The sequence below is a fragment of the Tamandua tetradactyla genome, chromosome 8 (assembly GCF_023851605.1).
Source record: "Tamandua tetradactyla isolate mTamTet1 chromosome 8, mTamTet1.pri, whole genome shotgun sequence".
Classification (NCBI taxonomy): Eukaryota; Metazoa; Chordata; class Mammalia; order Pilosa; family Myrmecophagidae; genus Tamandua; species Tamandua tetradactyla.
The window spans coordinates 6,578,948-6,690,925 of NC_135334.1; the positions used below are offsets into that span (position 1 = coordinate 6,578,948).

At 38.5% G+C, this 111,978-nt stretch overlaps 1 long non-coding RNA gene across 1 annotated transcript; it reads right to left on the reverse strand.

Annotated features, from left to right (window-relative positions):
* Positions 1 to 6,773: 6,773 nt before the first annotated feature.
* LOC143643158 (uncharacterized) lies at positions 6,774 to 109,150 on the reverse strand. Its single transcript, XR_013156160.1, has 7 exons — positions 109,043 to 109,150; positions 103,207 to 103,263; positions 86,908 to 86,964; positions 82,132 to 82,294; positions 37,731 to 37,786; positions 37,581 to 37,635; positions 6,774 to 7,151 (listed from the first exon to the last, which is right to left on the reverse strand). It is a non-coding gene; the product is annotated as an uncharacterized LOC143643158 (long non-coding RNA).
* Positions 109,151 to 111,978: the final 2,828 nt, after the last annotated feature.

The following is a 111,978-nucleotide window of genomic DNA, read 5'->3' on the forward strand; positions in this document are numbered from 1 at the left end:
ATTCAATACTGTAGGTTGAAATCTTTTGATTAGATTTTCTCCAGTGAGATATGACACACCCAACTGTGGGTATTAAGTTTTGATTACATGGAGATGTGACTCCACCCATTCCAGGTGGGTTTTGATAACTTTACTGGAATCCTTTAAAAGAGGAAACATTTTGGAGAGAGTCAGAAATGGCATAGCCTACATAAATGACAGAAGCCTCAGCACCAACAGAAACTTCACAACAGAGCTGACACATATATGGACACATGGAGAACACAGATGTCTGGAGATGCTTAGAGCACAGCAGAGGTCTCCATGAGATGTTAAGCATCTGAAGAAGCAGATTCCAGCCACATGACTACCCAGCTGACAAAGATGTTCCTAACCCACGGGCATTCCCTGAATTAAGGTAACCTCTTGCTGGTGCCTTAATTTGGGTGTTTTCATTGTCTTAGAACTGTAAATTTATAACCTAAATTCCCCTTTATAAAAGCCATTCTAGTTCTGGTATATCACCAGATATACCTCACAGTGGACAGCTGCAGGACTACAACCTCATTCTGGATGACCTTAAAGGACAATGGTGAGGGAAATCCTCCCTGTGGGTGGAACTTTGAGCAGTGCATCTGTTTCACTTTGTTTAGAAGAACTGGTCACAGGTGCAACTGTATACTGACTCATGGGCTATTGCTAATGGCTTGGCTGGAGGGTCAGGGACTTGGAAGAAGCATGACTGGAAAATTGGTGACAAAGAGGCCTGGGGAAGATGTATATGGATAGACCTTTCTGAGTGGGCAAAAAATTTGAAGGTATCTGTGTCCCATCTGAATGTTCACTAGGGGGTGACTTTGGCAGAGGAAGGTTTTAATAATCAAGTGGATAAGATGACCCATCCTGTGGATACAAGTCATCTTCTTTCCTCAGCCACTCCTGCCATTGCCCAATTGGCTCATGAACCAAATGAACATGGTGGTAGGGATGGAGATTATATGTAGGCTCAGCAACATGGACATCCACTAACCAAAGCTGACCTGGCTATGGCCACTGCTAAAGGCCAAATTGCCAACAGCAGAAACCCACACTTAGTCCTTGATGTGGCACCATACCTTGAGGTGATCAGCCTGCTACCTGGTGGCAGGTTGATTGCATTGGACCACTTCCATCATGGAAGGCATAGTGATTTGTTCTAACTGGAATAGACACATATTCCAGATATGAGTTTGCATTCCCTGTATGCAATGCTTCTGCAAAAACTACCATATATGGACTTACAGAATGTCTTATCCACCATCATGGTATTCTACGCAGCAGTGCTTCTGATCCTGATCAGGGAACACACTTCACAGAAAATAAAGCATGGGAATGGGCACATGCTCGTGGAATTCTCTGGTCTTACCACGTTTCCCATCATCCAGAGGCAGCTGGGTTGATGGGATAGTAGAATGGCCTTTTGAAGATCCAATTATGCTTCTAACTAGGTGGCAATACCTTGCAGGGCTGAGGCAATGTTCTCCAGGAGGCTGTGTATGCTCGGAATCAGCATCCACTGCATGGTGCTGTTTCTCCCATAGCCAGAATTCATGAGTCCAGGAATCAAGGGGTGCAATTGGGAGTAGCACCACTCACGATCGCCCCTAGTCATCCACTAGAAGCATTTTTCTTCCTTAAGCTTGGCTGGCCTACAGGTCTTAGTTCCAAAAGGAGGAGTGCTCCTTCCAGGAGATACAACAATGATTCCATTGAACTGGAAATAAGACGGCCACCTTGCCATTTTGGGCTTCTCATGCCACTGAATCAACAAGCATGAAAGACATTGCTGTTCCATTTGGGTGATTAATTCTGACAATCAAGGGGAAATAGGACTGCAACTACACAATGAAGGTAAAGAAGAGTTTGCCTGGAATACAAGACATCTCAGTGCTACCATGCTCTCTGATTAAAGTCAATGGAAACTGCAACAACCCAATCCAGGCAGGACTATCAATGGCTCAGAAACTTCAGGAATGAAGGTTTGGGTCACCTCACCTGGCAAGGAACAACGACCAGCCAAAGTGCTTACTGAAAGTAAAGGGAATATGGAATGGGTAGTAGAAAAAGGTGACGATAAATATGAACTATGACCATATGACCAGTTACAGAAATGAAGACTAATTGCATGAATATGTTTGCATTTGTATATAAGCAAATATCTTGTTTTCTTCTTATGATATGACATAAGTTGTATTGCTCTTATGTATGTAATAGTATTTAAAATAAAAATACTATGTAATAGTATTTAAGTCATAGGATATGAAGTTTAAAAGTGAATGTTACCTAAGGACTTGTACCCTACTCTTGAGAGTTATAGTACATCTCTGGTTGTACATAGGCCAGTTGAGTACTGTCAGGTAAAACATGTCTGTTATTGTGTTTTATTTTGGAAATGAACCATGCATCAAGGTGATGTGTATAGCTGCCACTATGACAAGGGGTGGACCTTGATGGTTAGTTTCTGGTGTCAACTTGGCCAAATGATTATGCCCAGTTGTCTGGTCAGGCAAGCACTGGGTGACCATTGCTGCAAGGATATTTCATGGCTGATTGATTAGATCATTAGTCAGTTGATTGCAACTGTGGCTGATTACATCTGTCATCAACTAAGGCCTGTCTCCTACAGCTAGACCATCCAATCAATTGGTGGCTTTTAAGGAAGAAATGAGACTCTTTCACTACTTCTTCAGCCAGCAAGACTCTCCTGTGAATTTTCTCCAGACCCTTCATTGGAGCCATCAGCTTCACAGCTTGCCCTATGGATTTTGGACTCTTCCATTCCCACAGTCACATGAGACACCTTTATAAATATCATATTTGCAAATATCTCCAGTTGGTTCTATTTCTCTAGAGAATTCTGAATAACACAAAACCCTACTTGGTCATTATGTATAATTCTTGTTTTTGGAATTTTTGATAAAATTTCCCTGAAGCCATCTGGCTATGGGCTTTTCTTTGTAGGAGATTTTTGAATACTAATGAATTTCTTTACATGTGATTTGTTTGTGGAGATTTTCTGTCATTTTTTCCCCCAGGTCAGTACAGCTTATTCATGTGTTTCCAGGAATTTGTTCATTTCATTTAAGTTGTTTAGTTTGTTGGTGTAGAGCTGTTCATTGTGTCCTGTTATGAGTTTTTATTTTTTCAGGGTCCATGGTAGCAACCCCCCTCTCATTTCTGATTTTATTTATTTGCACCCTCTCCCTTTTATTCTTTGTCAGCCTAGCTAGGGATCTGTGCTGGTTTGAAAAAGTTTATGTACTCTAGAAAGCCATGTTTTAATCCTAATCAACCTTGTGGAGCAATGGTTTCTTCTAATTCCTATTCTTTACTGTATGTTGGAAGCTTTAATTAGATCATCAACCTGGAGATGTGGCTCAATCAAAAGTGGTTGTTAAACAGGATTAGGCGGATTCATGTCTCCACCCATTCTAGGTGGGTCTTGATTACTTTTATGGAATCCTGTAAAAGAGGAAATATTTTGGAGAAAACTTGAGAATCTGAGAGAGCAGAGAATGCCATAGCACCATGAAGCAGAAAGTCCACAAGCCAGCAACTTTTGGAGATGAAGAAGAAAAATGCCTCCTGGGGAGCTGGAGAGGAAGTTAGCAGATGATGCCATGTTCACCATATGCCCTTCCAGCCAAGAGAGAAACCCTGACTATGTTCGCCATGTCCCTTTCCAGATGAGAGAGAAACTCTGACTGTGCTTGCCATGTGTCTTTCCACTTGCAAGAGAAACCTCGAACTTCATTGGCCTTCTTAAACCAAGGTATTCTTCCCTGGATGCCTTAACTGGACACTTCTATGGACTTGTTTTAATTGGGACATTTTCTTGGCCTTAGAACTGCAAACTACAACTTATTAAATTTCCCTTTTTAAAAGCCACTCCATTTCTGTTATATTGAGTTTCAGCAGCTAGCAAACTAAAACAGGGTCCATCAATTTTATTGATTTTCTCAAAGGACAAACTTTCATTTTGTTGATTCTTTCTATTGTTCTCCAATTCATTTATTTCTGCTTTAATCTTTGTTACTTGTCTTCTTCTATTTGTTTTGCTTTGGAGTTAGTTGACTTTTCTTTCTCCAGTTCCTCCAGGTGAGCAGTTAGGTCCTCAAGCTTTGCTCATTCTAATTTTTTTTTTAACGTAGGCATTTAGGGCAATAAGTTTCCCTCTCAGCACTGCCTTAGTCACACTCACAAGTTCTGAAATGTTTTATTCTCATTTTCATTTGTCTCCGTATATTTATAGGTTTCTCTAGCAATTTCTTCTTTAATCCATTGATTGTTTAAGAGTGCATTATTTAATCTCCCTATATTTTTGAAAGTTCCGGTTCTTTGGTGGTTATTGATTTCCAGTTTCATTCCACTGTGATCAGAGAAAATGCTTTGAATAATTTCAATCTTTTTAAATTTATAAGGACCTATTTTGTGCCCGAGCATATGATCTATCCTGAAGAATGTTCCATGTGCACTAGAGATGAATGTGTGCCCTAGTGTTTGGGGGTGTAATAGTCTACATATGTTTGTTTAGTCTAATTATTTGATCAAATTGTTTAAGTTCTCCATTTCCTTGTTGACCTTCATTCTGTTACTTTACCTATAAAGGAGAGCAGTGCATAGAAGCCTCCCAGTACTATGGTTGAAATGTCTATTGCTCCCTTCAGTTTTGCCAAGGTTTGCCTCATGTACTTTGGAGCTCCTTGATTTGGAACATAAAAATTTATGATTGATATTTCTTCTTGGTGGATTATCACTATAATTACTATGTAGTGTCCTTCCTTATCTCTTATGATGTTTTTACATGTAAAGTCTATCTTATCTGAGATTAGTATAGCTACTTCTGCTTTCTTTTTATTATGGCCTGCATGGCTTTTTCCATCCTTTCATTTTCAATCTACTTGTATCCTTGGTCTAAGATTAGTCCCTTGTAAGCAGCATATAGATGGATCATATTTTAAAATTCATTCTGCCAATCTGTATCTTTTAATTGGTGAGTTTATTCCATTAACATTCAAAGTTATTACTGAAAAGGCATTTCTTAAACCTACCATCTTATCTTTTGCTTTTTATTCATTGGATCTGTATATTCTTTCCCCCTTTTCTATTTTTATCTTTTAAGTTACCTTTACTGACACTCTTCAATTCTGTGCTCTCCTCCAGACCTCTGTCTTCTGTCCTTTTTTTTCTTTCTTTTTTCAACCATCAGAACACCCTTTAGTATTTCTTGTAGGGCCAGTCTCTTGTTAAAAAATTTTCCCAGCCTTTATCTTTCTGTGAAAATTTTAATCACTCCCTCAATTTTGAAGGAGACTTGGCTGGATAAAGAACCCTTGGCTGGAAGTCTTTCTCTTTTAGGTTTTTAAATATATAATACCACTGTCTTCTCACCTCCACAGTGCCTGTTGAATAGTCCAAATACATACAAGGTTTCCCTTGTATGTTGTGAGTTGCTTTTCTCTTGCCAATTGCAGGACTTTCTGCTTCTCTTCACCTTTTGACAAACTGATTAGTATGTAGCTTGGAGTTGGCCTATTTAGATTTATTCTATCTGGGAAATAAAGAAGATATAAAGAAAATAAAGAAGCTCATTGGGCTTCTTTGATTTGCATATTTATGTTTTTGGTAAGTGTTGGGAAGTTTTCCCCCATTGTATCCTCAAGTTCTCTTCCTAGCCCTTTACTCTTCTCTTCACCTTCTGGAACACCAGTGATTCTCATATTTGTATACTTTGTGTTGTCCATCATTTCCCTGAAATCTGATTCAAATTTTTTCCATCTTTTTGTGCGATTTATTCTTTTGTGCATTCCAATTCTATTGTCCTATACTTTAGTTTGCTTACTCATTTTTCTTTCTATTCATATCTGGTGTTATGTATTTCTAACATATTTTTAATTTGGTCTATAGTATCTTTCATCTCTGTGATATATGCTATTTTTTCTACTTATCTTTTAAATTCTTTATGCTCTTCCAGTATGTCCTTGATATCCTTTATACCTTTAGCCAACCCATTGGATTCATTTAGGAGATTTGTATGAATATCTTTGATTAGTTGTTCCAAACTCTGTGTCTCCTCTGATGTTCAATTTGGTCATCTCACTGGGCCATATCTGCCTGCAGTGGTGGGGCAGGCTGGGGATGGGTGGTTGGAAGGGCACTTGCTTCCTTGCTCCTGCCTTGCTATCTATGCACTCCTGAGGGTTCCAGACCTCTATATGGGAAGGGAAATGGTAGGCTCTGTGCCCTAGCTGATGGCCTCTATGAACAGAGAAAGCAAGTTTACTGGCTTCCAGGTTCCCTAAAGAAGCTCTGGGCTGTGGAGCTAAGGGGGCTAATATCCCTTTATCTGCAGGAGCTGGCACTTTCCTGGGCATGGCCTCTTGACCCGGTGAAGTCCCAATGGAGCAGTCTCACCTTGTTCTCTGCATCCCATTTCCTCAGGTTTTTCATCAGGAGCTCCCTATATATTATAGAAGACCCTCTCAGATCGCTCACACCCTGGAACTGCTGTCTTGTTGTTTTCCTGTCACTTCACTAGTTGTTCCTTAGTACAGGGGTGAACTCAGCTTATGCTATTCTGCCATCTTCCCATAAATCTTTCTAAATCCACATTTATAATGAAAAAACTTAACACACCTCTCACAGTAACTTAAAAACAAGCAATCCAGATATCAATAGGTTTATAAAACATTTATAGAACATTTAAACAGCATGATTAGCAGGTTGATCTTATTTTGATAGTTGTGAGAGGAGGCGTGGATTGGAGGGAATTGACTGTCCCTCTGCTCCAACCAGCTCCAGCCGCTGGTTGGGGAAACCTCCCCGAGCAGCAGCATAGTCAACAGAGCCCTTGGAGACACCAGGATCTCTGGGCATGGGGAGTGGTTGCCTGGCTGGGTGCTGGGAATAGCCAACCCCACTGGCGCAGTGTCTCATGGAGCTGGGGGTTGTGAGTTGGCTGATGCCCTGGGTGCTGGTCGGCTCCCCAGTCTTGCTGGCAGATACCATCCATCCAACAGCCAGGGGCTGAGAGCAGCCCCACCACCAAGAGCCTCTGAGCATGCCTGTCTTTCAGCCACTGCAGTACAGGGTGGGTGGACCTGGGGGAGGATATGCTTCGGGAGCACGACCTGCTGGTGAAGAGCAATAAGTGAAGGTCAGCTACTGCAAAGTGGGAGAGGGGTGCCTGAGGAGAAGAAGTGCCTTGGGATCACCACCTGTTAGTGAGAAAGATAAGGTGCAGGCAGGCTAACTCTCTAACCATTCAGGTTTTAATTTTTTCCCTAATATCCTTTTATCCTTTTCTCTTCTTTCTTTAAATATATTTTTATATGTATTTTTATTAGCAGTATTATTGTTATGATTTTTATTTTATTTTTTTAAATTTTTTATTAATTAAAAAATTAACAAACAAAACATTAAGATATCATTCCATTCTACATATACAATCAGTAATTCTTAATATCATCACATAGTTGCATATTCATTTCTAGAATATTTGCATCAATTTAGAAAAAAATAAAAAAGACATCCCATGGGAAGATGGCGGCTTAGTAAGACGCGCGGATCTTAGTTTCTTCTCCAGGACACCTACTAGGGGAGTAGAAACGATACAGAAAGCGCCCAAAGCCACAACAGAGATAAAAAAGACAGCGTACCCCATCCTGGAACGGCTGGCTGGCTGAGAGAAGCAGCTCGGGTGAGATCGCCGAGGCGCGCGGGCCTTACCGGGCGGGGTGGCAAGCGGCCGGAGTTACTCCCTTCCCCCTTCCCGGGCCGGCTGGGAGAATTGGAGAGGCGGTCCCCTGAAACAAAGACGGCTGGTGCCCACACCACGCGCAGCCCCCGGACCAACTGAGAGAATTGGATCGGAAACCCCCAGGCCGCAGAGAACGGTGACGGGTGGGGGAGGCCCCTTCCAAACCCGTGACTCCCGGGGAACGTGCACTCTCTCGGGCGGGCCGCTGCCGCTGGCGCCCTCCCGCCACGCTTGTTGCCCAGGGCCGACTAGGAAATTCGGACGGGCTCTTTCCCTGGCTGCGGCGACCAGCAACCCTCCCTGCGTTCGGACCCCGGGCCGGCTCAAGCCGTTTCGGCTAGCGAACCCCCAGGACAGCGAGAGTTTTCCAAAGTTTAAGGTCCCACAGCACCTTTTACTGGTGGGACCCGCAGACAAACGGGTGCCACGAGTGCCACCTACTGGGCAGGATAAGAAAAACAGAACCCAGAGATTTCACAGAAAAATATTACAACCTTGCTGGGTCCAACACCAAGAGAAATCTGAATAAATGCCCAGACGCCAGCAGCAGAAGATAACTGTCCACGCTCAAAAGATTGAGAATATGGCTCAGTCAAAGGAACAAACCAATAGCTCAAATGAGACACAAGAGCTGAGACAACTAATGCTGAATATACGAACAGAAATGGAAAACCTCTTCAAAAATGAAATCGATAAATTGAGGGAGGACATGAAGAGGACATGGGCTGAACATAAAGAAGAAATAGAAAAACTGAAAAAACAAATCGCAGAACTTATGGAAGTGAAGGATAAAGTAGCAAACATAGAAAAAATAATGGATAGCTACAATGATAGATTTAAAGAGACAGAAGATAGAATTAGTGATTTGGAGGATGGAACATCTGAATTCCAAAAAGAAACAGAAACTATAGGGAAAAGAATGGAAAAATTTGAACAGGGTATCAGGGAACTCAAGGACAATATGAACCGCACAAATATACGTGTTGTGGGTGTCCCAGAAGGAGAAGAGAAGGGAAAAGGAGGAGAAAAACTAATGGAAGAAATTATCACTGAAAATTTCCCAACTCTTATGAAAGACCTAAAATTACAGATCCAAGAAGTGCAGCGCACCCCAAAGAGATTAGACCCAAATAGGCGTTCTCCAAGACACTTACTAGTTAGAATGTCAGAGGTCAAAGAGAAAGAGAAGATCTTGAAAGCAGCAAGAGAAAAACAATCCATTACATACAAGGGAAACCCAATAAGATTTTGTGTAGATTTCTCAGCAGAAACCATGGAGGCGAGAAGACAGTGGGATGATATATTTAAAATACTAAAAGAGAAAAACTGCCAACCAAGACTCCTATATCCAGCAAAATTATCCTTCAAAAATGAGGGAGAAATTAAAACATTCTCAGACAAAAAGTCACTGAAAGAATTTGTGACCAAAAGACCAGCTCTGCAAGAAATACTAAAGGGAGCATTAGAGTCAGATATGAAAAGACAGAAGAGAGAGATATGGAAAAGAGTGTAGAAAGAAGGAAAATCAGATATGATATATATAATACAAAAGGCAAAATGTTAGAGGAAAATATTATCCAAACAGTAATAACACTAAATGTCAATGGACTGAATTCCCCAATCAAAAGACATAGATTGGCAGAATGGATTAAAAAACAGGATCCTTCTATATGCTGTCTGCAGGAAACACATCTTAGACCCAAAGATAAACATAGGTTGAAAGTGAAAGGTTGGGAAAAGATATTTCATGCAAATAACAACCAGAAAAGAGCAGGAGTGGCTATACTAATATCCAACAAATTAGACTTCAAATGTAAAACAGTTAAAAGAGACAAAGAAGGACACTATATACTAATAAAAGGAACAATTAAACAAGAAGACATAACAATTATAAATATTTACGCACCGAATCAGAATGCCCCAAAGTACGTGAGGAATATACTGCAAACACTGAAAAGGGAAATCGACTCATATACCATAATAGTTGGAGACTTCAACTCACCACTCTCATCAAGGGACAGAACATCTAGACAGAGGATCAACAAAGAAATAGAGAATCTGAATATTACTATAAATGAACTAGACTTAATAGACATTTATAGGACATTACATCCCACAACAGCAGGATACACCTTTTTCTCAAGTGCTCATGGATCATTCTCAAAGATAGACCATATGCTGGGTCACAAATCAAGTCTTAACAAATTTAAAAAGATTGAAATCTTACACAACACTTTCTCGGACCATAAAGGAATGATGTTGGAAATCAATAATAGGCAGAGTGCCAGAAAATTCACAAATACGTGGAGGCTCAACAACACACTCCTAAACAACGACTGGGTCAAAGAAGAAATTGCAAGGGAAATTAGCAAATACCTCGAGGCGAATGAAAATGAAAACACAACATATCAAAACTTATGGGACGCAGCAAAGGCAGTGCTAAGAGGGAAATTTATTGCTCTAAATGCCTATATCAGAAAAGAAGAAAAGGCAAAAATTCAGGAATTAACTATCCATTTGGAAGAACTGGAGAAAGAACAGCAAGCTAACCCCAAAGCAAGCAAAAGGAAAGAAATAACAAAGATTAGAGCACAAATAAATGAAATTGAAAACATGAAAACAATAGAGAATATCAATAAGGCCAGAAGTTGGTTCTATGAGAAAATCAATAAGATTGATGGGCCCTTAGCAAGATTGACAAAAAGAAGAAGAGAGAGAATGCAAATAAATAAGATCAGAAATGGAAGAGGAGACATAACTACTGACCTCACAGAAATAAAGGAGGTAATAACAGGATACTATGAACAACTTTATGCTAATAAATACAACAATTTAGAGGAAATGGACGGGTTCCTGGAAAGACATGAACAACCAACTTTGACTCAAGAAGACATAGATGACCTCAACAAACCAATCACAAGTAAAGAAATTGAATTAGTCATTCAAAAGCTTCCTAAAAAGAAAAGTTCAGGACCAGATGGCTTCACATGTGAATTCTACCAAACGTTCCAGAAAGAATTAGTACCAATTCTCTTCAAACTCTTCAAAAAAATCGAAGTGGAGGAAAAACTACCTAATTCATTCTATGAAGCCAACATCACCCTCATACCAAAACCAGGCAAAGATATTACAAAAAAAGAAAACTACAGACCAATCTCTCTAATGAATACAGATGCAAAAATCCTCAATAAAATTCTAGCAAATCGTATCCAACAGCACATTAAAAGAATTATACATCATGACCAAGTAGGATTCATCCCAGGTATGCAAGGATGGTTCAACATAAGAAAATCAATTAATGTAATACACCATATCAACAAATCAAAGCAGAAAAATCACATGATCATCTCAATTGATGCAGAGAAGGCATTCGACAAGATTCAACATCCTTTCCTGTTGAAAACACTTCAAAAGATAGGAATACAAGGGAACTTCCTTAAAATGATAGAGGGAATATATGAAAAACCCACAGCTAATATCATCCTCAATGGGGAAAAATTGAAAACTTTCCCCCTAAGATCAGGAACAAGACAAGGATGTCCACTATCACCACTATTATTCAACATTGTGTTGGAGGTTCTAGCCAGAGCAATTAGACAAGAAAAAGAAATACAAGGCATCAAAATTGGAAAGGAAGAAGTAAAACTATCACTGTTTGCAGACGATATGATACTATACGTCGAAAACCCGGAAAAATCCACAACAAAACTACTAGAGCTAATAAATGAGTACAGCAAAGTAGCAGGTTACAAGATCAACATTCAAAAATCTGTAGCATTTCTATACACTAGTAATGAACAAGCTGAGGGGGAAATCAAGAAACGAATCCCATTTACAATTGCAACTAAAAGAATAAAATACCTAGGAATAAATTTAACTAAAGAGACAAAAAACCTATATAAAGAAAACTACAAAAAACTGCTAAAAGAAATCACAGAAGACCTAAATAGATGGAAGGGCATACCGTGTTCATGGATTGGAAGACTAAATATAGTTAAGATGTCAATCCTACCTAAATTGATTTACAGATTCAATGCAATACCAATCAAAATCCCAACAACTTATTTTTCAGAAATAGAAAAACCAATAAGCAAATTTATCTGGAAGGGCAGGGTGCCCCGAATTGCTAAAAACATCTTGAGGAAAAAAAACGAAGCTGGAGGTCTCGCGCTACCTGACTTTAAGGCATATTATGAAGCCACAGTGGTCAAAACAGCATGGTATTGGCATAAAGATAGATATATCGACCAATGGAATCGAATAGAGTGCTCAGATATAGACCCTCTCATCTATGGACATTTGATCTTTGATAAGGCAGTCAAGCCAACTCACCTGGGACAGAGCAGTCTCTTCAATAAATGGTGCCTAGAGAACTGGATATCCATATGCAAAAGAATGAAAGAAGACCCATCTCTCACACCCTATACAAAAGTTAACTCAAAATGGATCAAAGATCTAAACATTAGGTCTAAGACCATAAAACAGTTAGAGGAAAATGTTGGGAGATATCTTATGGATCTTACAACTGGAGGCGGTTTTATGGACCTTAAACCTAAAGCAAGAGCACTGAAGAAGGAAATAAATAAATGGGAACTCCTCAAAATTAAACACTTTTGTGCATCAAAGAACTTCATCAAGAAAGTAGAAAGACAGCCTTCACAATGGGAGACAATATTTGGAAATGATATATCAGATAAAGGTCTAGTATCCAGAATTTATAAAGAGATTGTTCATCTCAACAACAAAAAGACAGCCAACCCAATTACAAAATGGGAAAAAGACTTGAACAGACACCTCTCAGAAGAGGAAATACGGATGGCCAAGAGGCACATGAAGAGATGCTCAATGTCCCTGGCCATTAGAGAAATGCAAATCAAAACCACAATGAGATATCATCTCACACCCACCAGAATGGCCATTATCAACAAAACAGAAAGTGACAAATGCTGGAGAGGATGCGGAGAAAGAGGCACACTTATCCACTGTTGGTGGGAATGTCAAAGGGTGCAACCACTGTGGAAGGCAGTTTGGCGGTTCCTCAAAAAGCTGAATATAGAACTGCCATACGACCCAGCAATACCATTGCTAGGTATCTACTCAAAGGACTTAAGGGCAAAGACACAAACGGACATTTGCACACCAATGTTTATAGCAGCATTATTTACAATTGCAAAGAGATGGAAACAGCCAAAATCTCCATCAACAGAAGAGTGGCTAAACAAACTGTGGTATATACATACGATGGAATACTATGCAGCTTTAAGACAAGATAAACTTATAAACCATGTAATAACATGGATGGACCTAGAGAATATTATGCTGAGTGAATCCAGCCAAAAACTAAAGGACAAATACTGTATGGTCCCACTGATGTGAACGACATTCGAGAATAAACTTGAATATGTCATTGGTAACAGAGTCAGCAGGAGTTAGAAACAGGGTAAGACAATGGGTAATTGAAGCTGAAGGGATACAGACTGTGCAACAGGACTAGATACAAAAACTCAAAAATGGACAGCACAATAATACCTAATTGTAAAGTAATCATGTTAAAACACCGAATGAAGCTGCATCTGAGCTATAGGTTTTTGTTTTGTTTTGTGTTGTTTTGTTTTGATTTTACTATTATTACTTTTATTTTTTTCTCTATATTAACATTCTATATCTTTTTCGGTTATGTTGCTAGTTCTTCTAAACCAATGCAAATGTACTAAGAAATGATGATCATGCATCTATGTGATGATGTTAAGAATTAATGATTGCATGTGTAGAATGGTATGATCTCTAAATGTTGGGTTAATTTCTTTTTTTCCGTTAATTAAAAAAAAAGAGAGAAGGGATAATTGGAGATGAAGGGATACAGACTGTACAACGGGACTGGATATAAAAACTCAGAAATGGACAGCACAATACTACCCAATTGTAATGCAATTATGTTAAAACACTGAATGAAGCTGCATGTGAGGTATAGGTTTTTTGTTTTTGTTTTTTTTGTTTTTTTTCTTTCTATTATTGTTTTAATTCTTATTCTGTTGTCTTTTTATTTCTTTTTCTAAATCGATGCAAATGTACTAAGAAATGATGAATATGCAACTATGTGATGTTATTAAGAATTACTGATTGTACATGTAGATTGGAATGATTTCTAATTGTTTTGTTAATTCTTTTTTTAATTAATAAAAAAAAAATAAAAAATAAAAAAGACAACAGAGAAAGAAATAAAGCGATAACAGAAAAAAAAGATTATACATGCCATACCCCTTACCCTTCGCTTTCATTTACCACTAGTCTTTCAAACTAAATTTATTTTTAATATTTGTTCCCCCTATTATTTATTTATTTATTTATTTATTTTAATTAAAAAAAAGAAAATTAACACAACATTTAGAAATCATTCCATTCTACATAAACAATCAGTAATTCTTAATATCATCACATAGATGTATGATCATCACTTCTTAGTACATTTGCATCGATTTAGGAAAAGAACTAGCAAAACAACAGAAAAAGATACAATGATAATATAGAGAAAAAAATAAAAATAATAAAAAAAATAAAAAAATATATAAAAAAGAAAACAGAAAACAAAAAACACAAACAAACAAACAAATAAACAAACAAAGGAAACTATAGCTCAGATGCAGCTTCATTCAGTGTTTTAACATGATTACATTACAATTAGGTAGTATTGTGCTGTCCATTTCTGAGTTTTTGTATCTAGTCCTGTTGCACAGTCTGTATTCCTTCAGCTCCAATTACCCATTATCTTACCCTGTTTCTAACTCCTGCTGGACTCTGTTACCAATGACATATTCCAAGTTTATTCTCGAATGTCGATTCATATCAGTGGGACCATACAGTATTTGTCTTTTAGTTTTTGGCTAGACTCACTCAGCATAATGTTCTTTAGGTCCATCCATGTTATTACATGCTTCATAAGTTTATCTTGTCTTAAAGCTGCATAATATTCCATTGTATGTGTATACCACAGATTCTTTAGCCACTCATCTGTTGATGGGCATTTTGGCTGTTTCCATCTCTTTGCAATTGTAAATAATGCTGCTATAAACATTGGTGTGCAAATGTCTGTTTGTGTCTTTGCCCTTAAGTCATTTGAGTATATACCTAGCAGTGGTATTGCTGGGTCGTATGGCAATTCTATATTCAGTTTTTTGAGGAACCGCCAAACTGCCTTCCACAGTGGTAGCACCATTTGACATTCCCACCAACAGTGGATAAGTGTGCCTCTTTCTCCGCATCCTCTCCAGCACTTGTCATTTTCTGTTTTGTTGATAATGGCCATTCTGGTGGGTGTGAGATGATATCTCATTGTGGTTTTGATTTGCATTTCTTTAATGGCCAGGGACATTGAGCATCTCTTCATGTGCCTTTTGGCCATTTGTATTTCCTCTTCTGAGAGGTGTCTGTTCAAGTCTTTTTCCCATTTTGTAATTGGGTTGGCTGTCTTTTTGTTGTTGAGTTGAACAATCTCTTTATAAATTCTGGATACTAGACCTTTATCTGATATGTGGTTTCCAAATATTGTCTCCCATTGTGTAGGCTGTCTTTCTACTTTCTTGATGAAGTTCTTTGATGCACAAAAGTGTTTAATTTTGAAGAGCTCCCATTTATTTATTTCCTTCTTCAGTGCTCTTGCTTTAGGTTTATGGTCCATAAAACTGCCTCCAATTGTAAGTTTCATAAGATATCTCCCTACATTTTCCTCTAACTGTTTTATGGTCTTAGACCTAATGTTTAGATCTTTGATCCATTTTGAGTTAACTTTTGTATAGGGTGTGAGATACGGGTCCTATTTCATTCTTTTGCATATAGATATCCAGTTCTCTAGGCACCATTTATTGAAGAGACTGTTCTGTCCCAGGTGAGTTGGCTTGACTGCCTTATCAAAGATCAAATGTCCATAGATGAGAGGGTCTATATCTGAGCACTCTATTCGATTCCACTGGTCGATGTATCTATCTTTATGCCAATACCATGCTGTTTTGACCACTGTGGTTTCATAATATGCCTTAAAGTCAGGCAGCGTGAGACCTCCAGCTTCGTTTTTTTTCCCTCCAGATGTTTTTAGCAATTTGGGGCACTCTGCCCTTCCAGATAAATTTGCTTATTGGTTTTTCTATTTCTGAAAAATAAGTTGTTGGGATTTTGATTGGTATTGCATTGAATCTGTAAATCAATTTAGGTAGGATTGACATCTTAACTATATTTAGTCTTCCAATCCATGAACACGGTATGCCCTTCCATCTATTTAGGTCTTCTGTGATTTCTTTTAGCAGTTTTTTGTAGTTTTCTTTATATAGGTTTTTTGTCTCTTTGGTTAAATTTATTCCTAGGTATTTCATTCTTTTAGTTGCAATTGTAAATGGGATTCCTTTCTTGATTTGACCCTCAGCTTGTTCATTACTAGTGTATAGAAATGCTACAGATTTTTGAATGTTGATCTTGTAACCTGCTACTTTGCTGTACTCATTTATTAGCTCTAGTAGTTTTGTTGTGGATTTTTCTGGGTTTTCGATGTATAGTATCATATCGTCTGCAAACAGTGATAGTTTTACTTCTTCCTTTCCAATTTTGATGCCTTGTATTTCTTTTTCTTGTCTAATTGCTCTGGCTAGAACCTCCAACACGATGTTGAATAATAGTGGTGATAATGGACATCCTTGTCTTGTTCCTGATCTTACGGGGAAAGTTTTCAATTTTTCCCCATTGAGGATGATATTAGCTGTGGGCTTTTCATATATTCCTTCTATCATTTTAAGGAAGTTCCCTTGTATTCCTATCTTTTGAAGTGTTTTCAACAGGAAAGGATGTTGAATCTTGTCAAATGCCTTCTCTGCATCAATTGAGATGATCATGTGATTTTTCTGCTTTGATTTGTTGATATGGTGTATTACATTAATTGATTTTCTTATGTTGAACCATCCTTGCATACGTGGGATGAATCCTACTTGGTCATGTTGTATAATTCTTTTAATGTGTTGTTGGATACGATTTGCTAGAATTTTGTTGAGGATTTTTGCATCTATATTCATTAGAGAGATTGGTCTGTAGTTTTCTTTTTTTGTATTATCTTTGCCTGGTTTTGGTATGAGGGTGATGTTGGCTTCATAGAATGAATTAGGTAGTTTTCCCTCTGCTTCAAGTTTTTTGAAGAGTTTGAGGAGAATTGGTACTAATTCTTTCTGGAATGTTTGATAGAATTCACATGTGAAGCCGTCTGGTCCTGGACTTTTCTTTTTAGGAAACTTTTGAATGACTGATTCAATTTCTTTACTTGTGATTGGTTTGTTGAGGTCATCTATTTCTTCTTGAGTCAAAGTTGGTTGTTCATGTCTTTCCAGGAACCCGTCCATTTCATCTAAATTATTGTATTTATTAGCATAAAGTTGTTCATAGTATCCTGTTATTACCTCCTTTATTTCTGTGAGGTCAGTAGTTATGTCTCCTCTTCCATTTCTGATCTTATTTATTTGCATCCTCTCTCTTCTTCTTTTTATCAATCTTGCTAAGGGCCCATCAATCTTATTGATTTTCTCATAGAACCAACTTCTGGTCTTACCGATTTTCTCTATTGTTTTCATTTTCATTTATTTCTTCTCTAATCTTTGTTATTTCTTTCCTTTTGCTTGCTTTGGGATTAGTTTGCTGTTCTTTCTCCAGTTCTTCCAAGTGGACAGTTAATTCTTGAATTTTTGCCTTTTTTCGTTTTCTGGTATAGGCATTTAGGGCAATAAATTTCCCTCTTAGCACTGCCTTTGCTGCATCCCATAAGTTTTGATATGTTGTGCTTTCGTTTTCATTCACCTCGAGGTATTTACTAATTTCTCTTGCAATTTCTTCTTTGACCCACTCGTTGTTTAAGAGTGTGTTGTTGAGCCTCCATGTATTTGTGAATTTTCTGGCACTCCGCCTATTATTGATTTCCAACTTCATTCCTTTATGATCCGAGAAAGTGTTGTGTATGATTTCAATCGTTTTAAATTTGTTAAGACTTGCTTTGTGACCCAGCATATGGTCTATCTTTGAGAATGATGCATAAGCACTTGAGAAAAGGGTATATCCTGCTGTTGTGGGATGTAATGTCCTATAAATGTCTATTAAGTCTAGTTCATTTATAGTAATATTCAGATTCTCTATTTCTTTGTTGATCCTCTGTCTAGATGTTCTGTCCATTGATGAGAGTGGTGAATTGAAGTCTCCAACTATTATGGTATATGTGTCTATTTCCCTTTTCAGTGTTTGCAGTGTATTCCTCACGTATTTAGGGGCATTCCGGTTTGGTGCATAAATATTTATGATTGTTATGTCTTCTTGTTTAATTGTTCCTTTTATTAGTAGATAGTGTCCTTCTTTGTCTCTTTTAACTGTTTTACATTTGAAGTCTAATTTGTTGGATATTAGTGTAGCCACTCCTGCTCTTTTCTGGTTGTTATTTGCATGAAATATCTTTTCCCAACCTTTCACTTTCAACCTATGTTTATCTTTGGGTCTAAGATGTGTTTCCTGTAGACAGCATATAGAAGGATCCTGTTTTTTAATCCATTCTGCCAATCTATATCTTTTGATCAGGAAATTCAGTCCATTAACATTTAGTTTTATTACTGTTTGGATAATATTTTCCTCTACCATTTTGTCTTTTGTATTATGTACATCATATCTGATTTTCCTTCTTTCTACACTCTTCTCCATACCTCTGTCTGCTGTCTTTTCATATCTGACTCTAATGCTCCCTTTAGTATTTCTTGCAGAGCTGGTCTCTTGGTCAAAAATTCTCTCAGTGACTTTTTGTCCGAGAATGTTTTAATTTCTCCCTCATTTTTGAAGGACAATTTTGCTGGATATAGAAGTCTTGGTTGGCAGTTTTTCTCTTTTAGTAATTTAAATATATCATCCCACTGTCTTCTAGCTTCCATGTTTCTGCTGAGGAATCTACACACAGTCTTATTGGGTTTCCCTTGTATGTGATGGATTGTTTTTCTCTTGCTGCTTTCAAGATCCTCTCTTTCTCTTTGACCTCTGACATTCTAACTAGTAAGTGTCTTGGAGAATGCCTATTTGCGTCTATTTTCTTTGGGGTGTGCTGCACTTCTTGGATCTGTAATTTTAGGTCTTTCATAAGATTTGGGAAATTTTCAGTGATAATTTCTTCCATTAGTTTTTCTCCTCCTTTTCCCTTCTCTTCTCCTTCTGGGACACCCACAGCATGTATATTTGTGCACTTCATGTTATCTATCATTCAGTTCCCTGATCCCCTCCTCAAATTTTTCCATTCTTTTCCTTATAGTTTCTGTTTCTTTTTGGAATTCAGATGTTCCATCCTCCAGTTCACTAATTCTATCTTCTGTCTCTTTAAATCTACCATTGTAGGTATCCATTGTTTTTCCATCTTTTCTACTTTGTCCTTCAATCCCATAAGTTCTGTGATTTGTTTTTTCAGACTTTCTATTTCCTCTTTTTGTTCAGCCAATGTCTTCTTCATGTCCTCCCTCAATTTATTGATTTGGTTTTTGAAGAGGTTTTCCATTTCTGTTCGTATATTCAGAATTAGTTGTCTCAGCTCCTGTATCTTATTTGAACTATTGGTTTGTTCCTTTGACTGGGCCATATCTTCAATTTTCCTAGCGTGATCTGTTATTTTCTGCTGGTGTCTGGGCATTTAATCAGATTTCCCTGGGTGTGGGACCCAACAGGTTGAAAGATTTTCCTGTGAAATCTCTGGGCTCTGTTTTTCTTATCCTGCCCAGTATGTGGCGCTCGTGGCACTCGTCTGTCTGTGGGTCCCACCAGTAAAAGATGCTGTAGCTTCTTTAACTTTGGAAAACTCTTGCTGTGGGGAAGGGTCACCAGCCGAAGTAGCTTGGGGGAGTTCCGATTCAAATCTCCCAGCCGGCCCGGGAATCCACACATAGGGGGGCACCGGCCTCCACGGCTTGGGGGAGTGCTGATCCAATGTTCCCAGCCGGACTTGGAAGCCACGTGTGTGGAATGGACCCCAGTCGCCGGCCCCCGCGACTTGGGGGACCTCCTATCCAATTCTCCCAGCCAGCCCAGGAAGGCGGAAGGAGGGACTCTGGCCGCAAGCCACCCTGGCCTGGGGAAGCACGTGCCCCTCGGGTATCTCACTGCAGCAGATTCTCCATGCCGGTTCAGCCTTTCCAGAATGGGGTACGCTGTGTTTTTGGTCTCTGTCTTGGCTCTGGGAGCTGTTCTGTACCATTTCTATTTCTTTAGTAGCTGTTCTGGAGGAGGAACTAAGACCCGCACATCTTACTAAGCTGCCATCTTCTCCGGAAACCCCTGATTTTTTATTTTTATTTGTATATTTTATATATTTGCATTTTAGATTATTTATTTGTATTGCTTATTATATATTTTCTATTATTTTATTCATTTAAAATTTTTTAGTGTTATTATTCCTTTTTTTCTTAAATTTCTCTTCTTTTGGTGGGTGCCAATCTGAGTTCACTCCTAAAATATCTTGAAATGTCTCCTTCTGACTTTGTGACTGTTCTAGTTTGCTAGCTGGCAGAATGTGATATGCCAGAAACAAAACTGCTTTTAAAAGGGAAATTTATTAAGTTACAAGTTTACAGTCTAAGCCCTTGATAAAGTCCAAATTAAGGCACTAACAAGAGGTTACCTTCACTCAAGAGAGGCTAATGACATTCAGGGTTTCTCTCTCAACTGGAAAAGCACATGGTGAACATGACAATGTCTGTTGGCTTCCTCTCCAGGCTTCTTATTTTATGAAGCTCTCCTGGAGGCATTTTCCTTCTTCATCTCCAAAGATCTCTGGCTGCATGGGCTCCCGTGGTTCTCATGGTTCTCTCACAGCTCTGTCTGTCTCTCCAAAATGCTTCCTCTTATAAAGGACTCCAGTAAACTAATCAAGACCTGCCTGGAATCATGGAGTCACATCTCCATCTAATCAAAGATTAATATCCACAACTGGGTGTGTCACATCTCCTTGGAGATAACCTAATCAAAGTGTCCAACCTACAGTGCTGAATAGGGATTAAAAGAAACAGCTGCCTCCACAAGTGGATCAGGATTAAAACATGGCTTTTCTGGGTCACATAATCCTTCAAACTGGTACAGTGACCTGCTACTGTTGAGGTGTACTTTATTGTTGTTTCATATTTTTATTATATTCTTATTCTATTTTATTATTTTTCTTTGTTTTCAGTGCATGGGTTAGGAATTGAGACCAGGTTTTCCATGTGGTGGTGGCTGTTCTGAAGTACCCATGCACCCCAGCCTAGCTTTTTTTTTTTTTTTTAACATGGGCAGGCACCAGGAATTGAACCCGGGTCCTCTGGCATGGCAGGAAAGCATTCTTGCCTGCTGAGCCACCGTGGCCCACCCCCAGCCTAGCTTTTAATAGACCCTCAAGTTAAATTTTATCTCCCACATGAGATCCAGGCTTTGGTTTTGTGGGGAATAACTGACAAATCAAATGCAAGAGGAAACCTTCAATGCAAAACTAAGTAAATACAAAACTTTAGATGAGTGCGGGAAACAATTTGCAAAAACCTTAAGATAATCCAATGATTTGAACATGGCAGAAAATCACAAAGCACATGAAGATCCAAGGAAAAACGGCCCAGCCAAATGGCCAAATCAAAACTTCAGAGGGGACACAGACTTTGGAACAACTACTCAAGGATGTATATAAAGAAATAAAGGATATTAGGAGGACGCTAAAGAGCATAAAGAAGAATTCAAAGTTTAAATAGAAAAGTGGCAGATCTCACAGAAATGAAAGATACAGTAGACCAAATTAGAAATATAATAGATATGCATGATAGCAGATTCAAAAAAGCAGAAAGAAGAATAAGTAAGCTAGAAGACAGAACAATTGAACTATAGTGCACAAAAGAGAAAATGGCAAGAAAGATGGAAAAATGGGACTTGATCTTTGGCAAATTATAGACAACAAGAGGTGCAGAGATATAAGAATCACTGGGGTCCCAGAAGTAAAAGAGAAGAAGAAAGGGCTGGGAAAGATAGTTGAAAATGTAATTGGGGAAAACTTTCCAGCCCTTATAGAAGACATAAATATGCAAGTCAGAGGCCCAGCAAACTCCAAATAGAATGAATTTGAATAGTCTTTCTCCAAAATATGTACTAAACAAATGGTCGGATGTTGAAGAGGAATAGAAGGACCCGAAAGCAGCATGATAAAAGTGATCTACTACATGCAAGGGAAAGCATACTCAACAGGCACCATGGAAACAAGAAGGCAGTGGTATGATATATTTAAGATCCTGAATGAGAAGAGCTTTCAGCTGAGAATTCTTTATTCATCCAAGTTATCCTTCAAAATTGAGGGAGAGATAAAAATCTTCAAAGACAAACAAAGAATTAAGAGAATCAGTCAAAAAGAGACCTGCCATACAAGAAACACTAAAGGGAGTCCTATCAGCTGAAAAAAGATAGAAGTGGGAGGTCTGGAGGAGGGCACAGAATTGAAGAATATCAGTAATGATAATTTAAAGGATAAAAAGAGAGAAAAGGGAAAGAACATATAGATCTGACAAATAAAAACTAAAGGATGTAATGGTTAATTCAAGAACTGCTTTTGCAGTAATTCCTTTGAATGTTAATGGATTTAATTTACCAATTAAAAAATAAAGACTGGCAGAGTGGATTAAAACGTATAATCCAACTATATGCTGTTTACAAGAGACACATCTTAGACCCCAAACACAATTAGATTGAAAGTGAAAGGATGGAAAAAGATGCTCTATGCAAGCTATAACCAAAAGAAAGGAGGAGTGTTTTGTTTGTTAATTTTTTTTAATTAATAAAAAAAGTTAAAAAAAAAAGAAAGCAGGAGTAGCTATACTAATATCAGATAAAATAGACTTTAAATGTAAAGATGTGATAAGAGAAAAGGAAAGACACTACATATTAATGAAAGGGACAATTCACCAAGAGGAAATAATGATCATAAATGTTTATACTCTGTACTGGTCTGAAAGGATTATGTACCTCCAGAAATCCATATATTACTCCTGATCCATCTCCTGGCGGCAGCCATTTCTTTTAATCCCTATCCAGCTCATAGGTTGGAACTTGATTAGATTATCTCCACAGAGATGTAACACACCCAATTGTAGGTACTAACTTTTGATTAGATGGAGATGTGACTCCACCCATTCCAGGTCGGTCTTGAATGGTTTACTGGAATCCTTTAAAAGAGGAAGCATTTTGGAGAGAATGATGGAAGAGCCATGGCAGAGCCATGAGAACCATGAGAACCCAAGCAACTAGAGACCTTTGGAGATGAAGAAGGAAAACACCCCCAGGGAGCTTCATAAAACAAGAAACTTGGAGAGAAAGCTAGAATATGTTGCCATATTCTCCATGTGCCTTTCCAGTTGAGAGAGAAACCCTGAACTTCATTGGCCTTTCTTGAGTGAAGGTACCCTCTTGTGGTGCCTTAATTTGAACATTTTTATAGACTTGCTGTAATTGGAACATTTTCATGGCTTCAGAACTGGTAAACCCACAACTTATTAAATTTCCCTTTTTAAAAGCCATCCCATTTCTGGTATATTGCATTCTGGCAGCTTGCAAACCAGAATAGATTTTGGTACCAGAGAAGTGGAGTGCTGCTCCAGTTTGCAAATATCAAACATGTCAGAACAGCTTTTTAAATGGATAAGGGGAAGATTTTGGAAGAATTGTGAGGAGCTTGATAGAGAAGGTCTAGAAGGCCTTGAAGAGATGGTTGGTAGAAATGTGGATTCTAAAGATACCTCCAGTGAGGCTTTAGACAGAAATGAGGCATGTGTTATTGCAAACTGGAAGGAAAGTGATCCTTGTTTTAAAATGACAGATAACCTGGCAAAATTGACTAGTGGCTTTGGATGGAAGGCAGATTTTAAAAGCCATGAACTTGGATATTTAGCAGAAGAGCTTTCCAAATTAAGTGTGGAAAGTGTAGCATGGTTTCTCTTTTCAGTTTATAGCAAAATATGACAGGTAAGAGATAAGCTGAGAACTGAACTCTTGGGTACAAAGAAACCAGAAATTGATGTTCAGGAAAATTCTGGGCCTCCAGGAAGGGAGACCCAAGAGAATAGTGTCCCACATGAGGATTTGGCCAAATCTGTAAACAGTCAGTCATTTCAGAGAAAACCAGGATAAAAGATGGGGTTATCCAAGAAGGATTTGTGGAAATTCCTTCTGTCTGAAGGACAAGATTCTTGCTGACTACATAGAAAGCCAACAAGAGTATCATGGGACCCGTAAAAAGGAAATCACTGTCAGTCTCAACTGGCGTGTTTGAAAAGGGAAAAAGTGAAGGTAAAATGTTTTCAGAGGCGGAACCATGGAGGTTGGCATCTGTAGTCAAGAAGCCTCAGGCCATGAGAGTGGACCCACCCAAGCACATGGAGAGGATGAGTTTGACCTGAAGGCAGAGGATGGGCCCCTCACTTAGTTGCACAACTCTTAGTTGGAAGAGTTGTACCACTTCAGGCCTTGGAGAGGGTGGAGCACATTTCTTCAGGATTGGGGAGAGCCTGGCTGCCACCACATGGAGGGATTGAGCATGTGCCCTGGAGATGGCAGAGAGCCCAGGTGCAGCCCAATGCTTGGAGAGGGTGGAGCTGATAAAAAGGTGGTCTCCCTAATGTCCCCCAAGATTGCATTTAGAAAGAGGTGGGATGCTGGATAGGCCCTTAGAAAGGGTGGGACTGCTGCTTTCTAAAGCCTTAAAGATAAATGACTCTCAGGCTTTGAAATCTAATGGACTTTGCCCTGCAGGTTTTCAAAACTGCTTGGGTCTGATGACCTCTGTGTTCCTTCCAATTTCTCCCTATAGAAATGTTATTTATCCTATGACTGTTCCTCCTTTGTATGTTGACACAAATACTTGTTCTGAGTTTTACAGGTTCAGAGCCAGAGGAGAATTTTTCCTTAGGACAAACCATGCCTGTAGCTGACTTTGAGATTTTGTACTGTTTCTGACTTTGTATTGCATTTGTATTGTTACTGAAATGCTTTGCAGCTTTCTGATGTTGTGATGGAATGAATGTATTTTTTTTATGGGCCATATCAACAGATTTATTTTTTTTTTGTTTTTTTTTTAAACTGAGAAATATCTACACGCATATATTCTATACATGGTGTACAGTCAATGACTTATAATATCATCACATAGTTGTGCATTCATCACCACAATAATTTTTTAGAACATTTGCATCACTCTAGAAAAAGAATTAAAAAGAAAAAAGAAAAACTCATATGTACCATACACATTACTCCCCCCTCTCATTGACCACTAGTGTTTCCATCTATCCAATTTATTTTACCCTTTGTCCCCCCTGTTACTTACTTATTTTTACTACTCTGTCCATAACCTGGATAAAAGAAGCATCAGACACAAAGTTTTCACAATCACACAGTCACATTATAGATGTTATATCTTTATACAATCGCCTTTAAGAATCTAGGCTACTGGAACACATCTCAAACGTTTCAGGTACTTCCCTCTAGCCACTCCAATATACCATAAATTAAAAGGGATATATACATAAGAATGGCCTCCAGGATAACCTCTCACAACTCTGTTTGAAATCTCTCAGCTACTGAAATATTTTTTACATATGTAATTTATTTCTTCTCCCTTTTGGTCAGGAATGTTTTCTCAATTTCCTTCTCTTTTTTTGCCTTTATAAAGCAGATTTATTAGGTTACAAGTTTATAATTATGAGGCTATGAAAATGTCCAAATTAAGGCATCCAGAGAAGATACCTTGACTTTGAAGAAAAGCTGCCAGCATCTGGAACACCTCTGTCATCTGAGTAGGCACATGGCTGATGTCTGCTGGTCCTTGCTCCCAGTTCATTGCTTTCAACTGATTCTAGTGGCTTTCTTTCTAAGCATCTGTAGGTTTTTACTTGACTTCTCTGGGGAAAACTCTGGATTTCATCTCTTAGGTTAGCATCACCAGATGTCTGTCTCCCTGCTCTCTGTATCAGCTCTCCAAGGATCTGTGTTTTCTCCAAAATGTTCCCCTCTTAAATGACTCCAGTAAGTGGGTTAAGACCCACCCTGAGTGGGTGGGGTCACATCTACATGGAAACAACCTAATCAAACCCAACAACAGAACTGTCCCCACAAGATTGGATTAAAATAACATGGCTTTTTTTTCTGGGGGAACATGACAGTCTCAAACCAGCACAGTTGTCTTCTAGAAATGTTTTTGTTACTTCTCATTTTTACCTTTTCAATTTAGATCTATAATTCCTTTGAAATTTACTTTTATGTACAGTGATGATAATAAGGATACTAAAAATGGTATCTAGTTGAACCAGTACCATTTATTGCAAAGACTACTTTCCCACTACTTTTCAGTGTTGCCTTTGTAATAAATAAACCATCCATATCTGCGTGGGTCTCTTTGGATCCCGTTCTCTTCTATTTGTCTTTATTTCTGTGAATACTACATTGCTTTAAAGTTTCTCTAAGTTATTTTGGTCCTTTGCATTTTCATAAAGTTTATAATCGGCTTGTCACTTAAAAAATTTTTTTAATACAGTTTTATTGAGATACACTCATATAACATACAAACCATCTGAAATATACAATCAATGACTCCCAGTATTGTCACATAGTTGTGCATACATTCCCATGATCAATTTTGGAACATTTTCATTACTCCAAAAAGTAATATTTATTATTTTTTAATTAAGTTTTTAAAATTTTTTATTAATTAAAAAAAATTACAATAAACACAAACATTCTCAACACATACACTCAGCAATTCACAATATCATCACATAGTTGCATATTCATCATCATGATCATTTTCCAGAACATTAGCATCAATTCAGAAAAAGAAATAAAAAGACAACAGAAAAATATAACAAACAGAAAAAAAAATTTTACAGGCCATACCCCTTACTAATCCCTTTCACTTATCACTAACATTTCAAACTAAATCTATTTTCACATTTGTTCCCCCTATTATTTAATAGTTATTTTTTATTTAAAAAATAAAACCCAAATCTTCCCATACCCTTTATCCAACCCCCCCCATTGATCCATAGTATTGGTGTGGTACATTTGCTAACTGTTAATGAAAGAATATTAAAATATTACTCTTAACCAGAGTCCATAGTCTGCAATAGGTACATTTCTGCGGTTTGGCCCAACCGCTAAACTATCGGGGACCCTCTACTCCTCAGCTTCTCACTGCTTGCTAGACGACACTGCCGCACGCAGAAAAGGGGCTCGAGCCGGGGGTCTGGGTCCAAGGGGCGCGCGCAGGAGACCTCGCTGCGGGTCTAAAGGACTGGAGGCCGAGCCAATTAAGGCATGAAGCGAGGTAGCTTTATTGTTGGTAGACGCTTATGCCAGGGCCGCCAGAAGCTAAAGACCACGAGGCTTGGTGAGCCCTGGATTATATACAGTTTGAGGAGAGGCAGAGTTAGGGCGTGGCCTCCAGGGGAGGGTAGCCAATCACACAGGGAGGACGGATGAGTGACTGTGACCATAGAGATGCTGTTCCTGAGTGTACCCATAGCAGAGGATGTTGGGTAGGTGGAGGACTAAGGAGAAGGCCAATAGGGTTAGAGAGACAAGGCTGCATCATCACTAGTCGCTGGTGAGGCTTGTAATTCAGAGGCTTAGAAGAACCGGACGTGCCAAAATGGCGAGGGAGGGAGAGAAAGAGACTAAGCCACCAGGCTAAGAATAAAATTATGCCACACATTTCCACCCATGTGTCCACCTATTATTTTTTTTAACACTTGTTCCCCCTTATTATTTGTTTATTTTTAATATATATATTTTACTCATCTGTCCATACCATAGTTAAAAGGGGCAAGAATGAATGTACTTTGTATATGAGAAAAAATATCTTTTTGAGGGTCCAGAGGGTGGAATGTGCCAGTTTGAAAGGATTATGTACCCTAGAAAAGCCATATTTTAATCCTGAGCCATCTCATGGAGGAAACCATTTCTTTTAATCCCTACTCAGTTCATAGGTCAGAAATTTGATTAGATTATCTCCACAGAGATGTAGCGCACCCAATTGTAGGTATTAACCTTTGGTTGGAGAGAGATGTGACTCCACCTATTCCAGGTGGGCCTTGATTAGTTTACTGAAATCCTTTAACAGAGGAAGCATTTTAGAGAGAACAACTGGAGATCCATGACAGAGCCATGAGAACCATGAAAGCCTATGCAGCCAGAAACCTTTGTAGATGAGGAAGGAAAACACCCCCAGGGGAGTTTCATGAAACAAGATGCCTGGAGAGAAAGCTAGCAGACATTATCATATTTGTCATGTACCTTTCCAGTTGAGAGAGAAGCCCTGACTTCATCAGCCTTTCTTGAGTGAAGTCAAGCTCTTGTTGGTGCCTTAATTTGGACACTTTTATAGACTTGCTTTAATTGGGACATTTTCTTGGCCTTAGAACTGTAAGCTTGCAACTTATTATAGTACCCTTTTTAAAAGTCATCCCATTTCTAGTATATTGTATTCCAGCAGCTAGCAAACTAGAACACACTCCCAATCAAGTAGTCCCAAAGTACATGAGGCACACACTGGAAAAACTAAAGGAAGCTAAAGACATTTCAACACTAATAGTGGGAGACTTCAATGCATCACTCTCCATGATAGATAGAACAACCAGGCAAAGGATCAATAAGGAAATAAAAAACTTAAACAATCTGATAAATTAATTAGACCTAATAGACATATATAGACCCTTACACCCCCCCCCCCCCAAAAAAACAAAAACAGGATATACATTCTTCTCTAGTGCACATGGAAATTCTCCAGGATAGATCATATGCTGGGAAGCAAACTGAGTCTTTATACATTTAATAAAATTGAAATTATCCAAAGCAGTTTCTCTGACAACAGAATAAAGCTGGAAATTAATAATCACCAAATAACTAGAGCTTTTGCAAATATATGGAAGGTAAACAAAGAGCTCTCAAATAATCAGTGGGTCAAGGGGAAACTGCTAAAGAAATTGGTAAATATCTGGAGATGAATGATAGTGAGAATACATTATATCAAAACTTATGGGATGTGGCAAAGGCAGTGCTGAGAAAGAAATTTATTGCACTAAATGTGTATATTAAAGACAAGAATGAGAAAAATTTAAGGACTTAACTGCTCATCTGGAGAATTTAGAATGATAACAGCAAACTAACCCCAAAGCAAATAAAAGAAGAGAGATAAAAGAAACTAAAGCAGAAATAAATAAACTGGAGAAAAACAAAACAATAGAAAGAATCAACAAACTAAAAGTTGTTTCTTTGAGAAAATCAATAAAACTGATGGATCCCAACAATTACATCCTGACCAAATGGGGTGAAAGAAGTGTAATTAATAAAGTGTCAGTGACAGACAGAGCCCAAGTAGAGTGGAGAGGCTACTCTGGATGTTGCTGTTATGCAACTTTCAGGTAGACCTTGCTACCTATCATAACCTGCCAACCCCCAACCAGGACCATTCCAGCCAATCCTAAAGAACACCTAGGGCAATTTATAAGATCCCACAAGGGCTCCAGGCACTAGAGCAACTTTCCAAAAACCTACAACCTCCAGATGGGTCCCTGGCCCAACTATAGTATCATATCATCTGCAAACAGTGAGAATTTTATTTGTTACTCTCCAATTTGGATGCATTTTATTCCTTTTTCTTGTCTAATTGCTATGGCAAGAATTTCCAGTGCAATGTTGAATAACAATGGTGATAGTCAGCATCATTGTCTTGTTCCTGATCTTAGAGTGAAAGCTTTCAGTCTTTCCCCACTGAGGATGATGTTAACTGCGGGTTTTTCATATATTCCCTTTATCATGTTGAGGAAGTTCCCTCCTATTCCTATCCTTTGAAGGATATCAAGAAAGATATTGAATTTTGTGAAATGCCTTTTCTGCATCAATTGAGATGATCACATGTATTTCTGCTTTGATTTGTTGATATAGTGTATTACATAAATTGATTTTCTTATGTTGAACCATCCCTGCATACCTGGAATAAATCCTGTCTGGTCATGGTGTAATGTGCTGCTTGATTCAATTTGCAAATATTTGTTGAGGATTTTTGCACTGTATTCATTAGAGATTGCTCTGTAATTTTTTTTCTTGTAGTATGTTTGGCTTTGGTATTAGGGTGATTTTAGCTTCATACAATGAGTTAGGTAGCGTTCCCTCTTCAGTTTTTTTCTTTTTTGAAGAGTTTGAGCAGGACTGGTGCTAATTCTTTTTTGAATGCTTAGTAGAATTACATTTGAAGCCATCTGGTCCTGGACTTGCTTTGGGGGAGAGCTTTTTGATGACTGGTCCAATCTCCGTGACTGTTTTTGTTTTTGTTTTTGTTTGTTTGCCTTTTTTTTTGAGGTCTCCAATTTCTTCTCTTGTCAGTGTTGGTTGTTCATGCCTTTCTAGGAAGTTGTCCATATCATCCACAACATCTAGTTTACTAGCATATGGTTGCTCATAGTATCCTCTCATTACCTCCTTTGTTTCTGCAGGGTAAGTGGATATGTCTCCTCTTCCATTTCTGATTTCATTTATTTGCATCCTCTCTCTCTCTTTTTTGTCAGCCTAGCTAAGGGTCTGTTTATTTCATTGATTTTCTCAAAGAACAAACTTCTGGTTTTGTTGATTTTCTCAATTGTCTTCAGGTTCTCAATTTCATTCATTTTTGCTTTAATCTTTATTTCTTTCCTTTCATTTGCTTTGGGGTTAGTTTGCTGTTCTTTCTCTAGTTCTTCCAAGTTAACAGTTAATTCCTCAATTTTTGCTCTTTCTTCTTTTTTAATATGGGCAATAAATTTCCCTCTTAGTACTGCCTTTGCTGAATCCCATAAATTTTGATATGTTGTGTTTTGTTTTCATTTGCCTCAATATATTTACTTATTTCTCTTGTAATTTCCTCCTTGGCCCACTGGTTGTTTAGGAGTATGTTATTTAGCCTCCATATATTTGTGAATTTTCTGGTCCTCTGCTTGTTATTGACTTCAAACTTCATTCCACTGTGATCCAAGAAAGTGTTTTGTATGATTTCAATCCTTTTAAACTTATTGAGAATTGCTTTGGACCTAGCATATAGTCTATCCTTGAGACTAATCCATTAGCACTTGAGAAAAATGTATACCCTGCTGGAGTGGGGTGTAATGCTCTGTAAATGTCCATTAAATCTAGTTTATTTATTGTATTATTCAAATTATGTTTTTTTTAAAATTAATCCTGTCTTTAGATATTCTCCCCACTGATGCAAGTAGGAAATTGAAGTCTTCAACTATTATGGTAGAGGGGTCTCTTTCTCCCTTAAGTGTTGTCAGTATTTACCTCGTGTAATTTGGAGCACACTGGCTTGATGTATAAATATTTATGATTGCTATTTCTTTTTATTGAATTGTTCCTTTTATTAATATATGGTGTCCTTCTTTGTCTCTTTTAATTGTTTTACATTTCAAGTCTAATTTTTCAGATATTAGTATAGCTACTCCTGTTTTTATCTGATTGTTGTTTGCATGAAATATCTTTTCCCAACCTTTTACTTTCAACCAGTTTTTCTCCTTGGGTCTAAAATGAGTCCCTTGTAGACAGCATATAGATGGGTCCTGTTTTTTAATCCATTCTGCCAGTCTATGTCTTTTGATTGTGGCATTTAATCCATTAACATTTAATGTTATTACTGAAAGGCAGTACTTTCTTCTACCTTTTTGTATTTTGGATTTTATATGTCATATCTACTGTTTTTCTCTTTTTATCTTTACTGATAGTCTTCATTTCTAAACTCTTCTCCAGACCTCTCTCTCCTGCTTTTCCCATCTGCCCATAATGCTCCTTTTATTATTTTTTGAAGAGCCAGTCTCTTAGTCACAAATTCTCTCAGTGACTGTTTTTTTGAGAATATTTTAATTCCCCCCTCATTTTTGAAAGATGATTTTTTTTTTTTCTGGAAGTAGAATTATTGGTTGGCAGCTTTTCTCCTTTAGAATCTTAAATATTTCATATTAGTGGCTTATTGCCTTCATGGTTTCTGCTGAGAAATCCAAACTACACATAGTCTTATTGGGCTTCTCATTTATGTGATGGATTGCTTTTCTCTTTATGTTTTCAAAATTCTCTCATTCTCTTTGACATCTGACAATCTGATTAGTAAGCATCTTGGAGTATGTCTGTTTTGATATATTTGGGGGGAAGTATGCTGCACTTCTTGGATCTGTAATTTTATGTCTTCCATAAGAAGTGGGAAGTCTTCAGCAATTATTTCCTCCATTAGTCTTCTTCTACCTTGTCCCTTCTCTTCTTTTTTCTGGGACACCCCCAAACATGTATATTCGTATGTTTCATGTTGTCATTCAATTCCCTGAGACCCGGCTGATATTTTTTCCATTTTTTCCCTATATTTTCTTTTGCGTGTCAGATTTCAGATGTCTAGTCCTCTACTTCACTAATTCTTTCTTCTGCCTATTCAAATCTATTATTGTAGATCTTTTTATCATCTCTTCTATTGTGCCTTTCATTCCCATAAGTTCTCTAATTTGCTTTTTTAAACTTTTGAATCCTTCTTTTTGTTTGCCCAATATCTTTTTTATATCCTTTCTCAACTTGTTCATTTGATTTTTGATGAGATTTTCCATGTCTGCTCAAATATGTATCTCATTTGAATTGTTGATTTGTTCATTTGTCTGGCCATATCTTCAATTTTTCTGGTATGACTTGTTATTTTTTCCTGGTGTCTATACAGTTGATTTCCTTAATTAGTTCATTCTGGAGATTGTCTTCACTCTTTTACCTAGGATTTTCTTGCTGGATAACTTTGTTCTGTATCTGTTCTTTGACATTCAGTTCAACTTATTCTAGACCTCTTGCACACGTTCTGTTGAACTGAATAGATTTTTTTCAGATTTTGTTTTATATTTTTGTTGCCCTACCTATGTGGAGCTTTTTTTTTTTTTGAGAAGGGTGTCCTCAGAAATTATAGACCCCAGTCAGGTTTTCCCATATCAGACTGGCCCACATCTCAGGGGAAAAGAGTTGCCAGCATCAGTTTTCCCTCAGGGTGAGACCAAGCAGATTATCAGACTTTTCTATGAAACTTCTAGACTCCATGCTTTTCCTATCTTGCCCAGCGTGTGGTACTTGTCTGCCATTGTAAAGTGATGTCATACCTTTAATTTCAGCAGACTCTCCCAGCAGAGGACATGGTTGAGACCTAGGATATGCTATTGGTTGGCACTAATTGCTTCAATTTTCCAATACCTGGTGTCCAAATTCCTTGAAGGAGGGATCCCAGTTCAGGTGGGCTCCACCTTTCTTTTGGGTAGATACTACCTTTAGAGAATTAACTCTTTTCACATGACTAGTTATTTTGTCTCTGCCGTTGCCTGGGGCAGTGCTGGAGCCTGAGAAATCTTCCAATTCTATTTAATGAGCTATTGAGGAGTACAAAAAATGCAAACAACAAACAAAAAAGTCTTTTCACAGTGGTCCTCGACTCCTCAGTTTTGTCAATCAAGAGTTTATGTTAGTACGTGGCTGTGTATCTCCAGGCTCTATGTGCCCGCTTTTCTTGGGTTCCATCCTTTATCCAGTATTTTGTGCTGTCTGACTCAATAAACCTGTAATTTTTTTGGTCAGCCCTGACTCCTCTCTGCTAGAACAAAAACTCTTAGCTCCTTTATTGCCTATTCCAGGTTTATCTGTGCTGGGGGCCTATTTTCAGGAGTCAGACTTTGTTAATTAATTCTGCACTTGGAGCTTGGTTGAGATAAGTCCTTGTTGCTAGTAAGATCTGTTTCCTTTCCCCTTGGGAACCAGCCTGCTGTGCCCTTGGGGGAGGGAAGCTGGCTTCCATGGCTTGGGGAGCTTACAGTTCTATGTGATGTCTCAGCCATTCCCTTTAAAAAAAAAAGGCTGCTCCCATGAAATTGGATCAGGATTAAAACATAGCTTTTCTAGGGCACATAATCCTTTCAAACCAGCACAACCCCCAACACTTACCACATGACCTACCAATTCTACTTTCAGGTAGGTATCCAAGAGGAATTAATACATATGTCCACATATAAATGTTTATGCAAATATTCATAGTAGCATTATGCATAATATTCAAAACTGGAAACAGTTTGTTTTGGCTTGCTAATGCTGCCAGAATGAAATATACCATAAATGGGTTGGCTTTTACAAGGAGGATTTGTTAGGTTACAAATTTATGGTTTTAAGTCATTAAAATGTCCAAATTAAGGCACCAACAAGAGGATGTCTTCCCTCAAGAAAGCCTGATTGTGTCTGTGGTTTCTTTGTCCCATGGGAAGTCCCATGGCAATGTCTTCTGGCTGTCCTCTCCTGGGTTGGTTTCTGCATGGCTCCCCCAGCTCCTGTGGGTCCTTCTAGCTTGTCCTTGGGCATTTTCTTTCTTTAAGCATCTATGGGTATTTTCTTAGTTTCTTTGGGGCAAACTCTGGATTTCATCTCTTAGCTTAGCACCTCCCAGGGCATTTTCTGTCTGTAAGCATCTTTCACTTGGTTTCATCTCTCTGCTTTCCATATTGGCTCTAGGCTCTCTCTATGTTTTCTGCTCTTTATTCTCTTCATAGAGGACTCCAGTAAGTGGATTAAGACCCACCTTGAATTGGATGAATCAGTCTCCATGGAACCAATCTAATCAAAAGGGCCCACCCACAATTGAGTGGTTCACATCTCCACGAAAGCAATCTATTCAAAATGTTTCACACAATAATAGATCTGCTCCCACAAGATTGGATTATTAGAACATGGTTTTTATGGGCTATGTAACAGTTTCAAACCAGCATCCAGTTCAAATGCCCATCAATTGGTTAACGAATAATAAAAAATTCAGTGTATCTATACAGTGACATGAATACTAATTATAAATAGAAAAGAATGAACTACTGTATTAAGCTACAACACAGATGACATTAAAAATATTGTAATTAGTTAAAGAATTTAGTGCAAAAGATCACTTATTGTGTAATTTCATTTATAAAAATGTTTTTTCTATAGAGACAGAAGCAGATGGAAGGTTGCCTGGGCCTGGAGTTGGATGGAGTAAGGGTTGGGACAGTGGGCAAGACAGAATATCGAAGTGATGGAAATTTTCTAAAACTGAATCATGGTGATGTTTGCACAAGTTTATAAAAGTATTAAAATAATTTAATTCTTCAGTAACAGTGAGTGTATTTTATAGTATATAATTCAGACTTCAATAAAGATATTAAAAATCACCAATGATGGTGACACAATATTGTGAACATAATTAACAGCACTGAATTATATATTTGAATACGGTTATAAAGGGAAAATTTAGGTTGTATATATGATATTAAAATTAAGATTTTGAACAATTCATAGAACGGTTCAATACAAGCAGTGAACCCTAATGTAAACCATGGATGAGTTAATAGTACAATTATAAAAATGTTGTTTCATCAGTTGTTCACAAATGTCTCATATTAATGCAAAAGGTGTTAAATATAATAATAAATGAGAATGCTCTATTTTATGCATATTCATTTCTGCAAACCTATAACTTGTCTAATAATTGAAATTACAATAAAAAATCATCAGCAATGGGTAAAGGTGGAGCGGTATAGATGAAACAATAAATGGGTAATGGAAGTTCATTATACCACTCCTTTTGTACTGCATATTTTTAAAAAATTCATAAAAACTTTGAGAGACTAGCCTTATCATGAATGAACAATGCTGAAAGATTTACACTATCTGATTTTTAAATTTTAATATTCTAAGCAAGACAGTGTGGAAGTGGCATGTAGATCCATAAAACAGAATTGAGAGTCCAGTAATGAACTCATACTTATTCTCAGTTGATTTCACACAAAGGTAATTCAATGGGGATAAGCGAACAGATGAATAGAAAAAAAGAGCGTTTAGAGATGGAACTTCTGTTTATATAAACTTGATATATGCGAAAGTTGATGCCATAAATCAGTGCTCAGTAGTAAGTGTTAGAAATTGCCCTTATATATAGAAAATGAAACTGGATTCCTACATAATCCCTACCTTCGTTATAGCAATGGACTTCAGATGGGTTAAAGCCAAAATTACATTTTCTTAAACTTTTCATTTGAAATAATTTCAAACTTTCAAGACAGTCATCAAATTAATAAAAATTCAATGCATATATTCCTTCTAATGTATGTATTTCTATGCTGTGGGGCAGGGTCACATTTCATTATTTTCCCATGTAAGTACCCCATTATTGCAGTACCACTTGCTGAATTTTTTTGCTTGCTTTTTGTTTATTTGTTTTGCTTATTTGTTTTTTGGGAAGTGCATCCTTTAATATATTTTTTTATCTTCACAATTGACTTTTTTGGGTGAAAAATAACATATATACAAAAAAGCAATAAAGTTCAAAACCAACACAACAATTAGTTGTAGAACAGATTTCAGAATTTGGTATGGCTTACAACTCCACAATTTTAGGTTTTTACTTCTAGCTGCTCTAAGATACTGGAGACTAAAAGAAATATCAACTTAATGATTCAACAATCAGACTCATTTGTTAAACCCTACCTTCTCTGTATAACTCCACCATCATCATTGATCTTTCTCCCATTATTTAGGGGTATTTGGACTATGGCCATTCTAACCTTTTCATGTTGGGAGGGGTTGTCAATATAAAGCCATAATATGCATTTTAAGAGAAGCTCATAAAAGAATATTTTGTGAATCTTAAGACCCTGAAAGCACAAACCATAAGGCAAAAAAAAAATGGATTTGATGCATCAAAATTATGGATTTCTGTTAAAATCAACACACAGATGATAGGTTGAGACAATATATTTGCAGTATCTAAAACTGACAAAGTTAGAATATGCAAGCAAACTGTCATAAATCAGCAATGAGAAACTTGACTGAAAACTGAGTGTGGGAGAAATGGGAAACCCCCTGCACTGCTGAGGAAGTGTGATGGTACATCTTTGTTTGGAGAGGAAGCTCTAAGTATTTAGTTGAATTAAGCATTTATATGTTCCAGAGAAATTCTCACCCAGGGTATGGACATGGATGCTGATTGCAGTTCTGTTTGTAAAAGTAGAGGAGTACATGTCTACATGGCAATAAGAAGAATGTGGTGGGTAGTACTATAGAATATTATGCAGCATGAGATGCAACAATGAAATATACATGTGATAAAATGGATAGATTGTAAAAATTGTGCCATGTAAGAATAGTAAGAAATATTGTAAGATGTATGTACATGGTATGCTCTTTATATAAATTTAAAACACACACATACAAAGTCTTACAAAGATATATGGAAATTCAAATGTGTTTAAATATATATATATATTTTAATTATATATGTACACTGGAACAGCTAACTATGGAGGTGAAGGGAATGGAAGTGGGGAAACAGGATTGGAGAACAGGGATAGAAAGGTATGCATTTATTAATTTACCAAGATAAGAGAGGGATCTTGTGTGGACCAATGAGGACTTTGTGCCAAAAAGTGGGGAATATGATTTGCTCAGCCCTCTTCACATGAGATTCAAAGGAAAAGAAAGGAGAGGGAAAATAAATTATAACTGAGGACAATCTTCACTTTCAGGTTAGTGGTTACTTTGGGAATGTAGGGAGTTAGCAAGTTTGGAGGAAGCATCTTTAATTGCATCTGTACAATTTTCTTCTTAATGAATAATCTATCCTATAGCCCTTGTTGGCCAGTGGCAGTATAGCATAAAGTTAAAAGCCTGGGCTCTGGCAGTAAATTACCTGGGTTCAAATCCCAAACCTGCCACTTACCAGCTTTATGACCTGATGCAAGCTTCTTAATCTCTCCGTGCCTCAAGTTCCACATCTGGAAAATGGAAATGATGATGACATCTCCCTCATAAGGCCAATGTGATAACTAAACATAAATATTTTATGTGAGTATATATAAAAGGCAGTTACCATTGTGATTGGCACATAGGAAGCATATTATAAATGATTCTCATTAGTAGAGAGACCTAAAGCAAAAAAGACAAAATGAAAACATCTGTTTAATAATGGAAATGCATTCATTGGTATAAAATAGTATTTCTGAATATTTTGATTTGAAATACTTTTATTAAAAGTAAAAATAAAAGCAGGCATGTTAATTAATCAAATAGAAGGAAGAAATAAACATCTGAATGCGGAAAGAATGGAATCAAGAGGTTAAGTAGGTTTTGAAATTTTGAAGATTAGGCAATTCCAAGGAATTAATCCGTGTTAGTCAGGCTTTTGTTTTTCTTCCTTCTTAATAGCCATTTGCTTTATTAGCACCAGGAATCAGAGAAAGGAAACCTGCCAATTCTGTTATTTGTGAGTAAGCATGTGCTGTTAAAAGCTTTGATGAGGTACCCCTTCCCCCTACACTTTCTTTTTAATTATTTTTTATTTATGATACATAACCACAAGCAAACAATTCTTAACATATCATTCCGTTCTTGTTATATAATCAAAAACTCACACTATCATCACATAATGTATATTCATTATCATTATCATTTCCTAGAACATTGTAGGTTGAATCTTTTGATTAGGTTATTTCGATTAAGACACCCATTCAAGGTGGGTCTTAATCCCCCTACTAGAATCCTTTATAAGAGCCAGAAGTTGAAGCAATGAAACCCAGGAGAGAAGGACCAGCAGATGTCACCATGTGCCTTGTTATCTGACAGAGGAACATAACCAGTCTTCAGAGAAGGTATCATTCTGTTGATGCCTTAACTGGGACATTTTCATGGACTTAGAACTGTACATTTGTAAGCTAATAAATCCCTATTGTTAAAAGCCAGTACATTTCTGGTATACTGTCAGCTTCACCAACTGTCCTTGCTTAATGTGATTCAAATTCAATTCTTGGCAAAAATAATAGGTGGTGCGCGCTTCCATTAGAAGGTAAAAAAAAAAAAAAAAGCTTTGATGAGGCAAATGGGTGAAATCTCGACTAAAATCTAGTTAATGAGTGTCCTTCGTGCCTTCCTGGGATGGAAAATGGACGAGCGGCTGTATAGCATAAAAGGAAGACCTAGCATTTCTCATCCACAAACTCACTGAACCTCAAAAACAACTCCTGAAATCATGAGGCTTTTTTTCTTATGATTTATACACATTGAAATGTATGTTGAAATACTGAAAACTCAAAGCCATTTAAGAATCTCCCCAAGAAAGTTGTAGTAACTTTCCAGTCCCAAGTACAATCAAAGCAAATCACCCAAGAAGCCATCAAGCTATGTATTCAAATGAATCCTGGAAGAAAAAAACATCATGATACAATAAGCTTGTGATAAGTACAATTAAGCTAGCAATTACTGCAGCAACTCTGAATATATTTAAAGCTAAGGGATGAAAGAGACTGAGGCCACATCTGAACAACAACAGAGGCATGCCTGTAGGTTACCTTCTCCGCTACCTACCTAAGCTTCTCTGCTACCTACCTAAGCTTCACAAGAGCAAGCCTATGACTGAGGGCATGGCCTATTGATTTGGGTGTCCCTAAGGTTTGATACAGTATAAGGGGGTTCCCTGATGGTAAGGCTTAATAGTTCCATAGTCTCTCTACCCTCCTTCAGGGGACTTTGCCAATACTTTTTGATTATCTGCTTAATATACTCTAGGATGTTTCCAGGCATTACAATAATCTATACAGGATTAAAGGGTCTCTTTCTTATTTTGTGCTTCCTGTGTTTCAATTGTTCAAATTAGCTATACAGATAGGTTGAATTAGATTATGTATTACAGAAAATTTCAGTTCCAGCCCAAATAAACCTTTCTTACATTGGTCTCAAAGGTGCTAAAATATAGACACTGTCTTCCTTACTCCTATGTTCTGAGTTACTTTGACCCCAACCTATTTGGCTTCATTCTTATCTCTAAATATCAGGTTATATATGTAAAACAACTTCTCAAAATCCAGAAATAATAATCACCACTCTGGACTTAATGTATCTGCTCCTCCAATATATTTTAACTTTTGTTCCTCCAATTTTTTTCTATACCCCTACCACTAGTATTCATTGATCACTAGTATTTCAATCTACTGAATTTATTTAACATTTGTTCCCCTTATTATTTATTTATTCTTAATCTATATATTTTTACTCATCTGTCCATACTGTAGATAAAAGGAGCATCAGATGCAAGGTTACACAATCAAACAGATATATTGCAAAAGCTATATCATTACACATTCACCTTCAAGAAACATGGCTACTGGAACACAGCTCTATAGTTTCAGGTACTTCCCTCTACCTCTCTAATACACCTTAAACTAAAAATGGGATATCTATATCATTCATAAGAATAACCTCTGGACTCTGTTTGAAATCTCTCAGCCACTGACACTTTATTTTGTCTCATTTCTCTCTTCCCCCTTTTGGTCAAGAACATTTTCTTAATCCCTTAATGCTGAGTTCCAGCTCATTCTAGGATTTCTGTCCCATGTTGCCAGAGGGTTTTACAACCCTTGGATATCAGATGTATCTTTATGTAAAACAAGAATTTGGTTTTCACTTTGTTAAAATGACAATGTTTTCTTGGATTATTTATCTGCTCTTCATGAGAAGCTACAGAAGGTTTTAACCATAAAAAAAGCTTTGCTATTAGAGACATACACATTTAGGATTATTATGTCCTTATAATTAATGGACCTCTTTAGCATTATCAAATGATCCTCTTTACCCCTGATACTATTCTTTTCCTGAAGTCTATCTTATCTGATTGTAATACAGCCACTCTAGTTTTCTTTTGATTAATGTTGACATGGCATACCTTTCCCCACCACTTTCCTTTATTTTTCTTAACTTTTTATTATAGTAACATATATACAAATAATAATTTCCCATGTTAATCATTTTTAAGGGTACGATTCAGTGGCATTTATTTACATTACATTAAAAATATTGTGCTACTATCACCAACATCCATTACTCAGGCTTTTTCATCACTCACCACTTTCCTTTTTTAGGAAATTTTTTTAAAAAAATATTTTGTTGCTTGGGAGGTCAACACCCCTGGGAGACATGTCTCATGTAGGGAGAAGGCTGTGAGTTCACCTGCTGAGTTGGCTTAGAGAGAGAGGCCACATCTGGGCAATAAAAGAGGTTCTCTGAGGGTGACTCTTAGGCATAATTATAAGTAGGCTTCAGGTCTTCTTTGAAGGAATAAGTTTCTTAGGAGTGAGCTGGAAGATCAAGAACTCAGATGATTGAATTGGTTATCCCCACTGCTTACAAGAATATCAGGAATTCCCCAGATGAGAAAGTTGAATTCTTTCTCCTTTTTTCACCAGTCCCCCAAGGAGATTTTGCACTGAAGCAAATACATCTTTATGCTCTGCCCAGATTACTCTGGGATGTATTAGGGTATCACACAAACTTATACAAGCCAACAAGATCTCATGCCTTATTCAATATTCCATGCAATTATGATGTTTGAATAAACTGACCATACAAGTTAAATTAAATTGGATAATACAGTATCCAAAATATAAATTTTGCACCAAATTAACATCTCTTGCTTTGTTCTCACACAGTGGTTGAAGTTGTGCAATATGACCATCATTTCTGTTTTTTCTGTGCACTTCTAACCTTTCTGTTATAGTAATTATGTTTATGTTAGACCATCTGATATTGCCTCACATCTCACATCTCACTGATGCTTTGTTTCATTTTTTCTAACCTTTGGATTTCATTTTCAATAGCTTAAAGTACTGTTTCTTCAACTTCACTTAACTATTCTTCTGAAGCATCTCATATGCTCTTAGTACTGTCACTGTATTTTCCACTTAAGATATTGTAAATTTTATCTTTAGAAATTGAGTTTGGGTGATTTTTACATCTTTGATTACTCTCCTCACCATAGTCAGGCTTTTCTGCACGTTCTTGAACATGATGGATATATTTATTATCACTCTCTGATTTACTTGTCTATGAATTCTAACATAATTCATTTCTGGCTTTCTTTCTATGGGTATATTTTTTCTTCTAATTATGGGTCCTGTTTCCTTGTTTATTTTCCATACCTGGTAAGCTTTATTGGATGCCAGATATCATAAATTTTATTTTATTTTGTGATGGACTTTTTTTTTCTTTTAAGTACTTTAGGCTTGTTTGTAGTGAAATTAAGTTACTTGGAATAAGTTTGATTCTTTTGACACTTGCTTTTAAGTTCTGACAGGCCAGTCAGTAGAACTTTTTATCAAGGGCAAATTTGACCCCACTGAGGCAAAATGCTTTTGAGAACTGTATCCAATGTCCCATGTGTTAGTAGGCCTTTCTATCTGGCTAGGGGTAACACCATTTCTAGCCCTGTGTGAGTTCATGGGATTATCTAGCCTGCTAGTTTCTGGTGGTGTTCTTTCCCCAAACTTGCTAGTTTTCTCACGCATCTACAAATACATGTAGCAATACTCAGCCAACACTTTATGGGGGCTGTGACAATTAGGTCCAGGTGTCAACTTGGCCAAATGACTATGCCCAGTTGTCTGGTCAGGCAAGAATTGGCCTGACTGTTCTACAAGGATATTTCATGGTTGCTTGTCTGTTCTACAAGGATATTTCATGGCTGCTTGATAAAATCATGAGTCAGTTGATTGCATCTGTGACTGATGATGTCTGCAATTAACTAAGGCATGCCTCCCACAATGAGATAATCCAAACAGTTAAAGTCTTTTTTTAAGGAATGAGAGAGATTCATTCACTGCTTCTTCAGCCATCTAGCCTCTCCTGTGGAGTTCATCCAGACCCTTCATCAGAGTCACCAGTTTCACAGCTTGCCCTGTGGAATTTGGACTCCACCGTTCCCATGCTTGCATGAGATGCCTTTATAAATCTCATATTTACAGATCTCTCCTGTTGATTCCATTTCTCTAGAAGACTGTAGCATGGCTTGGTGTGTTCAGGTGATGATCCCCATTGTTCTGTTTTTATTGCCCTAAACCATCAATGTGTGAAATTCATCTATGGCTGATTACATTTGCAGTCAGCTAAGGGGAGTGCTTTCCATAATGAGTGAGGTTTAATTTGATTAGCTGGTGGCTTAAAAGAGAAAGTCGGCAGCTCAGCATACCTCATCTCAGCACTTGCAGCTTAGACCAGATGTTTGGAGATGCAGAAGGGAATCACCCTGGGGAAGGCCACTGGAACCCAGAAGCCAGAAGAGAAGACAAACAGATATTGCCATGTGCCTTCCCGTGTAACAGAGAACCTCAGATGAAAGTTAGCTGCCTTTCCTCTGAAGAACTATAGATTCTTAAATAAATAAATCCCCTTATTAAAAGCCAATCCATGTCTGGCATGTTGCATCCTGGCAGCTTTGGTAGACTAAAACAGGGGCTCTCTGTAGTTCTCTAGTAACTGCTCTCTGTGCAGTTCCTCTTCTTTTATATGTTGTCTTATGAATTTTTGTTATCTTGGTGTCCTGAAACTGTAACTTTGTGTTCTTTATTCAGTGAGACTGTTGTGTTCTATTTTGCTTTCCTCTTGCTATGTTCAGCCTGGAAACTCTGGACAGAAGGGCTGCTCTCATTTGTTCCCCTTTTCCCAGTGATCACTGTTCTGTGTTGCATGTTGCCAAATGTCTGAAAACTTTTGTTTAATATATTTTTGTATAGTTTTTAGTTGTTGTTCTAGTTTGCTAGCTGCCAGAATGCAATATACCAGAAACGGAATGGCTTTTAAAATGGGGAATTTAATGAGTTGCTAGTTTACAGTTCTAACGCTGAGAAAATGTCCCAATTAAAACAAGTCTATAGAAATGTCCAATCAAAGTCATCCAGGGAAAGATAACTTGGTTCAAGAAGGCTGATGAAGTTCAGGGTTTCTCTCTCAAGTGAGAAGGCACAGGGCGAATATGGTATCATCTGCTAGCTTCTTCTCCTGGCTTCCTGTTTCATGAAGCTCCCCAGGAGGTGTTTTCCTTCATCTCCAAAGGTCTAGCTGATGGAATCTCTGCTTCGTGGTGCTGCAGCGTTCTCTGCTCTCTCTGACTCTCTCTGAATCTCTCTTTCTCCAAAATGTTTCCTCTTTTATAGGACTTCAGAAACTAATCAAGACCCACTCAAATGGGTGGAGACATGTCATCCCCTAATCCAGTTATCAACCATTCTTAACTAAATCACATCAACCAGGGAGATGATCTCATTACAGTTTTTAAATATACAGTATTGAATAGGGAATATTCTACCTTTAAGAAATGAGATTTATATTAAAACATGGCTTTTCTTAGGGGGCATACTTCCTTTCAAACCAGCACAGTTGTTTAATAAGGAAGGATAAATCTAATCTCTATTATTTCATCATGGTTTAAAGCAAACGACTAAAATCGGTTGTCGTCTTTGTCATGTTTAAGTAGTTTCTTTCTACTCCTTTATTAGTTAGCACTTTTATTATAAATGCGGTTGTATATTAGGAAAAGAACCTTCTTTATCTGCAGAATTTGTCTCACAGCTCACGGAGGCGCTTTTTTTGTTTTTGTTTTTTTCTTTACTCTTTTTGGATTTTTTTTTATTAATTAAAAAAATTAACTAACACAACATTTAGAAATCATTCCATTCTACATATGCAATCAGTAATTCTTAATATCATCACATAGATGTATGATCATCATTTCTTAGTACATATGCATCGATTTAGAAAAAGAAATAGCAAGACAACAGAAAAAGAAATAAAATGATAATATAGAGTAAAAATAAAAATAAAAAATACAAAAATATATAAGAAAAAAACAACTATAGCTCAGATGCAGCTTCATTCAGTGTTTTAACATAATTACATTACAATTAGGTAGTATTGTGTTGTCTTTTTTTTTTTTTTTTTAGAAATCATACCATTCTACATATGCAATCAGTAATTCTTAACATCATCACATAGATGCATGATCATCGTTTCTTAGTACATTTGCATCGGTTTAGAAGAACTAGCAATATAACCGAAAAAGATATAGAATGTTAATATAGAGAAAAAAATAAAAGTAATAATAGTAAGAACAAAACAAAACAAAAACCTATAGCTCGGATGCAGCTTCATTCAGTGTTTTAACATGATTACTTTACAATTAGGTAGTATTGTGCTGTCCATTTTTGAGTTTTTGTATCTAGTCCTATTGCACAGTCTGTATCCCATCAGCTCCAATTACCCATTATCTTACCCTGTTTCTAACTCCTGCTGAACTCTGTTACCAATGACATATTCCAAGTTTATTCTCGAGTGTCGATTCACATCATTGGGACCATACAGTATTTGTCCTTTAGTTTTTGGCTAGACTCACTCAGCATAATGTTCTCTAGGTCCATCCATGTTATTACATGCTTCATAAGTTTATTCTGTCTTAAAGCTGCATAATATTCCATCGTATGTATATACCACAGTTTGTTTAGCCACTCGTCTGTGGATGGACATTTTGGCTGTTTCCATCTCTTTGCAATTGTAAATAACGCTGCTATAAACATTGGTGTGCAAATGTCCGTTTGAGTTTTTGCCCTTAATTCCTTTGAGTAGATTCCCAGTCATGGTATTGCTGGGTCGTATGGCAATTCTATATTCAGCTTTTTGAGGAACCGCCAAACTGTTTTCCACAGTGGTTGCACCATTTGGCATTCCCACCAACAGTGGATAAGTGTGCCTCTTTCACCGCATCCTCTCCAGCACTTGTCATTTTCTGTTTTGTTGATAATGGCCATTCTGGTGGGTGTGAGATGATATCCAATTGTGGTTTTGATTTGCATTTCTCTAATGGCCAGGGACATTGAGCATCTCTTCATGTGCTTTTTGGCCATTTGTATTTCCTCCTCTGAGAGGTGTCTATTCAAGTCTTTTTCCCATTTTGTAATTGGGTTGGCTGTCTTTTTGTTGTTGAGTTGAACAATCTCATTATAAATTCTGGATACTAGACCTTTATCTGATATGTTGTTTCCAAATATTGATTCCCATTGTGTAGGCTGTCTTTCTACTTTCTTGATGAAGTTCTTGATGCACAAAAGTGTTTAATTTTGAGGAGTTCCCATTTATTTATTTCCTTCTTCAGTGCTCTTGCTTTAGGTTTAAGGTCCATAAAACTGCCTCCAATTGTAAGATTCATAAGATATCTCCCGACATTTTCCTCTAACTGTTTTATGGTCTTAGACCTAATGTTTAGATCTTTGATCCATTTTGAGTTAACTTTTGTGTAGGGTGTGAGATTTGGGTCTTCTTTCATTCTTTTGCATATGGATATCCAGTTCTCTAGGCACCATTTATTGAAGAGACTGCTCTGTCCCAGGTGAGTTGGCTTGACTGCCTTATCAAAGATCAAATGTCCATAGATGAGAGGGTCTGTATCTGAGCACTCTATTCGATTCCATTGGTCGATATATCTATCTTTATGCCAATATCATGGTGTTTTGACCACTGTGGCTTCATAATATGCCTTAAAGTCAGGCAGCGTGAGACCTCCAGCTTCGTTTTTTTTCCTCAAGATGTTTTTAGCAATTCGGGGCACCCTGCCCTTCCAGATAAATTTGCTTATTGGTTTTTCTATTTCTGAAAAATAAGTTGTTGGGATTTTGATTGGTATTGCATTGAATCTGTAAATCAATTTAGGTAGGATTGACATCTTAACTATATTTAGTCTTCCAATCCATGAACACGGTATGCCCTTCCATCTATTTAGGTCTTCTGTGATTTCTTTTAGCAGTTTTTTGTAGTTTTATTTATATAGGTTTTTTGTCTCATTAGTTAAATTTATTCCTAGGTATTTTATTCTTTTAGTTGCAATTGTAAACGGGATTCGTTTCTTGATTTCCCCCTCCGCTTGTTCATTGCTAGTGTATAGAAATGCTACAGATTTTTGAATGTTGATCTTGTAACCTGCTACTTTGCTGTACTCATTTATTAGCTCTAGTAGTTTTGTTGTGGATTTTTCCGGGTTTTCAACGTATAGTATCATATCGTCTGCAAACAGTAATAATTTTACTTCTTCCTTTCCTATTTTGATGCCTTGTATTTCTTTTTCTTGTCTAATTGCTCTGGCTAGAACCTCCAACACAATGTTGAATAATAGTGGTGATAGTGGACATCCTTGTCTTGTTCCTGATCTTACAGGGAAAGTTTTCAATTTTTCCCCATTGAGGATAATATTAGCTGTGGGTTTTTCATATATTCCCTCTATCATTTTAAGGAGGTTCCCTTGTATTCCTATCCTTTGAAGTGTTTTCAGCAGGAAAGGATGTTGAATCTTGTCAAATGCCTTCTCTGCATCAATTGAGATGATCATGTGATTTTTCTGCTTTGATTTGTTGATATGGTGTATTACATTAATTGGTTTCTTATGTTGAACCATCCTTGCATACGTGGGATGAATCCTACTTGATCATGATGTATAATTCTTTTAATGTGTTGTTGGATACGATTTGCTAGAATTTTATTGAGGATTTTTGCATCTATATTCATTAGAGAGATTGGCCTGTAGTTTTCTGTTTTTGTAATATCTTTGCCTGGTTTTGGTATGAGGGTGATGTTGGCTTCATAGAATGAATTAAGTAGTTTTCCCTCTGCTTCAATTTTTTTGAAGAGTTTGAGGAGAGTAGGTACTAATTCTTTCTGGAATGTTTGATAGAATTCACATGTGAAGCTGTCTGGTCCTGGACTTTTCTTTTTAGGAAGCTTTTGAATGACTGATTCAATTTCTTTACTTGTGATTGGTTTGTTGAGGTCATCTATGTCTTCTTGAGTCAAAGTTGGTTGTTCATGTCTTTCCAGGAACCCGTCCATTTCCTCTAAATTGTTGTATTTATTAGCATAAAGTTGTTCATAGTATCCTGTCATTACCTTCTTTATTTCTGTGAGGTCAGTAGTTATGTCTCCTCTTCCATTTCTGATCTTATTTATTTGCATCTTCTCTCTTCTTATTTTTGTCAATCTTGCTAAGGGCCCATCAATCTTATTGATTTTCTCATAGAACCAACTTCTGTCCTTACTGATTTTCTCTATTGTTTTCATGTTTTCAATTTCATTTATTTCTGCTCTAATCTTTGTTATTTCTTTCCTTTTGCTTGCTTTGGGATTAGTTTGCTGTTCTTTCTCCAGTTCTTCCGAATGGATAGTTAATTCCTGAATTTTTACCTTTTCTTCTTTTCTGATATAGGCGTTTAGGGCAATAAATTTCCCTCTTAGCACTGCCTTTGCTGCGTCCCATAAGTTTTGATATGTTGTGTTTTCATTTTCATTCGCCTCGAGGTATTTACTAATTTCTCTTGCAATTTCTTCTTTGACCCAGTCGTTGTTTAGGAGTGTATTGTTGAGCCTCCACGTATTTGTGAATTTTCTGGCACTCCGCCTATTATTGATTTCGAACTTCATTCCTTTATGATCCGAGAAAGTGTTGTGTATGATTTCAATCTTTTTAAATTTGTTAAGACTTGCTTTGTGACCCAGCATATGGTCTATCTTTGAGAATGATCCATGAGCACTTGAGAAAAAGGTGTATCCTGCTGATGTGGGATGTAATGTCCTATAAATGTCTGTTAAGTCTAGCTCATTTATAGTAATATTCAGATTCTCTATTTCTTTATTGATCCTCTGTCTAGATGTTCTGTCCATTGATGAGAGTGGTGAATTGATGTCTCCAACTATTATGGGATGTAATGTCCTATAAATGTCTGTTAAGTCTAGCTCATTTATAGTAATATTCAGATTCTCTATTTCTTTATTGATCCTCTGTCTAGATGTTCTGTCCATTGTTGAGAGTGGTGAATTGAAGTCTCCAACTATTATGGGATGTAATGTCCTATAAATGTCTGTTAAGTCTAGCTCATTTATAGTAATATTCAGATTCTCTATTTCTTTATTGATCCTCTGTCTAGATGTTCTGTCCATTGATGAGAGTGGTGAATTGAAGTCTCCAACTATTATGGTATGTGAGTCTATTTCCCTTTTCAGTGTTTGCAGTGTATTCCTCACGTATTTTGGGGCATTCTGGTTCGGTGCATAAATATTTATGATTGTTATGTCTTCTTGTTTAATTGTTCCTTTTATTAGTATATAGTGTCCTTCTTTGTCTCTTTTAACTGCTTTACATTTGAAGTCTAATTTGTTGGATATTAGTGTAGCCACTCCTGCTCTTTTCTGGTTGTTATTTGCATGAAATATCTTTTCCCAACCTTTCACTTTCAACCTATGTTTATCTTTGGGTCTAAGATGTGTTTCCTGTAGACAGCATATAGAAGGATCCTGTTTTTTAATCCATTCTGCCAGTCTATGCCTTTTGATTGGGGAATTCAGTCCATTAACATTTAGTATTATTACTGTTTGGATAATATTTTCCTCTTCCATTTTGGCTTTTGTATTATATATATCATATCTGACTTTCCTTCTTTCTACACTCTTCTCCATACCTCTCTCTTCTGTCTTTTCGGTTCTGACTCTAGTGCTCCCTTTAGTATTTCTTGCAGAGCTGGTCTCTTGGTCACAAATTCTCTCAGTGACTTTTTGTCTGAGAATGTTTTAATTTCTCCCTCATTTTTTTTTTTTTTTTTTTTTTTTTAAAGACAGAGAGAAGGAAGGAAGGATGGAAGGAAGGAAGGGAGGAAGAAAGGGAAACATCTTTAAACATTTTCTTGTTTTATTGTATTTTGTTTGTTTGTTTGTTTTTTACATGGGCTGGGGCCGGGAATCGAACCGAGGTCCTCCGGCATGGCAGGCAAGCACTTTGCCCGCTGAGCCACCGCGGCCCGCCCTCCCTCATTTTTGAAGGACAATTTTGCTGGATATAGGAGTCTTGGTTGGCAGTTTTTCTCTTTTAGTAATTTGAATATATCATCCCACTGTCTTCTAGCCTCCATGGTTTCTGCTGAGAAATCTACACATAGTCTTATTGGGTTTCCCTTGTATGTGATGGATTGTTTTTCTCTTGCTACTTTCAAGATCCTCTCTTTCTCTTTGACCTCTGACATTCTAACTAGTAAGAGTCTTGGAGAACGCCTATTTGGGTCTATTGTCTTTGGGGTATGCTGCACTTCTTGGACCTGTAATTTTAGGTCTTTCATAAGAGTTGGGAAATTTTCAGTGATAATTTCTTCCATTAGTTTTTCTCCTCCTTTTCCCTTCTCTTCTCCTTCTGGGACACCCACAACATGTATATTTGTGCGGTTCAAATTGTCCTTCAATTCCCTCATCCCCTGTTCAAATTTTTCCAGTCTTTTCCCTATAGTTTCTGTTTGGAATTCAGATGTTCCATCCTCCAAATCACTAATTCTATCTTCTGTCTCTTTAAATCTATCATCGTAGGTATCCATTGTTTTTTCCATCTTTTCTACTTCATCCTTCACTTCCATAAGTTCTGTGATTTGTTTTTTCAGTTTTTCTATTTCTTCTTTATGTTCAGCCCATGTCCTCCCTCAATTTATCGATTTCCTTTTTGAAGAGGTTTTCCATTTCTGTTCGTATATTCAGCATTAGTTGTCTCAACTCTTGTATCTCATTTGAACTATTGGTTTGTTCCTTTGACTGGGCCATATTCTCAATCTTCTGAGCATGGACGGTTACCTTCTGCTGCTGGCTTCTGGGCATTTAGTCAGATTTCCCTGGGTGTCAGACCCAACAAGGTTGTAAGATTTTTCTGTGAAATCTCTGGGTTATGTTTTTCTTATCCTGCCCAGTAGGTGGCGCTCGTGGCACACTTTTGTCTGCGGGTCCCACCAGTAAAAGGTGCTGTGGATCCTTTAACTTTGGAAAACTCTCGCCGTCCGAGAGGTTTGCTAGCCGAAGTGGCTTGGAAGAGTGCCAGCCGGCCCGGGGTCTGAACGCGGGGAGGGTTGCTGCCCGCCACAGCCCGGGAAAGCGCCCGTCCGAATTTCCTAGTCAGCCCGGGGCATCGAGCTTGGCAGGAGGGCGCCAGCTGCAGGGGCCCACCCGGGAGAGTGCACGTTCCCGGGGAGTCACGAGTTTGGAAGGGCCCCCCCCTTCGCCGTTCTCCGCGGCCTGGGGATTTCCGATCCAATTCTCTCAGTTGGTCCGGGGGGCTGCACGTGGTGTGGGCGCCAGCCGCCGCCGTTCGAGGGGACCGCCTGTCCAATTCTCCCAGCCGGCCCGGGAAGGGGGAAGGGAGTGACTCTGGCAGCTTGCCGCCCCGCCCGGTGAAGCCTGCGCCTCTCGGCGATCTCACCACAGCGGGATCTCTCAGCCAGCCAGCCATTCCAGGATGGGGTACGCTGTCTTTTTTATCTCTGTCGTGGCTTTGGAGCTGTTCTGTATCGTTTCTACTCCCCTAGTAGCTGTCCTGGAGGAGAAACTAAGATCCGCGTGTCTTACTAAGCCGCCATCTTCTCCGGAAGTCCCCTATTATGTGAATTCTGTGTGGGATCCCAGCTGGTCCATCTGTTAGGCAGAAAATAGGTAGAAAGGGGTGGAAGAGGCTGTCTAGGTGGAGCTCTGAGGTTCCGGCTGAGGCTGGAGATAGAAGGTTCTGAACCACACAGTTCGGTCGAGGGACAAGATGAGGTCAATTATTGCAAAGGGGAGCATGTGTGGTATAGGGACACAGCGCCACCTCACCATAAGCATGCACAGTACAGGGACATCGGCCACCTCAGCATAAGCACGCACTGTAGAGGATCTTTTTGGATTTTTCTTCCTGTATTTCATCTTGGATCGCTGTCTTCAAGCTCACTAACCTTCTCTAATGCCTAATTATCTCTTAATCCCATCCAGGGTAATAGTCATCCCAGGAATTTTAGTTTTAATACTTAGAGGTTCAACATGGATATTTTGTGTCTTCTACATTTCTTCTACATGTTCAATTTTCCCCCCAATATCTTTTTTTTTTAATTTTTTTATTAATCAAAAAAAGAAAAGAAATTAACACAACATTTAGAAATCATTCCATTCTACAAATGCACTCAGTAATTCTTAGTATCATCACATAGATGTATGATCATCATTTCTTAGTACATTTGCATCGATTTAGGAAAAGAACTAGCAAAACAGCAGAAAAAGATATAGAATGTTAATATAGAGAAGAGAATTAAAATAATAATACTACTAATATATATATATATATAAAAAGGAAAAAGAAAAAAACAAAAACAAAAGATACAAACACAAAAACAAACAAACAAAAAACCATATTTCAGGTGCAGCTTCATTCAGTGTTCCAACCTAGTTACATTACACTTAGGTATTATTGTGCTGTCCATTTTTGAGTTTTTGTATCTAGTCCTGTTGCACAGTCTGTATCCCTTCAGCTCCAATTACCCATTATCTTACCCTGTTTCTAACTCCTGCTGGTCTCTGTTACCAATGATATATTCCAAGCTGATTCTCGAATGTCGGTTCACATCAGTGGGACCTTACAGTATTTATCCTTTAGTTTTGGGCTAGACTCACTCAGCATAATGTTCTCTAGGTCCATCCATGTTATTACATGCTTCATAAGTTTAGTCTGTGTTAAAGCTGCATAATATTCCATCGTAGGTATACGCCACAGTTTGTTTAGCCACTCGTCTGTTGATGAACATTTTGGCTGTTTCCATCTCTTTGCAATTGTAGATAATGCTGCTATAAACACTGGTGTGCAAATGTCTGTCTGTGTCTTTGCCCTTAAGTCCTTTGAGTAGATACCTAGCAGTGGTATTGCTGGGTCGTAATCCATTCTGCCATTCTATAGTCTTTTGATTGGGAAATTCAGTCCATTAACTTTTAGTATTATTACTGTTTGGATAATATTTTCCTCTACCATTTTGGCTTTTGTATTATATATATCATATCTGATTTTCCTTCTTTCTACACTTTACTCCATGCCTCTCTCTTCTGTCTTTTCGTATCTGACTCTAGTGCTCCCTTTAGTATTTCTTGCAGAGCTGGTCTCCTGGTCACAAATTCTCTCAGTGACTTTTTGTCTATAAATGTTTTAATTTCTCCTTCATTTTTGAAGGACAATTTTGCTGGATATAGGAGTCTTGGTTGGCAGTTTTTCTCTTTTAGTAATTTAAATATATCATCCCACTGTTTTCTAGCTTCCATGGTTTCTGCTGATAAATCTACACATAGTCTTATTGGGTTTCCCTTGTATGTGACAGATTGTTTTTCTCTTGCTGCTTTCAAGATCCTCTCTTTCTCTTTGACCTCTGACATTCTAACTAGTAAGTGTCTTGGAGAACACCTATTTGGGTCTATTCTCTTTGGGGTGCGCTGCACTTCTTGGATCTGCAAATTTAGGTCTTTCATAAGAGTTGGGAAATTTTCAGTGATAATTTCTTCCATTAGTTTTTCTCCTCCTTTTCCCTTCTCTTCTCCTTCTGGGACACCCACAACACGTATATTTGTGTGCTTCATATTGTCATTCAGTTCCCTGATCCCCTGCTCAAGTTTTTCCATTCTTTTCCCTATAGTTTCTGTTTCTTTTTGGAATTCAGATGTTCCATCCTCCAGTTCACTAATTGTAGCTTCTGTCTCTTTAGATCTACCATTGTAGGTATCCATTGTTTTTTCCATTTTTTCTTCTTTGTCCTTCACTCCCATAAGTTCTGTGATTTATTTTTTCAGATTTTCTATTTCTTCTTTTTGTTCAGCCCATGTCTTCTTCATGTCCTCCCTCAATTTATTGATTTGGTTTTTGAAGAGTTTTTCCATTTCTGTTCGTATATTCAGCATTAGTTGTCTCAGCTCCTGTATCTCATTTGAACTATTGGTTTGTTCCTTTGACTGGGCCATATCTTCAATTTTCCGAGCATCATCCATTATTTTCTGCTGGTGTCTGGGCATTTGATCAGATTTCCCTGGGTGTGGGACCCAGCTGGTTGAAAGCTTTTTCTGTGAAATCTCTGGGCTCTGTTTTTCTTTTCCTGCCCAGTAGGTGGCGCTCGTGGCGCTCGTCTGTCTGCACGGCAGTCGGCCCGGGAAACCGCGCGTGGAGGCGGGGGTCGCTGGCCGCCGCGGCTTGGGAGAGTGCCGGTCCTAATTGCCCAGCTGGCCCAAAATTCCAAGCGTGATGGGAGGGCCCCGCTATCCAACGTTCCCAGTCAGACCGGGGAGCCACGTGCGTGGAGGGGACCCCAGTCGCCAGCCGCCCCGGCCGGGAAAACGCGCGCCCCTCGGGTATCTCACCGCAGCAGATTCTCCCTGCCCGTTCAGCTGTTCCAGAATGGGGTACGCTGTCTTTTTGGTCTCTGTCGTGGCTCCGGGAGCTGTTTCGTATTGTTTCTGTTTCTTTAGTTGCTTTTCTGGAGGAGGAACTAAGACCCGCGCGTCTTACTAAGCCGCCATCTTCTCCGGAAGTCTCCCCCCAATATCTTAAACATGTAAAATACAGTTATAAAAACTTTCAATTTCACTATTTACTAATTAAACCATATAAGTTATTCTGTCTTTTTTTGTGTATGTTGTATGGTGGGGGCATATTTCATTATTTTTCCATGTGAGTATCCCATTATTGCAGTACCATTTGTTAAATTTTGTTTGTTTGTTTGTTCTGGGAAGTGCGTGAACCAGGAATCAAACTCAGGTCTCCCACGTGGCATGTGATAATTCTACCCCTGAACTACCCTTGCACCCCCTGCATTGTTTCTCAAGTTTGATTTTTCTCCTTATTAAGGTTCATAGTTTTCTGCTTCTTTGCGTGTCTGGCAATTTTTAACTAGATGACAGACATTGTAAAATTTACATCATCAAGTACTGGATATTTTTGTACTCATATAAATATTCTTGAGTTTTGTTCTGGTATGTTGTTAAATTACTTTGGTTAGTAACTTGAAGATCATGCTATTAAGCTTTGCAAGGCAGGTCCAGATCAGTCTAAGACTAATATTGCCCCAATACTGTTGTAAAATCCATTGTCCCATGAATTGTGAAACTTTCCACTCCAGTTGGTAGGAACAGGCATTGATACTGCCTGACCATGTGTGTGCTCTAAGTATTGTTCCCTGCAATACTTTCCCTGTAATACTTTCAGATGGTTATTTACCTATCACTACAACTGAATATTTAGCATACAACAATTTAATATATAACTGAATACTCAATTGGGACTCACTGTGTGAACAAGAAATAATCCAGGAATCTATTATAGAAATTCAGATGACTAATAAGAGAAACTTGGATTATGGTGATTGCTTATGTAAGTGTATACAATGGATAGATGTAGGATAAATAGCTAAGCTACAAAACAAAAATAAATTAGATATGGCGACGGGTGGCTAAATGAAAGGGAATGGTTGAAAATAACAGTTGCAATAAATAAAGTAATGGTTGAAAATAACAGTTTGCAATAAATAAAGTAAAAAATAAAGTTGTTCCTAACTTGCATAACTCAGTAAGTGGTAGAATCATTCAATACCAGAGGCATATCTGAAGAAGATAAGATAAATAATTACATGTATACATAATTACCAGTGAGAACAATGTTACAGAGGAAACAAACAATATCTTGAGATGTAAAATGAACAAAAAACGCAAACAGAGTAGATTGATCAAATCAGGAGATGCAGAGAGTTGATATTTAGTTTGAAATTTGAAAGGGTCACCTTTGAAGAGAGATGGGTGGGGAATGAGGAGGAGTACCATATACACTAGGTACCCTTGTGTAAAAGCTCTACTTAGTGTGAAAATGAGCATGGATATTTACATGTATAGTGAACCTCAAAATGAAGTTATTTAAAACTCATGAGGAAAAGGATAGTCCATTTTATGTAATCATATGTCAATATTTATACTCTTTCCATTGTTCCCTCTTTCTCTTTAATGCTTCAAAATTCTTTCTTTTATCATTTCCCTTTTGTGTGAAGAAGTTCTTTTAGTCATTCTTTAAGGATAGAGTTGTTTTAATTCCCTTTCATTTGAGAATGTCTTCACTTCCTGTCATTCCTGAAGGTTAGCTTAGCTAGATACAGAATTTGTAGTTGACAGTTCTTTTATTTCAGTGCTTGAAAAAGTCTATGCTACTTATTCTGGACTCCCCTCCATGATTTCAGATGAGAAATCCACATTCACGTTGGTTTTCTTTTATAGATTGTTTCACGGAAATGCTTTCAAGATTTTTATATCTCTAGTTTCCAGAAGTTTCATTTTGATAATTTTAGTGTGGATTTCTTTGTATTTATTGTATTTGGGCTTCACTCAGCCTCTTGAGTCTTTAGAACTGTATCATTTGCTAAATTTTGGAAGTTTCCAACCATTATTTATTCCAATATTCTTTAATCCCACTCTCTTTCTACTCTTCTACTGGACTCTGATGATAAAATTGTTGTAACTCTTGTTGTTGTCTTGTTACATGTCCCTGAGACTCTGTTCATTTATTTTTCAGCCTATTTTCCCTGCTGTTCAGATTGGGTATATGCTATTGATAGCATTCACTGATTCTGTCCTCTGACACCTTCACTTCACTATTGAGCCTATCAAGCAAGTTTGTAAATTTCTATTACTGTATTTTTCAACTCTATAATTTCCAGTTGGTTCATTATTTTTCTTTATTATCCAACAATCTTTGAGTCACAATAAAGATACACACATTTATGAATAAAATTTTGTCATGCAATATATCTCTAAGTGAAGAAACCTCAACAACTAAAACAATTCTTTAATGCTGTTTGCATCAAGCTAATTGCAAAGGAAAATGTGGTGGCATGTACTGCAGTTTTTAAACACATATGTGTATATATATATGTATGTACATATGTATATATTTAACACACAGACACTTCCATTTCCCCTGGTCCCCATTGCCTGGTAATCTTTATCTGTGAATGTGGTGTTTCTAATAATCTCTTAAAGGTGACATCATACAATATTTTTGCCTATGTTCCTTGTTTATTTCACTGAACACAATGTTTTCAAGGTTCTTTCATGTAGCAACATGTCTCTATTCTTTCTTATGGCAGAATAATGTACCATGGTATGGACATACCACAGTTTTTTAATTCATTCATTTGATGATGGACATGGGTTATTTTCATCTTTTGGCTATTGTGAATAAAATCGCTATAAACTTTGGTGTACAAGTATCTATTTGAGACCCTCTTTTCACTTTCTTTGGATATATCTTTAGAAGTGGAATTGCTGGGACACAAGGTAATTTTATTTTTGTTTTTTGCTTTCTGATGAAATGTCATCTTGCTTTCCACAGTGGCAGCATCATTTTACATTCTGACCAAAAACGCACCAAGGTTCTGATTTCTCTGCATACTTGAAAAAACAAACTTGTTATTTTCCTTTCTTCTTCTTTTTTCAGTAATAGCCATCCTTTGTGAGTGTGAAGTGGTATCTCACTGTGGTTTTGATTTGAATTTTCTTAATGGTTAATGATGTTGAGCATCTTTTCACGTGCTTATTGGCCATTTATGCATCTTCTTTGGAGAGATATCTGTTCAAGTCCTTTGCCCATTTAAAAAATTGGTTGTTTGTCTTTTTGTTACTGAATTGTAATGGTTCTTTATATACTCTAGAATTAAGCTGTTATTCAATATATGGTGTGTAATTATTTTCTCCCATTTCATAGGTGGTCTTTTCACTCTCTTGGTAATTTTCTGTGATGCACAAAAGTTTTTAATTTTGATGAAATAAAATTTATCTATTATTTATTTTGTCACTCATGCTTTTGATATCATTTGCAAGAATATATTGCTGAGTCCCAGATCATGAAGTTTGCCCCTCTATTATCTTCTAAGATTACTATAGTTTTATCTCATATATTTATGTCCTTGTCCATTTTTAGTTAATTTTTATATATAGTATGCTGGTTTGAAAGTATTGTATACCCCAGAAAAGCCATGTTTTAATCCTGATCCAATCTTGTGGGAGTAGCCATTTCTTTTAACTGTATGTTGGAAAATTTTGATTAACTTATCTCCATGGAGATATGACACACCCACTTATGGGTGTGATCTTTTACTAGGTGGAAATGTGACTCCACCCATTACTGTAATCCTTTAAAAGATGAAACATTTTGGAAAGAGAAGCAACAGAAGCCTCAGAGCTGCCAGAGGGAGCAGATGCAGATGCTTGAAGAACAGTTGCTTCAGACATGGATGTTTGGAGATGCTTGGAGCCCAGCAGACATCACAATGAGATATTAAGCAAACCAGAACTTGAAGAAAACCAAGAGAAACCATGAGATAAAAACCAGCTGCAGGGTAGCAAAGAGAGTAACACATTCCTCACACTCCAGGAATAGAGGCTAAAAGCAATGGAGCCCAGGAACAAGGGACTAGCAGATGCCAGCCACTCAACTTTCCAGCTGCAGATCTGTTCCAGACCTATTGACCTTTCTTGAACGGAGATATCTTTTCCTGGATGCCTTAGTTTGGGCATTTTTATAGGCTTAGAAATGTAAACTTGTAACTTATTAAATTCCCCTTTTGAAAATCTATTCCAGTTCTGTTATATTGCATTCCAGCAGGTTTGAAACAAGAACATATAGTGTAAGAAGGGTCAAACTGTTTTCCTTTGCTTTGGATATCCAGTTTTCCAAGCACCATTTGTTGAAAAAACGATTCTTTCTCCATTGCATGCACTTAGCATAATTGTGAAAAATCAAGTGGTCATGGATATGTGGGTCTGTTTATGGGTGTTCAGTTCTATTCCATTGATCTATTTGTCTATCTTTATGTCATTACCACACTGTTTTGAATATATAGATTGCAGTACAATTTGAAATCGGGAGGTGTGACTCATACAACTTTCTCTTCTTCTTCAAAATTGTTTTGGTTATCCAGGGACCCTTGCAGTTATACATAAATTTGAAGATTGGGTTTTCCATTTCTGAAAACCACACTGCTGGAATTTTGAAAGGTATTCCATTGTTTGTACATTGTTTTGGATAATATTGACATTTTTTTTTTTTTTGTATTGCCAGGGACATATTTATTTTTTTTATTTTTTTATTTTATTTATTTTTTATTTTTTTATTAACGGAAAGAAAAAAAAAGAAATTAACACAACATTTAGAAATCATACCATTCTACATATGCACTCAGTAATTCTTAACATCATCACATAGATGCATGATCATTGTTTCTTAGTACATTTGCATCGGTTTAGAGGAACTAGCAACACAACAAAAAAAGATATAAAATGTTAATATAAAGAAAATAAATAAAAGTAATACTAATAGTAAAAAACAACAACAACAAACAAACCAACAAGCAAACAAAAACAAAAAAAACCCTCAGATGCAGCTTCATTCAGTATTTTAACATGATTACTTTACAATTAGGTATTATTGTGCTGTCCATTTTTGAGTTTTTGTATCTAGTCCTGATGCACAGTCTGTATCCCTTCAGCTTCAATTACCCATTGTCTTACCCTGTTTCTAACTCCTGCTGAACTCTGTTACCAATGACATATTTCAAGTTTATTCTCGAATGTCCGTTCACATCAGTGGGACCATACAGTATTTGTCCTTTAGTTTTTGGCTGGATTCACTCAGCATAATATTCTCTAGGTCCATCCATGTTATTACATGGTTCATAAGTTTATCATGTCTTAAAGCTGCATAATATTCCATCGTATGCATATACCACAGTTTGTTTAGCCACTCTTCTGTTGATGGAGATTTTGGCTGTTTCCATCTCTTTGCAATTGTAAATAACGCTGCTATAAACATTGGTGTGCAAATGTCCGTTTGTGTCTTTGCCCTTAAGTCCTTTGAGTAGATACCTAGCAATGGTATTGCTGGGTCGTATGGCAATTCTATATTCAGCTTTTTGAGGAACCGCCAAACTGCCTTCCACAGTGGTTGCACCCTTTGACATTCCCACCAACAGTGGATAAGTGTGCCTCTTTCTCCACATCCTCTCCAGCACTTGTCATTTTCTGTTTTGTTGATAATGGCCATTCTGGTGGGTGTGAGATGATATCTCATTGGGGTTTTGATTTGCATTTCTCTAATGGCCAGGGACATTGAGCATCTCTTCATGTGCCTCTTGGCCATCCGTATTTCTTCTTCTGGTAGGTGTCTGTTTAAGTCTTTTTCCCATTTTGTAATTGGGTTGGCTGTCTTTTTGTTGTTGAGTTGAACAATCTCTTTATAAATTCTGGATACTAGACCTTTATCTGATATGTCGTTTCCAAATATTGTCTCCCATTGTGAAGGCTGTCTTTCTACTTTCTTGATGAAGTTCTTTGATGCACAAAAGTGTTTAATTTTGAGGAGATCCCATTTATTTATTTCCTTCTTCAGTGTTCTTGCTTTAGGTTTAAGGTCCATAAAACCACCTCCAGTTGTAAGATCCATAAGATATCTCCCAACATTTTCCTCTAACTGTTTTATGGTCTTAGACCTAATGTTTAGATCTTTGATCCATTTTGAGTTAACTTTTGTATAGGGTGTGAGAAATGGGTCTTCTTTCATTCTTTTGCATATGGATATCCAGTTCTCTAGGCACCATTTATTGAAGAGACTGTTCTGTCCCAGGTGACTTGGCTTGACTGCCTTATCAAAGATCAAATGTCCATAGATGAGAGGGTCTATATCTGAGCACTCTATTCGATTTCATTGGTCGATATATCTATCTTTATGCCAATACCATGCTGTTTTGACCACTGTGGCTTCATAATATGCCTTAAAGTCAGGCAGCGTGAGACCTCCAGCTTCGTTTTTTTTCCTCAAGATGTTTTTAGCAATTCGGGGCACCCTGCCCTTCCAGATAAATTTGCTTATTGGTTTTTCTATTTCTGAAAAATAAGTTGTTGGGATTTTGATTGGTATTGCATTGAATCTGTAAATCAATTTAGGTAGGATTGACATCTTAACTATATTTAGTCTTCCAATCCATGAACACGGTATGCCCTTCCATCTATTTAGGTCTTCTGTGATTTCTTTTAGCAGTTTTTTGTAGTTTTCTTTATATAGGTTTTTTGTCTCTTTGGTTAAATTTATTCCTAGGTGTTTTATTCTTTTAGTTGCAATTGTAAATGGGATTCGTTTCTTGATTTCTGACTCAGCTTGTTCATTACTAGTGTATAGAAAAGCTACAGATTTTTGAATGTTGATCTTGTATCCTGCTACTTTGCTGTACTCATTTATTAGCTCTAGTAATTTTGTTGTGGATTTTTCTGGGTTTTCTACATATAGTATCATATCGTCTGCAAACAATGATAGTTTTACTTCTTCCTTTCCTATTTTGATGCCTTGTATTTCTTTTTCTTGCCTAATTGCTCTGGCTAGAACTTCCAACACAATGTTGAATAATAGTGGTGATAGTGGACATCCTTGTCTTGTTCCTGATCTTAGGGGGAAAGTTTTCAATTTTTCCCCATTGAGGATGATATTAGCTGTGGGTTTTTCATATATTCCCTCTATCATTTTAAGGAAGTTCCCTTGTATTCCTATCTTTTGAAGTGTTTTCAGCAGGAAAGGATGTTGAATCTTGTCAAATGCCTTCTCTGCATCAATTGAGATGATCATGTGATTTTTCTGCTTTGATTTGTTGATATGGTGTATTACATTAATTGATTTTCTTATGTTGAACCATCCTTGCATACCTGGGATGAATCCTACTTGGTCATGATGTATAATTCTTTTAATGTGTTGTTGGATACGATTTGCTAGAATTTTATTGAGAATTTTTGCATCTGTCTTCATTAGAGAGATTGGTCTGTAGTTTTCTTTTTTTGTAATATCTTTGCCTGGTTTTGGTATGAGGGTGATATTGGCTTCATAGAATGAATTAGGTAGTTTTCCCTCCACTTCGATTATGTTGAACAGTTTGAGGAGAGTAGGTACTAATTCTTTCTGAAATGTTTGATAGAATTCACATGTGAAGCCGTCTGGTCCTGGACTTTTCTTTTTAGGGAGCTTTTGAATAACTAATTCAATCTCTTTACTTGTGATTGGTTTGTTGAGGTCGTCTATTTCTTCTTGAGTCAAAGTTGGTTGTTCATGTCTTTCCAGGAACCTGTCCATTTCATCTAAATTGTTGTATTTATTAGCGTAAAGTTGTTCATAGTATCCTGTTATTACCTCCTTTATTTCTGTGAGGTCAGTAGTTATGTCTCCTCTTTCATTTCTAATCTTATTTATTTGCATCCTCTCTCTTCTTCTTTTTGTCAATCTTGCTAAGGGCCCATCAATCTTGTTGATTTTCTCATAGAACCAACTTCTGGTCTTATTGATTTTCTCTATTGTTTTCATGTTTTCAATTTCATTTATTTCTGCTCTAATCTTTGTTATTTCTTTTCTTTTGCTTGCTTTGGAATTAGTTTGCTGTTCTTTCTCCAGTTCTTCCAAGTGGACAGTTAATTCCTGCATTTTTGCCTTTTCTTCTTTTCTGATAAAGGCATTTAGGGCAATAAATTTCCCTCTTAGCACTGCCTTTGCTGTGTCCCATAAGTTTTGATATGTTGTGTCTTCATTTTCATTTGCCTCTAGGTATTTACTAATTTCTCTTGCAATTTCTTTTTTGACCCACTTGTTGTTTAAGAGTGTGTTGTTGGGCCTCCACGTATTTATTAATTTTCTGGCACTCCACCTATTATTGATTTCCAACTTCATTCCTTTATGATCCGAGAAAGTGTTGTGTATGATTTCAATATTTTTAAATTTGTTAAGACTTGCTTTGTGACCCAGCATATGGTCTATCTTTGAGAATGATCCATGAGCACTTGAAAGAAAGGTGTATCCTGCTGTTGTGGGATGTAATGTCCTATAAATGTCTGTTAAGTCAAGCTCATTTATAGTAATATTAAGGTTCTCTATTTCTTTATTGATCCTCTGTGTAGATGTTCTGTCCATTGATGAGAGTGGTGAATTGAAGTCTCCAACTATTATGGTATGTGTGTCTATTTCCCTTTTCAGTGTTTGCAGTGTATTCCTCACGTATTTTGGGGCATTCTGGTTCGGTGCGTAAATATTTATGATTGTTATGTCTTCTTGCTTAATTGTTCCTTTTAATAGTATATAGTGTCCTTCTTTGTCTCTTTTAACTGTTTTACATTTGAAGTCTAACTTGTTGGATATTAGTATAGCCACTCCTGCTCTTTTCTGGTTGTTATTTGCATGAAATATCTTTTCCCAACCTTTCACTTTCAACCTATATTTATCTTTGGGTCTAAGATGTGTTTCCTGTAGACAGCATATAGAAGGATCCTGTTTTTTAATCCATTCTGCCAGTCTATGTCTTTTAATTGGGGAATTCAGTCCATTGACATTTAGAGTTATTACTGTTTGGATAATATTTTCCTCTACCATTTTGCCTTTTGTATTATATATATCATATCTGACTTTCCTTCTTTCTACACTTTTCTCCATGTCTCTCTCTTCTGTCTTTTCGGTTCTGACTCTAGTGCTTCCTTTAGTATTTCTTGCAGAGCTGGTCTCTTGGTCACAAATTCTCTCAGTGACTTTTTGTCTGAGAATGTTTTAATTTCTCCCTCATTTTTGAAGGACAATTTTGCTGGATATAGGAGTCTTGGCTGACAGTTTTTCTCTTTTAGTAATTTAAATATATCATCCCACTGTCTTCTAGCTTCCATGGTTTCTGCTGAGAAATCTACACATAGTCTTATTGGTTTTCCCTTGTATGTGACGGATTGTTTTTCTCTCGCTGCTTTCAAGATCCTCTCTTTCTCTTTGACCTCTGACATTCTAACTAGTAAGTGTCTTGGGGAACACCTATTTGTGTCTAATCTCTTTGGGGTGCGCCGCACTTCTTGGATCTGTAATTTTAGGTCTTTCATAAGAGTTGGGAAATTTTCAGTGATAATTTCTTCCATTAGTTTTTCTCCTCCTTTTCCCTTCTCTTCTCCTTCTGGGATACCCACTACACGTATATTTGTACGGTTCACATTGTCCTTGTGTTCCCTGATACCTTGTTCAAATTTTTCCATTCTTTTCTGGATAGTTTCTGTTTCTTTTTGGAATTCAGATGTTTCATCCTCCAAATCACTAATTCTATCTTCTGTTTCTTTAAATCTGTCGTTGTAGGTATCCATTGTTTTTTCCATCTTTTCTACTTTATCTTTCACTTCCATAAGTTCTGTGATTTGTTTTTTCAGTTTTTCTATTTCTTCTTTATGTTCAGCCCATGTCTTCTTCATGTCCTCCCTCAATTTATCGATTTCGTTTTTGAAGAGGTTTTCCATTTCTGTTCGTATATTCAGCATTAGTTGTTTCAGCTCCTGTATCTCATTTGAACTATTGGTTTCTTCGTTTGACTGGGCCATATGTTCAATTTTCTGAGCGTGATCCGTTATCTTCTGCTGGCGTCTGGGCATTTAGTCAGATTTCCCTGGGTGTTCGACCCCACAGGTTGAAAGATTTTTCTGTGCAATCTCTGGGTTCTGTTTTTCTTATCCTGCCCAGTAGGTGGCGCTCGTGGCACACGTTTGTCTACGGGTTCCACCAGTTAAAGTTGCTGTGGGTCCTTTAACTCTGGAAAATTCTTGCCGTAGGGGAGATTCGGCAGCCGAAGCATCTTGGAAAAATGCCAGCCGGCCTGGGGTTCCGAATGCGCGAAGGGTCGCCGGCCGCCGCAGCACGGGAGAGCGTCCGGCCGAATTAGCTAGTTGGCCCGGGGCACCAAGCGTGGCGGGAGGGCGCCAGCTGTCGCAGCCCGGGAGAGTGCACTATTCCCAGCCGACGGGGGAGTCACGTGTTTGGAAAGGATCCCCCAGTCACTGTTCTCCGCAGTCTGGGAATTTCCGACCCAACTATCTCAGTTTTTCTGGGGGGCCTCGTGTGGTGGGGGCACCAGCCGCCGCGGCCTAAGGGGACCGCCTGTCCAATTCTACCAGCTGGCCTGGGAAGGTGGAAGGGAGGGACTCCGGTCGCTTGCCGTCCCACCCAGGAAAGCCTGTGCCCCTTGGTGATCTCACCGGAGCTGGTTCTCCCAGATAGTCAGCCATTCCAGGATGGGGTACGCCGTCCCTTTGGTCTCCCTCGTGGCTCCAGGAGCTGCTCTGTATTATCTCCACTCCCCCAGTAGCTGTTCTGGAGGAGGAAAGGTGAGGGCGGCAAGGCTGTAGAGGCTGGTGGTGGAGGAGCCGGTGAAGGCGGGGGAAGAGGGCACCATGGTGGTTGGAGAGCAGCCGGAGCAGGAGGGGGAGGAGGGGGGAGAAGGAGGGCGGGCGGGTCGGCTGCTGTGGGGCGTGGGCGCCACACGGCGGGCCGGCGGAGAAAGAGAGGGGAGAAGGAGGGCGGGCGGGTCGGCTGCTGCGGGGCGTGGGCACCGTGTGGCGGGCCGGCGGAGAAAGAGTAATATTGACATTTTAACAATATTAACTCTTCCCACCCTTGAACATGGTGTCATGGTCAGGTTCATGTATCAACTTGGCCAATTGGTGGTACCTGTTTGTATGGTTGGGCAAGTGCTGGCTTGTCTGTTGTGATGAGGACATTTCATAGAATTAAATCATGATCACATCAGCTGCATCCACAGCTGATTCCATTTGTATTCAACCAAAGGGAGTGTGATCTGCAGTGAGTGATGCTTAATCTAATCACTGGAAGCCTTTTAAGGAGGATTCAGAAGAGATAGGCTCTCTTCCTACTTCAGCCAGCAAGCCTCTCCTGTGTAGTTCATCTAGACCCTCCATTGGAATCGTTAGCTTCACAACCTGTCTTTCAGAATTTGGACTCTGCATTCCCATGGTTACATGAAATATTTTTATAAATTTTATTTTTGCTAGTGTTTCCTGTTGATTCTGTTTCTCTAGAGAACCTTAGTGAATACAACTTGGTACCAGGAGTGGTTCTTAAGAAACAGAATCTTAAAAATGGATTTTTATGAATGGTTTTCTACTCTGACTGGACTCAAAGGCACTAAGGACTCTGATTCCCATAATCAGAATGATACTCCCAATCCATGGAGTGAGTTGGCAAAAGAGATAGTCAAAATATCACCATTCAATTCTCCAAATACTTTGCTTGCATGAAGCCAGGCTGTGGGGGATAATGTTTTTTTACACCTTTATGGAGTTTTATGGAAATAAGAGGTATAGAATTGTTGGCTGGCTGTTGTTAGATACATTGGATACATTAAGGAGTGAAAGAGATGGACTTAAGACTTCAAATGAGAAGCTGAAGTACCATTTGACAGATGTAAAAGTTTCTATTAGTATCCTGAAGGAAAATCTTATTTCCTGTAGCTGTAGACTTGAGAGCTCTGAAAATCAGACTCAGAATATCATTGATAGAATAGCAACTGTATAACATAAACTGAAATCTCAATGTTTCATGATGTCTGCCATTAAAGTGAGGGCATTGACTGGAAAGGAGTGGGACCCTGAAAAATGAGATGGTGACATATGGACTGATAATGATGTCAGGGGTGAGGTTGAAACCCTAGATCATACTGAGTCTTCTCTAGATAACCCTATAATAGTCTGCCCTGAGGACATAACTGCTGCACCTTCAGCCTGCCTTGAGGAGTTGGCCACCAAACCTCCACCTGAAGGGTTTTGCCCTAGAGTGATTAATCCTGCTTCACCAGATGAAACTGCAAATGAATGCCCTGAAGCAAATGGCTTGGAAGATATTTCTAATTCTTTTCATGACCTACCCCCACCACCCCTCATTTCTTCCAGACCTATAACTATAACTATAACTAGACTAAAATCCCAGCAGACCCCTAAGATGAGGTACAAAGTAATACACATGAGGAGGTACATTTTACTCCAAAAGAACTGTGTGACTTTTCCAATTTATATAGAAAGAAATCAGGCAATATGTATGGGATAATGGTGGGAGGTTTATAAGGCTGGATCAGGCTGAATTTATTGATATGGGCCCACTAAGCAGAGATTCTGCATTCATTGTTATAGCTTGAGGGGTTATAAAAGGCGTTTTACAGTTTGTTTGGATGGTTGGTTGAAACATGGATCAAAAGGTGGCCGACATTACCTGAGGTTGAAATTCCAGAACTGCCCTGGTATAATGTAGATGAGGGGATCCAGAGGTTTAGAGAGATTGGAATTGTAGAGTGGATTTTTCATGCAAAGCCTGCTCTTACATACCAGGAATGTCTGGAGGATGCACCTTTTGCCAGAACAGAGAGAAATAAATCTGTGAGACTAGTGCCATCATCCATGAAGAGCTCTGTAGTTGCACTTTTCTGTAGGTCAGATATTACTGTAGGAACTGGTGTCACTGAGCTGGAATCCTTAACCACAATGGGGATGAGCAGATCCCAAGTTGGCAGAAGGCAGGTCACAGCACTCAATCACCAAAACAGGTTGGACATGGCTATTATAATAGACAGTAAACTCAAAGCAGAAGTCAAAATAATATGACTTGCAGAGATTTGTGGCATTGTCTAGTAAGTCATGGGGTACCTATAAATACAATAGAATGGCAGTCTACTAAATTCTTGTTGGAGCTGTATAAACAAAAGAGTTCTAGGCCAAGTGAACAGGAGCCTAACCTGAATTACCAAAAACACAGAGTTAGGGCCCCTTAATAAATTTCCAGACATGAGACAGTTTACAGTCCCAGAGCCCCTTTAATGAAGGGAAGTCCAGGTCCCTTTGGGGGAGAATCCTGCTACACTGCCACAAATTTATATGGTTAACCTTCCTGCAAGCCTTCCCCAATGAGACCAATGGCCTTTCACCAGGGTAACGTTGCATTGGGGAAAAGGAAATGATCAGATATCTTGGGGATTATTAGACACTGGATCAGAAGTGACATTAATTTCAGGGGACCCAAACTGTAACTCTGGTCCACCAGTCAGAGTGGGGGCTTATGGAAGCCAGGTGATCAATGGAGTTTTAGCTCAGATCTGTCTCACAGTGGGTCCAGTGGGCCCCCAGACCTATTCTGTAGTTATTTTCCCAGTTCCAGAATGTATAATTGGAATAGACATACTGAGCAACTGGCAGAATCCCCAATTGGCTCTCTACCTCATATAGTGAGGGCTATTATGGTAGGAAAAGCCAAATGGAAGCTACTAGAACTGCCCCTACCTAACAAAATAGTAAATCAGAAGCAATACCAGATTCCTGGAGGGATTGCAGAGATTACTGCCACTCTTAAAGACTTGAAGGATGTGGGCTGGTGATTCCCACCACAACCCCATTCAACTCTCCTATTTGGCCTGTGCAGAAAACAGATGGGTCTTGGAGGATGATAGTGGATTATTGTAAGCTGAACCAGGTGGTAACTCCAATTGCAGCTGCTGTTCCAAGTGTGGTATCATTGCTTGAGCAAATCAATACATCCCCTGGTATCTAGTATGCAGCTATTGATCTGGCAAATGTATTTTTCTCAAAAGCTGTTAGTAAGGACAACCAGAAACAGTTTGCTTTCAGCTTGCAAGGTCAGCAATATACTTTCACTGTCCTAACTCAGGGGTATATCAATGCTTCAGCCCTATGTCATAATCTTGTCCACAGGAACCTTGATTGTTTCTCCCTCTCACAATACATCACGCTGTTGATATGTTGATTGGACCTAGTGAGCAAGAAGTAGCAACTACTCTAGAGTTACTGGTAAAGCATTTGCATATTAGAGGATGGGAGATAAACCCAACAAAAATACAGGGGCCTTCTACCTCAGTGAAATTTCTAGGTGTCCAGTGGTGTGGGGCATGTCAAGATATATCTTCTAAGGCGAAAGATAAGTTCTGCATCTGGCCCCTTCTATGGCCAAAAACAGAGGCACAATGCCTAATTGGTGTCTTTGGATTTTGGCAACAACATATTCCTCATTTGAGTGTGCTACTACAGCCCATTTATTGAGTGACCAGAAAAGCTGTTAATTTTGAGTGGGGACTGGAACAAGAGGAGGCTGCTGTACAAACTGCTCTGCCACTTGGACTGTATGATCCAGTAGATCCAGTGATGCTGGAAGTATCAGTGGCAAATAAAAATGCTACTTGGAGCCTCTGGCAGGCCCCTATAGGAGAATCACAATGTAGACCCTTAGGATTTTGGAGCAAAGCCTTACCATCTGCTGCAGATAACTACTCTCCTTTTGAGAAACAGCTTTTGGTCTGCTACTGGGCTTTAGTGGAGTCTGAATCCTTAACCATAGGCCACCAAGTTACCATGAGACCTGAGTTGCCTATCATGAGCTGGGTGTTGTCTGATACACCAAGCTATAAAGTTGGGCATATGCAGCAGCTCTCCATCATAAAATGGAAATGGTATAAACAATATAGGGCCAGAGCAGGTCCTGAAGGCACAAGTAAGTTACATGAGGAAGTGGCCCAAATGCCCATGGTCTCCACTCCTGCCACACTACCTTCTCTTTCCCAGATGAAAGCTATGACCTCTTAGGGAGTTCCTTACAGTGAATTGACTGAAGAAGAGAAAATTTGGGCCTGGTTTATAGATGGTTCAGGACAATATGCAGGTACCACCTGAAAATGGACAGCTGCAGTACTACAACCACTTTCTGGGGTGTCCTTGAAGGACAGTGGTGAGGGGAAATCCTCCCAGTGGGCAGAATTTTGAGCAGTGTTCCTGGTTCTGTATTTCTCTTGGAAGGAGAATTGGCCAGATTTGTATGCTGACTCATGCGCTGTTGCTAATGGTTTGACTGGATGGTCAGGAACTTGGAAAGACCATAATTGGAATATTGGTGACAAAGAGGTATGGGGAAAAAGTATGTGGATAGACCTTTCTTAGTGGGCTAAAAACATGAATATATTTGTGTCCCATGTGAATATACACCAGAGGGTGACTTCAGCAGAGGAAGGTTTGAATCAAGGGGATAAGATAATCCGTTCTGTGGATACCCATCAGCTTCTTTCCCCAGCAACTCCAGTCATTGCCCAATGAGCTCATGAACAAAGTGGTCATGGTGGTAGGGATGAAGGTTATGCATGGGCTCGGCAATATAGACTTCCACTCACCAAGGCTGACTTGGCTACAGCCACTGCCGAGTGCCCAATCTGCCAGCAGCAGAGATCCAACTCAGGCCCTGATATGGCACCATTCCCCAAGGTGACCAGCCAGCTACATGGCAGCAGGCTGATTACATTGGGCCACTCCCTTCATGGAAGGGGCAGCAATTTGTTCTAACTGGAATAGACACAGACTGTGGATATGGGTTTGCTTTTCCTGCATGCAATGCTTCTGCCAAAACTATCATCTGTGGGCTTACAGAATGCCTTTTCCATTGTCATGGTATCCCACAAAGCATTGCTTCTGATCAAGGAACACACTTCACAGCAAATGTAGTGCAGGAATGGGCACATGCTCATGGAATTCTCTGGTCTTGCCATGTTCCCCATCATCCAGAAGCAGCTGGATTGATAGAACAGTGGAATGGCCTTTTGAAAACTCAATTATAGTTACAACTCTGTCGCAATACCTTGAAGGGTTGGGGTAATGCTCTCCAGGAAGCTCTATATGCTCTGAATCAGTGTCCGCTGTATGGTGCTGTATCTCCCATAGCTAGGATCCATGGATCCAAGAACCAAAGAGTGAAAATGGAAGTGGTATCACTCACTATTACCCCTAGTGATCCACTAGGAAAATTTTTGCTTCCTGTCCCTATGACCCTAAGTTCTGCTGGTCTACACATTTTAGCTCCAAAAGGGGGGAGTGCTTCCACCAGGAGAGACAACAATGATTCCATTGAACTGGAATCTAAGACTGCCACCTGGTCACTTTGGGCTACTCATGCCCCTGGATCAACAAGCCAAGAAGGGGATTACATTACTGGCTGGGGTGATTGACCCTGACTATCAGGGGGAAATAAGACCGCAGCTACACAATGGAGGTAAAGAAAAGTTTTCTTGGAATATAGGAGACCCCTTAGGGCATCTTTTAGTATGTTTAGTGCCCTGTGATCAAAATCAATGGAAAACTTTTCAACAACCCAATCCAGGCAGGACTACCAATGGCTCTGAAACTTCAGGAATGAAGGTTTGGGTCACCCTACCAGGCAAAGAACCACACCCTGGAGTGCTTGCTGAGCATAAAGGGAACATGGAATGGGTAGTGGAAGAAGGTAGTGATAAATAGAAACTATGACCATGTGATCAGTTACAGAAAGGAGGACTGTAATGCTGTTTTGTTCATGTTATATTATTTAAGTTGTAATATATCAAATTTAAGAATGAATATTACCCAAGGACTTGCACCCTATTCTAAGAGATTTAATGTGTTTCCAATTATATGCTGGGCTGTTGAGTTTTGCTAAGTTAAAGAAACAAAGTGCATTTTATTGTTTTTTATTTAGAAATTAGGTATGGTTTAAGGTGACATGTATAGCTGCCAAGTTGACAACGGATGGACTATCACGTTGGGTTCATGTGTCAAGTTGACCAAGTGGTGGTACCTGTTTGCCTGGTTGGGCAAGTGCTGGCCTGTCTGTTGCGATGAGGACATTTCATAGAATTAAATCATGATCACGTCACTGCATCCACAGCTGATTCCATTTGTAAACAGCCAATGGGAGTGTCTTCTGCAATGAGTGATGCTTAATCTAATCACTGGAAGCCTTTTAAGGAAGATTCAGAAGAGACAGTCTCTCTTCCTGCTTTGGCCAGCGAGTGTCTCCTGTGGAGTTCATCCAGACCCTCCATCGGAATTGTCGGCTTCACAGTCTGCCCTGTGGATTTTGTACTCTGTGTTCCCATAGTTATGTGAGACACTATTATTAATTTTATATTTTTGAGTGTTTCCTGTTGATTCCATTTCTCTAGAGAATCTTGATTAATACACATGGATGTCTTTTTTCCTATTTTTTTATTGATAAATAATATACAAACACAAGCATTCTTAATACACAAACATTCCATACATGGTACACAATTGCGGCTCACAATGTAATCACATAGTTATGTATTCATCACCATAATCATGTCTTAGAACATTTGAATTACTCCAGAAAAAGTAATAAAAAGAAAAAGAAAAAACTCATACATACTATACTCCTTACCCCCCCTTTCATTGACTGCTACTATTACCATCTACCCAGTTTATTTTAACATTTGCTATCCCTATTATTTATTTATTTTTAATTCATAGTTTTTACTCATCTGTCCATATCATACATAAAAAGAACATCAGACACAAGATTTTCACAATTATACAGTCACATTGCAAAAGATATAGTGTTATACAATCATCTTCTAGAAACATGGTTACTGGAACACAGCTCTACAGTTTCAGGCACTTCCCTCTAGCTTCTCTAATACACCTTAAACTAAAAAGGAGACATCTATAAAATCCATAAGCAGAACCTCCAGGATAACCTCTTGACTCTGTTTGGAGTCACTCATGGACACTTTATTTTGTCTCATTTCTTTCTTCCCCCTTTTGAGCAAGAAGGTTTTCTCAATCCCTTGATGCTGAGTCCAAGCTCATTCTAGGATTTCTGTCCCACATTGCCAGGGAGGCTTACAACTCTGGGAGTCATGTCCCATGTAGGGGGTGGGTAGTGAGTTCACTTGCTATGTTGGATGAGAGAGAAATAGGCCACATCTGAGTAACAAGACATGTTCTCTGGGGTGACTTTTAGGCCTACTCTATCCTTTGTTGGGACAAGTTTCATACGAACAAACCCCAAGACTGAGGGAGTTTGGCTGATTGATTTGCTTGTCCCCACTGCTTGTGAGAATATCAGGAATTCTTCAAATGGGGAAGTTGAAATTTCCCCCTTTCTCACCCTCACCTAAGGGGACTTTGCAAATACTTCTCTATTCACTATTAAGGTCAATCATCTATCTTTCCTTCTGCTTTCATTTGTGCCCCCAGCCCTCCTTTCTCTATCATTCTCACATTCAGCTTCATTCAGTGTACTAACATTATCGTGCTACAATTAGGTAGTATTGTGCTATCAATTTTTGAATTTTTACAATCAGTCTTGTTGCAAAGCCTGCACCCCTTCTGCTCCAATTACTCAAAATCTACCCTATTTCTATTTCCCGATGGTCTCTGTCTTTAACTGTAAGTTTCCAAGTTCATTCATTAATGTTAGTTCATATCAGTGAGATCATACAGCATTTTTCTTTTTGTTTTGGGCTAATCTCACTCAGCATAATGTCCTCAAAGCCCATCCATGTTGATACATGCTTCATGAGTTTATTCTGTCTTACATCTGTGTAATATTCCATTGTATGTATATATCACAGCTTGCTTAGCCATTCATCTGTTGATGAACATTTGGGCTGTTTCCATCTCTTGACAATTGTAGATAATGCTGCTATAAACATTGGTGTGCAAATGTCCATTTGTGTTCTTGTCCTCATGTCCTCTGAATAGATACCTAGCAATGGTATTGCCAGATCATATGGCACTTCTATACTTAGCTTCCTGAGGAGCCACAAACTCCCCTCCACACTGACTGTACCATTTTACATTCCCACCAACAGTGAATAAGTGTGCATCTTTCTTCACATCCTCTCCAGGATTTGTTTTCTGTTTTTTTGATAATGTCCATTCTGGTGGCTGTGAGATGATATCTCATTGTGGTTTTGATTTGCATTTCCCTGATAATCAGAGAAATTAAGCATCTTTTCATGTGCCTTTTGGCCATTTGTATTTTCTCTTCTGAGAACTGTCTGTTCATGTGTTTTGCCCATTTTGTAATTGGGTTATTTGTCTTTTTGTTGTATATTCTGGATTCCAGATCCTTACCTGATAGGTTGTTTCTAAATATTGTCTCCCATTGTGCAGCCTGTCTTTTTACTATCTTGACAAAGCTCTTTGATGCACACAAATATTTAACTTTTTGTTTGTTTATTTTATATTTTCTTTTTTGCATGGGCAGACTGGGGAATTGAACCCAGGTCTCCAGCATGGCAGGTGAGAACTCTGCCTGCTGAGCCATCATAAAAGTGTAATTTTGGGGCGTTCCCATTTATCTATTTTTTTCTTCAATACTCGTGCTTTGGGTATAAGATTTAGGAAACTGCCTCTTATTCTAAGATTTATAAGATATTCCCCAACATTTTCTTCTAAAAGTTTTATGGTCAAAACATCTTTATCAAAGATGTTTTATCAAAGATGTTAGGTCTTTGTTCCATTTTGAGTTAATTTTTGTATAGCGTGTGAGATATGGATCTCCTTTCATTCTGCTGCATGTGGCTATCTAGTTCTCCAAGCACCATTTATTGAAGAGACTGTTCTGTCCCAGGCAAATTGGCTTGACTGCCTATCAAAGATCAATTGTCCTTAGATGAGAGGTTCTATATCTGAACACTCTGTTCAATTTCATTGGTCAGTATATCTATCTTTATGTCAGTACCATGCCATTTTGACCACTGTAGCTTCATAATACGCCTTAAAGTCAGGTAGTGTGAGACCTCCGACTTCATTTTTTCTTTCTCAGGATATTTTCAGCTAATTTGGGGCACCCTGCCCTTCAGGTAAATTTGGTTATTGTTTTTTCTATTTCTGAAAAGTCAGGTTTTGGGATTTTAATTGGTATTGCATTGAATCTATAAATCAATTTAGATAGAATTGACATCTGAACCGTATTTAGTCTTCCAATCCATGAATACCGTATGCCCTCCCATTTATTTAGGTCTTCTGTGTTTCTTTTAGGAATTTCTTGTAGTTTTCTTTGCATAGGTATTTTGCATCTTTAGTTAAATTTATTCCTAAATATTTTATTCTTTTGGTTGCTATTGTAAGTGAAATTTTTTTCTTGATTTCCCCCTCAGATTGTTCATTACTAGTGTATAGAAACACCACAGGTTTTGAGTGTTGATTTTATAACCTCCCACTTTACTGTACTCATTTATTAGGTCTAGTAGTTTTGCTGTGGATATTTTGGTTTTTTCAACATATAATATCATATCATCTGCAAACAGTGAGAGTTTTACTTCTTCCTTTCCAATTTTGATGGCTTGTATTTTTTTTTCTTGTGTAATTACTCTGGCTAGAACTTCCAACACAATTTTGAATAACAATGGTGATGGTGGACATTCTTGTCTTGTTCCTGATCTTAGGGGGAAAGCTTTCAGCTTTCCTCATTGAGGATGATGTTAGCAGTGGGTTTTTCATGTATTCCCTTTATCATGTTGAAAAAATTCCCTTCTATTCCTATCCTTTGAAGTGTTTCCAACAAAAAAGGGTGTTGAATTTTGTCAAATGACTTTTCTGCATCAACTGGGATAATCATGTGGTTTTTCTGCTTTGATTTGCTGATATGGTGCATTACATTAATTGATTTTCTTATGTTGAACCATCCTTGCATACCACGGATGAATTCTACTTGGTCATGGTGTACATTTTTTTAATGTGCTGCTAGATTTGATTTGCAAGAATTTTACTGAGGATTTTGCATCTATATTCATTATAGAGATTAGTCTGTAACTTTATTTTCTTGTAGTATCTTTGTTTAGCTTAGTATGAAGGTGATATTGGCTTCATAGAATGAATTAGGTAGCTTTCTTTCCTCTTCAATTTTTTTTGAAGAGTTTGAGCAGGACTGGTACTGATTCTTTCTTGAATGTTTGGTAGCATTAACATGTGAAGCCATCTGGTCCTGGACTTTTCTTTTTGAGGAGCTTCTTAATGACTGATTCAATTTCTTTACCTGTGAATGGTTTGTTGAGGTCGTGTGTTTCTTCTTGAGTTAATGTTGGTTGTTCATGCCTTCCTAAGAAGTTGTCCATTTCATCTACATTGTCTAGTTCATTAACATAAAGTTGTTCATAGTATCCTTTCATTACCTCCTTTGTTTCTGCAGGGTCAGTGGTTATGTCTCCTCTTCCATTTCTGATTTTATTTATTTATATCCTCTCTCTTCTTTTTCTTGTCAACCTTGCTAAGGGTCCATCAATCTTATTGATTTTCTCATAGAACCAACTTCTTGTTTTGTTGATTTTCTCAATTATTTTCATGTTCTCAATTTCATTTATTTCTTTCCTCTTCCTTGCTCTGCAGTTAGTTTGCTGTTCTTTGTCTAGTTCTTCCAAGTGAATGGTTAATTCCTCCAATTTTACTCTTCCTTCTTTTTTGATATAGGCATTTAGGGCAATAAATTTTCCTCTTAGCACATATCCCACAAATTTTGATATGTTGTGTTTTCATTTTCACTTGCCCCGAGATACTTACTGACTTCTCTTGTAATTTCTTCCTTGATACACTGGTTGTTTAAGAGTGTGTTGTTGAGCCTCCATACATTTGTGAATTTTCTGGCCCCCTATCTATTATTGATTTCTAACTTCATTCATTTACGATCTGAGAAAGTGTTTTGTATGATTTCAATCTTTGAAAAATTATTGAGGCTTGCTTTGTGACCCAGCATATGGTCTATCCTTGAGAATAATCCATGAATATTTGAGAAAAATGTGTATCATGCTGTTGTGTGGTGTAATGTTCTATGAATGTCTGTTAAGTCTAGCTCATTTATTGTGTTATTCAAATTCTCTGTTTCTTTATTGATCCTCTGTCTAGATGTTCTGTTCATTGATGAGAGTGGGGAACTGAAGTCTCCAACTATGATGGTAGATGTGTCTATTTCTCCTTTCAGTGTTTCCCTCACGCATTTTGGAGCATTCTGGCTTGGTGCATAAATATTTATGATTGTTATGTCTTCTTGTTGAATTGTTTCTTTTATTATTACATAGTGTCCTTCTTTGTCTCTTTAAACTGTTTTACATTTGAAGTCTAATTTGTTGGATATAAGTATAGCTACTCCTGCTCTTTTCTGATTGTCGTTTGCATGAAATATCTTTTCCCAACCTTTCACTTTCAACATATGTTTATCCTTGGGTCTAAGATATGTCTCTTGTAGACAGCATATAAATGGGACTTGTTTTTTAATCCATTCTGCCAGTCTATGTTTTGATTGGGGAGTTTAATCCATTAACATTTAGTGTTATTACTGTAAGGGCAGTACTTTCTTCTACCATTTTGCCTTTTGGATTTTATATGTTACATCTAATTTTTCTTCTTTTTACCTTTGTAGATAGTCTTCATTTCTATACTCTTTTCCACACCTCTCTCTCCCATCTTTTCCTATCTGTCTCTAGTGCTTCCTTTAGTGTTTCTTGCAGAGTCCCTCTCTTGGTCACAAATTTTCTCAGTCATTTTTTTGTCTGAAAACTTTTAATTTCTCCCTCATTTTTGAAGGACAGTTTTGCTGTATATAGAATTCTTGGTTGGCAGTTTTTCTCTTTTAGCATCTTAAGTATATCATACCACTGTCTTCTTGCCTCTATGGTTTCTTCTGAGAAATCTATGCTTAGTCTTATTGGGCTTCCCTTGTATGTGATGGATTGCATTTCTCTTGCTACTTTCAAGATTCTCTCTTTCTCTTTGACATCTGACATTCTGATCAATAAATGTCTTGGAGTACACCTATTTGGATGTATTCTGTTTGGGGTATGCTGCACTTCTTGGATCTGTAATTTTAAGTCTTTCATAAGAGTTGGGAAATTTTCAGTGATAATTTCTCCATTAGTTTTTCTCTTCCTTTTCCCTTCTAGTCTCCTTCTGGGACACCAACATCTTGTATATTCATACACTTCATGTTGTCATTCAGTTCCCTCTGTCCCTGCTCATATTTTTCCATTCTTTTCCCTATATTTTCATTTATTTGTTAGATTTCAGATGTCCTATCCTCCTTTTAACTAATCCTATCTTCTTACTCTTAAAATCTTACATTGTAGATTTCTATTGCTTTTTTAAATCTCTCTACTCTGCCTTTCATTCCCATAAATTCTGCAATTTGTTTTTTCAGACTTTTGATTTCTTCTTTTTGTTTGTTCCTTGCTTTCTTTATATCCACCCTGAATTCATGGATTTGATTTTTTCATGAGGTTTTCCATGTCTGCTCAAACATACTGAATTAATTGTTTCAACTTCTGTAGCCTATTTGAATTGCTGATTTGTTCCTTTGACTGGTCCATATCTTCAATTCAGTATGGTTCATTATTTTTTGCTGGTGTCTAGGCATTTCCTTAATTAGTTTATTCTGGAGACTGTTTTCACTTTTTTTTTAAGCTAGGATTTTCTTTCTGGATGACTTTGTTGTCTAGCTGTACTTTGACATTCAGTTCAGCTTATTCTAGACCTCTAGCTTAGGTTTTGTTTAATAGTTCATAATTTTTCAGTTTTTGTTTCTTGCCCTTCCTGTATGGTACCTTTTTTTCTTTTCTCCTTAGGAGGTCTACTTAGGTATTATAGATGCCACTCAGATTTTCCCAGACCAAACTGGCCTCTTCTCAGGAGAAAAGAGTCACCTGTGTCAATTGTCCCTGAGGGAGACCCAACAGGTTAAAGACTTTCCTACGAAGCCTCTGGACTCAGTGTTTTTCCTATTCTGCCTTGTATGTGGTGCTTCTCTGCCTGCGGGTCCCATCAGCATAAGGTGATGTGGGACCTTTAACTACAGCTTACTCTCCCTGCTAAGGCTGTGTTTGAGACAGAGAAGAGGTTGCAGGCTGGCTTTAATTGCTTCAGTTTTCCAGACCCTGGGGTCTGAATTCTTTGAGGGAGGGAATCCAACTGAGCTGGGCCCCACTCCTTTCCTGGGAAAAGCACAGCCTCTAGACAAACACTCAAACAAGCTTAATTCTGCCCATACCTGGGGCAATTGGAGCCTGCGAAGCCCTGTAGCTCTATCCAAAAACCGTTAAGCTATAGAAACATAGCCACAAAAAAGAAAAGAAAAGAAATAAAATCCTTTTCATAGCAGGAACCCATTGCTTGGGTCTGCCAATCAAGAACTTAAGTTGGTACATTGCTCTGGGCACTCCAGGTCCTATGTGCCCTCTCCTTTCCTTCAGAGTCCAGACCTTTTCAAGTATGTGCTGTCCCATCCATAAAACCTGTTTTTTTTTTTCTTTTTCTTTTCCCATCAGCTCTGCCCCCTCTGTGCCAGGGCAAAACCCAGCAACCTTAGCTTTTACTCAAGGTTCAGCTGAGCTGAGGGCCTATTTTTAGGAGTCAGAATTTGTTAACAAATTGGGGCTTGGTTGTGCTCAGTCCCTCCTGCTACTAAAGTCTCTTTCCTTTCGCCTCTGGGAAGCAGCCTGTGGGGGAGGGGTGCTGGTCGCCATGGCTTGAGGGACTCATGATTCTGGGTGGGCTCATAGCCATTCCAACTTGTCCAGACTAGTGTACACTGTGTGTCCAGTCACTGATGTAGCCCCAGCAATTGTTCTGTGCTGTTTCTGGCTATTTACTAGTTGCTCTGGAGGATGAACTAAATCCTACACCTCACTAAACCACCATCATGGCTCACATCAAATTGTAATTTTTGAAATAGCTGAAATAAAGAAGGATTAGGTTTTGCTTGATAATAGCAGTTTCAATTAATTGTGCCACAAACACCACATATGCTGAATCAGAGAAAATATTAACTGGCTCTGAAATATCTTGAAAGGCAGTGATCACTGCTAGTAATTCAGCTACTTGTGATGAAAATCCCGGCTTAAAATTTTCTTTGTTTTAAAACCTGAATATCTTGCAGAGCCATGGCCATATCCATCAGTGAAAATAATAGGAGCATCAACAATTGGATGTTTTTTTACTATATTGGGCAATATCTATTGAGTTCTTTTAAGAAACTGTATGACAGGTTTATTTGGGAAGTGATTGTAAATTTTTCCCACAAAATCAACAAAGACAATTTGCATAACAGATGGTTCTAAAAAGCAAGCATCAGCTCATTTTGTAAGAGGAATTATCACGAGAAGGACCCATTCCTTGTAAAGAACACGTATGTTCTCTTCCCTTAAGAATTATTTGTGCAATGAGATCAAGATACGGAGATAAGGATTTTACCACATTATTAGGAAGAAAAATCCACTCCACCCATGGGCTGAATTACTGCATTCACAGGTCAGTTAATAACCTCCATTTACCTGATTTCTTTTTAATAAAGTTAATAACCTCCATTTACCTGATTTCTTTTTAATAAGAAAAACTGGAGAATTCCATGGACTAAAGGACTCTTCAATATGTCCTTTGTCCAGTTGTTTCTTAACTAGTAATTGAAGGGCCTCTAACTTTTCAGTTGACAAAGGCCACTGTTCAACCCATACAGGAGTGAAGGTGGTCCAGGTAAGTGGCAATGGATCCAGGGGGGTTAAGAGGCCAGTTCAAGCAGTGGCCACTATAGAAAAGGCAAATACCCCACGCCCTTATGGTTTTTATAAGAGAGAGAAATAGGGTTCACTATACCATGATGATGTTTTCCGAACCCTAATCCAGGAATGTGCTCTTGTTTTTGCATTATTTGTTTGCACTGCTCACTGTAATCATTACGTTTAGGAATATTGTTCCAATAAATTGCGGCTTCATAGGTTAATAGGTAAGTCAGCAACATATGGCTGCAACTTAGCTGGTTGTACATCGGGGTCCTGGTGATGAAAAATGTTAACACTTTGTTTCACTCCTCTCGGAGTTCCTAGACCGAATATGGAAGCTTCCTTTAGTGGCCAAAAAGACGGCCACTGTTTAGTACTAAAATAGAAACATCAGCCCTGGTATCAATAAGACCTTTAAATTCCTTATTCTGAATAGTTATTTCCCATATGGGTCTAGAGTCTAAATTTTTTTCATTTAGGTACCCTTCAGCCTTTCCCATACTTCCAAAACCTTGACTACCACGTACCCTATCACTTTTACCCATAGGCACATAAGGAAGAACAAGAAGTGGGGCAATTTGTTCACCTGGTGAAGCTTTCCATGGTGTGCATGATGACATAACAACCAAGATTTCTCCTTCATGATCAGAATCAATAACCCCAATATGATCTCTTACTCCCTGGGAGGTGAGACTACTACTCCAAATATAAGGCCTACATTTTCATTTGACAAGGGACCAACAATGCCTGTTTGAACACAAACAGGTGCTTTCCCAGGGAGTAACATAACAGGCTCAGTAGCAGGGAAATCTTCATCCTGGGAGGTGACACCTTTTGATTGTTGACTTGAGCTGAATACACTCCCTTTTTGTTCAGGGCTGGGAGCATGCCCCGCTGGTAGTTTCCCTGCAGTACTCTGCTGTCCTTATGAAATATTGATCTACATTGAATAGACCAATGATTTCCATTCTGGCATCTGGGACATAGTCCAGGTGGTTTAGGATTACCTGATTTTTGTCTATCTTCTGTAGCAAATACTTTTCTTGTTTTCTTTCTACAATCTTTCCTAGCATGACCTAGTTTTCCACAATTATAACATTTTCCCAAGAAGGGAGCACTATTTTAACTCTGCCATCACTTGAGCCATCATACTAGCCTGAGCTTCAGCCATCATCTCTATTTTATGACTTTCCGCCCAACATCTTGACATAGTTTAATATAGCCTCTTAAATCCACTTTCCCTTTCATTACACCTAAAGCCTTTTGACAGTCTTTATTTGCATTTTCATAGGTACAAAGTTGTAGAATAGCATTCGCATCTTCTGAGTTACTAATTTTTTTTATAGCTTCTTGCAATCGAGCTATGAATTCAGTACAAGGTTCTTTAGCTCCCTGAACTACCTTTTGAAAAGAAGTTTTATGCTTCCCTTTACTTTCAATTCTTTCCCATACCCTAACACAGCATTTACGGACTTGAGAAATGGCTTGTTCTGACATGGTCAGTAAATTTTCAATTCTTCCCCAGGGCCCTTTCCCTCTTAGTTGTTCCAAAGAAATAGGAATATTCTGGGCTAAATTTTGGTTAGTGAAAGTGTCTGCATGTTCTCACTACCAAGTTCTGAACTGTAAATAGTCTCCTGGCCCAAGAGTGATTTTTGCTAAATTATCCCAGTCAGCAGGGGGGCAAGCGAGAGCCTTCAGCCAACCCTTGTATCAACCCAAAAAGTAAAGGGAAAATTAGGTCCATATTGCTGCACTGCACTTTTTAGTTCCTTTAAAGTCTTAAAAGGAAAAGGCTCATGCCTGACTTCACAAACCCCATCAGGATTGTTAGCTCTTTCATGGATTGTTACAGGGAAAGGCATCTGAAGAACATCTAAATCACCTTCTCTGTGAGCTTGCGAAGTTCCCCATTGAGCAGGTGTTAATTGATGTTCACCTGCCTCCATAGAAGGAAAAGGAGGAGGTGGGAAAGGGAGTTCGTTATCTTGAATATCCTTGATATTCACAGGGTAAGCAGAGGGGAGGTTTAGAGAATCACACAAGTTCTCCTTTAGTTTGTCTAGGTTGTCAATTACTTCCTCATTTTCCTCCTCATCTTCAGTCTGTAAAGGCTCAAGGACCGACCTGATTATAGTCCAAGTGAGCCAAATGGTTACAAGAAGTGGCACACCCTGTTCATGTAAGTTTGAAAGCTCTTTTCCTACTCTCTCCCAGCCCCCTCACTCTAAGTTGCCAAGAGTAGGAAACCAGGAACGGTATTTCTCTATTATTTGTAAAAGTTCAAAAAGCTGAGCCTTGCTCACTTTTGTCCCTCCTGTTTTAAGTAATTGTTTAAGAAGTCAGGCATATGGGTGATATTTTGTAGTGCTATCACTATTCCCCAATACCACCCTGCTTGCTTTTTCCTCAGAATGTCCATACCTGTAGTTTTTGTTTCCAGGACTCCAGAGGCCTCTAAATCCACCTGGGGAATCGTGACGTGGCTGTTTGAATTTTCGCTCTAGTGATCCTTCTTTGAGCCCCATGTTGGGTGCCAATTGTTGAGAACAGCTCAGTGAGAAGGGCCGAGGAAGGCACCACGAGTCTGAAAAATAAAGACACTCAGAAGAGTCTTTTAAGATGAGGGCAGGGGACTCATGTCTCAAAGGACAAGAGTCTGGAGCACTTGCTTAACACCATATTTAGTTTTCTCAGCGAAGCAAGAAGTGCACAGAAATAACCTGAGGTATGTTTGTTCTCTAATATTACATGCATACTGAGAGACTGCCTGTTCCTTCTTTATCGGGGTAATGATTAAGGGCCAAAAAGCAGATTGTTGCTCATTCTTTTTCTGGAATGTTAGCCAAGCACATGTTTCTCAACCTTGGCTGACTTCAGTGTTCTCAATCAACATTCCATCATAAGCCACAGATCTCAGTGTTCTGAGTTTGCAGGTGATTTTCAAAGCTGTTGCTTTGACTTCTCTTATTTTTCCCTTCACCCAGCAATAATGAATGAGGATTAAAGAACATGACTTTTCTGAGGTACACAACAGTTTCAAACAAGAACATGTAGTGCATCACATTGATTGATTTTCATATGTAGAAACACACTTGCAATTCTGGAATAAATCCCACTTGATCATACTATATAATCTTTTAAATATGCTGTTGGAATTGGTCTGCCAGTACTTTGTTAAGGATTTTGCATCTGTATTCATAAGGGAAAGTAGTGTATAATTTTCTCTTCTTGTGATATCTTTACCGAGATTTGGTATCAGAATAATGCTAGAATCATAGAAAGAATTAAAAAGTCTTCCTTTCTCTTGAATTCTTTGAAAAAAATTGAGAAGGACTGGTTTTAATTCTTCTTCAAGTGTTCAGTAAAATTCACAGTGAAGCCAGCTGGTCCTGGGCTTTTCTTTGGTGGAAGATTTTTGATTATTAATTCAACCTCTGTGCTCATCATAGGTTTGTTGAGGTTTTCTATTACTTTTTGAGTCAATTTAGGTAATTGATATATTTCTAAGATTTTTTCCATTTCTGCTAGATCATCTAATCTGTTGATATACAATTGTTTCATAGGATTCTCTTATAATAAAAAAAAAATTTCTACATGTCCACTAGTGATATCACCATTTTCTTTTCTGATTTTAGTTATCTGAGTCTTTTGCCTGTTTTTCTTTGCCAGTCTAGCTAAAGCCTTTTCAATTTTACTGATTTCCAAAGAACCAACTTTTTGGTTTTTCTATTCTTTCAATTGTTTTTCTATTTTCTATTTCATTTATCTCCATCCTATCCTTAATTATTTTCTTTCTTCTGCTAACTTTTGTTGACTTTGCTCTTCTTTTTCTAGTTCCTCAAGATTTAAAATTAGGTTATGAATTTGTATATATATATAAAAGCTCACAGCTGTAAATTTCCCTCTGATGATTACCTTCACTGCATCTCATAAGTTTTGGTATGTTATGTCTTCATTTTTCACTTGCCTGTAACTATTTTCTAATTTCCCTTATAATTTCTTCTCTAACCTATTGATTGTTCAAGAGTATGCTTTTTAACTTGCACATATTTGTAAACTTTCCAGCTTTCCTTCTGTTATTAATTTCCAACGTCATTTCAGAAGTGACCATGTACAATTTCAATATTTTTATATTTATTGACACACCTCTTGTGCTGCAACATATTTCTCCTGGAGAATGATCAACATGCACTTGGAAATAAGGTTGGGTATTGTTGGGTAAATTGTTCTATGTTTGCCTTTAGATCTAGTTGGTTTATAGTATCGCTCAAGTCCTCTACTTACTGATCTTCTTTCCAGGTGTTCTATCCAGTATTGAAATTTCCAGCTGTTATTATAGGACTGCCTATTTCTCTCTCCAAGTCTGTCAATGTTTGCTTAATCTATTTTGGCACTCTTGTTAGGTGCATATGTGTTTATAATTGTCAAAATTTTTTCTTGAATTTATTATTTTTTATCAACATTTAATGTCCCTATTCATGACAGTTTTAAACTTAAAATCCATTTTGGCATTTGCTGGGCATCTTGGATTTGTATATTCATATCTTTCATCAGATTTGGGAAATTTTCTGCCATCATTTCTTCAGATATTTTTTTTCTTGTCTCTGTAACTCTTCCTTCTCCTTTTTGGACTCATACAGCATATATATATGGATACTTGATGGTGTGCCACAGGCTCTTCAGGCTTCTTTTTCCATTTTTTAAAATTTCTGCTCCTCAACCTAGACAACTGTCTTTTCTTCAAGTTGCTGATCTTTTCTTCTACCTCTTCCAAGCTGCTGTTGAACTCTATTGAAATTTTCACTTCAGTTATTATATTTTTCAGTTCCTGAATTTCCATTTGGTTTTGAGTTCCTGAATTTCCATTTGGTTCTTTATAATTTCCATCTCATTATTGAAATTCTTATTTTGTTCATATATTATTTTCCTGATTTCCCTTAATTCTTTGCCATGTTTTCCTTTAGCTCATTGGTCTTAATTGAGAGAGTGTTCTAAGAGCTTGATTGGTAATTCCAGAGGTTAAGTTTCCCCTGGATTATTTTCCATCAAATTCTTTCTTCCCTGTGATTGGGCCATGCTTTCTTGTCTCCTTGTATGTTTTGTAATGTTTCCGTTGAGAACTTGACATTCCGATATTATCTTGTAGACACTCTGGAAATCTTATTTTCCCTTTCCTAGTCTGCCAGACCACCACCAACAAAAAATAAGAGAAACAGAAAGAAGCAGAGGCTGGAATGGGGCTCCCCCTTGTGTGTGCAATAAGAAATGAAATCAAGTGACTATCCTGCTCAGAGCAGTGGTTTCCAATGCCTGTTGGGGACTGCAGCACATGCTCGTTGCTCACGGATTTAGTTGCCCTGAGGCTCAGGTGAGAAGAAGTGATGCTAACTAGAAAAGGAGGTCTTATAGTAGAGGTAGTGGCCCCAGCCTCAGGACACAGTGGAGCTCAGTGGGGGAATTTCAACTGGTAAAGAGAGAAAAGAACCAACTGACTAGAGGAGGTGAGCTGCTTGCAAAGAGATTGCTGGAAATGACCAAATCCTGTAGGGATCATTCCTAATTCAGGAACTCTGACAAGAAGAGGCCAGATTGGGGAGAAAAAAATGGGATTTTCAATGGCTTTACTAGGGTAGGCTCAAACCAGAAGCTATGCTATTAAAATGCCACTATTCTTGTCAATCACATTCTTTGGTATTTACCCTCTCAGGCTAGTGAGCCTAGAGAAGGCCTGTAATGTAGGAAATAAAATTCTGAAATTGTTGACCTATGTCGGAAGGAAAAACCAAGGTTTGAAAGTATAGCTTGTTTAAGTTTAATGATACTTGATCATGGAGTACTTAGGCCTGAAAGTTATTTGAACAGACAAAATGTCCCTTAGTGTTGTTTTGTTTATTTACTTATTGCCTAAAGGTCATATGTAAGATTTGGCACTTGGCTATATGATTGACATAACCATGTGAAATTTTCATATTTCTATTTTGGTATTTGTCACGTTATATTTTCTTCATTCACATACACATATGCCTGCCTGTCCTATATGGATGTCTGCGAATCCCCCAGAAGATATATTGAAATCCTTACCACAGAGCATGTGAAGGTGGGTTTATTTGAAAATAAGGTCTTTGCAGTTGTGATTGTGTTATGATGAGGTTATACTGGAGTAGGTGGGCCCTAATCCAGTACAACTAGTCTTCTTAGAAGAAGAATAGATACAGAGAGAGCAGCCCAGGCACAGGGGAAGCTGGCCATGTGAAGATGGATGCAGAGATTGGAATTATGTGACCACAAGCCAGCAACACCAAGTACTACTGGCAACCGCCTGAAGCTAGGAAAGGCAAGGAAAAAATCCTCTCTTAGAGACCTCAGAGGGAGAATGGTCCTGGGGTTAGCTTGATTTCTGAATTCCTGTCTTCAGACCTGTGAGAGAATAAATTTCTGTTTTAAGCCATCCAGTTTGTGGTACTTTGTTACAGCAGCCCTAGGACACTAGACACCATGTGTTGTGATCACTAAATGACAAACATTTTATATGCCTTATGTTACTTATATACTGTGCTCAGAAACCATATGTTTTTAACTTTTATCCCCATTTTCAAGTTTAGAAAAATGAGGCTCAGAGAGATAAAATAAGTTGCTTAAAGCCACATGGCGACTAAGACTTGAACTCTAAAACCAAGTCATACATCTCTGAATGCCATGCATCTAATATGATGAGTGAGGCAGAGAGCCCAGTAGCACTGAGTAGTTGAATAGCACACGATTGCTCTAAGCAATGCAGTTACTCACTGAGAACACAAGATGGTGCTGTAGGCTCACCCACGCAGGGTCTGTTGTAGGTTAAACTGAGCGCACCTGCAGGTCTGGCTCGCAGTTTGAATCCCTTTAGCCACTAAGGCAGAACTTCCAGGAGACTGATGAAAACTGAAGTCAGAAGATGCTGTTTCCCTTGGGTTAGAAGATGCAAATTTACCCAGGACTTAGCTTTTCTGTTTGTAAAATGGGAAGATTAATTCTGTCCCCTTTAAAAAGACAGCGGGAGGGGTAGACAATTGCTCGTAAGTATTTTGCATGTCTCAGTGAGGGATTCTGACAGCAACAAAGGAATCTTTTCATTCATACATAGTACGAATGCCCAGGACAGAAAACTCTCAGAACAGAGAGCACCCCCTCGCCACCACAAGTGGATATCATACTCACCCCATCTCCTGTTTGTCTCTGTTTTCCAGCGCTTCATGGTTTTCCTTGTCAGAAAATCTGCATTAAGAATGAAAAGCACCCAGTGACCACACACATATTCTTTCACATCAGTCTTATTTATCTGAATGATTCCGTGACCTTTTCCTAGAGCTCTTTTTACATCATTTTAAATAAAACTGGTGCATCCCTGAAATATCTTCAAGTTGTTGATTCCATTCTTAAGTGTGGGAACCCCACAGTAGTGAGGCTTGATTAGTCTTTGAAAAGAGTCTTGAGAATCATGAGTCTTGAGATACATATTATATTTGTACTATTTAACAAGCACCCCGCCCCTCCCTTGCTCATGGACAGCTTGGGTTCACTACGATCATAGAATCCATTTGTTGCAGCAATCAAATCTACATCAAATTTGAATTTCTTTTCTTTTCTTTAAAGTATATTTCTGAGCACTGTAACCCCACTCCAAGATACATAGCTAACAGAATGGCATGCATATGTTTGCTAAACGGCATGTTCTAGAACAGCCACAACAGCCACTCTTACCACGAATTTCCCAAATGGGAAACTACCCAAATGTTTAAAGGTAGAATGGATCAATACATTGTGGTATATCCATTCTTTGAAATACTAAACGTGATAAGAATGAATTAATTACAACAACAGATGTGATGTTGGTGAAGGAAAAAGCCAGGCACAAAAGTGCACATGTCTATGATTTTACTACATAAAGTTTAGAAAACTGGCAACACCAATCTATGATTTAGAAGTCAGGAGGGTTGTTAGGCTGGGTGTGGAAATGGGATAGAGATTGGAAGTAGGCAGGAGGGGCCTTCTGGAGCCGAGCTGGGTGTTGGGAAAACATCATCATACTGCAAATGCAAGATTTGTGCACTTTTTTTTTTTTTTATGTTTTACAAAACATAAAGAAGAACGAAGAAGAAATACATTGTTATGTACTCATTGCACCCCACTCCAGGCTTCTTTGCAAAATGCAGTTTGAAGAGTCCAGTGCTCAGAATAGGATCTAAACTTTAAAATCTAAACCCTGGATTCTGTTCACCCTTGTTATAATATTAAAGCCAATTTTAAAAGAAGCGCTCTTTGTGTCTTTAAAGTCCTGTGTGTTTAAAAGATGGGGAGCATTAAAAGCCCAGGCTTCAGTTTTAGTCTTTAATGAGCCCTTGTTTCTGGTCCCCCTTGAAGTTAAACCAGCTTTGTGAATTTGTCTGTAGAACAGCATGCAGCACCTGCTGCTCCACTGTCTTCCCACATTGTTCTGGACTCTGGCCACACACACCACACAGGACACCCAGACCTTCTAAAATAACTGTGCAGTTGTCATCATTGTTTAGGAGCCTATTTTGGAATGTTGGCTTAGCTCAGGGATCTGAGGGGATCCAGGAAGGGCCAGCTGTCAGGAGGTACAGGGGCATCAGGGAGTCGGGGGTGGATAGGAAGTTACGGAGGACCAAGCTGCAGGAGGGGCTCAAAGGTAACCAGTTTTGGACAAGTGTTCAATCTTGGTGTGGGGAATTGGGAAAGAAGGAGGAGAAAGGATAAGGAGGAATGAATGTAGGTTGGGGGAAGCTATGGAAGGGGAGAAAAGGGTGAATGATATACGATGGATTAGAGCTGGAGGAAAAGAGGCAGAAAGAGAAGTGATTGAAAGAGGAAAGGATAGGGAAGTGACGATGTGTGTTTTGGGGCACTAATGGTGTTTTGACATACTGTTAAAGGAGTAATTTCTACCTCCTGGGAGAGCTTGGAGACAGCTGTTAGGAGCTTGCTGTGGGATGATGGAAAAGTAAGTGGGAGCAAGGGGGTGGGGCGTGATGATTAGCAAGCAGCTTAATGTTGAATCCGGTGACATCCTGCCATCTTTAGCGACTTAATAGGTGGTCAGACAACTTCACAGTCTCCAGCACTGAGGAGTTGGCAAAAACAGATCTCCAAGGTGTTGTGGCGGGAGAGAAGGGCAGATGAGCTCTGAAGGGACAAAGGTGAAATTTCTCTCTCTTTGTGAATGTCCTGACTTCACAGACTTGTAGAAACAGGGGTCTCATGAGTAAAAATCTCAATTTCACTGGCTCTTGGACCGAAATGATCTCACAGGATCTCACGCCCATTCAAAGTCTGCACCAAGAATTTGTGAGGTTGCTGTGGTAGACTGAGTTGTGTACACCAGAAAGAACATGCTCTTAATCCCATCCCTGTGGGTGTGAACCCAATGTAAAGAGGACATCTTGAAAATACTGTTTTTAGTTAAGGTGTGGTCAACTAAATCAGTATGGTCTTAACTCTATTGCTGGAAACCTTATGCAAGATAAGCCACTGGGAGGCGCTGGATGCTGGAAGTCAATAGAACTGGACCCGGACTAGAAAGGAGAGGACATTATCATGTGATGGGAAAGCCAAAGAATTCAAAGATTGCTGGCCAGAGCACCATTGACCCCTGGAGGAAGTAAGCCTCTAGCATCTGAAATGACAAGCCAATAAATTCTTGTTGTTTAAGCCAACCCATTGTGTGGTGTTTATCATAGCAGCTGGGAGACTAAGACAGATTCCGTGGGAGAGTGTTATGTGGCCAAGGGTAAATTGGCTCCCGTCGGGCTCTGCAGCTGCAAGGGGAGCTCCCTCGCGTCCCCGCAGTTTCCCGATGTTTGCTCCACCATCGTGCACTGGGCATGTCTACCAATGGGCTGTGCTGAGCTAAGGGGAGGGGAAAAGCTTGCCTCCCCCTGTCTGTCTCCCTCTCTCTCTCTCACACACACATTAGGCTTTAAGAGAGGGGTCCCCGAGGGATGGAAAGATCAAAGGTGATGGTGGAATTATGCAGAGAAGATAGGATTTAACAAATGAATATGATTGATATCTCTTTTAGTCTCCAGTATGTTAGAGCAGCTAGAAATACAAACTTAAAATTGTGGGATTGTAACCCATGTCAAACTCTGCAATCTGTTTTACACTAATTGGGGTACTGTGCTTGGAAATTTATAGCTTTTTAATATATATATTATTTTTCACAAAAAAAGAAGGAAAAAAAGTTGATTGTGATGATAAAAAAATATGTAAGCCTTCTAACATCCTATATTCTGGAGCAGCTAGAAGGAAAAATCTGAGCAGATTGTATGGTAGCCCATGACAAACTCTGGGATCTGTCCTGTAACTACTTGTTGAAGAGTGCTTTGAAAACTATTGCTGTTTTATTTTTTTGTTTTGTATATATGTTATACTATACAATAAAAATGTTAAGAAACAAAAACAAACAAAAAGAATAAAAATGTGTGCCAAAAAAATAAAAAGAGAGGGGTCCCCAAGAAGGGATGCTTATGCTCCACAATTTAACAGAATAAGTGAAACAGCTTTCTTCTGTTGTGTTCAGAATGTGTCCTCTAAGGCTTTGTTCCTGGATAAGCTTAAGCACCCATCATCTTCTTTTCTTAAGATGTGTTCTGGCCCAGAAAACTCCTTAGCGACCCCCTCCTCCCAACATGTAAAAGGATATCCATTGGGCCATCTTGCCAGTATGCCAGACTTGGATCCCTGCATTGGAACTAGCCTCAGTCTAAGCCCAGATTCCCATTTCACTGAACAGCCCAGATGTATTGAGAAAGAGGTCAAGTTTGTCTTCAGGTTCCGACTGTTCTTCCACTTACCTCCTGCCCCTGGTGCCAACTCAGGGCACACTCCATGTTGTGTCCTTTCTGATCTAGTGTTTTGAGTCCCTATTCCTCTCTACCTCATGAATGAGAAAGCTTCCTGCTCTGTATTGCAGTCTCTCAGGATACCCATGTTTTCCAAAAGGACCAGGGAAATGAACTGCTCTGATAAATAAGTTAAAAAGAAAATCTAAAAGAGATGGTTTCCTCTTACCCTGGGCTCTCCATCCCATCTCAAATAAAATGAAATTTTTTAGGACAGTGATGGTCCAGAGAAAAATGCCATCCTTTTGTTTGCCCAACCATAGACTTGACTTTAATAGAAAATTCAGCCGACTTGGAGAGGATGGCAGAGCAAGCTGGGAGAATTTTGGGGGGCCCTCAACTGAAGCAAGATGGGAGTCCGTGATGGCCTCAGGTGGATGCTAACTGAGTGTGCTCACCAGTTTCTCCTTGTTTTGTCAGAATGAGATGCCTGATTGTAATTGTACTTCACAATTTAAGACAATATCAGTTACTATATTTGATCTGAATACTTATTATCTATGTGAGATTTTTTTTGGTAGTTAAATTCTGATATTATTTTAGTTTTTTAAATAAAAATGCTGCATTAATTGTATAGATATTATTTAATTTTTATGAACTAATAATATTTTCCATATACATTTTAAGCCCATGTGTCTTGACTTTTCTTTCTGAAGAAATGTTATTGTGTTATATGATAGGCCAAAAGCTGTCCTACCTAACAGGAATTTGGGGGCTTTCTTAACACAAAAGGAAGTTATGGTTAATTCTGGGGTTACATGGCATCAAGTGCTCTCTGAGTTTATGGCTCTAGGTTATGAGGCCACTGTGTCTTTTTCAGAGACAAAAGAATGTGTGATTTGTCTGCAATATTGACTACCTTTTATTGTCAAGGTTTTATGTTTGAATCTAGATATCTGAAACAGAATTTAGAGAGCAGAGAGGAAAAAATTAAAAAGGAACATGGAGATGCCAAGCAGAAAAAAATAGTTTAAATGGAAAGACTAAAATGAGTTGGATGTCCTTGAAACATCCTTGCTAGAAAGCAAAATGGACTAATTCCTAGGAAAACACAACTTACAAAACTTGGAGCATTAAGAATAAAGGAAGAACAACAGAAATGGCAAATATCTGGATAAATATAATAGGCTATTCTCTTTTTGAGTTCCTTAACATATAAATCTGATGGCTAAAAACAGAATTTGTAATAGTATTTGATGATGTTCTTTAATGTATGTGGATATATAGATGTATGAAACATTATAACATACAGGGGTGAGAGTTAAAAGACCTATGTGGTAGCAACCTTTTTATATTTTACTTGCAGTGGTAAAATACTGATTCTAGGTAGACTGTGAAAAGTTGTGTATATGTTAGAGAAACTATTTAAAAATATAAAGGGCTAGCGTCAAAACCGCAATAGGAAAATTAAAATGAAATAATAAAAAGCATTCAAATATCACAAAAAAGGCTTGAAATGAGAGACAAGCACAAGAAACTGAGGAAACATAAGACAAATAAAAAATGGTAGGCATAAATCCAAATGTATTAATAATTACATTAAATGTAAATGATCTAACTATACCAATTGAAAGAAGAAATGATCAGAATGGAGTTTAAAAATACCTTAACGAAACCATCAGCTTCCTACAAAAAACTCATTTCAAATATTATTGTATAGATAGGTTAAAATTAAAATTATATAAAAGATATGCCATGCAAATTCTAATCAGCCAACACAGATTTCAGAACACAGAAAATTACCCAGGATAAAAAAAGATTAATTTGCCAAGAAGACATAAATGTGCTATGTCTAAATGTGTATGCATCTTAGAGCAGTGCATGTTCTCAGTTCACAATGAAATTAAAGTAGAAATCAATGATAAAATGATAACAAGAAAATCTCCAAATCTCCAAACACTTGGAAATAAGGCAACACACTTCTAAAGAATCTGTTTCCACCTGAAGAAACTAAAAGAACAACAGGAAAAGCAATCAAAAGCAAGAAGAAGGAGGAAAATGATAAAGATAAGAACAGACATTAATGAAATTGAAAACAGAAAAATGAAAGAGAAAATGAACAAAACAGAAAATCGGTTGTTTAAAAAAATCAATTAAATTGACAAATTTCTTAGAAGACTGGCAAAGATAAAAAGAGAGAAGAAATAAGCCACCAACTATCAGGATGAAACAAGAGATATCACTATAAACCCACAGACATTAAGAGGATAAAGTAATATTATGAACAACTTTACACATAGACATTTGAAAACTTAGTTGAAATAGACCATTTTCTAGGAAATTATAAATTACCTAAACTCTTGTAAGATGAAGAAGATTATCTGGATAATTCTATAATTATTAAAAACATTGAATTCTTAGTTAAAAACTTTCTAAAAGAGAAACTCCAGGCTCATATGGTTTCACTGGAGAATGCTACCAAACATTTAAAGAGGAAACAGCACCAATTCTACAAATCTCTTCCAGAAAAGTGAAGAAGATGAAATACTTCCCAACTCATTTTATGAGGCCAGCATTACTCTGATACAAAACAAGATAAAAATATTACATAAAAAGAAAGTTACAAACCATTCCTCATAAACATAGATGCAAAATCCTCAACAAAATTTTTGTAAATTGAGTGCAGAAATTTATAAAAAGAATAATATACCACAACCACAACCAAGTGGGGTTTATATTGGTAATGTAAGACTGCGTCAGTATTTGAAAATCAATCAGTGTAATCTACCATATTAACAGTCTAAAGAATAAAAATCGCATGGTCATATCAATGAATACAGAAAAAAAACATTTACAACATTCAACATCTGTTCATGATAAACTTTTCAGTGAACTAAGAATAAAAAAGAACCTTACAATTTGATCAAAGGCATTTCCAAAAATCCTACAGCTCAAATCATACTTAATCTTCAAAGACTGAATGCTTTCCTCAGTACCAGGGACAAGGCAACATACTCCCATTCAACAGCATACTGGAGGTCCTAGCCAATGAAATAAGGCAAGAAAAAGAAATAAAGATGTACAAACTGGGGAGTGAGAAAGAAAACCATTCCTATTCACAGTTGACATGTAGAAAATCCCAAGGAATCTGCAAAGAAAATGAATGTAGGAGTTTAACAAGACAGCCGAGTATAAAGTCAATACACAAAAATCGGTCCTATTTGTAAATACCGTAATGTACAATTTGAAAGCAAAATTTAAAAATAGAACTTTTAGAATGCTCCAAAAAATGAGGTGCTTAGGCAGAACTTTAACTGAAAGATATCAAAGAAGACCTAAATAAATAAAAAGGCATCTCATACTCAGGAATTGGAAGACTCAACATAGTGAAGTGGGCAATTCTGCTCAAACTGATCTATAGATTTAACACTACTCCAGTAAAAATCCCACTAGGATATTTTGTCAATACAGACAAACTGGTTTAAAATTTACATAAACAAATAATAAGGGGACGAAGGCTAAAATATATTGGGTAGATAGAAGCACTAGTGGGCAATGAGAAGGAGGGGTAAGGGTTATGGTATGTATGAGTTTTTTCTTTTTATTTCTTTTTTCTGGAGTGATGCAAATGTTCTAAAAAATGATCATGGTGATGAATACACAACTATGTGATGATATTGTGAGCCATTGATTATACACCATGTATGGAATGTTTGTATTTAAGATTTAGCAATAAAAATATTTTAAAAATTTTCATAGGAAAGCAAAAGACTAGAGTATCTTCAATAATTTTGAGATTAATAATGTTGGATGGATAATACTGTGATCCAACTTTAATACTTACTATGTAGCTACAATAATCAGAATTATGTAGTGTTGCATAAGGATACACATCATAGTGAGCACAAAAATAAATCTGTACAAATGTGGTCAATTGATTTTCTTAAAATGTTCATAGCAGCTTTATTCACAATTACCAAAAACTGGAAATTCCCCCAATTTCCATAAACAGACTAATGGATAAATTACATCCATAGTAAAAAAAAAAAAAAAACAAACCAAATACTGCTCAGCAGTAAAAACAATGAACTTCTCCTATAGGCATTATTGGCTAACCTCAAAATAATGATGCAGCATAAAGGAAACCAGAAAGAAAAAGAGCAAGCATTTTATGATTCCAATAATAAAATTCTAGAAAACACAAATGAATCTATTGTAATGAAAAGCATATCAATGGTTTCCTGGAGGGTTGGGAAGGGCAGGGAGAGGGAGGTAATAAAAGGACACAACACAATTATGCAGATGACAGATATGTTCATTATCATAATTATGATGATGGTTTCAAGGGTTTATATGTATGTCAAAACATCAAATTTTACACTTCAAACATATGCAATTTATTTCAAGTCAATCATACCGTAATAAAGGTTTAAAAAATGGTTCAAAATAAAAATCTGCCACTGTTTTTGGAAAGTCAGATTTGATAACCTTTTATTGACTCCACCATCTATCTTCTCATGCCTTGGGAGTGGCAGACTTGCATCAGTGGCAGTGAATATTGGGGTGCAATTAAGGCTGGTTCCTCCTTAGTCAACAGAAATGCTGGCTGGGTCACAAAGCCACATGCTTGAACTGCAAAATCTCCCTTCTCTCTATGCTTGTTTTCCTGCCTGTGCACCTATTGTCTGGAGGTGAATAGCCCAGAGAGGCTACGGGAATCCACAAAAACTTTAGATAATTTTCTATAACGGTGATCTCTGTTACACAAGATGCACAGGTCTGGAGGTCTTGAGAATTTCTATATGTATGGATCCCATACAGTAGTCATTGGAACATTTGTGGATGCACTTTTAGAAGATGCACCTGGCATCAAGTTTGCTGCAGTCACTTCTGTTCTATTAATCCAGAATTTCTGTACCAATTATGGTGCTCCCCAGCCTCTGTAGTCTTACAATCAGTGACAGTAGCCCTTTGAGTTCTGGCCATCAGGGCACATGGGTCTTTTTCAGATTCTGCTGAACAGTGCTGGGCATTATGTGATATCCCTGTGAACATGGGGGAAACTCCATGCTGCTCCCAGAAGTACTGGATATTGTCACAACTGCCCCCTCCTCAGGGTGATCTCTGAAACGACCCCCCCCCCCACATCCCTGGCCTCTAGGCCACAAATTAAGACCTCTAAACCTTGCAGCCTTTTCTAGGAGCCTTAAGCAGCAATGAAAATTAGGTCAAAAACCAGAAAGAAGGCTATTTTCTGTTATTGTACTGCCACCTGTGAGGCACTCAGAGCTTTGGATCTCCCCAAAAGTTTCTCACCCCTTCTTACTGGCAGAGCCCAATTCTGTTTTCAGGCCACCCCACCCAATGCCTAGACCCACCAAGATTAAAAGGTGCTTAAGGAACAAGGCCTTTATTATTGTACAAATCATAGCAATGGTTGGCAGGAAGTTCTCAGTTTGGTGACTTGGAGGCTGGAAAAATTCATCACAAGCATCTTGAGAGAATAGCAATACCCCCCCAAAATGTTGTCCTCTGCAAGACACCACAGAAGTTACACTGGGTTCTCTATATCCAAACTGGGTAAGGTCCATGCTCTAACTAGTCAGGGAGAAGGGAATTAGGAACCCCTAAAGTGTCAGGCGAGTAGGAGAGAACAGAGGTCTGCTACCCCGATGCATACTAAGCAGCAGAGCTGACAACTGGACAGGCACAGCTGCACAGGTGCAGATTTGCTGTAGCAACTGGCAAAGTTCTGGGAGAGTCAGAACATGCAGCACAGCCCCTCATGGTGTCCCACACACTACCTGGAACTTATGAAGAATCTCTTCACTGTGGATGTTAGATATATGAGGTTCCATATAGGTAGATGGAACTAATAAAGGCTCTCTTCCAGTATTTTTATCCTGAAAGGGAACAGCAGTCTTGGCACATCTAGGACTTTCTGCAGTATAAATTCACTGGTGTTGAATGAGGCCAGAGTTTTGGGTAAGATTTCCCACATTCACTGCACTCATAAGGTCTCACTCCAGTGTAAACTCTCTGGTATCAATGAACCTGGAGTTGTGGGTAAAGAATTTTTGACATTCAATGCATTGCTAAGACCTTTCTCCAGGATGCACGTTGTGGTGCTGAAGGAGATTAGACCCTCAGGGGCAGACTTTTCCACATTCACTGCATTCATAAAACCTTCTCTAATACAAACTCCAATGCTGAACAAGTGCTTTATTTATTTTTTTTTTTGCAGCCAAAGGCTATGTTGCATTCTCTCCACTGTGAAAGATGCTCCACACTCTCTGCCTTATTTTTTTTTCCTTCTCCACAGTGTGAGGTGATGGAGATGTTCCAAGCTGGTCAGGAAATCCTCCCTGCAGGAAAGAGGGCTTCCCTGACTCATGGAATTTGCAGCTGGTCACAAACAAAGCCCTGCCTCCTGCCCCCCACTTCCCACCCCTTGCTCCTGAAGGGTGCTGGTCCTGGTACTGGCAAAGTTTTGCACTGAAACAGAATCGTTTTTCACATGCCCCATGTATGTATGGTTTCTGCCTGAGATGTTTTCCTTGGTGCTCAGCCATGTGTAAAATGCCTTTAAGACTGGGCCACACAACTTACAGAGGTGGGCCTTCTATGGAGACCAAATTGCTAGCGAGTCCTGACCTGTGACACTCTTACAAAAACACTCTGCTCAGAAGGTGTCACTTTGTCCTCTGCTCCACACCAACAGCCTAGCAAGGTCACAAACACAAAGTTCTCCACTGTGGTATGGTGTCTCTGAGCCTTATCAAGGAGACCCCATGCCTCCCAGGGGAAGTACACAGCCATGTCCCTAAAGGTCACACTGTGTAGGTTCCAAAGGCATTTCTGCAGCTGCAGGATCCCGAATCGGGTCCATCAGTGCCACTGTCCCATTGAAGTCTGTGGGTCAGGTGCAAGATCAGGAGCTGAAGGTGACCTGGGTGGCAATGCCTCTGACTCTTAGACCTGCCCTTGTTCATTGGATGTCTGTGTGTGCCTTCTCAGTTCTGCCACGTTGGTCTGGATCCAGAATTCTTAGAACTATGGTCTGGCCAGTTGACTTTTTACAAAGACATTACAACAATTCAGTGGAGAAAGGGTTGTCTTTCAACACATTCTATTAGAACAGCTGGATATCCTTATGCCAAAAAAAGAAATGAACAAAAATCACCTTGACCTAAACCTCACACCTTACACAAAAATGAACTCAAGAGTAATGACAGATTTAAATGTAAAATGTAAAAATCTAGGAAAACACATAGGAGATAGGAGAAAACCTTTGTGAATAGGGTTAGACGAAAAGTTCTTAGATATGATACCAAAGCATGAAGCATACAAGAAAGAAAATTGGTAAATTGGTTGTTTTAGTTTCCTGCTGCTAAATCAAATACCATACAATGGGTTGGCTTAAACAACAGGAATTTTTTGGCTTATGGTGTGAGGCTAGGAGAAGTTCAAATTTGAGACATCAGCAAGACAATGCTTTCTCTCTAAAGACTGTGGCACTCTGGGGCTGGCTGTTGGTGATCTTTGGGCCTTTTCCATCACATGGCAATGCACATGATCTTGTCTCTTTTTTTCTCTTCTGGGTTCTGTTGACTTGGTGGTTGATTTCTGCACTCTTGATTTGATTTCATTGGTTGATACTTCTATCTTTGTGCCAGTATCAGGCTATTTTGACCACTGTGGCTTTATAATAGATTTTAACATCAGGGAGTATTAATCTTCTCACTTTGTTCTTCCTTTTAATGATGCTTTTAGCTATTCAGGGTCTCTTTCCCTTCCAAATGAATTTGGTAATTAGCTTTTCCAAATCTTTAAAGTAGGTTGTTGGAATTTTGATTGGTACTGTGTTGAATCTTGTAGACCAATTTGGGTAGAATTGACACCTTAACAATATTTAGCCTTCCTATCCATGAGCAGGGAATGTCTTTCCATCTATTTACATCTCCTTTGATATCTTTTAGCAATGTTATGCAGTTTTCTGTGTACAAGTCCTTTACATCTCTAGTTAAGTTCATTCCTAAGTACTTGATTCTTTTAGTTGATGTTTTGAATGGATTTCTTTTCCTTAATTGACTCCTCAGCTAGATCATTGCTTGTGCATAGAAATGTTACTGATTTTCACACATTAATTTTATATCCCACCACCTTGCTGAATTTGTTTATTTGCCCAAGTGACTTTGCTGTAGATTTCTCAGGATCTTCCAAGTATAGTATCATATCATCTGCAACTAATGAGAGTTTTACTTCTTCCTTTCCAATTTGGATGCCTTTTATTTCTTTGTACTGCCTGATTGCTCTAACTGGAACTTCTAGCCCAATGTTGAATAATAGTGGTGACAGTGGGCATCCTTGTCTTGTTCCTAATCTTAGGGGGAAATCTCTCAGTCTCTCTCCATTGAGTACAATGCTGGCTATTGGTTTTTCATATATGCTGGATTTTGTCGAATATTTTTTCAGCATCAATCAAAATGATCATGTGATTTTTCCCTTTCGATTTGTTAATGTGCTGTATTACATTAATTGATTTTCTCATGTTGAATCATCCTTGCATTCCTGGTATAAACCCCACTTGGTCATAGTGTATAATTCTTTCAGTGTGTTGCTAGATTCGATTTGCTAATATTTTATTGAGAATTTTTGCATCCATGTTCATTAGGGAGATTGGCCTGTAGTTTTCTTTTCTATGGTATCTTTACCCAGTTTTGGTATTAAAATGATATTAGCTTCATAAAATGAGTTAGGTAGAGTTCCTTTTTCCTCAATATTCTGGAAAGGTTTGAGCAGGATTGGTATTAGTTCTTTTGAGAATGCTTGATAAAATTCCCCTGTGAAGCCATCTGGCCCTGGGCTTTTCTTTGTAGGAAGATTTTTGATGACTGATTGAATCTCTTTACTTGTGATTGGTTTGTTGAGACCTTCTATTTTTTCCTGAGTCGGTGTAGTTTGTGTGTCTCCAGGAATTTGTCCATTTCATCTAAGTTGTCTAGTTTGTTGGCATATAGTTGTTCATAGTATCCTTTTATGGTTTCCTTTATTCCTTCAGGGTCTGTAGTAATGCACCCCTTCTCATTTCTGATTTTGTTTATTTGCATCCTCTCTCTTTTTTCCTTTGTCAGTCTAACTAATGGCCCATCAATTTTATTGATTTTCTCAAAGAACCAACTTTTGGTTTTATTGATTTTTTTTCTATTGTTCTTTTGTGCTCCCATTCATTTATCTTTGCTTTAATCTTTGTTGTTTCTCTTCTTCTATTTGCTTTGGGTTTAGTTGGTTGTTCTTTCTCAATTTCCTCCAGGTATGCAGTTAACTCCTTGATTTTTGCTCTTTCTTGTTTTTTAATATAGGTGTTTAGGGCAAAAACATTTTCCTCTCAGCACAGCCTTTGCCACATCCCATATGTTCTGATAAATTGTATTCTCATTTTCATTAATCTTCAGATAGCTACTGATTTCTCTGGCAATTTCTTCTTTGATCCACTGGTTGTTTAAGAGTGTGTTATTTAATCTCTATATATTTGTGAATGTTCTCATTCTTTGGTGATTATTGAGATCCAGCTTCATCCCATTGTGATCAGAGAAAGTGCTTTGAATAATTTCAATGTTTTTAAATCTATAAAGACCTGTTTGTGCCCCAGCATATGAGCTATCCTGGAGAATGTTCCACAAGCACTAGAGAAGATTATACAACCTTGCACTTTGGGGTGCAATGACCTATATATGTGTTAGGTCTAACTCATCTATCAAGTTATATAACTTCTCTATTTCCTCATTGATCTTCTGTCTGGTTCTTCTATCTGTAGAGGAGAGTGGTGTTTTTAAGTCTTCTACTATTATTGTTAAAACATCTATCACTTCCTTCAGTTTTACCAATGTCTGTCTCATGTGCTTTGGAGCTCCTTGATTGGTAGCACAGACATTTATGATTGTTATATCTTCTTGGTGAATTGGCCCTTTAATTAGTATATAGTGTTCTTTTTTGTCTCTTATGACATCTTTACTTTTATAGTCTATTTTGTCCTATATTAGGATAGCTACTCCTGCTTTCTTTTTGGTTACAACTTGGGTTCAAAACTTTTTTTCCATCCTTTCACTTTCAATCTATTTGTATCCTTATGTCTAAGATGAGTCTCATAATCAGCATATAGCTGGATTATATTTCTTAATCCATTCTGCCAATCTGTATCTTTTAATTGGTAAATTTGGTCCATTAGTATTCGAAATTATTACTGAAAAGGCGTTTCTTGATTCCACCATCTTATCTTTTTTATTTTATTTGTCAGGTCTATATATTTTTTCCCCTCTTTCTCTTTGTTGAATTCTTTAAATTACCCTTAGTGGTACTATTCAATTCTGTGCCCTCCTCCAGACCTCCCTCCCTCTCCTATCTTTTTTTTTTTTCATCCAACAGAACTCCTTTTAGTATTTCTTGTAGGAGTGGTCTCTTGTTGACAGATTCTTTCAGGACTTCTTTGTCTGTGAAAACTTTAATCTCTCCCTCAATTTTGAAGGATAATTTGGCTTGGTACAGAATTCTTGGCTGGAAGTCTTTCTCTTCCAGGATCTTGAATGTACCATACCACTGTCTTCTCACCTCTAAAGTGCTGGTTGAGTAGTCTGAACTCAGTCTTATGTGGTTTCCCTTGTATGTAGTAGCTTGTTTTTCTCTTGCCATTTTCAGGATTTTCTGCTTGTCCTCAACATTTGACAGACTGATTAGTATGCATCTTGGTGAACGCCTATTTGGATTTATTCTGTTTGGAGTTCATTGGGCTTCTTTTACTTGTATATTTATGTCCTTTATGAGGGTTGGGAAGTTTTTCCCCATTATATCCTCAACTACTTTTCCAAACCCTTTACTCCTCTCTTCTCCTTCTGGGACACCAATGATCTTATATTTATGTGCTTTGCTCTGTCTATCATTTCCCTGAGATCCAATTCAATTTTTTCCATCTTTTATATGCCATTTGCTATTTTGAATCTTCAAAGTCAGTTATCTTGTCCTCTATATCATTTATTCTTTCTTCTGTCTGTCCAAATCTAGCATTGTGTGTCTCTAGTATGTTTTATATTTGGTCAACAGAGTCTTTAATCTCTGTGATATCTGCTATTTTTCTATTTATTCTTTCAAATTCCTCTTTATGCTCTTCTACTGTCTTCTTGATCTCCTTTATGTCATTTGCTATCCCACTTATTTTATTAAGTATAGTTGTATGAACATCTTTGATTAGTTATTCCAATGTCTGTGTCTCCTTCGGTGTTTTAATTTGTTCATTAGGCAGGGCTATATCGGTCTGCATTGTGATGTGCTTAGTGATATTCTGCTCTCCTTATGGCATGTAAATATCTTGATTGACTTACTTTGGGAATTGATTTATTTCAGTAGTCAAGGCCTTGTGTTTGCAGGATGGTTGTACAGCAAGGAGCAGGGTACGGGGTGGGGCACTCAGTTCGGTGATTTTTTTCAGGGCAGGTATAGGCACAGGTTGGGGATGTTATGCTGATGCTTGTGAAAGTGGGTGCCCAGAGACCAGGAAGGATGTAGCTGTGCAGGTGCATCAGTCTGGTGGGCGTGACCCTGATGTGTGCTGGTCTAAGGCACGGGGCCCTTTGTGCATAAGCATACAGCTGTGGCAGCAGGTCAGCATTATACCTTCGTGGATTGGGGGCAGATGTGACCCAGCTGCGCAGATTGCCACTTTCTCAGAGCTGGGAAATGTGGCTGAGGGTCATGCACATGTGCAGTTCTCGGAATGCTGTAAAGTGTGGTTCCCCGAGGTGAATGGCTTGACTGGGGGCCTTACGCAAGCGTGGGCCTAGGAGTGCTGTAAACAGATGCGCTGAGCTCAGGGGTGGGTGAGATGAGGCTGTGCAACACTATGGGGGGGGAAGGGGGAGGCAGGGGAGCTTAAATATGGAGGTTAGTGCTTGCAACCTTTATGCGCTGGCAACAGCCTACAGGGAACAGGGAGGGGGAGGTAGTGCTTGGGAGGATGTAGGAGAGGTGGGTTGGGCTACACTTGGGGTGGGGGGGTTGAGGCAGGTGCATGCACTGGGGGTTGGTGGGGTGAGGGTACCTGAAGCGCAGGGAATGGGAGCAGGTGATAGGGCTTGGGTGCATGGGGTGTGGCTTGAGTCGCCGGTCATGGGGGCTGCACTGGTGAGGGCAGCGCACCCAAGGAACATGGCCTGATTTACCTCCTAGTCCCCGGCTCCCATCCGTACACTCCCACAGGCTCCATGGCTCCATGCCAGGCTCCAGCTTTCTGCCTCTCAGTTCCTTGGCTTCCGCAACCAGGGCTGCTCCATGTGGTGCAGAAGGCTCTCCCAGGTCAGCCGTGCTCCCAAATCACTGCCTCAGTTGTCCTCCTGTCCCTTCTCTAACTTTTCCATGGAGCAGGGCTAATCTCAAGCTACTCTGTTCAGACTTCTTCCCAGAAGTCCTGAAACTTTAGTTTTTACTGGTGAAAATGAAAGAGCATCTTTAGAAGTGTCTACCATGAGACAGACATTCAATAAATGTTAATGGACTGAATTTAGTAGAATTATATTTCTAGACCCTCTGCCTAGACATACATTGTCTTTTGGGGAAGGGTCAGAATTAACCTTTCTAGGTTAAATCCAGTCTATTTTTAACATACCTCAGAGGGATTCCATCTTCTCACTTGACATACCCATTTCAGAAACATCTCACAATTCTAAGAATAAGGAAAATATTTTTAAGTTAAATTTTTATGTTGTACTTTTATTGCTTATTTGTTATATATATTATCTGATTTACATTATACACATTTCATTTTAACTTTATACACATTGTTTTGTTTAACTTTTGCTACAATCTTGGAAGACCTCTAATTCGTCCAGGCCATTTTACACATGAGGAAAAAGAGAGGTTCAGAGATGTTAAGGCATTTGCCCAAGCTCACAGATCTAGCAGGAGTTTGGCTTCAGTTGTCTAACACTTAAGTTTATGTTCTTTTCAGCATACCCTGCTGCCTTATCACACTCTCGCCTCAGTACAGAGGAACAGAATATATTATTGAAATTGTCACTACCAATTTTTCTTTTATGCCCATTGTCCTAGGAAGAAAAAAAGTCTTCTATTTCCACTTTCTGTTTTCCTTTCACCAGTACACTTGCAATAGGCAGAATACTGACTAAGCAAACTAAAAGTACCTGCAGAAGAGTTGAGTTGGTGAATCAGCATGCTGGAGAGTGTTCAGTAGGTGGCGCTGTTCCCATGGTATTGTAAAGACGCCACCAGCCAGTCACCAGGGGGTGCTGGGTTGCCTGCCCTGGGGAAGGATTGCCACTAACAGAGCTCCTTCAGAGGTCTCTTTAGCACTGGCACAAGAGCCAATAAATCTGTTTCCATGTCCTCTTTTCATTTAGCGTGGGATGTGCAGTCCTATCACCTTTCGTTTTTCATTCAGCCAGAGCTCTTAGATTTAGAGACTGATTGACCAAGATTAGTGGATTAACCTGACATCTCCAGGTTTATTCTCCTAGACAAGTACAAAACTGTGCAGGGCTCTGCCAAACCAACCTCTGGGCAAAGTCCATCTCCTCTCCTCCTTTCCTCTTATCTTTCAGGATATATCCTTGACCCTACACATCCTGGATCCCAGAGAGTTTTACAAGAGTGTTCTTGTTTTTCCCCTCTTACCACTCTGAGAGGTGAGAAGGTTCCAGGTTTTGAAAAAAGCCCAGGTGTGAAAGGGTATTCTGAGCAGTTAATATGTACTGATATGTAGAAATTCCCAGCCCCAGTCTGCATTTGCCCCTCAACAGAGACTGTTATCTAGACACAAATCCGGATCCTAGTAACATGCCATCACACTGCAAATACGAATTTCTTTTGCAAATTTTTCTTTACAAGGGTAAAAGGAGCACACTCCGTTTCCCCATTCTTGCCAAGTTAGCACCCTGGAAATCTCACTGGGGAAAGAGCCTAGAGGATGTATGATGTCAGTCGGAGGTGAATGTTGGGAGCTGTGGGGTAAGATTTTTTTTTGGATTGAGGACATCCTTCTCACGACTGGGCAGAGAAAAGAATCTGCTGAAAACAGAGGCTTAGTTAGATGTTACCGCCACAGGTGAAGGCAGCGACTTCATGGGGTACAAAAGGTCTTTTATTTACTGCAATGGGGTTTTGACTTTTAGAAGGGTTATCTCTCTCAAGCTGGGGCAAGAAAGGAAGAAAGAAAATCGAGCATAGAAAATGAAGGGATGTGAACCTGGCGGAGGTGGGTCAGTCTGAGGTATTAGAGAGGAAGTGAATGAAACTTCGGGGAAAGAGGAACCTGAGAAACTATCTCCCAGGAACCTTTGCCCAGTCCTCAGGGTGGTGCTGGAGGGGCAGGAAGGGAGGGAGTGCACCGCTGCTGACTGTCTCCTTAGTCATGTGACAAAGGTTCTCTGTGCCTGAGGGAGCACCATGCTGGCCCAGGAGACAGGAACGCAGGGAGAACACGAGGCCAAGCAGACCTGAGTTCGAATCCCTGACTACCACCTCTGAGCAGTTTGACTATAGACTGAGGCTAGCTTCACACTTGCAGAGCATGCTGTGAGTCCTAAATGAGATGAGTCTATGTGAAACTAGGAACACAGTGCCTAAGAGCTGATCTACAACCAACCGCAGCGATTATTCTAGTTCGCTACCCTCGTTCGGCACCTTGGCTCAACTTGGTAGAATTAATTCAGAGAAAAGAATATATCTTACTATCCAAATCAGAGCACATAGAAAAACTGCCAAACTTTTACCCAGTTCATGTTCACAGTAAGAAAAGTGTTGTGCAAAGCACTGTGGGGAGAAATGCAGGAAGAAGATCCACACACTTTAGGCAAAATAAGGCGGGAGACGCAGCAGGTCTTAGAGAGGAGTGCAGCCTGCTCTGTGCTCTTCCCCACAGGCGGCCTGGGTGCCTAGTCCCTTGCACCTTTCACCCCTGGGCAAACTCCTGGGTGTGCCTTCCACCATTTCTAGGCACTCTTGCTGTGCATCTGTAAAGCTTGTTTCTTTCTTTGAAGATTCCAGATAATTTAGACCAAAGAAAGGACTTTGAATGAAGTCCTTGACTACCTCCGATTTTACAAGAGCTGAATTAACAGAATAGTTCTTTAAAAACATTACTTTACTTCTCTCCTATTCATTTTCTCTATCTGCAGCCTTTGGAACTACTGTAGTTCCCTGAACCAATGCTTGGTGAATGCTTGTACACCTATTCAGGATTTCCCAAAGCATTACCGCCTCTATAATGCCTTTGCTGAGCTCCTTGGGAGATCTATTTCCTCTTCATGTTTCCTTTTATAGATGCTTATTCCAAAATCTGAAACTTTCATTGCACATAATCACTCACTTACCAGTCTCTAGCCATGATGCTGTCATCCTTGAGGACAGAGATCATGCCATATCCATCTTTGTGTCTCCAGCCTGTAGCCTAGGAGCAGAACCCTGCCTACAGCAGGCACTCAACAGATGTTTGTTGAGTCAATGAATGATACACTTCACTTTGCATTAAGAAAGAATTTACATAACCCGAAGATTTTCATGAAAACCAAACCAAGCTGGTTTTCTCATTAAGTAATAACGCCTTATTTCCTCCTCCTCAGCCCCTGGTAATCTTTAATCTATTTTCCATCTCTATAAATTTATATATTCTAGATCTCCCATGTAAGGGGAATGATACAGCATCTGTCCTTTTGGGTCTGACTTCTTTTATTCAGCATAATGTTTTCACAGAAGAATAATATTCCATTGTATGGATAAACAAAATGCGGTATATGTGGTATATCCACATTTTGCTTATCCATTCATCTGTCGATGGACACTTGAATTGCCTCCATGTTTTGGCTATGGTGAATAATGCTGCTGTGAACATTGGCATACAAATATCTTTTCGAGTTCCTGTTTTCAATTCTTTTGGGTATATCCCTGCTGGTTTTTTGTTTGTTTGTTTTAACTGTGGAGAAGTGCAAAAAGATCAGGTCTCTCCCAGAGTAGATAGCTGGGCTCTGCGATTCAGCCTCACCCTGGGTCTGCTAAGTCAGCAGATGACCGACTTCGGGGTCAGTCAGTTCCATTCCTCCAAGTGCCTCCTGTTTCCTCTGGAACTCTGCAGAGGCTCTATGTTTAATCCCAGCCTAAAAGAAAAATGCCTTCCCCTCTGCATCCAGACCAGAGAAAGAGGATTATTGCCTCAGAGGACATCCAGTTATTGTTCGCCTTAGAGCTATTGGGAACACAGTCGGGATTTTCGTCTCCTCCAGGCTCTATCTTTACCTTTTGGGTAGACTCAAATCAAGCTGAGTCAATTTTGTGTGACTTGGTGGGTGAAGGACCAGCTGATGGCAAGCCTGCTGGCTTAGTATGCCCCTGGCAGAGTGCTATGGCAGTGGCCCCAAGCCTAAGAGTGCATGAGATTCATCTGAGGAGCTCATTAAAGTTGGACAATAGGGGACCTCATACCAGTGATTCTGATTCAGTCGATCTGGGATGATGCCCAGGAACCTGCATCCTAAACAAACAAAACCTGGGGGTTCCAATGATGGTGGTTCTTGGACCACATTTGGAGAAAAATGAATGGAGGGCACAGCAAATAGAGATGTTGCTAAAGAAGGTAAAACAGCCAACGGTGGACGCTGAAACAGAGGGAGTAATTCAGAGTGATCCATGGAGCTGAGTTAGAGAATATTAATTAAAGAAAACGCTCAGACCCCAGGCTCAAGAATGCCCAGTACGAGGACTTTGAGCTGGATTCTAAGGATACCTGAGTCCTCTGGATCTGCCATGGACGGAATGCTGATGGTTGGTGATAATTACAGAATGATGGCCTGGGATCATTCCTACTCCACCAAAGCCAGTTTCATGTTGATCTATTTTAATATATTGGGGTTCCAAATAAGATTTCATTGGAAAAGTGGGTACTGCAAAATGCAATTAAAGCTTCATTAGCTTAGAGACACAGTCTGTCCTGGGAAATACCTTAATCTCCATGGATAATTTTAGAGCAGTGTTCCGTCAGGTCTACAGTGTTCTACCTGTAACCGTAGGACAACTTTGGACAGGGGGCCTATAATTTCTCTTGTGTTCCTTGTTTTCTCCCCTAAAGTCAATTGTTTCCTATTTTTTGTGGCTTCTTATTCCATTTGAGAATTATATGAGAGTTTGGGACCTTCGCTGAGAAAAATGCACAAATGCCCAGTAAACCTGGGCATTCCGTTTCAGTGCGGTTCATCAAGTCCATTAAGCTTTGATTTTTCTTACAGTAGTACCAGCATTATTTTTTACTTCAAGTCTTCTCAAATAGATTGTAAAACTCTTGAGGGTAGAAATCGTGTGTGTTCTACAACAGCGGTCTCTAAGATGGGAAGGATGAGATGACTAAGGTAGTATTAGAAGAAAATATTATAACATATACTTACTTTTAATCTTATTCCTTTTCAATTTTTATTTTCTGCCTGTTTTATAATGTAGATTATGTTACTGAATAGTCCATATTATTTAAATAAATATACTTATATTGGGAATGCATGTTAAAAACTTACTGATAAATATAAATTGGTTTAGAAAATTGAGCATACCCTGCCTTACAGGAGTTCATGTTTCTTTGACACTCTGAGCATTTTTCTAGGCATTGGGGATATATAAAAAAAACAACAACATAGTCCCAACTCTCAGGGAGCATATAGTTCATTCTTGTACATAGTAGGTGTTTAGTTTTGAACGGAGGAGCTGAGATTTGAATCTTGTTTATTGACTCCAAGTTAGTAACTCTATGATGATTTCATTATTTCAAAAAAGGTCTCCTGTTGCATATTTAGAAAGTAGCTCTTCCTAACCTTATATTTTTTGATGCATTATGTGGCTGCCACCTTTGGAAAAAGTGTCCCATAGAATGGATATGCTCAACCTGGTAGGAAATCTGAAGAATCTCATATTTTAGAATCATTTTAAGTAAAGGGAAATATCAGTAGTAATTCTAGAATTTTTATATGGAAAGGGCTTAGGAATGACGGTCTCAGAAGTTTGAGTCTAGGGGACATAAGCTGAGAACACGTTGGTATAGTAGTCCCATTGCTGTTACTTAGATTTTGTTTATTTGAGGCAGTTTTAGGGAAATGATGGAGATTATGGGGTGGGGCTGAGAGTCATTATTCTAAGCCACTTCTCACTGCTGTCTCGGGATCTCATGAGAAACTGAAATACAGTTTTGAGGAAAAGGTAACCAAATGGAGAGAATAGGGCAGAGGAGGTGAGATGAGAACTTAGGTGAAGAGAGAACAGGCTGGCTCTGCTGGAACTTCCCAGCAGCACAGGGTATCAGACCAAAAAAGAGAACTTTTTCATAGCAACTGCCAGACCGGGACCATCTCTCACCAGCTGTCAACGATTTATTAGTGGTATCCTAGTGAAGCCAAAGGAAGGGGGAGGGAAAGCAGACAAATGGAGAGGGGAAAAAAAATCGTGTTAATTACCAGTCCATTTCCATGATGCAAAGGTGACCCAGTCTGTCATCTCCTTCCTCGGGGCTGATGTTTTGCTTGGTCTGACATTTACAGAGCGCCCTTCCAGCCCGGCATCTGTTGCCCCCATTGCCATGGAGACAGCAGCTGCAGCGCCGTCTCCTTTGAGAATGCGTCGTCCGAGATTTCAGGAACCATTTTGGAAGCATTTGTCTCGACAGTGCCTGCTAATCTCCCTTTCATTTGTAATTATTTTATCGCCTTGATTCTCTGCTTTGGCCTCATTCCCATAGCTAACTCGACTCCGAGACTCTGGGGTCCGTGGGGAGGTGTCAGCCGCCCAGCACGGTCTGGGTGGAGATGAAAGGGAGTGGAAGGGAAAGTCTTACCAGCAGCACTGCGACCTTCAAACAGGCCCTGTCTCCTGTAGGCAGCCCCGGGAGGGCCTGCGCTGATTGAAGTAGCCCGAATTATGAAGCCCAAAGCCTTTGAGGCCAGCCGCTCCATCTAGGCCAAGAATAATTGAACAAATAGTTTATCTGGCTAACCAACAGCTGTAGGGCCTCGGTGATTTTGAGAGGATTAGGGTTAAGCAGTGAAAGGATACTCCCACAGGATCCTTCAAATCCGCATCCTGAATTCTACCAGTGAAGAACACATGTTGAAACCCTGAAATTGCTTTTTAAGTCCATTTCTGTTCCTTCCCAAGTGACTCTATTCAGTGTCTCCAAGAATTTTAAGTGGCAGAGGCAACCAACCGTCTTTGGAGCTCCTGCTATTGGGTTCCTTTCAGTGGCCGCCTTCAATTCCTCCAAACCTTGTTTCATCCCAGACAGCTCAGATTCATGTGGAAATTCTGATCACTCTGGGAAGTGCCTTGGGGTTGGTGCCTTTCCTGACGTCTGCATTGCTGCAGCTGTTGTAGTGTCTACGGGAAGTGCAGGGGCCAAGTTCAGGTTAGGATGAAAGCAGAGTTAGGAGGGTGGCTGGTGGAGAGAGAGGGCACAAGGAATTCCCTTCCTTATGTGAATAAATGCTGAAAAATCCAACCAGAGAACCTCCAAATGGATCAAAGATGTGCACATTTACGAAAACCCATAAAAGTTCTAAACGTAGCATATTTTGCTAAAACCTTTATGAACTTGGGGTAGGTAAGCTGGTCTTAACTATGAATCAAGATTCAGAAGTCACAAAATCCAGAAAAGATTGGTAAATTAAACGATAGTAAAACATTCAACATCACAGGAGAGCACCATATGTAATGCACAACAAAACTCCCAGAGCTAATAAATGAATTCAGGAAAGTGATGGGGTACAAGATCAATACCCCCAAATCATTAGTGTTTGTATACATTAATAATGAATAATCTGAAGGAGAAACCAAGAGAAAATTTTCATTTACAATAGCAAATAAAAGAATCAAGTATCTAGGAATAAATCTAGCCAAGGATGTAAAGGACTTGTACATAGAAAACTAATAAACATTGCTGAAAGAAATCAAAGAAGACCTAAATAAATAGAAGGATGTTCCATGTTTATGAATTGAAAGCCTAAACATTGTTAAGATGTAAATTCTACCCAAAGCAATGTACAGATTCAGCACAATCCCAATGACAATTCCAACAGCCTTCTTTGCAGAAATGGAAAAACCAATGATCAAATTTATACAGAAGGATAAGGGATCTTGTGTAAAGATAAAGTTTTAAAGATAAAGCTATCTTTACAAAGAAGAAAGAAGTTGGAGGAGTCACACTTTCCAATTTTAAAACTCACTACAAAGCCGCAATAATCAAAACAACATGGTACTAGCACAAGGGATCAAATTGGAAGTCTAGAAATCACCCCTCATATTTATGGCAAACTGATTTTGGACAAGGGGGCAAAGGCCACTCAATTGGGAAAGAATAGTCTCTTCAACAAATGGTGTTGAGAAAAGAGGATTTCTATTTACAAAAGAATGAAGGTGGCCCCTTACCTCATACCATATACAAAAATCAACTCAGAATCAAAGACCTAAATATAATGGCCAGAACTATAACACTCCTAGAAGGAACTGTAGGGAAACATCTTCAGGATCTTGTGTTAGGCAGTGGTTTCTTAGACTTGACACCCAAAGCACAGGCAACAAAAGAAAAAAATAGATAATGAGATCTCCTCAAAATTAAAAACTTTTGTGCCTCAAAGTACTTAATCATGAAAGTGAAACAACAACCTGCACAATGGGAGAAAATATTTGGAAACCACATATCCAATAAGTGTTTAATATCCAGAATATATAAAGAAATCCTTCAACTCAACAACAATAAAGCAAACAACCCAATTAAAAAATGAGCAAAGAACCTGAATAGACATTTCTCCAAAGATGATATACAAATGGCCAAATGACACATGAAAAGATGCTCCATGTCATTAACCATTAAAGAAATGCAAATCAATACTACAATGAGATACCATTTCACACCCACTAGAGTGGCTACCATTAAAAAACTGGAAAATTGCATGTGTTTAAAAAGATGTGGAGAAATACAAGCACACATTTATTGCTGGTGGGAAGGTAAAATAGTGCAGCTACTATGGAAGACAGTTTGGCAGTTCCTCAGAAAGTTACGTCTAGAATTACTATATGACTTGGCAATCCCACTTCTCAGTATATACCCCAAAGAATTGAAGGCAGGACTAGAACAAATATTTGTAAGATGATGTTCAAAGCAACATTATTCACAATTGCCAAAAATGGAAGCAACCCAAGTGTCCATCAACCAATGAATGGATAAACACAATGTGTTAATACACAAATGGAATATTATTCAGCCATAAAAAGGAATGAAGTTCTGATATCTGTCACAACATGGGTGAACCTTGAAGACATCATGTGGAGTGAAATAAAGCCATACATACAAGGACAAACATTGTATGAGCACACTGATATGGAATAATTAGAATATACA